Consider the following 106,282-nt stretch of genomic DNA (forward strand, 5'->3'; position numbering starts at 1 on the left):
CTCTGGGTGCACAGAAGTCAAGAACTGAGGTTTGGGAACCTCCACTTAGATTTCAGAGGCTGTATGGAAATACCTGGGTGTCCTGGCAGACATTTGCTCCAGGGGTGGGGCCCTCATAGAGAACCTCTGCTAGGGCAGTGTGGAAGGGAAATATGGGATAGGAGCCCTCACACAGAGTACCTACTCGGGCACTTCCTAATGGAGCTATGAGAAGAGGGCCACCATCCTCCAGACCCCAGAATGGTAGATCCACTGACAGCTTGCACCATGCACCTTGAAAAGCCACAGATACTCAACACCAGCCCATGAAAGCAGCCAGGAAGGGTGCTCTACCCTGCAAAGCCACAGAGGCAGAGCTGCCCAAGGCTGCAGGAGCCCACCTCTTACATCAGCATGACCTGAATGTGAGACATGGAGTCAAAGGAGATCATTTTGGAACTTTAAAGTTTAATGACTGCACTATAGATTTCGGACTTTCATGGGGCCTGTATCCTCTTTGTTTTGGCCAATTTCTCCCATTTGGAATGGGTGTATTTACCCAATGCCTGTACCCCCTTGTATCTAGGAAGTAACTACCTTGCTTTTGATTTGCCTTGTCTCAGGTGAGACTTTGGACTGTGGACTTTTGAGTTAATGCAGAAATGAGTTAAGACTTTGGGGGTCTATTGGGAAGGCATGATTGGTTTTGAAATGTAAGAGCATGAGATTTGGGAAGGGCCAGGGGCAGAATGATATGGTTTGCTGTGTCCCTACCCAAATCTCACCTTGAATTGTAATAATCCCCACATGCCAAGGGCAGGGCCAAGTGGAGATAATTGAATAATGGGGGCAGTTTCCCCTATACTGTTCTTGTGGTAGTGAATAAGTCAAGTCTCACAAGATCTGATAGTTTTATAAATAGGTGATCCCCTGCACAAGCTCTCTTGCCTACCATCATGTAAGATGTGACTTTGCTCCTCCTTTGCCTTCCACCATGATTATGAGGCCTCCCCAGCCCTGTGGAACTGTGAGTCAATTAAACCTCTTTATAAATTACCCAGTTTTGGGTATGTCTTTATTAGCAGCATGAAAACAGACTAACACAGGAGCCCAGCACCTTTGCAGAGGAACTCTCTCTAGCCATACTCTCCACCAGTGGCCACTTCTGAGCCACTCCCACCTGCCCACAACCTCTGTCAATGGCAGCTGCTTCTAAAGACCAGCACCAGCCTGTGTCCTCTGCCAAGTTTTTTTTTTTTTTTTTTTTTTTTTTTTTGAGACGGAGTCTCACTCTGTCACCCGGCTGGAGTGCAGTGGCACAGTCTCAACTCACTGCAAGCTCCGCCTCCCAGGTTCACACCATTCTCCTGCCTCAGCCTTCTGAGTAGCTGGGACTACAGGCACACGCCACCACACCCGGCTATTTTTTTGTATTTTTAGTAGAGACGGGGTTTCACCATGTTAGCCAGGATGGTCTCAATCTCCTGACCTCGTGATCCACCTGCCTCAGCCTCCCATAGTGCTGGGATTACAGGCGTGAGCCACTGTGCCCGGCCATCCTCTGCCAAGTTTCTTGCATATGTCAGGCTGTGTGTTCCTGCTGTAGCCATGCTCTCTTCAGTGAGGTCTGAATCTCAGCCTTGGTGTGGGGTGGGGCTCTCTTGGTCTTTTGTTCCTCTGTTATCCACTTTCTTTGTCCTGCAATAAGTAGCTGCTCCTTTGTACCTGCTTCTTGACCTCTTACAGTCCTTTTTTATTTTTTAGGTAATTAACCACTTTCTGTAATTAGCAATACATTAAATTATATTTTCCCTGTTCCAATGAATGGTGTGGTTTCTGTCTCTAACTAATATACATGTGGAAAAGAGGTTAGACTTTTTCCAATTGATTATTTATTATACAGCTGGAACCTGTAAGTAGAAAGTACAGAATCAAAATAAAGGCTTTTGAAAGGTCAGCACTACAAAGGTTAGAATAGACTGCATCAAATTGTAATGACTTTGCTGCCAATGGCACAACCCCCCAGCAGGAATCCTCTAGAGGGATTCAAGAGTTAAGCAAGGGGTTGGACTGGATGAAACTGAAGGTCACGGCTAACCTTGAGAGTCGACAGTTTTACACAACATTCTGAATCTTATTCTTGCCTCCACTAATAATTAACTCTCCTAATTCCCATTAGTCTTCCCAAGGGCATGATTATAGTTTGGCATTATAAAAGCCATGGACTCAATGTGAGAAAAGTGCAAACTATTATTGTCAAATTAGTGTTTTCCTGGAGATTTCTCAAATTGTCTTGTGACATTCCATATCAATGTTATTGCTCAGGTAAATATGATATTCCATTTCCCAAGCATCTAGATTTAAAATTTCTAAATGTACTCTAACAACTAATAGCTCAATACTGCTGAAGCTCCATGGCCATTGAATTAGGTTGTTCTTCAACTTCAAAACAGCCTTCAATGTCATTCATCCATTACTGTTCCAGGCCATATATTTCCTCTGTGTAGCATAGGTTGAAACACTCAAGCAGAATCTGAGTGACTTATCCAAGGTTGTGCTGGGGAAAGAAAAGCCTTCTTAATGCCTGATATATCTTGATCTCTTCCTCCTATAAATGAAAAGCTAATAATGTAAGCTTTTTTGTGTGCACATTAGTTTCAACATATGGGCATAGAACATTCTACCGCATGGCTGAAATTCTACCTCATGGCTATGTGAAAATCTACCCACTGCTGCCTAACTTCTTGCTGCTGCTTCTTGATTTTCTAATGATTTGACCTTTAAGTTTGATGTAATATTATTCAGAGAAAGATTCATAGCAATTGTATATCACTGTAAATTATATCCTTTAGCAATTGAAAACGGTCCTTTGGTCCCATAAATTTTTTCTTGAATTTTACTTACATGTACTTTATTCCTGCTTTCTTTGTATTCAATTTTTACACATCTGTTTGTTCTTTTTATTTTTTGAGTTAGTTTTAGTTATTTAATTTTACACTAGGCATTTCAGATATGCCACTTTTGTTTTCCATGGGCCTCTTATAAACATATATAAATGGAATTTGTTTTTCAGTCAATTTAAGAATTTTTTAAATAGGTGTTGAACATATTTAAGTTCAATTTATTTTGGCATTATGTTCTTTGTTTTTGTTTCTTTTTTGAGACTGAGTCTCGCTCTGTTGCCCAGGCTGGAGTGCAGTGGTGCGATCTTGGCTCACTACAGCCTCTGCCTCCTGGGTTCAAGCAATTCTTGTGCCTCGGCCTCCTGAGTAGCTAGGATTACAGGTGCCCACCACCATGCCTGGCTAATTTTTGCATTTTTAGTAGAGACGGGGTTTCACCATGTTGGCCCAGCTGGTCTCAAACTCCTGACCTCAAGTGATCTGCCCGCCATGGCCTCTCAAAGTGCTGGAATTACAGGTATAAACCACCATGCCCAGATGTTCTGGCATGATGTTCTTTTTAATACTCTCCTTACCACTCCTTTGTTTCCTGCCTTTCTCCCATGACCTAAGTCTCAATTCTTTTATCTTCTGCAGCCCTATACAAGATGTGTTAAATGAATCTAGCAAATAAGATAGTGGGGATGTAGCCTTTAAGTCATTGGAACAGAGGTAATGGTTGAAGTTATGGAATATTTGATTTTTTTGTTTTTGACAGGGTCTGGCTCTGTCACCCAGGCTGGAATGCAGTGTTGTGATCTCAGCTTACTGCAGCCTTGACCTCCTGAGCTCAAGCAATTCTCCCTCCTCAGCCTCCCAAGTAGCTGGGACCACAGGTGCACGCCACCACACCCAGCTTATTTTTTGTATTTTTGGTAGAGATGGGGTCTTATATGTTGCCCAGGCTGGTCTCAAACTCCTGAGCTCAAGCTATCCATCCACCTTGGCCTCCCAAAGTGCTGGGATTACAGGTGTGAGCCACTGAGCCCAGCAGATTTGATTTTCTGAGAAAGCACAAACGAAGAAAAAAACAAAAGACATTGGCCAATCCTTGGGGAATGTGTACATTAGACAGGAATGGAACTATACCAGTAGTGTCTGGAGAGCCACAATCACACAAAACCAGGCATACAAAGAAAAGAGAGGGTTTCAAGAAAGTCTGGTTAGCTGTCTCCATAGCTTCAGGGAGCCCAAGTAAGATATTAACTAAGAAAAGATCACTGGGTTTGGCAAGCAAGACATCACTAGAGAGCCTGAATGAGTCATTTTAGCTAAGTGGTAGAGGCAAAGGCCAAGGTAGGTGAGCACTGGAAAAGTTATTGTACATAAACTCGACCATTCTCACAAGACATTGAACAGAGAATAAGAGGAGAGAAAAAGGCTTACAACATCAAGGACAACAGGTACTGGGACATGGAAAAGACCAAGATATGTGTACAAATATAGCAAAACAAGAATGATAAGACCAAGCAGAGAAGGTATCTTTGGTAGAGAATAGTCTCTAAGGAGAAATGTTAATAGTTTTGGGATGCCACTGAAGAATGAACAACATTCTCCACTCATTCCTAACTTGAGGGTAAGCATTACACGTGGAAAACATAATAGGCCAGACTCCATTAAGCTTTCCCTGCTGATGTCAAGGGCTCATAGCAGGGGCTGCCAGAGCAATCTCAGGGAAAGTCAATTTTCAGCGCAGCAGGGAATGAGGGTCATCTGCAAGTCAATGGCTGCCTATTTAAATCCATTAATTCAATGAATATGGACTGTAAGAGTCTAAGGATGAACTCAGCATTTGGGGGGTGATATTCTTCATGTTTCTATTCCATTTGTGTTTTGTAACCACCCTATGAGATTTCTAACTTAACTTTTAAAGAGCAGGTTCAGAAGTTAGGTGACCTGCCCAAGGAAACAGAGTTGTTAGGTGATGGAAGCAATGCTCACTCCAGCCCAGATCTTTTAGCTCTGAGTTCAATGTTCTTTCCACAACATGACACTCTCCTTTTAAACACTCATCTCTTCAACAGCCAAGCCACATAAAGGGGATGGAACAAGAGCATCAGCATAGCAGAACATTAAAATGGCATAACTGAAGGTGTTCCTCACCCTTTTGCACTCTGTCCCCAACTTCGAGTGATTCACCCCAAATTCACTGCCTTTGTTTCTGGAGACAGGGTTCTTGCCTGAATCCTGACTCCTTTTTTACAACTAGAGAACTTTGTGGAGCAACCTGTAAGAAATCCCAGTGTTGGCCAGGCACAGTGGCTCACGCCTGTAATTCCAGCACTTTGGGAGGCCAAGGCAGGTGGATCACCTGAGGTCAGGAATTCGAGACCAGCCCGGACAACATGGTGAAACCCCTTCTCTACTGAAAATACAAAAATTAGCTGGACGCAGTTGCATGTGCCTGCAATCCCAGCTACTTGGGAGGCTGAGGCATGAGGGTCATTTGAATCTGGGAGGTGGAGGTTGCAATGAGCCAAGATTATGCTACTGCACTCCAGCCTGGGTGACAGAGCAAGATTCTGTCTAAAAAATAAATAAATAAAAACAAGAAAAAAATCCCAATGTCCCAATGTCCAATTGCTCCTTTCCTGGAAGTTAAGGGCAATTTTCAGATCCTGCTCCTGATCACTCTCCTCTTCTCTATACTTCCATTGTCACAGGAAGTTTATAAGCAGAAGCCACCCAAGGTCCAAGGGAGGGAGGAGGGTGATGTGGAGAATGGAGTGTCATAATAACCTAAAATACTATGACCCACAACTCCAGCAAAGTCATGTGGGATGTCTGAAATTAGCCAGATAGCTTTTAAAAACATTCATAAGAATTGGCCAGGCACAGTGGCTCATGCCTGTAATCTCAGCACTTTGGGAGGCTGAGGAGGGCGGATCACCTGAGGTCAAGAGTTTGAGACCAGCCTGGCCAGCGTGGTGAAGCCTCGTCTCTACTAAAAATACAAAAAAAAAAAAAAAAAAAAAAAATTGGCTGGGCGTGGTGGCGTGCACCTTTAGTCCCAGCTACTGGGGGAGGCTGAGGCAGGAGAATTGCTTGAACCCGGGAGGCAGAGGTTGCAGTGAGTCAAGATCGCACCACTGCACTCCAGCCAGGGTGACAGAGGGAGACTCCAGCTCAAATAATAAATAAATAAATAAATATTAAATAAAAATATTAAAAATTCCTAAGAATTGCATAATTCTAAAAAAAGTTTAAAAATCTCATAAAGTACAAAGTCCATATAGCTTGACTAAGAATGTGTTTAAATATCTTTAAAATAAAAAGGAAGTAGAAAATCCAAACAAGTAATCATCCTGGGTAGGAGTTGTTGACATCTGACATTTGAATTAAAAATTAATGAAAATATCGTGACTCCTGGTATAAAGGGCTACATAAGCTTTGAGACCAACTTTGTTACAAGTTTGAGGCTCATGATCCAGTATTTCTAAAAAGGAGCTCTTTTGGCTCAATTAGTATATAAGAAGATCTCTTACACAATTAAAATCTTTGGCCCTAAGATATCTCAGTTAACTTTAATGTATTGAGTTTCCATAATCTTATATATATCAACTCCCAAATATTTTAGAATTATGTAACCTCAGTAAAATAAGATTTTAACTGTCTTTTTTAGCAAATAGAAATCTTTTAACTCCAGAAAGTGTTAGAATTAAATGCAAAATGGTTTAAAAATTAAAACCAAATCTGTGCATAATGGATAACTTAGTATGTTTGTAATATGTAAAAGAATGTGGTCTATTAGTGTGATCACCCTGTTTCTATCTTTTGTACTCTAGATTGATGAATTAGCTTACATTCTTCATTTTAATTTGGAACCTTAACAAACGTATCCATGGACTTAGAACATGTAAAAGAACTTTAGTTTATATGTATATGTGTGTGTGTGTGTGTGTGTGTGTGTAAAATAGAATTATAGGAATTATTTTATACTAGGAAATATTTTTGCTATGACTTTACTTTTAAAGCTACAGTAATAAGACTGACAGCTGATTTCTCAACCAATACGGTGGGAACCAAAAAGCAATGGAATTGGTATACCTAATGTTTTGAAAGAAAACAGCTACTAATGTAGAATTTTGTATGTAGCAAAAATATTCTCCAACAGTGAATCAGAAATAAAAACATCTTTAGATTTAGAAAATCCTGACAGAATTCATGGTCATTTAATATTAAAAAAGGAAATACTAATCGAGGCACTGTGGTGTGCACCTGCAGTCCCAGCTACTCAGAAATTTGAGGGAGGAGGATCACTTGAGCCCAGGAGTTTGAGTCCAGCTTGGGCAACATAGAAAGACCCTGACTCTACCAAAAAAAGAGAAAGGAATACTGAAAGGATTTTTTTGATTCCAGGTAAATGCACAGTAAAACAGGAAGAAATAATGAGCATTAAAAGAGGCAAATGTGTGTGTAAATTTTAACATATCATCAACTGTATCAAATGATAATGTAGCATTGAGACTTAAAATATAAAATCAGAATGCAAAATGTTATCACAAAAGTCAGGTAGGATAGGCAGGGCATGGTGGCTTATGCCTGTAATCCCAGCTCTTTGGGAGGCTGAGGCAGGCAGATCACTTGAGGTCAAGAGTTCGAGACCAAACTGGCCAACATGGTGAAACCCTGTCTCTGCCAAAAATACAAAAATTAGCCAGGTGTGGTGGCACATGCCTGTAATCCCAGCTACTCAGGAAGCTGAGGCAGGAGAATCACCTGAACCTGGGAGGCAAAGGTTGCAATGAGCTGAGATCATGCCACTACACTCTAGCCTTGGTGACAGAGCGAGACTTAGTCTCAAAATATATATATATGTATAAAGGCAGGTAAGATAAACAGCTTTAACTTGTTGTAAGCTCTTTACATTCTCCTGGAAATGATAAAAAAAATTACTGGTATATCTAATAAGTGAAGGATGTGTATGATAATATATAGTAACCACTAAAAGAATAATAGAGAAATGTATAACAAAGAAAAGCCAATAGAAGGAGATAACAAGGGATTGATAAAAATAATTGATTAATCCAAAGAAGGCATAAAGAGAAAAACAGAACAAAGAACAATTTTCTCCTTTGTATAATTTTCAGTAAATTTTATATTTCTACTAATTTTGCCTTCTTTATTCCATTACAATAATCTACTACCTATTGTTTAATCTGAATCATAGCTATGAACACCCATTGTTTCCCACTTTTCCATATTTACTCTTTATAAAAACTTCAGAAAACAGGTACTATTGTGTATATTTTACTAACAGAAACAAGCAGTTGAAGAACTTGCCCAAGAAATCACAAATAACAAAAGGCTTTATCTTATAATATAGCCTCACTCTGCTGTGTCCCCACAGAGGCTGAGATGAAGGGGACAGTGGACAGGAGACATTTCCATGGACAGAGCCCTTCAGGCTGTTCTAACTTGTGATCAATTTTTCACTAGATATTTCACTTCAGTGTATGAAAGGAGTCCCATGCTAGGTTCTAGAAATATCAAAACTATTTAACCTGGCTAGCCACTCTAGCTGGAAGCAGAAGAATGAGGTTCATTTTTTTGTCTTTAAATTTTTTGCTTTGAGATAATTGTAGCTTCATGCACTTCTAAGAAATGATACAGAGGGATTTTGTGTACCCCTTACACAGTTACCCCCAATAGCAACCTATTACAAAACTATAATACAACATCAGCACCAGGATATTGACACAGATACAGTCAAGATGTAGGATATTTCCATCTCAACTGGGACCCCTCACCATGTCCTTCTGTAGTCACTGCTTCCCTACTCCCACTACCTCCCTACTCCCACAGCCTCCCTACTCCCACTGCTGCCTACTCCCACTGCCTCCCTACTCCCACTGCTGCCTACTCCCACTGCCTCCCTACTCCCACTACCTCCCTACTCCCACTGCCTCCCTACTCCCACTGCCTCCCTACTCCCACTGCTGCCTACTCCCACTGTCTCCCTACTCCCACTACCTCCCTACTCCCACTGCCTCCCTACTCCCACTGCTGCCTACTCCCACTGCCTCCCTACTCCCACTGCTGCCTACTCCCACTGCCTCCCTACTCCCACTGCTGTCTACTCCCACTGCCTCCCTACTCCCACTGCTGCCTACTCCCACTGCCTCCCTACTCCCACTGCCTCCCTACTCCCATTGCTGCCTACTCCCACTGCCTCCCTACTCCCACTGCTGCCTACTCCCACTGCCTCCCTACTCCCACTACCTCCCTACTCCCACTGCCTCCCTACTCCCACTGCTGCCTTACTCCCACTGCCTCCCTACTCCCACTGCCTCCCTACTCCCACTGCTGCCTTACTCCCCGACTGCCTCCCTACTCCCACTGCCTCCCTACTCCCACTGCTGCCTTACTCCCACGTGCCTCCCTACTCCCACTGCTGCCTACTCCCGCTGCTGCCTACTCCCGCTGCTGCCTACTCCCACTGCTGCCTACTCCCACTGCCTCCCTACTCCCACTGCTGCCTACTCCCACTGCCTCCCTACTCCCACTGCCTCCCTACTCCCACTGCTGCCTACTCCCACTGCCTCCCTACTCCCACTGCCTCCCTACTCCCACTGCTGCCTACTCCCACTGCCTCCCTACTCCCACTGCCTCCCTACTCCCACTGCTGCCTACTCCCACTGCCTCCCTACTCCCACTGCTGCCTTACTCCCACTGCCTCCCTACTTCCACTGCCTCCCTACTCCCACTGCTGCCTTACTCCCCGTGCCTCCCTACTCCCACTGCCTCCCTACTCCCACTGCTGCCTACTCCCGCTGCTGCCTACTCCCGCTGCTGCCTACTCCCACTGCTGCCTACTCCCACTGCCTCCCTACTCCCACTGCTGCCTACTCCCACTGCCTCCCTACTCCCACTGCCTCCCTACTCCCACTGCTGCCTACTCCCACTGCCTCCCTACTCCCACTGCCTCCCTACTCCCACTGCTGCCTACTCCCACTGCCTCCCTACTCCCACTGCCTCCCTACTCCCACTGCTGCCTACTCCCACTGCCTCCCTACTCCCACTACCTCCCTACTTCCACTGCTGCCTACTCCCACTACCTCCCTACTCCCACTGCTGCCTACTCCCACTGTCTGCCTACTCCCACTGCCTCCCTACTCCCACTGCCTCCCTACTCCCACTACCTCCCTACTCCCACTGCCTCCCTACTCCCACTGCCTCCCTACTCCCACTGCCTCCCTACTCCCACTGCCTCCCTACTCCCACTGCCTCCCTACTCCCACTGCCTCCCTACTCCCACTGCCTCCCTACTCCCACTACCTCCCTACTCCCACTGCCTCCCTACTCCCACTGTCTCCCTACTCCCACTGCTGCCTTACTCCCACTGCCTCCCTACTCCCACTGCCTCCCTACTCCCACTGCTGCCTACTCCCACTGCCTCCCTACTCCCACTGCCTCCCTACTCCCACTGCTGCCTACTCCCACTGCCTCCCTACTCCCACTGCCTCCCTACTCCCACTGCTGCCTACTCCCACTGCCTCCCTACTCCCACTGCCTCCCTACTCCCACTGCTGCCTACTCCCACTGCCTCCCTACTCCCACTGCTGCCTTACTCCCACTGCCTCCCTACTTCCACTGCCTCCCTACTCCCACTGCTGCCTTACTCCCCGTGCCTCCCTACTCCCACTGCCTCCCTACTCCCACTGCTGCCTACTCCCGCTGCTGCCTACTCCCGCTGCTGCCTACTCCCACTGCTGCCTACTCCCACTGCCTCCCTACTCCCACTGCTGCCTACTCCCACTGCCTCCCTACTCCCACTGCCTCCCTACTCCCACTGCTGCCTACTCCCACTGCCTCCCTACTCCCACTGCCTCCCTACTCCCACTGCTGCCTACTCCCACTGCCTCCCTACTCCCACTGCCTCCCTACTCCCACTGCTGCCTACTCCCACTGCCTCCCTACTCCCACTGCTGCCTTACTCCCACTGCCTCCCTACTTCCACTGCCTCCCTACTCCCACTGCTGCCTTACTCCCCGTGCCTCCCTACTCCCACTGCCTCCCTACTCCCACTGCTGCCTACTCCCGCTGCTGCCTACTCCCGCTGCTGCCTACTCCCACTGCTGCCTACTCCCACTGCCTCCCTACTCCCACTGCTGCCTACTCCCACTGCCTCCCTACTCCCACTGCCTCCCTACTCCCACTGCTGCCTACTCCCACTGCCTCCCTACTCCCACTGCCTCCCTACTCCCACTGCTGCCTACTCCCACTGCCTCCCTACTCCCACTGCCTCCCTACTCCCACTGCTGCCTACTCCCACTGCCTCCCTACTCCCACTGCCTCCCTACTCCCATTGCTGCCTACTCCCACTGCCTCCCTACTCCCACTGCCTCCCTACTCCCACTGCCTCCCTACTCCCACTGCTGCCTACTCCCACTGCCTCCCTACTCCCACTGCTGCCTACTCCCGCTGCTGCCTACTTCCACTGCTGCCTACTCCCACTGCTGCCTACTCCCACTGCCTCCCTACTCCCACTGCCTCCCTACTCCCACTGCTGCCTACTCCCACTGCCTCCCTACTCCCACTGCCTCCCTACTCCCACTGCTGCCTACTCCCACTGCCTCCCTACTCCCACTACCTCCCTACTTCCACTGCTGCCTACTCCCACTGCCTCCCTACTCCCACTGCCTCCCTACTCCCACTGCCTCCCTACTCCCACTGCTGCCTACTCCCACTGCCTCCCTACTCCCACTGCCTCCCTACTCCCACTGCTGCCTACTCCCACTGCCTCCCTACTCCCACTGCTGCCTTACTCCCACTGCCTCCCTACTTCCACTGCCTCCCTACTCCCACTGCTGCCTTACTCCCCGTGCCTCCCTACTCCCACTGCCTCCCTACTCCCACTGCTGCCTTACTCCCCGTGCCTCCCTACTCCCACTGCTGCCTACTCCCGCTGCTGCCTACTCCCGCTGCTGCCTACTCCCACTGCTGCCTACTCCCACTGCCTCCCTACTCCCACTGCTGCCTACTCCCACTGCCTCCCTACTCCCACTGCCTCCCTACTCCCACTGCTGCCTACTCCCACTGCCTCCCTACTCCCACTGCCTCCCTACTCCCACTGCTGCCTACTCCCACTGCCTCCCTACTCCCACTGCCTCCCTACTCCCACTGCTGCCTACTCCCACTGCCTCCCTACTCCCACTACCTCCCTACTTCCACTGCTGCCTACTCCCACTGCCTCCCTACTCCCACTGCTGCCTACTCCCACTGTCTGCCTACTCCCACTGCCTCCCTACTCCCACTGCCTCCCTACTCCCACTACCTCCCTACTCCCACTGCCTCCCTACTCCCACTGCCTCCCTACTCCCACTGCCTCCCTACTCCCACTGCCTCCCTACTCCCACTACCTCCCTACTCCCACTGCCTCCCTACTCCCACTGTCTCCCTACTCCCACTGCTGCCTTACTCCCACTGCCTCCCTACTCCCACTGCCTCCCTACTCCCACTGCTGCCTACTCCCACTGCCTCCCTACTCCCACTGCCTCCCTACTCCCACTGCTGCCTACTCCCACTGCCTCCCTACTCCCACTGCCTCCCTACTCCCACTGCTGCCTACTCCCACTGCCTCCCTACTCCCACTGCCTCCCTACTCCCACTGCCTCCCTACTCCCACTGCCTCCCTACTCCCACTGCCTCCCTACTCCCACTGCTGCCTACTCCCACTGCCTCCCTACTCCCACTGCTGCCTACTCCCGCTGCTGCCTACTTCCACTGCTGCCTACTCCCACTGCTGCCTACTCCCACTGCCTCCCTACTCCCACTGCCTCCCTACTCCCACTGCTGCCTACTCCCACTGCCTCCCTACTCCCACTGCCTCCCTACTCCCACTGCTGCCTACTCCCACTGCCTCCCTACTCCCACTACCTCCCTACTTCCACTGCTGCCTACTCCCACTGCCTCCCTACTCCCACTGCCTCCCTACTCCCACTGCCTCCCTACTCCCACTGCTGCCTACTCCCACTGCCTCCCTACTCCCACTGCTGCCTTACTCCCACTGCCTCCCTACTTCCACTGCCTGCTAACCCTGAGCATTTCTCAAGCTGTTCTCCATTTCAACTGTAGACAAAAAGAGTCTCTGTAAAATATGTGAAGAGATTGATTCTGAGCCAAATGTGAATGACCATGGCCCATGACACAGCCCTCAGGAGATACTGAGAGCACGTGCCCAAGGTGGTCAGGGTGCATCTTGGTTTTATACATTTTTTTGGGAGACGTGAGACATCAATCAAATACTTTTAAGGTGTACATTGGTTCAGTCCAGAAAGGTGGGATAACTCGGGGGGGTTGAATGGGGGCTTCCAGGTTATAAGTAGATTTAAAAATTTTCTGATTAGCAATTGGTTGAAAGAGTTTAAAGACCTGGAATCAACAGAAAGGTAATTAATGTCTGGGTTAAGATAAGGGATTGTGGAGACCAAGGTTCTTCTTATTATATGAAGCCTCCAGGTAGCAGGCTTCAGAGGGAATAGATGGTAAATGTTTCTTATCAGACTTAAAAAGGTGCCAGACTCTTAGTTGATTCTCTCTTGGATCAGGAGGAAAGCCTGGGAAAGGGAAAGGGGATTCTCTACAGAAGGCAGATTTGTCCCTGCAAGAGTTGACTTTGCAGGGCAATTTCAAGATATGGCAAGGAAATATATTTGGGGTTAAAATATTTTGATTTCCTTATCTATCATGTGATGTATAGCAGAGTCAGGTTGGGAAGCAGGCCACATTATATGGGGTTAGATAAAGCCTCTCTGATGAAACTTTATGGTTTGTAAGGTGTCATTCCCCAGGCCCCTTAGATAGGAATTTGGGCAAGAGAAGAAAACAAGGTCAGAGTTTAGTCCTCACAATTATTTTCTCATTTTAAGGATGTTAAATCAGGCTGGGCATGGTGGCTCACGCCTGTAATCCCAGCACTTTGGGAGGCTGAGGCAGGAAGATTGCTTGAGCACAGGAGTTCAAGACCAGTCTAGGTAACATAGTCAAACCTTGTCTCCACAAAAAATAAAAAATTAGCCGGTGGTGGTGAGCACCTTTAATCCCAGCTACTCAAAAGGCTGAGGCAGGAGAATTGCTCGAGCCTGGAAGGCAGATTGGAGTGAGCTGAGATCATGCCACTGCACTCCAGCCTGGGCAACAAAGCAAGACCCTGTCTCAAAAAAAAATTAAAATTAAAAAAATAAAAAAGAGAAAAAATAATGTTATATAAATGGAATCTTAAGTATGTAACTTTTGGGGACCGGCTTTTTCGCTTAGCATAATTCATCCCGATTGTTGTGGGTATAAATTGTTTCTTCTTTGTGTTTTTAAAATCGTTATTGCTGAGTGGTATCTTTCATGGCATGGACAGAACACAGTTTGTCAAATCATTTGCCTCTTAAAGGACAACTGAGTGGTTTTCAGTTTGCGACTATTCCAAGTCAAGTTGCTGTGAGCATTTGTGTGCAGTTTCTTGTGTGAACATAGATTTCATTTCTCTTGGATAAATGCCCACGCGTGCAGTCACTGGGATGCATGGTAATTGTGTGTTTAGTTTTATTAAGAAACTGTCAGACTGTTTCCTCGAGTGGCTGTATCGCTTTACATTCCCACCAGCAATGTGTGAGTGATGCAGTTTCTCTACATCCCCACTAGCATTTGATGCTGCCACTATTCTTTTGACAGATAATTCTAATATGTTTGCCATCTTTATTTTGGACATCTATTGAGTGTCTAATTTTTTTTTTCTTTTTTTTTTTTTTTTTTTTTTGAGGCGGAGTCTCGCTCTGTCGCCCAGGCTGGAGTGCAGTGGTGTGACCTCAGCTCACTGCAACCTCCGCCTCCCAGGTTCAAGCAATTCTCCTGCCTCAGTCTCCCGAGTAGCTGGGATTACAGGCGCCCGCTACTATGCCCAGCTGATTTTTGTATTTTTAGTAGAGATGGGGTTTCACTACGTTAGTCAGGCTGGTCTTGAACTCCTGACCTCAGGTGATCCGCCCGCCTTGGCCTCCCAAAGCGCTGGGATTACAGGCATGAGCCACTGCGCCCAGTGATTGTCTAATTTGTATTCCATTTTATATCTTCCTGGTTCTCGATAGGATGAGTGACTTTGTTATTGAAATCTGGAATTTGGGGAATTATATTTTGAGACACTGGAACTTTTTAAGCCTTCTGTTTAGCTGGCTTCCTCTGACATTGAACTAGCCATGGAAGCAGTGATGCCCCTCTGCCATTGATGCCTTAGCGGGGAGGGGTCAAGGGTGGGAGCTCCAGCATCCCACAGACCTCCCCTGACCCACCCCCCCGGGCTGGGACAGATAGTATGACCTCGTTATTGCTCTTCATGTAGTCTCCCCTGACACCAAGGGGAGGGTGGCCTCATTACTGCTGGGTAGTGTTGAAAATCTTCACTTTCCAATAAACCCACCCTGACACAGCTACCCTACCCAGCTCAGTGGGCAGTGGGGGGTGGGGTGCCTCATTACTGTTGGGTGGGGGAGAAAGTCCAGGCTTTTGACTCGGCTTTGTCCGGGACCACTCTGGCAGGTGTTGGGGCACCCAGTTACAGGCAGCAGAAGTCTAGGCTCCCCACACAGCCTTTACTGAGGAGGTAGGTGATGGGGTTTCAGTTTTCTCCTGCAGTGTTTGGCAGGGGTGGTCAGTTATCATCTAAGTTTGCTGTCTTCATAGGCTGCCCTTTCCTGGCCTTTTGGCAGAGAGACCAGGCTTTTGTTGAGACCCTTTTTTTTTGTCTGTACCTTTCTGTGTTATAGGCTTCTTCAGCTCCAAATCTGATATATTCGAGGCCAAAACAGAACCTAGAAAACTGACCACCCTGTCATTCCTGGGTCCCCGTCTGATCTGTGTCCTCTCTACCTTTCAGAGTCTCCTTATGTTTGTTTTATAGGCAATGTCCAGGCTTTGAGTCGTACTCAGCAGGGGGAATAGGAAAAAGTGTATCCGTTCCATCCTGCCAGGAGGGGACATTTGGCAAGAATGGAGTTTTGTTTTTTGTTTTTTGTTTTGTTTTGTTTTTGAGACAGTCTTGCCTGGAGTGCAATGGTGTGATCTCGGCTCACTGCAACCTCCGCCTCCCAGGTTCAAGCGGTTCTCCTGCCTCAGTCTCCCAAGTAGCTGGGGACTATAGGCATGCACTACCACGCTAGGCTAATTTTTGTATTTTTAGTAGAGACAGGGTTTCACCATGTTGGCCAGGATGGCCTCGATCTCTTGACCTCGTGATCTGCCTGTCTCACCCTCCCAAAGTGCTGGGATTACAGGTGTGAGCCAACACATCTGGCCAAGAATGGAGTTTTAAAATTTTAATTTAACCCTAAAAGCACCCATGGGACCTCCAATTTCAGGGGAGTTTCTTCCCAGTGTAAAGGAGGCGCTGGGAAGGACAGGCTTAGGTTGTCCTTCTCAAGATTCTTGTCCTTTACTGTTCAGTGTTCAGTTCCTTCATTTCTCAGCAGCCTCTAAAACAACATGAAAAATGCCAATGAGAATGAATTACTTGGATGTCTTGAAATTAGCATTTCTAATCCAACCTCAGAGTCTCTTAATGAATTTTAAGCTGTCTTTACAGCAGATTTAACCACATTTCGTCACTGCAATGTCTGTCAAGCCAGGGAAACTAGCAGTGATACCCTTGTCCTAAAAAAGGAGAAGGACATGGTCCTAAAATGAACATCAGCAGCCCTCCAATCAAGGTCCACATAGCCACCAAGGAGCCATATGACCTGGGCCCTCAGTGTGCCCCGATTCCTTCAAGTTTTTGTTTTGTTTTGTTTTTTTGAGATGGAGTCTCACTCTGTCACCCAGGCTGGAGTGCAGTGGCACAATCTCAGTTCACTGCAACCTCTGCCTCCTGGGTTCAAGTGATTTTTCTGCCTTAACCTCCCGAGTAGCTGGGATTACAGGCATCCACCACCATGCCTGGCTAATTTTTGTATTTTTGGTAGGGAAGGGGTTTCACCATGTTGGCCAGGCTGGTCTGGAACTCCTGACCTCAGGTGATCCACCTGCCTTGGCCTCCCAAAGTGCAGAGATTATAGGTGTGAGCCACTATGCCCAGCCAATTCCCCATATACCCCTACACCCCCCTCCAGACCTTGGATTCTATAGCATAGGATAAAGAACACCCAATGTGATATAAGAACCATAAAAGTGTCAGAGGGTCTGAAGCTGACCTGAGCTGGGTTATACTTATGTACCAGTTTCTATGTAGTCAATTTCCAATGGGGTCAGTGGGTTAGGAGCAAGGGATTATACAAAACCTGTGCTCACGAGAACCCGATAAGCCGTATCTCTGTGTAGTTATTAGCCTTTATATTTGGAGAGGCCTCTTTCTGGACATGGTAGTCAGCACTCCTCCCCATTCTCCTGATAAAAAAGCCCTCCTGTGGGAGCCCACGCCTTATGGATCTGATGTGGCTCCCATTCTTCTCGATCATGGATGCGACAAAGCCCAGGCGTGAGCAATCAGAGCACCCCATTTCCTGACCACCATGACTGGCCAAGAAAGGGCATGTGAGCCCAGCTGGGCCAATGAAACCCTTCTCTTAGTTGCGATGTGTGAACCTAAGAGAGATTGAGAGGCCAGAGCTGCCATGCCCCACCCCCCATGCAAGGAGAGCCCACTGAGGAAGGGCCAGCACAGAGGAGAAAAAGGCTGAGGGAGGGCCACGTGCGGTGGGGCACATCTGTAATCCCAGCACTTTGGGAGGCCGAGGCAGGCGGGTCGTTTGAGCTCAGGAGCTCAAGACCAGCCTGGGCAACATGGTGAAACCCCGTCTCTACAAAAAATACAAAAATTAGCCGGCCGTGGTGGCACATGCCTGTAGTCCCAGCTACTTGGGGACTGAGGCAGGAGGATCGCTGGAATCTGGGAGGTTGAGGCTGCAGTGAGCTGAGATTGTGCCACTGCATTTCAGCCTGGGTGACAAAGTGAGACCTTGTCTCAAAAAAAAAAAAAAAGGCTGAGAGAGGGGCTGATGGTGTCTTTTGGATACTATTTGTGTGATTTTTCTAGAGAAAAACTTTCTTAAATTCCTTCCAAAAGTGAGATTTATTGTTTACAGGGAACTTGGTTTTATAATGATGAGTTTGCTTGAACTAACACATAGGAATTTTCTTATCTTCCAGCTCTTCCCAAGTGTGGACAATCCATTTCAAAGTTGCTCTATACAACTGTCCAGAATAGACCTGTTCTTTGAGGGAAAGGCTTAGAGAGGAGCCAAAGCACTGATTCTCTGAAAACCATTTGTCTCCTGTTTCTGAAAGACCAGATAGAACCTGTGGCTCTTTCTAAACATTGGCTTGCCACATGCCTGAACCTTCCAGGGAGCACCAACTCGACTTTTTAAGGGAGAACGAGTTCACAGAATCTGCCTGTACCTTGGAGGGAAAATTCATCTACAGTCACATCCAAATTCTAGCAAGACTAACCCTTTGAACTTCTCACTCCCAAGAGCTACAAGGCTCTGTCTATTTTACAACACAAAATCTTTTAAGAAAGCTGAGACAAAAGAAATTTTATAGAGAAAAATTTTCATAAGAGAGAGAAAGATAACACCAGTTCCTGTCCTGGAGATAGACTGTTCACTCTTGTTAATTCTCTAGTCATACCAGAAGTATAAGCAAAAGTGTCAGTGAAATCAATCCCTGCACTGGGAGAGAGAGCCCGGCTGTGTATTGTTCATAACCTCCTGTTAAATTAGCCGATTGCTTAGCCATCAGGGATGATCTTGATTATGAACAAGACACAGCCAGGTCTGTGTCTTGTAGGAGAGGCCCTTGACTGGGACAGTGTCTGCTGTGGAGGTTTGCAGCAGGGGTGCAGAGATGCACCAGGCGCTATCGTACCTTAAATGTCTCCTCAAGCCCCAATTGGCTTTTCTGAATCAGACTCCAGAAATAAAAATGTTTGAGTTCATTTCATGTGAATCCAGATGTTTGTGGGGCAAAAGTCCCATGCTCCCGCCAAACATAAGACATCACCAGTTTCATGAACAGGCAGACACAGAATATCCTTGCCAATCTGTCATGATTGGATCCAGAGAATAACGTGATTGATGATTTGCTGTGCAGGTGACTCAAGAATCACCATCTTGCTTCACTTCAGGCAGGCTTGCTCTTTGGGGTCTTGACTCTGGAGAAATAATGGAAACCATCAGGAGGTTTTTGGGTGCTATTTCTTTACCATCCTCCTACTCCAGATTTTAGCAACTGAGAATGGACACCAGGAACCAGCTGGGATCCAGGCATAGACCTAAATCTGCTGATCAGAGCCCAGTCGCAGCCACATGCAATCCCTCTTGTACACTATGTTGGAAACTTCCTTTGGCCGTGAAACTGCCTTTGCAAAAGTTATGTTAGTGAGAAAATGATGATAGCAAAAGGGATCCCATCTTGCCTTTCCCTTAATTTTTCCTGGGCTATTGGGCCAAGCTAATTTTCAAAGACATTTAGGCTATAGTTTAAATGATAGTAGGCCTCCCCTAAAACTCAGCCACTTTTGTAAAGCTTTTGGGAGGCCATCAGGCTGGGGGGAGAGAGGGGCCTGAGTCCTTCTAAGGTTCAGAATGAATGATTGTCAACCATTGTTCTGGAGGTCATGAGATATGCAGCTTCCTCAATTACTCCTGCAAATAACATCACTATTGCTAAGGCGCAGACATGAACAATTGTCAGCCATTATTCCGGAGGTCACGAGATATTTAGCTTCCCCACTTACTGCTGCAAATAACGTCAGTATTGCTAAGGCACAGACATGAATGATTGTCAGCCATTATTCCGGAGGTCATAAGATATGCAGCTTTCCCAACTACTCCTGCAAATAACATCACTATGGTAGAACCTAAGATTGGCCTTTTGAAATATCTTTTCAGGTTTTTTGCATGTCTGACACCCATGGCTCCACCTGGACCCACCAACCCTGATTCTGTGGCCCCACCCAGAATTGGTTTAGCTCACAGGAGGACAGCTTTGACCCCCTAGGATTTCATCTCCACCCCAACCAATCAACAGCAAGCACCTGTTACCTGGCCACCCCCATCCCTTCCCACAAACTGCCTATGAAAAACTTCTAACCTAGTAGCTTTGGACAAGGTGATTTGAGTATGAACTCCATCTCCCATGTGGCATGGCCGGCCTTGTGTCTACTAAACTCTCTACTACAATGCCATGGTCTTTCTTTATGCAGTGGGCAGGAAGAACCCCTCAGGGTTACAGCTCGAGTCCAGGATGGAGCAGCCTACCTCTTTGTGCTTGAACTAAAGGAAGCAGAACCTCCTGAGCCTGGTCCTCCTGATCTTCCCAGGTTGCAGATGAAGAACCCTGACCACAGGAAGAGAGCAGGGATCAGTCTGAGGCAGGCCTTTTCTGTCTGCTCACAGCATTATGGGGGGAAATGCAATACTGGCTCCCCCAGGTCTGGTCCCAGCCAGACCTTTAAGAACGGAAAGCTGGAGAACAGGAGCTGGTGTTCCTTTTAGACACAACCCAGTGTAAAATGGACCAATCAGATTTGCACACCTACCTCTGAGGGATGAGGGAAGAATAAAGATTCCACTCTAGATCTTTTTAGAGCCAGTGATGCTGGGGGAGTTTCTTATTTATGAGCAGAAGAAAGAACATGAGAGAGAAAACGACATCAAGCTTGTCCAACCCGCAGCTCATGGGCCACAGGCGGCCCAGGAAGGCTTTGAATGCAGCACAACACAAATTTGTGAACTTTCTTAAAACATTATGAGATTGCTTTTGTGATATATATATAAATATATTTAGCTCATCAGCTATCGTTACTGTTAGCGTATTTTATGTGTGGCCCAAGACAATTCCTCTTCTCCCAGTGTGGCCCAGGAAAGCCAAAACATTGGACACCCCTGCCCTACAGGAATCAACAACAGCTTGAAGTGGTGAACTCAGACTTTCCTGTGCCCCTGACACTCGGGAGCTGCTGGCCGCAGGTCAAGAAGCAAGGCCTGGGGAATCTGCAGCCCACGTGAATAAGGCAGCCTTTCTACATTTATTCCTTTCCCCTTGGGGTTCCAACAAGAAAGCATAGTCTGCCCCACACAGTCTCCTAACCTGAGCCTCTTAGAATTTGAACAGAGGGGTCCCTGACCTCTGCTCTGTACAGCAAGAAGAGGAAGTAAGCTGGGTTCTGGGGGGCCTGAGATTGACCCCAAGACCACTCATTGTGCAGGCAGTTTTCCAGAAGGTTCTGTTGTGGCAACTTTCCTATCATGCACCCTTAGAAAAGCCATCAAAGTCATATTCACAGGTACTTAGGAAAAGTTTTCAAAACTCAGAAAACAGGCAAAAAAAAAATCTATTTACCTTTTAGTATTAAGCTAAATGATTTTCTAACGAGCCTGTTTGAAGGTCCTCTCACTCTCAGAGAATATACTGGCTTGATTAATAATTGATTAGGGCTGTGTAAATCTGAAGAAAACTGATGAGGTATAGTGACTGATCCATTAGACAAGATTACCCTGAGGGTTATGGTTTAATTACCCTATGGAAATGCAGCAGGAAATATTAATCAGTTTTGTATCTAAATCAAGTATTTTTCAGCATTTTTTCCTCACTATGTTTCATATTCTCTCTGAATCATCTCTGTTTTTCCACTGTTTTCTTACCCATGAGTTAATAACAACTCTCCCATGTGCTTGCTATCTGTATTAGAATTATGATTTTAATGACTTAAGTAATATCTTTAACCAAACTTTTATAATAATTTATTGTAATAATTGTTACAATTATGTAACTGTAATAATATCATATTTTAAGTATTTGTTAAAATACTATATTAATTTGTAAACCTGTTCATAGAACTGAATAAGGTCTCTCTTCTATTGAGGCATGTTTATACCACTATATATCCAATTCTTTATCCGTCTGCCCATTCATATTATCCACTAAAGAAGCATTAAAGAATGCTTTATAACTCTTTCTAAGTTCTGTCCCTGTATGAGTCTGTTCTCACACTGCTATAAAGAACTACCTGAGACTGGGTAATTTATAAAGAAAAGAGGTTTAATTGACTCACAGTTCCACATGGCTGTGGAGGCCTCAGGAAACATAATCACGGCGGAAAATGAAGTAGAAGCAGGCATAGTCTTCACATGGCTGGCACAGGAGAAAGAGAGAGAGAAGAGGGAAGTGCTTACACCTTTAAACAACCAGATTTCATGAGAACTTTATCAAAAGAACGGCGAGGGGGACGTCCACTTCCATGATTCAATCGCCTCCCACCAGGCTCCTCCTTCAACAAGTGGGGATTACAATTTGACATGAAATTTGGGTAGGGACACAGAGCCAAACCATATCAGTCCCTTGCTGGCCTCATGACTGGGTAAGTCACACATGCTAAGAAGTGTGCTTTCTCATTTGTCAAACGGGGGCATCATGAGATTGTGGAGAAAAATAAAACAGATTGTATATATAAATTGGTTGGAGCAGTGCAGGTTTATATGTTCAATCAATGGAAAACAGTTACAAACAAGGTAGATATTAATCCAACTCAATCAATAATCACTTTAAATGTGTATGCCCTAAATATCCAATTAAAAGACAGATTGTCAGAATGGATCATAAAAGCAGGATCCAACTATGTGTTGTCTACAAGAAACCCACTTTAAATATAAAAACTCAGGTTGAAAGTAAAGGGATAGAGAAAGATATACTATGTTAACACTAATCAAAAGAAAGTTGGAGTTGCTATGTTAATTTCAGATAAAGCTTCAGAACTGGAAAAATTATCAGAGAAGGGCATTACATAATGAAAAGGTGCAAGTTCTCCAAGAAGACATAGGCCTAAAAATATATGCACCTAATAACAGAACATCAGAATATGTGAGAACTATCTCTGGTTGATATGATTATGAGTTATTTTATTTTTCAGATATTCACCAGCAGACGTGTTTGTTTAAAAAAAAAAAAGCAAACTTCATTTTTTCCCATTTTGTTTACCCACCCCTTTCAAGGATGAAATGTGGAGATGGCCCAGAATAGCTATGGAAACAGAAGCCCAGGAGGTCAGATGTCCACTCAAAGATATCTCAAGAGCTATTATTTGCATTTGCAAGTTCACCTTGTCTAGAAGAAAAAGAGTACAGGAGTTCAACCTGAACAGATGGCCTCTCAGGGGGTGCTCACTGCCACAGAAATCTCAGAATATCATCTTCAAAACTAAGTCTCCATCCCGCACTTGCCTGTTAGTTTAAGACCAAGGGCCCTAAGGATAGGATTTTGGGAAGCATTTGGATATCCTGGCCACTGAAGCCAAGTCACAGAGTGAGAATTTGAGGCACAGAAATGTGTCAATTTGTACATATTTGACTTTCAAAAACTGTTTAAGCACTAGCAAAAGGAAGATTAAAAGGCTGGGTGTGGTGGCTCATGCCTGTAATCCCAGCAGTTTGGAAGGCTGAGGCAGGCAGATCACTTGAGGTCAGGAGTTTGAGACCAGCCTGGTCAACATGGTGAAACCCCGTCTCTACTAAAAATACAAAAATTAGCCAGGCATAGTGGTACATGCCTGTATTCCCAGCTACTTGAGATGCTGAGGCAGAAAAATCACTGGAATCTGGGAGGCAGAGGTTGCAGTGAGCAGAGATTGTGCCACTGTACTCAAGCCAGGGCAACAGAGTGACTACAACTCAAAAAAAAAAAAAAAAAAAAAAAAGGAAAGCTAACGAAAGGAAGCACTAACAAAAGGAAGGTGTGGGAAAGAGACTGGCTGGCTAGTGGCTTCAGAAACTGAGCCCAGCACAGCCCTCACCTGGGAGTCAAGTGGTGTTAATTAAATGGCAAAAACTGGTTCCAAGGTATTTACAATCCCTGAGCAGTCTTAAACTTTGAGCTGTGATGCCAGATCCTAGCTCTGATGAAAAACAGCAAGTCCTTAGAAAAATGCTGTTTGTAAAAATGTCCTGTATTACTGAATTTAAAAACTGGAATTTTTTCCTGGCTAACATGGTGAAACCCCGTCTCTACTGAAAAATACAAAAAAATTAGCCGGGCGTGGTGGCACGCGCCTGTAGTCCCAGCTACTCAGGAGGCTGAGGCAGGAGAATGGTGTGAACCCAGGAGGCGGAGCTTGCAGTGAGCTGAGATTGCGCCACTGCACTCCAGCCTGGGCGACAGAGCGAGACTCTGTCTCAAAAAAAAAAAAAAAAAAAAACTGGAATTTTTAAGATTTGGAGACCTATATCTCATATACTAAAATTTGGGTTAGTGGGAAAACTTGGAAATTAAATTTATGAGATTAAAATGTATTTCTGATCAACTGAGAGTTAATGATAAGACATTTTGTTTTGGTTCATGTTGATTTAAAAATATTTTTCCTGCCTTTTTTCTCAGCATAGCTCACCATCAACCTTTTATTAGTTGTGGAAAAGTTCTTACAGTGATTTGTGGATTTGAGGTTGTGGTTGACATGCTAAATATACATTTTTCATCATACATCTTGGTCCATGAGAATGAAGGAAAGTTAAATAAAGACATACTAATCCCAGAATATACCATGGATTTTTTTTAAATCTCTTATATCAACATATTCCGTTGTAATTCCTCTTTATCCTAAAAGTAGATTGCAAATATTTCCAAATCCGTAACAGCATCACTCTACCATTGCCAATTACACCTTTTCATAAAAATGTGTCCAACAGACTTGAGCCTGGAGCAGAGTACATACGTTCATTCTCTACCCATGCCTAAGCAGCAGCAGCTGTGAGCTCAGACTCCTGGCAAAGACAGAGGGGCTCAAGGAGCAGATGGCTGGGAAGAGCCTTCTTCCCTCCTATCCGCTCATACACATGAACTTCCCTCACAAAGATCCTCTTCTTATCCATACCTCCCTGCCAGAAAACCATTGTCTCATCTGTTTTTGAGCCCTCCTCTAAGAGTTCATAACCATTTCTTCACTTAGCAAATACCCTCCAGGCAGCTACCAAATGCAAGGCAATGTTTTAATGAATGTGAATCTTTAGGTCCCTGCTTTGTGGAGCTTCCATTGTAGCCAGAGAAGGCAAGTTACAATCTATTCAACAAATGAGCAAGAGATTATTCCTACTGAGCTCTACAAAGGAAATTGCCCAGGGGTGGGACAGAGACCCTGAAGCAGGAAGGTGATGCTGCCTCAGGTAAGATACTCCGAGGGGATGCTCCTGGAAGAGGGACAGACTGGCAAGAAGAATTTGGCCATTGAAGGACTGGGAAAAAAGAAAAGGAAACTGTGAGTAAGGAGGAACTGCATGCACAAATGTCCCTGCCTGAGAAGGGGCTCAGCTTGTGTGAGAACCTGGGAGTGAGATAGCAAGTTCAGAGGGGCCCTGGAAAGGAGTGCACATAAGACTTGCGTATCTATGGTCTTCAACATGCAAAGCATGGAGACATTGGACCATGTGGAACTTGAGACACACATGTGGGGGCACCAGAGTTACCAGAAGAAGGCCAACCTTCTGACCTGGATGATTTGTACAGTTAGGGGCTGCCCCTCACCCCCTTCTCTGCCTGTGGAGCTTGAGCCCCTCTTCACAGGCACAACCCAGGAGTGTAGTGTTGGCGAGGGGAAGAGGTGGCCTCAACCAGTGGGGAAGAGGTTGGGGGATAAATGCCCCAGCCTCTCCATATAGTAGGGCCATTATGCCCCAACTTCCATATGGTCTCTTGAAAGCTCCCCAGAAGGACTGACTCCCAGCTGCCCACACAGTCATCCACTCTCTACTGGTTTTCCTTCCTTCCTGTTTCATTTTTCCACTTCCTCACCTTTGCTTCCTGGAATAATTCCCCAAATAAACTTCCTTGACTCTTAACAAAGACTCCAAGATTGGATGATCTAGAGCAAGGGACAATAAGCTTTCCTATAAAGAGTCAGACAGTAAATATTTTAGGCTTTGTAGGCCAATCTCTGTTGCAACTATTTAACTAAGACATTGTAGCATATAAGTAGCATTCTACACCACATAAATGAATGACATGGCTGTGTTTCAGTAAAACTTTATTTATAAAAATAAGCAGCAAATAGAATTTAACCCATGAGCTGTAGTTTACCAGTCCCTGGACTAAGAGCTTAATATTGTTGAGCTATGACAGTTGATACAATTTTCTCTTCTATAGGGATTCATCAGCTACAGATATCTGCAGGTCACTTCAGTGGGTCAGAGAACTCCTCTTCTGGACAGTTCAAGAGACACAGCCAACATTTGCTTCTATGCCTTGGAGGTCTAAGGGCCAAGAGAAGCCTCTCCTGTTTCCCAGGGTGACCTTGCCTTCCATCCCCAAGAATAAATGCTATGGCAGCCGCCATTACCAAGCTGCTGTCATTTCAGCAGAACCAGTGCTGCAGTTCCCTGTTCCCTCCTACCCACTGCCTCCCACCCATCTCCTACTTCTGTCTAAAAAAGAGTAGAGATGGAGAGCAAGGAGACCTTTCAATGAGGGAAGGCTTCACGAATCCATAGCCATCACCATCTCTCTAGTTCCTCTGGTGAAGGGCAGGAGAATTCTGTGTCAACTCTGTGGTACCTGAGGTCGGGAGACAGGAATTTTTCTCCTGGCCATTTGCTCATGAAACCACCTCAGAGCCACCAGAGAGGAGCTATGACGAGGGCAGAGAGGTCTGGGCATTTGATCCCAAAGTTTGATGACCTGCATAAATACAGACAACGAAGCCAGCCTCTCCTTTGAAGATTCCTGAAAATGAAAAACTTCCATGCCATTAGGGTGTGGACGGTTTCTAATGAATTGTTGCAGGAAGTCAGGGACCCCGAATGGAGGGACCCGCTGAAGCCATGGCAGAAGAACATAAATTGTGAGGATTTCATGGACATTTATTAGTTCTCCAAATTTTATAATTTCTTATGCCTGTCTTTACTGCAATCTCTGAACATAAATTGTGAAGATTTCATGGACATTTATCACTTCCCCAATCAATACTCTTGTGATTTCCTATGCCTGTCTTTACTTTAATCTCTTAATCCCATCATCTTCATAAGCTGAGGAGGATGTATGTCACCTCAGGACCCTGTGATGATTGTGTTAACTGCACAAATTGTTTGTAGAGCGTGTGTGTTTGAACAATATCAAAATCTGGGCACCTTAAGAACAGGATAACAGCAATTTTCAGGGAACAACGGAGATAACCTTAAAGTCTGGCTGCCTGTGGGCTGGGCAGAACAGAGCCTTATTTATCTTCTTTCAAAAGCAAATAGGAGAAATATCTCTGAATTCTTTTTCTCAGCAAGGAACATCCCTGAGAAAGAGAATGCGTCCCTAAGGGGAGGCCTCTAAAATGGCTGCTTTGGGGATGGCTGTCTTTTACAGTCGTAGCTGTAGGGATGAAATAAGCCCTGGTCTCCCGTAGCATTCCCAGGCCTATTAGGACAAGGAAATTCCCGCCTAATAAATTTTGGTCAGACCAGTTGTCTGCTCTCAAACCTTGTCTCCTGATAAGATATTATCACTGAAAATGCATGCCTGAAACTTCATTAGCAATTTTAATTTCGCCCCAGTCCTGTGGTCCTGTGATCTCGCCCTGCATCCATTTGCCTTGTAACATTTTATTACTTTGTGAAGCATGTGATCTCTGTGACCCACACCATATTCATACACTCCTTTCCCTTTTGAAAATCACTAGTAAAAACTTGCTGGTTTTACAGCTCAGGGGGCATCACGGAACCTGCCAACATGTGATGTCTCCCCCGGATGCCCAGCTTTAAAATTTCTCTCTTTTGTACTCTTTCCCTTTATTTCTCAGACTGGCTGGCACTTAGGGAAAATAGAGAAGAACCTACGTGAAATATTGGGGGTGAATTTCTCCCGATAATGAATGTGCCTCAAGAAGAGTTTGAAGGCCTTTGTACATCCATGTCTCTCAAAGAACACCAAGTGGACCCACATGAACTCTCATAGCATCTCCTGGGGAAGCCTGGGGTGTGAAAAAAGGGCAGGGGTCCTGGGTTCCACAGAAAGCTACTCAGCCAAGTCCTGAGGAGCCCATTTTGGGGAAGGGCTTGGAGCCTGGGGCTACCATGACACACCCTGAGCACAGGGGCAGAAGCAGGGGTGCTTCTCCATGAAGTCAGGGCAGGGTCAACACCAAACCCCACCCAAGATCAACCCACACAGCCCTCAGGCCAAGACCACATCATTAGGGGTTCACAGCTCTTCCCACCACAGTCAGCGGAAGGAGCTCCATGAGCAGTGTCAGGACTTGGCTGCTGGAGGATTCCGAGTCAGAGAAGATTCTGGTCCTGGAAACAGCACTGTAGGTAGTGCTTTGGATGAAAGATGAGCTGCAGCTGGGAAGCTCTCCAGCTAGCAGGCTTCTGAGAGAAAGCATGGTTGTGATGACAGGAAAAAGGACAATTGCTCCATGTTTCCACCACAGTAAGTGGACTTGTCCCCATCTGAGTGACACTGCTCAGATTGATTTTCCTAAGCACCCACAGGATGCCCTTTTTTCTCATGGACAGATTTGGCTCTAGACTGGCTAATACCATGGGTCTGGGCATATCTTTGCACATCTCTGATATTATCCACTAAGCGTGGACTTTTAATTTTAACTCTCAGGGTTTAAGGGGTTGTCTGTTTGAGTACTAAGTCAAAATTTGACTCCTTTTTAACTATATGGTTTTTAAAAAATCAAACCCTGTCTATCCTCTGTTTTGGGGTGGCTGATCTTGCTGATGCCCAAACACAAAGGAAAACCCCAAGCTCTTCGCAGAGCTGAGCATCAGCCTGCCTAGGGAGGCATTCAAAGGCCATGGGAAGCTGGAGATTTGTTTCCCTCCCTCTTTTCTTTTCTTTTCTTCTTTTCTCTCCTTCCTTCCTTCCTCTTTCTTTCTCTTTCTTTTTTCTTTCTCTCTCTTTCTCTTTCTTTCTCTATCCCTCCCTTCCTCCTTCCCTCTTTTCCTTCCCTCCCTTCCTTTCCTTCCTTTCTCCTTCTTCCTTTCTCTTTCTTCCTTCCTTTCTTTCTTTCTCTCTCCCTTTCCTTCTTTTTCTTTCTTTATTTTGTTTGAAAGACAGGGTCTCACTTTGTTGCCTAGGCTGGAGCACTGTGGCACAAAAATGGCTCACTACAGCCTCCATCTCCTGGGCTCAAGTGTTCCTCCTGCCTCAGTTTCCCAAATAACTGGGACTACAGGTGTGCACTGCCACCTGTAGTGGGCTAATTTTTTAATTATTATTTTTTGGAGAGACAAGGTCTCACTACGTTGCCAGGCTGGTCTCAAACTCCTGAGCAATCTTTCTGCCTTGGCCTCCCAAAGTGCTGGAATTTCAGGCGTGAGCCACCATGTCTGGCCTATTTCTTTATCTTTTGATTTCTTTCTTTGTCTTTTTATTTTATAAAGTTTTACTTCAGTTTGTTTATTTTTACCCAGTCTGCTCTTTAAGCTTCTGGTCTTAGCATTTTATTTTGTTTCTATCTATCTGTTTGAAGTGGTTTGTTTTCTCAATTAGTTCACGATGTTTATCTTACTGTTTTGACACTTTGATTGTAGCCTTCTCATCTTTAACATGAATTTGTTTTACTTTTGCATTTGGTTTCGTTTTTCTATTCACCTCTGTTTTTCCTAAAGTTTTGTCTGTTTTCATTGTAGCTTCCCATCATTCCCTCCATTGCTTTAATTATCTCTTTACCATTTATTTTATCCTGTTATTATTTAATTGTTGTATAGAGATTTAGTTCTTGATTTTAGGAATTCTAGCCATGGAAGGCTGGTGTCAGAGTGACAGATGAGGGAAAGCTGTCATAGGGCCCTGAACACGTCACACCCACTTTATTAGGAAGCCAAGCGACAGTGGAATGAATGTGCACTTGCCATGTGTACCCGGGATCTCAGAAACGGGTCCCACGGTAATGAATGAGCAACATTTATTCTCATGGTAGCCCATTCTCCCCAACCCCCAAAAAGGAGAATCTAAAAAGCTTGTTTTTAGAATTCTTGGTGTTCTGACAATGTATACTACTGAAATTCGGGAGGAAAAACCTAGGCACATTAGGATCTCATATCCAATTGTATCATGGGTTGTCCGGAAGAAGACACCAATAAACAAATCTTCCTTTTAGTCTATTCATAATAGGATTTAGGTTGTTATCTGAACAGAAGGGGTCAGAAATAGGAGAAGATAGGAGAAGTTATTTTGATAAATGGGCAATGGCTTACTTATGAAATCCTGAGCATAGGTCTCCTTCTCCAAGTCGTATTTGGTGTGGGACAGTCCACTTTCCTGCTGTGGAAGACACCGTGGGGTCAATAAAACCACTGGTGATCCTGCAGGCTGAGCAGGTCTCACCTCTTTACTTTAGCTCAGGATTCTAAAGAAGTCTTGGCCAAAGGAGAATACTCCGCTTCACCAGGGAGCAAAACCATTTCCATTGTTGTCCCTTGATCAACAAACCTTAGACAGAATCCAATAGTACCATTTTGCAATGCTGTATTTTAATTGCTGAGAGAGGTAAAAGTCATCAGAAATCTTGCAAATGAGCCCCGATGTTGCTGAAATCAGCATTTTCCAATCTGTATACACAGGTATTTATAATTGTCCAGTGTTTCACTGTATGTCGGCAGAGGCTGATAGTGATTAAGATGGTAGGAAAAAATGTCATAACCATAAAGCTGGAGAAAATTGAAGTGCAATGTGCTCTTCAGACAGCAAATGGAAAAATAAATGGGTCAAGTTCTCATTTTGGCAATTCAGGGGGAAATTTTTTGAAGTAATGAAGGGAACTAGAATTAGATAGGATGAGAAATTGGCTCATGAATTGAAAGGCATCGTCTGTATCCTAAGTAATAAGAAATTCCAGACGTCGGCTAGAGTATTCACCTTGCCCTGATGACATCTCAATAGAGTCTTCAAATGTTTATTGCAAGGGAATGTAAAAATTTTATAGGCAAAACATATTAGCTAACAAAGCACTGGATTATAACAAAAAGGAAAATAGCTTTCATTAAGTCTATATAACGCATCTAGCACTTCCCCACTCATTTTAAGGTGATTGTGTGATTTCATCCTCTCAAGAACTCTGTTGCTGCAAACAACGAATATGAGGCTAAACACTTAAGCTTCTTGTTCAAGCTCACACAGCTGGGAAATGGCACACCTGGGTCCTCAAGCGAGGAACCCTGAACACAGATGCTTTTCCATTTGATCACACCCTTCCCAAGATTCTGAGCTAGGTTCAGCCACAGGCCGGCAGTGTGACCTCCACTCTACTCTGGGTTACCGCACACCTGCAGTGAGGTACACATTGCTAGAAGTAGGATTGGAAGCTGGATAGGCTGTTCCTGCCTCATGGTATTTACCACCTGATAGGGCCTCCAGCAATCAGCAATTCACCATATCCATTAAAAAAACATCAGCGAAGTCATTTAATTTCTTAGCTATCCAATTTCTTCATCTGCAGAGTGAGAAATGTTTAACCTTTCAGTGATTCAGAACTAAGAGCATGCAAAAAAGTCACCTACAAAGGTTTTGAAAAATTGAGTTATCAAGGCCCTACTCCAAACCGGCTTTTGAGTTGAGGCCTAAAACATGTAATTTGGAAACTTCCTTAGACGATTCAATTCAAACCTGTATTGTAAGAACCAATAGAAATGCTGACTCCAAATTCCTTTCTAGGACTCAGGTGCTAGTTTTATCTTTAGGAGATCTTTAAATATCTCTCCGTTATCCAGCATTTATACTTGAACACTGGCAGAAAAAATGCCTACTGACATTGGACTACCAGGTATTGGAGTGACTTCTGAAAAAGAAAAGGATTCGCCATCTTCACACGGGGTTACAAGTTGAAACTTTCCCCTTAGCAGAATACACAGCTAACAAGAGCCTTTCGGCTGGGCGCGGTGGTTCACGCCTGTAATCCCAGCACTTTGGGAGTCTGAGGCAGGCGGATCACGAGGTCAGGAGTTCAAGACCAGCCTGACCAATGAGGTGAACCCTTGTTTCTACTAAAAATACAAAAATTAGCCAGTCATGGTGGCGTGCGCCTGTAATCCCAGCTGCTCAGGAGGCTGAGGCAGGAGAATCGCTTGAATTCAGGAGGCGGAGGTTGCAGTGAACCGAGATCACACCACTGTACTCCAGCCTGGCTGACAGAGCGAGACGCCATCTCAAAAAAAAAAAAAAAAAAAAAAAACGAAAACGGAAACAAAAAACAAAAAACCTTTCATGTCAAGCAAGGAAATGAAGAAATTCCGATGCAAGGTCCCTCCACCAAAGAAATTCAAGTTCCAAACATGCTGCTGGGGAATGGGCTTCTGCCTAGTAGAAAAATCTAGTATTTGGCCCAGGGTGATGGGAAGAAAGGGAAAGCAAGATTAAGAATTTACAGATATCATTGGGCAGGAAGTGAACTTCAGACCGTGCAATCTGGAGTATGAGCAAAACTGAACTGGTTTTTGGAGGGGCAGAGAAGCTACCAAAATCATCCAGATCATATGTATGCAAAACACATCATTTTAGAAAATGTTTGCAAAAGGAGAGAACTTCAAGCCAAAATTACTCTTCCTGAGTTTTCCACAAGTAGCCACAGACTTTGTAATAAGGAAGGAAATTGAACACAATGAACACAGAATTCCATCTACACACAAAAATTCATGGAAAATCACTTCAAAGTAAGGGGAAATGCGATGATGGTAAATTACAATTCAAATTACTACCAGATCAATGTTATTTTTCCTATTAGATTTTATTTTTCCTTCTCTGCTTCTGTAAGCTGAGGCTGTGAGAACAGGGGCTGCCTTGCTTCGATACTTAAGCCAAAGTTGGCCCATGAGATTGTAGAAAGGTTAACCGGCTCTGCAGCAAGAAAAACATAGGAAGGCTATGAATTAATCTATTCACTGTCTTCCCCCTCATTCGTTCCCACATAGCCCCCATTATCTTCCATGAACCTAAACAGCCAGTGCTGTGTCACTACTGGTGGACCTCCCAAGAGCTTCCTCTGTCCCTAAAAGTGGGGCGCCAATTCATACCCAGGAAGAGCAACCACAGCTTCCACCCTCTCCCTACATAAAAATTATAGCCATTCCAGGGATACTGCTGAGCATGGACTAGCAAGACCCAAACTGGGGGACATGGTGTACCAGAAAACCTGGGAGCACACCTTGGACCCAGTCCAAGAGGCGCAGAGGCAATATCCCAATGGAAGCCACCAAGAGGCAAACCAGGAAAACAGGAGCTAACATCAGGAATCTGCCAGGCAGAACAACCAACAGGGGGCAGTGACTCCAAATTGACTATAGGAGGTGCTGGCCTGATTCCGGGAGACAGCAGGACCCTCAACCTCTTGGGTGTATATGCTTCCAAGAAGATGAATGTGTGTGTCTCTATGGGCACCACTGGGCCTCCAGTGCATTCCATATGGGACCCTACCTCTTTCTGGCACCTGTAGTCAAGCTGCCCTTTCCTATGGGGACCTAAGGGTAAGCCTCATATCAGGCCCTTCTGAAAAGTCCCCAGCACCTATGTTGGAACTTCACCATTATACTTCCCTTTGAATCTGTGCTATTTTGCAAAGTAAAAAATACCTCTTCTTTGCCATGAGTTGGGCTATGTCTTAACTCCCTTGTAAGATGATAAAATCCTTGAAGGAAATTGCTTTTGTCTTACTCATCTTTTTCTTAATCACCCTCCCCACTATGTATTGAATGCACACGATTGCCTTAAGTGGAATCCAGGGACTTTCCCTCGGTCGCTGAAAGTGTGGTTCCAACAAGCAGCAAAACACCCTCAACTCAGACTCCAGCTCCTTAGGGCCTAGAAGGATTCCAGGTAAAATATTGCCTTGCTTTTTAAGTCAGGCAGTAGAAAGGGTCCAGGCTCCACACTCACATAGGAGGTGCCACCCTTCCCTAGAGCATCGATTTTTTGCTCATGCTTTACATAGACATCATTTTTATTATTAAACAGATATAAATACATTATAGAAAACAAAATTCTACATATTTCTTATACAAAACATGAGTCCTCACATGACTGTCAATATCTCAATGTACCCTGCTCTGCCATTAAGACAACTCACTGCAATATGTAATCCTCAACATAGAAGCATGAACAGAAACGTGACCTTGTTTTACCATTGCCAGACCTAGGCTTTACATGATGCTGCTTAAATGAGACACACGGCTACCCCTGGGCTTAGCAAACCAGAAGCCCAGAGGGGAATCTCTCGGAAGAATAAGTACATGAATCTATATGAAAGCCTTCCTAATCCACGGTGCTCAGTCACAGGAAGGCTTCAGTAGGTGTCACTGCAATGGCGTGGTCACCTCTTTGCTACATGGAGTGGGCTGCTGCCAGGCTGGGCTCAGCTGCGTCCCCCTGGGGTCTCCCTTTTTGACATCTTGTGTTTGGTCTTTGCAGGGAACTGATTCCCTCGCTCTTTGTCGCAAGCTGCAAAGCCAGCACTCAGCTCTGAGATGAAGGCAGGATAAGCAGCAGGACCTCCCCGGTAGTGAGCAGATGGATTAGGACTAATTTTGCAAAGGTGAGGGGGGAAGGTTGCCATGGGATCCTAGCTCTGAAGAATGGCAAGCAGATGTGGGGAGTGCGGGGGTTGGGGGAGGCAGTGGGAATCCTATCCAACTCAGTGTGCTTTCCAATTAGGAGCCTTTCAAGTTAAGGCCTCCTTCAGGTCACCTTCAGCCACTTCTTGAAGGTTAAACAAGTCTTGCTTCTAGTGTGCATTATGCAAAGTGGGTAACAATTACTTGTTGTTTATTAACATCATATATTTTATGGTCAGACTTGACCCTGCCAAGCCCCCAACAGACCCGCCACTGGGAGAGGAGTCCCCGGCAGGCAGGGCCCAGTCACCCCCAGCTCAGCTCCAGACTCTCTGCCACAGACTGCTACATCCTGAATTTTCTTATAAGATTCTCTTTAAAAGGAGATTCCACCACTAAGATGTTGAAAGCATGGGTTTGACATGATGAAGCCTGCATTCAGAATCCACACCCCTGTATTGTCTCTGCCCTAACTCCACGAGCTCACATCAGCTTGGCCTTTCAGGTTGCATGTCCTTCCCTCTATGTCCCTTGTCTGGGGACCTGAGAAACCTCAGGTGAAAACTTGGCAGAGGCTGGTGCTTCTGATGGTATCTTGAAGGTTAAGTGCAAATCCTGAAGCATCAGTTTCCTCCCTGCCCCTTGCAGAGCACTGATAACCAAACCCACATGAGAAAGATGCAGAGGCCTGGTGCCCGGTATGGGCTCACTGCCTATCAGGCTCTACCTCTGCCTCCCAGCACAAACAGTGAAGCTCTGTGGAAGACTGGTGACATCATTCTTATCAAAAAACTTGAGGGCTGAAGACTTTGGGAAACTGAACAGCCTTTCACTCCTGCCCTGCCTAAGCCCAGCCTGCCCATCTGATGTGCATGGCCCAGTGCCCTGAAAGTCAGCAGTCAGGACTGCAGCGAGGAAAGTGAAGTGGGCGATGGGCTCCCCTAACCCCAGTTGGGTCTTTGAGCTCTGAAACCCTTGAACCTGAGAGATTGTCACTAGGTAGGGTTTTGGTTTGGAGCAGAAAAAAACAATGGCTGCTGCATTCACCATTTGAAATTGGTGTCGACGGATGCTCTACCATCTCTGAAATGAGAATTGTGTTCTTGTCATCAATGCAGTGCGCACCCAGCTGATTTTTTTAGGAACTAGGTATTTATAAAGAAGCAAGACTGATCACCAGACATGTAACTAGGAGCCTCAGAGAATCACTGGTTTTAATTATTGGAAATATTATATTTGGGTCCTATAGGATATGACCTGGAGGATCCATGAAGATCCCTTTGGTTACAACAAACAGAAATTTCAGGTCATACTAGTTGGAGCAAAAGGGGGTGCTCATGAAAAGGAAATTGAGTTTTCTCATATAATGAGATAAAGATGGGCATCAGGAACACCTGTAACTAGGCAAGAGCCTGACCATAGGAGCTCTGCTTCCCCTCCAATCTCCATTGTGCTCTGAGTATCAGCTCCCTTCCCTCTCCGCAAGGTGAGTGTCCTCAGCAGGCCCTGGGACTCATACGTCCTGGCTTCCACCACCGAAGAGCAATGGGCTCTTTTCCATGTGCATTTCAAAACATTCCTGGAGAAAAAAACTCACGTGGCCAGGCTTGGGACAGGACATCCCTGGCCCAGACAATCAAGGCCAAGCACAAACGCCTTATTCACAAGGGGAGAGCCACCCCTAGGGAAGGGTATGGGGTCTGGGCTGACCACACAAGAGGGTCTCAGCCCTTAGGCCTGACCTTTATGTGCTAAAGCAGAGACTGGAAAACCACAGCTGAATCTGGTTGACTGCTTGTTTTTGTAAATGAAATTTTATTGGCACACAGCCACACCCAGCTGCCTTCCTACAATGGCAGAGTTGAGTAGCCATGACAGAAACCCTATGGCCAGCAGAGCCTAAACGTTTACTATCTGACCCTTCGGAGGAAAAGTTTGCTGACCGTGTGCTAAAGGGTAAGACATTTTAGGAGAGAGCTCAACAGTGGTCCCCAGGTCTGGAACCAGCTCATAAGGAAACAGCCATCCTCCTGTCCCAGGATTTATGCTGTTTAGATGCATTCTAATAAGTAATAAAATGGAAATGTTGTGACTTGGGGTTGAACTTTGTGGACTTGGAGCCAGTGCTGTGATTTTCTTGTGTATTCTGGATCTTTGGATCTTCAGGGAAGTGAGATGTGGGAAAGATTTGGTATTGAAATAACTTAGCTTTTGAGGCTCTCAAGGAAATATGCCAGTTCCAGTGATGTCATAAGAAACACGGAGGTTACAGAGTGAAATGCATTTACAACTATTTGATGACTTTTTACGGGGGATAATGGGATAGGTTTTATAGAATAGTAGCAAGTCTGCATCCTTTTTACTGAGCAGAATTGTACCACATAACTTGTGCTGCCATGTGCTGAGGGTTACCCTGTGTGACTCTCCCTGGAAGGTCTGTGAGATACTGTGAGGGTACTGGAACAGAGGGGACTCTTTTCCTCCTCCTGCATAGATGTTCATCAGGCAGTCATACTGGCAGGCATGGCCAGCTTGAAAGCTTTCTTCAGAACCATCAAGAGGCATTCACTGATCCCTTATGGATGTGAGGTGTGTTGGTAAGGACTGGAGACACTGCCCCATGAAGGAGTGGATAGATCTCTCCTGAAACATTATTCAGCTCTGCACATAAGCACTGCAGGGAAAGCAACCGTCCTGCTTGATCCAGCCCCCAGGTATGAAGTCCACTGGCCTCTCAGAGAGAAAGAACCAGGAGGAAGGGATGGTTGGCTTGAGCCTCTCTCTCCCCTCTTCTCTCTGTCAGCACCCTACCCCCACTACACAGTTGGCACATGGAGAGGTAGGTGAAATGAACAAACCCATCTGCCAGATCATAGCCCCAAGGTCAGTAAGTTAAAGGTCAAGCAGAGAGTATGGAGTCTCTCTCCTTAAGAGGCTTTCCTTTGAGTAGATTGGCTGGATTCCCAGACTCTCTCTCTACTGGGCTGTTCTAAGCTCCCTCTGTCTTCTCCTCATGTAGCTGAGGTTAGAGGTTCATATGAGAACTTTCCTGGCCTTTGAGTGTCCTGAGACAGACACCCAGGACCAACTTTGTGTTGGCCTCAGGGTGAAATTGCCTCTATGACTTCATCTTTAGGATCAAAATTGGTTCATCATGTGCTCCAACCCTTCTGAGCTGCAGAGACTACACTGGAACTTAGTGCATGGGGCTGGAGCTTCAACAGTGATGTTCCCCTGAAATTGTTCTCTGGGCATGTACCTCTCTTGGAGACCTTAAGGGGAGGAAAGACAAAGTAAGGTTGAAGTTTGGGTCTTTCTGGGTCCACTGGCCCAATATTATCTCATAATCTCATCTCTGTCCCCACAAATACCAATCTAGATCCCTTATCTCAGAGGACAATGCTCTGTCCAAGCCCAGAGTGGAAAAATGCTGAGCCCATCTCACTGTCAACTCTCTAAGCAGGAGGAGGGGAGAGCTGTCCTGGGAAGACTGCTCTAAAGCTGTACCAGGCATCGCCTTTTGGAAGCTCTAAGATTTTGTCATAAAAAGCAATATGGAAGAGAGGATTTCATTAAGACAAAAAGACAAAGCCAAAATATATTCCAAGCTCACATTCAAAAAAAAAAAAAAAAAAAAAAAACCGTAAGACTCCTTTTGAGAAGCTTTATAGGAGCTTTTCATGTCATTGAGCTCTTCTAATCTAGATACTAAATTGCTTTCTGTTCACTCATCATTCTTAGCATTCCTCATGAGGACAAACATAAAATAAAACAAAACAAAGCAAAACCAACAGCTAAACATGGCTAGGAAGCCAGTCAAACAGTCACACCACACAAGGCAGCATTCATGCCCCCACACATCAGGGAAGATACACTGAGAATCATTGCTCAGTTGTTCCCTGGGAGATACAGATACCAGTGGGCTGGGGGAGATCCCTGAACACCGGTGAGACCTTGACCCCAGCCGGTGCCCAGGCTCTTGACATCCTCACGAGAAGGAATTCAAGTATGAGTCAGAAAATAGTGCAAGTATGGAGATTTATCACAAAGGGAAAAGTACAAACTCTAAAAAGGGAGGTGTGGGTGTACTTCAGAGTTAAGTAGATGGAGTTTGGGGCTGCTACCTTTATGGATTTCTTTAATCAAGGGGTGGAATATTCATGAAAGTTCTTGGAAAAAGGTGAAGAGTTCTTGGAAAAAGGTGAAGATTTCTTGGAACTGTGGTGCCATCCATTTTTTACATCAAATATGGGTGTTCTCAGAACCATCATGGTGCTGGTGGGTGTGTGGTTAGTATGTTAATGAGCACATAATGAGGTCCTAGGAGAAACCTAGGTCAAATCCAGTGCCATGTTGGTTCCAGTCATTCTCATCCAGCTTGGTCCACACCCTGGTTTTTCAGGGTCTTATCAGCCCATGGGCTGTAGTCATGTGAAACTCCTGCCTGAAATGTTTTATTCTCTTGTGACCAACCTATATTATTCCTGTCTCAAAACAATGACCTCAGAATAACACCTGAGTTATAGGATAGAATATGACCCACCCTGAGGTCTCAGGGTGATCTACTGTGAACACCAGAGTCCTCCTGAATGAGTTAGTGGATGTTGGGACAATTTTAAAGAAGAAAGCAGTACAATGCTTTCTTTGCACAGCCTCCCAGCACTGACCACTTATTGTTTCATCACAGGGCCAGGTTGTAGGCGAACCCTCACATTATTTATATTTCCTCTACAAAAAAGAGTGCCAGCAACCTGAGATTGCATTCATTAATCTAAGCAGGTAAAAGCCAGCAGGACTGCAGCTGGAAATGGTTTCAGGAAAATGAAGCAGAGATTGTCTTCCTTCAATATCTTATGGTAGGATGATCACCCAGCCTCTATCAGTCCTCAAAACAGGGACAAATGACACCTATTACTTTCCTGATAAAGTTTTGATGTGTGTACTCATGGGTAAAAAGCTAGGTAAATGACTAGGAAGACCATCTTCCAGTCCCCAAATAAAATAAGACTAAATAACAGAGAAGTTCAATCTCCTTCAGGGAGATTGGCAAAAAGGATGGAGTTGTCAAAACAAAGAGGGGCCACTGCTTTTTCTATTGCCATCATTTTAGTGCCTTTGCACCGTCTAAACTTGTATTTGCTCACCACCGAGGTTGAAGTTGGGATAAAAGTGGGGGGGAAGGGAAGGCAAACATTTGCTTGAGTAAGAGATCATTGTTTCCATAGCTGTTTGCTATGTTTTCTTCCTGAGCCAAACACCACACACCTGTCTCCTAAAGAAAAGACAGAGCCTGTTTAACCAGCAGCATAAGCAGGTGTTCTCTTGCTGTTCTAAATGGACTGCTTATTCTTGCAAGCAGAAACATGCTGCTCTAAACAAATGCCATCCAGTTGCTTCTAAATCTGTATGTCTGAAACACCTAGGGGAGCTTGCTATAAATATAAATTCCCAGACTGTACCTCCCAAGATTCTAATCCAGTTGGTCTGGGCAGGGGCCTAGGAATCTGAATGTTGAGTAGGCACTTCTGCTCCTCCCTGGGAATGCTGGGAGCTAGGCATAGCAGTTATTCTGCATTCCCATACCTCACGTTAGCATTTTAGAGCGGAAAAAAGGAACTTGGGGATCATCTAACTCAGCCTCTTTGTTTTACACAGAAATAACTTTGAATCTGAAACAAAGAACCTGATTCGACCAGTCAGGGCTGAGAATGGTGGAAAATCTCTGGTCCAGGCTGCCTGCCTCTTGCTGAATTGAGAACTTTGGGATATGTTTCTGTAAAAGGCTAGAAGCAAATAACTTTGGGGGCAGGGGAGTCTTATTAGGAGTCATCTATAGAAAGAAGCCTTTGTTCGGAAAAGATGGCTTTGAAAAAGCAAATGTTAGTGTAAGATGCTATATTAGAGGAAGGGCCCGGGAAAATCCGGCCTGGGGCACAGGGGCACAAGAACCGGTCTTTGTTTGGCCATCTGCAGTCTGCATCTGAGTGCCCAGGGAAGAGGCAGGAACTCAAATGGCTAATAGCTTTTGAACTCCAAATAAAAGGCAAACAAAGCCATTCTTAAACAAAAGGACTGTAGTCTTGAAACAATTCTTAAAGAGAAAGGCCCCGTTGATGTGTATTCCTCCCAAATGGAACTTAATTAGGCCACGCATGTTCATGCACTTTGCAGACACCAGAAAACCCAATCCTTTCTGTATTCCTAGATCCAGGAGGAGCATGGGTAGCTTACAGCTGCCTCAGTAGCACTATATGGATTGTCAGAGATATTGTGTAAATAATTATGGAGTTACCTCTGATAACATGTATGCCCATAATGGAACCACTTCCGGGTACCCTGCACACACCCTTCACCCCAATTCTTATTGAACCACAGGACCCACAGCAGAACAGATGTTGCTGAGAACCCTGGCCATGGGCCTGTCAGGCAGGGATGTGCACATTGTGGGTGTGCTTAGTGTGGATAATGGGGATTCCTGGCAAATTTTAGACCTGGGTAACAGCGAATATAATTATTTCTAAAATTCTGGGTGTTTTGATTTTCATTCCCTTAAAACTTGCATCATGAAATGGGGGCCGTCTGAAGAATTCTCAACAAAAGGAAAATAGGAAGAAGCAGGGCCTCCCTGGGCACTTGCCCCACAGTTTGAGTGATGTGTAGACCCACTGTGATGCATTGAGCTCATCACTTTATTCATTTAGAAATGCCTGCAGTGCACGTATCCATGGGTTTCTAACCACACAGCCCATTAAGCAGAGCTGACAAAATTGAGGCCCTGTGATATTCTTGCAGGTACTGATAGAGCTGGCACAAGGACCCAGGAGACCTCCCACACAGCATCCTTTCTACACCAAGACACAGCCTTGATGACTCATCCTCTGTTGACATGAATTTCCAAATTATTAGCTCTTTCCTGAGTAATCAGTGACATCTCATCTTTCCTGGGTTTGCATGGAGTCTTCTGGAAGATTTGGGGTCAGTCTCTACAGCAGCTGCATCTTAATGTGATCCCCCCATGAGTCAAGCCTTGTGTGACCCTTCCCCTTGAGTGGAACCTGCGACTTGATTCTAGCCAATGGAGTATGTCAGAGGTGATGGGATGCCCCTCACTAAAGGTAATGTTACATGCAAGGTGGTATTCCAACCATGGGGCCATGGACCAGTACCCGTTAGGAACCAGGTTGCACAGCAGCAGGTGAGTGGTGGGTGAGCCAGCGAAGCTTCATCTGTATTTACAGCCGCTCCTCATTGCTCACTTACCACCTGAGCTCCACCACCTGTCAGATTAGCAGCAGCATTAGATTCTCACAGGAGCACAAAACCCATTGGGAACTGCGCATGTGAGGGATCTAGGTTGTGTGCTCCTTATGAGAATCTAATGCCTGATGATCTGTCACTGTCTCCCATCACCCCTAGATGGGACTATCTAGTTGTAGGAAAACAAGCTTAAGGCTCCCACTGATTCTGCATTATGGTGAGTTGCAGAATTATTTCATTATATATTACAATGTAATAATAATAGAACATGCACAATTAATGTAATGTGCTTGAATAATCCTGAGACTGCCCCCCACCCCACCCCTGGTCCATGGAAATATTGTCTTCCATGAAATCAGTCCCTGGTTGCTGCTGTAGGAGATGCTCTCACAGCTGACTGGAGTGAGATTACTTGAAGACATAAGCTGCCATCCTGCAAGAACACCACATGGCAAGGAACTGCAGACAGCCTTTAGGTGCTGAGAACAGCTGCAGCTACAGCCAGCTAGAAAAGAGGACTCAGTGTAGAGCCACAAGGGACTGAATTCTGCCAACAACCACACGAGCTTGGAAGAGGCATGCAGCTTGGCTGATATCTGACCACAACCTTGTAAGAACCTGAGGTCCCAACTAAGCCATGCCCAGTCTGCTGACCCACAGAAGTCGCAAGAGGATAAATGCACAGTTGATTCTCATTATACACCATAGTTATGTTCTGTGAAGTCACCATGAACACCGAATTAGCAAATACCATTGCTGCTATGGGGAATGCAGGGTTAGGTTCCTATGAGTCTCTGGTCACAACATTTTTTGGTCACCCAATCAACACGTAACCTTGTTTTATGTGTGTTTCTATTGACAGGCACCTGATTTAATATATATTGTTGATTCGTTACATTGAACAACTCGTGGCCAACAACGCCACAACTCATGCCTGTGTGAAGCTTCTCTAACACACGGATTTCCTCCAGGAAGCACATCACAGCCTTCTCATGCTTGGGAACACCAGACGGCTCTTCTGTGCTGTGCTTGGGACCATCTTAAACAGTGAAATCACTATCAAAAACACAAATTGGTGACAAACCATGGCACTAAATAGACTGTGAAAAGGACAATTGTTTACAACGTGCGAGCTGGAGCAAGAAGGCAGAGCGTTGCTTTGCTCAACTCAGTGGGATGTGTGCCTTGGGTGACTCAAATGTTTCAAAGCTCTGTGCACATCCACCAGTGAGCATGAAAGCACCTCGGGTATCAATTTTGGGGTTACTAATCGATTTCAGCAGTGGGAGAATTCACAAATACGGAATCTGTAAATGATGAGGATGGGCTGTTTTGTTGTTTTCAGCTGCTGAGTTTGTGATCACTTGTTAGGCAGCCATCGCCAACTAACTCAGTCTCTCACTGCCGTCACTCTGCCTGCCGGCAAACCCCAGCCAAGCTCCCTCTCAGAAATAAAATTCTGTTTCCGGTGAACATGCTGTTTCATACTCTGACTTTCTTTGCCTTCAGTCTTCCTTTGAACGTGACTCCTGTTCTGCACGTATGAGGATGTTAAACAAATACTGTTCTTCTGACACAACCTTTCTGTTACTTGAGTGTTTTATAGTACATTCCTAGAACTCCTATGTATTAGAAAAGCACAAGGAGCTGGAAGGCTTTGCTGCACTTCATAAAAATATGGTCTCTGTAGCAGACACAACTCATTCCCTCAGCCTGGCTTAAACATGAGGTCAAATCTCCTTTATTCCTCATTTTAAATCATCACATGGTTTAAGCTTTTTTCGTATCCCGCAAGATCATTTTTCTTGCTTTTGCAAGAATCCCACTTCCTTTCCCTGATGGATCAAAGAATTCCAGAGCTCACTCACCATGACTCACCCATGCCCCAGCCAAGTTCACAGGGCCGACAGAAAACCAGGAAAGTCGTTCTGTCCTCTGGCCAGCCCAGGCCTTGGCTGCATTGCTGTGGTCATTGACCTGCTGCACAATTTCTCAACCCCAGGGTCACCGGCCACCAGCGACTTTCCTTTCCTCTCTTCTATACCATTACAGAAAATTGGTTGAATATCTCCATGTGACTGAAGCAGGGACTGTCCCCTCTCACATCTGTCCCTCAGTGCAGGCACCCTCGCCCTTTGGACACAATCCTGAATATCAGACCAGCCAGATGTGTCCCACATTCATTGGCAGAATTGAAGCTGAAAGACCCCAGATCCTGCTCTGTACAGCCTGGGCTTAGCGCTGTCTCCAGTAACTGAGCTGAGTAGGTTGACACCTGTGCATAAAGCCATTGCTTCTCCCAAGGCTTGCACAGAAGATTTAGTGGGCAGGTTGCTAGCACCTTCTACTCTCCACTCAACATTGTCTCAGAGACCATCATCTAACTCTCCACATTAGTGCACCCCTCACCCTCCGAATATGGAATCTGCCCCTCCCTCAATCAGTCCTCAAAACCAGCCTGCCCTCAAGACAGGGTAAAAAACCCTCCCGGGTGCATGTACAGATCCTCCTCCTTTTACAACGGGGTTATGTCCTAATAAACCCATTGTAAGTTGAGAATATCATAAGTTGAAAATGCACTCAATACGCCTCGCCTACCCAACATTATAGCTTAGCCTAGCCTAGTTTAAACATGCCTTAGCCAACAGTTGGGCAAAATCATCTCACACAAAGCCTATCTTATAATAAAGTGTTGAATATCTCATGTAATTTATTGACTTCTGTACTAAAAGTCAAAAACAGAATGGTTGTATGGGTAGCATTGCAAAGTTGAAAAATCACAAGTCAAACCATGGTAAGTTGGGACCCTCTGTGTTAAAAAATATTATCACAAAGGAGCTCAGAGTAGGACACAAACATCCTCATGTTGAACTGCACCACTGCAGCACAGAACTTAGATAAATGAAGAGAAAGAACAACACTACGTTTATGACATAGGAAGAAAAATCTGATTGTCCACACACAATGAGCAATGTTTCCCCATCCCAGGGGTTCAGAGTGATTTGTCTATTTCCCCATGTTGCTAGGTTAATCATCATCATCTGCTTCAATGCAGCAAAACAGGAGGAGAATTAATGAACCATTTCACAGCAAGCACTCACCGCGTCTCAGCATAGGCTTACAGAGTAGCCTCAAAAATAAATTACGCAGACCTGCTTTATGCTTGCAGAATGGAGAGAAGAGCTAACAAAGCCATAATTTTCCCTTCTTTTAAGCCTCTGCTCAAAATATATAGTTTTCCACTTTGGTTGATTCCCTTAGGATTTTGTATTGGTGGTGATTGATTTTCTTCTTTTATCGTTATCAATTGACGCTGTGTTCTCAGATCACTGAACATTAGAGATGTTACAATCCCATTTTTAGAAAGCTATAAAAAGTTAAATTTGGAGAATGAGGGACAATACATAAAAAGCATTCTGAAGCATACTAGCACTTTGGCCTATAAAATGAAGATAATTGTAATAATTTATCACATAATTCTGCTTAAGATTTAATTATGTTGTGACTTTGAGATTTCTTCTTTCAGAATTTATAACTGCAATGAATCTTAAAACAATAAAGGAGTTGGAGAAGAATAAGGCAGAAGAAAATCCTTGATGTAAAAAAGATACAAGCACAGGATTCTTCAAAGAAAAAAGAAGAATGAGACAAATCTATGTGCCAATGATTACTCTCAACTCAGCCGTTAGCTCATTTGCATTATTTTAATATACATCACCTGCTCATAATATTCCATTTGGCTTCAAAATTCTTCCTCCCTCCATGGCAGAAGTGATTGGACATTATTCTCATGTGACTTCTTTATCCTAGATTTCTCCTTAACAGCTACATTCCAAACTAATATTAAGAACCATCACATGATACCATTTACAAATCATAGGAAACATGCATGGAATTCAAAAGGGATAAAGTAGCATTCTCCAAAATATTTTATGGGCATTCTTATTTGTGCTTCACCTATTCTGAAAAGTGTTTGAGGCTTCTCACTACTATATATGTATTAAAGTAGAATTTTTAAAAGTAAGAGAAGAAAACCGTGGGAACAATGGAAAACGAGGATAGGAAAAGTAAGATGAGGTCAGTGCACCTGTATTATTCAACTAGTACTGCAAAAGTGCTGCATAATGGACAATGACAAAATCTCCGTGGCTGACAACTGCAGCATTCCCTTTGCACTCATAAGCCTGTGAGTCAGCTGGGGGCCTCTCTCACTGCAGACCCTGCTGGCTCTGCTCCACGAGTCTCTTGCCCTCCTGGGACCAGAGAGGCCAGTTGGGGCATGTTCTTTTCATAGTGAAGGCAGACCACAGGCTGGCAAATGGAAATGCATGATGCTTCCTAAGGCCTAGGCTCAGACCTGGCAACTGTCAATTCCACTTTCCTCATCTTATGTAAGTAGAAACTCTAAAGCAAATCTGCACAAGGAATGGGATTCTGGGAAATGTAGTTCCCAGCCTTAGATGCCTATAGTGATGGTGGTAAAGGTGAGGGTGATGGTGTGATGGTGATGGGTAGTAGCGGTGATGATGGTGGTAACAGTGGTGGTAATGATGGTGATGATGGTGACAGTGGTAGTGACAGTGGTGGTTATGGTGGTGATGGTGGTGATGCTGTTGGTGGTGATGGTGGTGGTGGTGGTGGGTGATAATGGTGGTTATGGTGGTGGTGGTGGTGGGTGGTGATGGTGGTAGTGACAGTGGTGGTTTTGGTGGTGATGGTGGTAGTGGTGATTATGCTGGTGGTGAAGGTGAATGGTGGTGGTAATGGTAGTGATGTGATGGTGATGGTGATGGTGGTGGTTATGGTGGTGATGGTGGTGGTTATGGTGATGATGGTACCGGTAGCAGTGATGTGATGGTGGTGGTTATGGTGATGATGGTACCGGTAGCAGTGATGTGATGGTGGTGGAGGTGCAGTGGTGGTGGTAACAAGCTGAAAATAGATAATTAAGCGCAGTATGAAAATGTTCAGTCCCTGAGCACCTTTCTAGACATAAGGTTGAAACAACTTCTATACTTTCTAGAATTCAATTCAAAGGGAAACATGATCACAGAGGCTGTAAGATTCACTTAGGGATGGGTCATTTATAATTCATTGGGGAGCAGGTTCTTTTTGTGTGAAGTTTTATCTTCATCAATTTCAATCATTTCTGTTTTTTATCTGATGATTCCACTGTTTTCTCTGTTTTCTTTTTCTGTCACACTTATGTCTCATCATATCTCTCATTTTTTTCATCTTTTTATGTTTGGGAAAAATTTTCCTGACTCCACCTTTATTTTTAAATCTCAAATAGTTGTTCTTTTCCATTTCTTTCTTTTTCAGAATATTTTGTTCTTGGTTTATGTACTAAAAATTTTACATCTCTCTATTAATTGGAATATTATTCTTAGATATTTTCTGTATCCTAAATTACCATATTTTTTCTGTTTATATTTTTTTCTGTTTCTTTGTTCAGGTCTTTCTTGTTTGAGCTAGAAATCAAAAGGTATCTGAGACAAATGTCAATCAATTTAGAAGTTTATTTTGCCAAAGTTGAGGATGCACCCAGGAAAAAAAAACAGAAGTTACAGTAGGATCTGTGGCCTGTTCTTTATCCGAAGAGAGTTTCATGAACATCAATATTTAAAGGCAAAAGAGCAGACAGGAGTGAAAGGAGGAAAGAAAAAAAAAAAAGGAGGGCAGGCAATGAGGCAAGCAGTTACATTCTTGTGAGGCTCTGATTAGTGCTCACTGCATCGACATTTTACATAAAAAGAGAGGAGTAGGGGGAAAAGTCAATAATGCATTCCTCTCGAGCTCAGTAAATCTACATTTTACATAAGATAAAGTTAGCATGTGAAATTACAGCTCTCTGGGAACAAAGAAAGGCAGGTTTTGTTTGTTTGTTTGTTTCTGTTATATGTATTTTGTTTTGTTTTGTTTTTTGTGAATCAGTTCACAGGCTGAATTTTTGCCTCTGGCATAGTGACTTTGGGGTCTTAAGATTTTATTTTTCTTGCACAGAGTTTAGGTCTCCTCCTCTGCCTGGTGATTCTTGGTCTTCTGTTTGGGATTGAGAAAACAGGATGGGTATGTGGTGTTGGTTCTCTCTGTGGCTGAGTCTCTATGGTATGGTGGGTGTGTTCAATTATTTTAGAAAATAGGCTACAGTGGTTTCTCTTGGAACATCTACAGGCCACCTCTTCTATGGATCAAGGAGTATATATTCTTTGTGAACTTGTGACTTATCAGGACTTTAATAACCCCCCTGCATACCCAGTTAACATATTCTAGGAAGTTGCTTCACCACACGTTTCATTAGCCAACACATTTCCCTCTAACTAGCAGTGTCTGCATTTTCCATTAAATAATCCATGACTTCTCATACTATTTGCCTTTGCCAACTTCATCACATATTCAAACTCCTTCTCTAATAATAGGGCTATATGAACTAAAAATCAACACAGCTTTATGGCATTTTTAATATTTGGAAAAGTCATTTCCCCTCATAATACTTTCTTTCAAAACATTTAAAATTTATTCTCAACACTTTTTTCTTCCACATGAACTTTGGATTTATTTTAACAAGTTTTCCCAAAAATAGTATAGAGACTTTGTTTGGAATTATTTTAATTATGTAAGTTGGGAAATTTAATCATACAAAATAGTCTTATCATCCAAGACATGTTATGTAAATATTGGTATTACTTATTTTTTGGTGTGTAATAATAGTATCTATAATTATTTGTATGTTTTCCAAGTGGTTATAGACATTATAAAGACCTGATTTTTTATATATTACTTTCAGAATCAGCCACTGAATTCTATCCACAATCCATATGTTATTTTGATTGACAATCTGGGGTGTTTATATACAATCATACTGGCTGCAAATAGTAATACTTCTATCTTCTTCATATCAAATGTATATTACTTGTTTTTGTCTTCTGTCCAGAGCCTCCAAAGTAACATTGTAATGTGTTGATAGGAATGAGAAACGAAGACCTTCACTAAGTTTATTTTTCTACAGTTTCCCTATTCCTTGACTACACTGGGCAGAGGTATTTATTGTCTTTGCAAATAAATCATTTTTTGTTTCACTTATTAATCCCATCATCTTAAAAGTCATTAATTTCTGATTTCATCTATATTATGTTCTTTCTAATTCCCTACGTTGAAGGATAACATATATTTTTTTTCTTCTTCATTTGGAAATGAAAGCATTTAGGGTTAATAATTGGCCTCTCCCAATACCTTGGAAAGCCTTAGTTACATAGTGTCTTCCTTTTTAATAATTTTCTAAATATACTGAAATAATATTTGATATCCTATTAGTTATCTGAGAGGGCTTTTATTTTATTTGTTATATCTTAACTAATTGGGTTATTCTTTCTAAATGTTTATTATAAATCTTGAATTTTAGAAAATTATGTTCACGAATAACAAGTTTTGCTCTGAGGATTTTATAGAGGCAAATATATGCAACTTTTGTAAATGTTCCATGGACATTCAAAAATTAGTAGTCCTATTAGTACGAGCTTTATCTTTATCTTTTCTAAGTCTTACATTATCATTGTGATAGGCTGAACAGTGGCCCCTTAAGATATACAGGTCCTAATCCCTCAAACCTTTGGATATTACTTTATAAGACAAGACTTTGCAGATGTGATTAACAGTATTGAGATGGGAAGATTATCCTGAATCAACTTAAAGGAAAAAAAAACTGAGGCAAAATTAATAAAAGTAGAGAGTTTATTTGGGCCAAATTTGAGGACTGCAACCCAGGAGCATAGATCCTAATTGCCCTGAATCTACATTCTAATTAACAGCAGTTACAAGTCGGATTTTAAAGAAAAGAAGGAGAGGCAGTTCCTAAGCTGTTCACCAACAATTTACATTAAAATAACATAGTCTATTGAATGGCTATACATTGTCTTTTGTATCACTAATTCCAGGAACAGGATATAAGGGTGAGACATCTGGTCTGAAATGCTTTTAAACAATTGCCCCCAGCATAGGTGTGGAAGGGCAGGGTGAGACTGAAGCCCTGTGCTCAAGTATCTCTGAGCCTGGTAAGTTCTGCCCACATCGTTCAGACTGCTCTCAGCTATTTTTCTTTTCTCACCTGGATTATCCAGGTATGCCCTAAATGCAAATCACAAGTATTCTTACAAGAGGGAGGCAGAGAGAGATTTGATAGAGAAGAAGAAGGCCTTGTGACCACTGAAGCTGGATGCTATGCTGCTGGCTTTGAAGGTGGAGGGAGGGGCCAGGAGCCAGGGAATGTAAGGAATGCAGCTCCAAGCTAGAAAAGACAAGAAAGGGCAGGAAAACAGGTCCTCCCCAGAGCCTCTGGAGACGGTGAGGCCCTACTGACATCTCCATTTCAGCCCAGTGAAACTGATTACAGCCTTCTGACCTGCACAATTGTGAGACAGTCAATATGTGTCATTTTAAACCATCACATTTGTGGCAATTTGTTATGGCAGCCACACGCAACTAATTCTCTTTTCATTGTTTCCTGATCTACCATAGAGTAGTGGTACTGATAAACTCTCCCTAATAGTTGTATTTTGATCATTTCTTCTTGACTTTTAAAATGTGAATATACAGTGCCAGTACTGTGTTTCTCAGCATATGAAGGCTAAGGACCATTTTTACTGCTAATACCTTTCATAACACAACATGACTTTTATTGCCACTTTAAGGCTCCTTGAGTTGATGCCTACATTTTCTTCATATTGAAATAATCGTTTCCTCTGTCATGTGAACTTTCCTGTCTATCTTTCCCCAGTCTTTTATTTTAAATTGTAAAAGAGCTCTCCTTAATATTTATTTCTTGTATCATATCCTATTTTTGCTTCCTATTATAAGACTTTGCTTTGATATAGCGGAATTTAAACTGCCAACATTTATCATCATAACGAAAATGCTTGACCCTTATGCCTCTCATCTTGCTTTGTTAGGCTTTCCATTGTATACTTTACTGTAGCTTTCTTTTATATTCATGTTATTTGTACGATGGTATTTTTAAAAATTATACCAATGAATACTTTTAATTTTTAAAATATCTATTTAAATGTGTTCTCTAATTATCTAAGTCCAGAATAAAGCAATTATTTTGACTCCTTTTTACATAAGACTTAAAATTTATTACACTTTATCTCTTCCTATGCACTTGATTATTTCCTAGTCTTTGTTAATTTACTTTCACATTATAGACCTAGATCGACGTATATTATCATTGCTATTTTTAATAAAGTAAAAATTATTTGAGATTTTTTTTCTCTTTTTAGGCCATTTTAATGTAACTCATTTATTCATCCAATAAATATTTATTGAGGACCTATACTATGAGCCAGATGCTGAGCTAAGAAGTGGCAGAGCCTTAGTGATCAAGACCACACAGCCTCTGCCTAGGCCTCATGGGCTGTGGTGCTGTGTGGTCTCTGTGTTCGATCCATTTCAGTTCTCACCTACCCTGTGTTCAGGCCACCCTGAACTGGGCTTGGTTCTTTAGAATCACCGTACCTACCATGTTACCAAGCCACCATGCCCTAAAGCCACCATGCCACTATGCCCCTATACCACCATGCTACCCCATTACCACACCACCATGTCACCACGCCACCATGCCACCCATGCCATCATGTCACCATGCTACCACACCATCGTGCCATCATTCCACCATGTCACTATGCCACACATCAACTCACCACCATGCCACCATACCACCATGACATCATGCCACCATGCTGCAATGTCCCCATGTCACCACCTCACCACACCACCATGCCACCACATCATCATGCCACCATGTTACCATGCCACCACATCATCATGCCATATCACGTCACACACCATCATGCCACCATATCACCACATCATTATGCCACCATGCCACGATACCACCATGTCACCATGTCACAACATCACCATGACACCATATCACCATGCCACCATATCACATCTTGCCACAATGCCATCATGTCACATCACCATATCACCATGCCACATCACCATGCCACCATCTCACCATGATATGGTGAGATGTTACTTACTGTACCACTGTGTCATGATGCACCCTGTCATACTGAACTATGTTATCAAGTTACCACACCACCATCTCACCCTGTCACCATCCCACCATGCACCATGCCACTATGTTACCTGTCTCCTGGTAGGTGTTTGCCTGTTTATTTCCCTCTTGTCCCTTGGACTGTGGGCTTCACAAGGGCATGGACCTTTCTGGTTTTGTTCAAAATTTTGCTTACTAGCACAATGCCTTGGCACCTTGCAACCATTCAATAAATGTTTATTAACTAAAGGGGTGACTAAGTAAGGTGCTCTTTTTTTGGTAATTAATTCTTTATATTGATTGCTTTTATGTTGGCTAGAATATCTCTTAACTAATTATAAAAGAGAATGTGAATGGTCATTTTCTAATCCCCAATGTAACCAAGGATGACCCTGTGTTGTAAAAGTGTGGCTGGGTATGATAGTCTTTGTACCTAACTTTGACTCAATTTTTACCTCTTAGAAGTGTGTGAATTTGGGGACATCATCCCCTGGCTTTTGCAGAAATGTCTGATGTCAGATTAATTTTTGTTTGTTTTTAAATAATCTGCCCTCTTTTCTCTTTTGTCTAAATATATGTGAATTTTTATCTTTTTCCTTTAAAAAAATCCCATGTAGTGTGTTGGTCTTGCCTAGTATATGGTGAGTGTTCTTCCCCCTGTGGATTAAATGTTTGTTCTACCCAGAGAAGTTTTCATGAATTACAACCTCCCTTGAACTACCCTGTCCACGTGCAGGTGGCCAAGTGACCTTCCCCCACCCACCACCATGTCGAGAACTAGAGCTCAAAGATATAGAGGAGGAATAAAGGTAGATGAAAGTAGGAACACCGCTGATAGCTTCAGAGATAGTCCTTGTGCAGTGACCTTGTGCAGTGAGAGGGTGTCCGCTCTGTTTTCTGATTAATGTGGACTCAAACAAAGATCACCCAGGGGGTCAAAGTCTTTTCCTACCTTCTCTGGGACCTGCTATGCTGATCTCATGCAGCGGACTTGGGGGAATTCCCTGTGTTCCTCAATTAAACCCAAGCTCTGCTAAAATATACAAATAGTCATCCTAAACTCTAGGTCCAACATTGGCCTAGAAACTCTAGGTCCTAATTTTCCAAGCTGTTAGATGTTTTTATTTTCCGGATTTTTTTTTTTTTTTTTTTTTTGAGACGGAGTTTCACTCTTGTCGCCCAGGCTGGAGTGCAATGGCATGATTTCAGCTCCTGCTCACTACAGCCTCTGCCTCCTGTGTTCAAGCGATTCTCCTGCCTCAGCCTCCCAAGTATTACAGGTGGGATTACAGGTGGCCACCACCATCCCCAGCTAATTTTTGTATTTTTCGGAAGAGATGGGTTTCACCATATTGGCCAGGCTGGTCTCGAATTCCTGACCTCAGGTGATCCTCCCACCTCAGCCTCTTAAAGTGCTGGGAATACAGGCATGAGCCACCATGCCCGGCCTGTTTTTGGGATATTTTAATGGAAAGTGATGGAGTATGAATCCGGCCTGCTCAGGTAGCTCTAGGTCAGCCATGAAATCTACGTCCTGATAAGGAGCCTGGAGAGGCTTCCTCAAATCCCCAGGCCATGGCATTGCCAGCGCAACACTTGCATCTCCTGACTTAGCCCAGCACTGCCAAGCAGACCTCATGGGTGTCCTTCTGCCACCTTCGTGCTTCCTCCATCCTGGTCTCCCTGTCTGTTTACATCAGTGTTTCTCTTGGCCCAGGGCAGGGTCTCTTTATCTCACGGCCTCTGTGGTCCAGTTAGTTAGGAGAGAGTTTTGAGCAGGTGCAATTAGTGTGGAGTCTCTGGGGCCTGCACTCACACACGCGGGATCCTGACAAGCCCTGAGTCCTGGAACAGCCGCACCCTGCAGTAGCACCCACGGAGCAGCCTTTAGGCCCTGATGCTCCTTTCAAACAATCAGAAGCTTCTGTGGGCCAGAGCCGTCCATAGGGCCTTTGAGAGCCTGGGGAGGTAGAAGGGAGAGTGAGGCATCCATAGCAGTGTCTGCAGGGAAAGGGGGGTTTACCTGTCCCCTGGCACAGTTAGATGTGTAGCTCACGCTTTGACTATAGGATGCTCTTATGTGTCCACACTTCACAAAGCACAGGGCAGCTCTGTGTTGTTGCCCAGAAGAAAATGAACCCCCCCCCGCAACTTCCACTATATGAATTCTCTGCATCGCTGCCTCTAGGCAGCAGGACAGCCAGCAGTAAGCTGCAGACATCCCACCATGCTGCAGCTTGCTGTCTGCAGCAGGAAGCCCCACATACAGCCTGACAGTCAGGCCAAGCCATTTGGCCATTCACCAGTGCTGCAAGCTCAGGCAGGTTGCTTAACCTGTCTCAGTTCCTGCTTCTGAGAAGTAAAGCTAATGGGGTCTATGTCATGAGATTACTGGAAGATTAAGTAAAATAACAAGCATCAGGCAGCTGACACAGAAAGTGTGCCTGAGAGGTGGATGGATGGCTCCCTAGCCCCTCTCTTTGTCTTCTGGGCTGAGCCCCTCCCGATCCCCACAGGGCAAAGGCTGGCTGATTTTCAGTAGTTTAAGCTGGTGTGTAGCAGCTAAACTCCACATTTCTAGACCGTTTGAACAGGAAACCTGAGATGAGGGAGCGTTTGAATTGGCTCATGCAAAAAACAATATTTGCTGGAGGTTAGCTGCTGCATTATGAATTTTTAACCTCCCATAAATCAAACTGTAAAAATGGACAAAGGCTGAGTTTCCTGTGCCAGGACCAAAATAGACACCGCCTGCGTCTCTTAGACAATTCCGATTATGTTTCCACAACCAAATCATGCTGAGATGAATAGCTGGAATATTTATATTTAGGTCCTAACGTATAATGTAAAATAAATGAAAACAGTCTATCTTCTTGGCACTGAAATTGTGCCACCATATCCATTTACAAAGACGATAACTCAAAGACCAGGCTGTGCAAAGACCATCATGTGCCTGGGGCGGGATTTTGCTTCTCTGCTCCCATTGCTTTTCCCTACGACCGTCGTCACCAGATACCCAATACTAAATGATTAATAGAAAATCCCCAGCGGGATCAGTCCACAGCAAGGTTTAAAGTGAATCCTTTTGTGAATGCTTTATACTGACAAATACAAATGCTTTAAAAGATCCAGGAGATGGAACCTTGTAACTGCAGAGGATGGTATTTTAACTAAAGAAAGCTTTTATTAATTTGACAAACATATCTTTCCCTGGCAACTCCTATGAGCTACAAACTTAGACGAATATCATAACAACTAAGAGATTTTTATTCTTTCAATTTAGTGGTAAAGGGAGGTATTAAAGCACCTGATTTACTATGAGGCAGAAAGAAACATGAGCTCGAGTGTTACAAGCAAATGTTACAGACTTCTAGAAGGAAAGACCGCACCAAAAAAGTGAAGTTGGAGCTGAACTTTAAAGGATGATAAAGGTTTTAGTATGGAAAATAGAGCTCCAGAGGCCAAGAGAAATGTGGCTACACTGAGGTGAAACTGGCAATAGGGTGTGGAGTGAAAGTATACGATACAAAAAATAAACTGAAAGCAAGTATGGGCCAGGCACAGCGGCTCACGCCTGTAATCCCAGCATGTTGGGAGACCCACGTGGGAGGATCACTTGAGGCCAGAAGTTTGAGACCAGCCTGGCCCACATGGCAAAGCCCTGTCTCTACTAAAAACACAAAAATTAGCCAGGAATGGTGGCACACACCAGTAGTCCCAGGTACTTGGGAGGTTGAGGCAGGAGGTTCGCTTGAACCCAGGAGGCAGAGGTTGCAATCAGCCTAGATCATACCACTGCACTCCAGCCTGGGTGACAGAGCAAGACTCGGTCTCCAAAAAAAATAAAGCAAAGTATGAAGCAATTTGGAATAAGGAAGATAGAGCCTTATAGGAGACTGGAGGTTTTTAAAGGCTTCTAACAAAAGGGCTGATGTGATATCAGCAGTGTGAATGAATCGATTCATTCACTTAACAAATATTTACCTAGCTCCTCAGTGAGGGATGGAGTGGTAGGTAACAAAACCAATAGGCTCCTGCCCCCATGGACCCACAGTTTCATGGGGTGACAAGCATTAACAAATAAACCTGTAAGTAAATGTATTAGGTTGATGCAAAAGTAATTGTAGTTTCTCCATTACTTTTAATGCAATTACTTTTGTGTCAACCTAATATAATTACAGGCAGAAGAGAGAACTAGGTAAGAAGGGTGCTTAGGGTGATGTCCAAGGAAGCAGGGAGCCCTGACTAATACTGGGGGTTGGAGAGAGGAGAGAAGGCATTGCTGAGGACCTGGCATCCACACTGGGTCCTGGGGGGTCAATGGAGTTGGAAAGCAGGGCTATGCTGGGGCCAGGGCTGCAGCAGAGATTGGAAGCATTCCAAGTGCAGGACTAGGAACAAAGGCCTTTTGGCAAATGAAGAGGTAGGCATTTTCAAGAAAACAAAAGAGAAGAGAGTGGCATAAGATAACTCCAGGGGGATGGGACATCTGCAGGGCCTGGCAAGGCACATTCAGGATTTTATTTTTATTTATTTATTTATTTATTTATTTGAGACGGAGTCTCACTCTGTCACCCAGGGTGGAGTGCAGTGGTGAGATCTTGACTCACTGCAACCTCCACCTCCCAGGTTCAAGTGATTCTCCTGCCTCAGCCTCCCGAATAGCTGGGACTGCAGGCATGTGCCACCACACCCGGCTAATTTTTTGTATTTTTAGTACAGATGGGGTTTCACCGTGTTAACCAGGATGGTCTCGATCTCCTGAACTTGTGATCTGCCCACCTCGGCCTCCCAAAGTGCTAGGATTACAGACATAAGCCACCATGCCCGGCCCAATTTTTGTATTTTTAGTAGAGATGGGGTTTCACCATCTTGGCCAGGCTGGTCTTGAACTCCTGACCTTATGATCCACACACCTTGGCCTCATAAAAGCGCTGGGATTACAGGCATGAGCCATTGCACCCGGCCACATTCAGGATTTTAATCAGGAAGTGCAAGGGGAAGCCACTGTCTGGAGTGATAAGATCTGGTTGGTTGAATAACGTCCCTCTGGCTGCTGTATGGAAGGTGGATCTCAGAGGAGTGAGTCTGAAAGACATTGTGGTGATCCTGAGGACTATCATCTGATTTTTTTTTATCTTGTCCGAATTTCTATCTCAAGGGTCTGGGGAGTCATGTTCTACAAATCATAAATTCTCATCAGATGGGTTTAATTTAACCCTATATAGGATGACTTACTTTCCAACCTGACTCTGGCATAACATTATGAGACAAGGAAGAAAATCAAAATATTTTACCCCAAAACATGTTTCTTTGCCATATCTTGAAATGGCCCTGCAAAGCTGTCCTTTGTGGGGGAAAATTTGCATCTATAAAGAATCTCTATTAACCTAGCTAGTTCTTTTTCTTCAAGACCCTCCCAATCCTAAAGAGATTAACTAAAAGTCTAGCACCTTCTAAAGATCTGAATAGGAAACATTTGTCATCTGTTATCTCTAAAGGGCAGCCACCATAAGACTTCAAAAGAACCTTGGTCTTCACAATCTTTTATCTTAACCCGAACATTTCCTTTCTGTGATCCCAGGTCTTTAGATAAACTCAACCAATTGTCAACCAGAAAATGTTTAAATTCACCTATAGTCTGGAAGCCCCTGCTTTGAGTTGTTCTGCCTTTCTGGATCAAACCAACGTATTTCTTTAATGTATTTGATTGATGTCTCATGCCTCCCTAAAATGTATAAAACCAAGCTGTGCCCTGACCACCTTGGGCACATGTTCTCAGGACCTCCTGAGGGCTGTGTCAGAGACCATGGTCACTCATATTTGGCTCAGAATAAATCTCTTCAAATATTTTACAGAGTTTGACTCTTTTCATTGACAATGTGAAGGAGATATGCAGCAGTTTGCACAGAGCAGTCCTGGTGAACCAGGAGGCAAGAGGGCAATTTAAGACCTCCTTCAAAGTTACAGCAGACAGATCTTGCTGATGGGTTGGGGGTTGGGAGCAGTAGAGGAGGGAAAAGTCAAGGAGATTCCATGTTCTGACTTGAGCCACTGAGCAGAAGGTGGTAGTTTCCCAGAGATGGAAAAGCCTAAAGTAATGTTAATGCGTAGGCTGCAGGTGAGAGGTCAAGAAATCAGCTTGAGATTTGGAAACACTGAATGCCTATGAGACATCCAATGCAGAGGTCAAGTGGGCCATTCACAATATGAGTCAGAAGCTCAGAAAAATGAAAACAACCACAGATCATCTGGGAGGAGGGCAGAGTAGAGGCAACAGCTAGAAAGGGCAGTTTCCATCTTGGCTTCCTGTGCCTGGGATCTGCCCCAGCTGACCTTTCCAGGAAGTCTCTGGTGGTCACCTGCCGACCTTATCACAAAGCTCTCCAAAACACATCAACCTTAATTTCAGGTTCAGGTTCACCCAAGAAGAAAAACAGTAGGCTTTTGTCTTATATCCTTTTGCAATCACTTACCCTTCTCCAAATCTGGGCCCCAAGCAATTATGAGTTTACTTTCTCTTGCGATAGCTTAGCTTTGCCTGTTCTCCTCCTCGGTTCTTTGAATGTGCCTATAATAATCTCCAACAGGTTTCTTTGATATTATGACAAATTCTAGACACATCCTGCATTTTCCTTGACTGCAGAATCTGTATTAACTCTTCTCAAGAGCCCTGGTTCCTTTTTGTGGGAAATGATATGTAGAGACCACAATCTGGGTTCAAAGGGTGCTAATTAATAGTGATTCATTGTTACTAGGCCTTTTATAAAGCTAGGAAATTTCTGACTGGGCGTGTTGGCTCACGCCTGTAATCCCAGCACTTTGGGAGGCTGAGACAGGCAGATCACCTGAGGTCAGGAGTTTGAGACCAGACTTGCCAACGTGGTGAAACCCTGTCTCTACTAAAAATACAAAAAATTAGCTGGACGTGGTGGTGCATGCCTATAATCCCAGCTACTTGGGAGGCTGAGGCAGGATAATCACTTGAACCTGGGAGGCAGAGATTGCAGTGAGCTGAGATCACACTACTGCCCTTCAGCCTGGGCAACAGAGCGAGACTCTGTCTCAAAAGAAAAAAAAAGGGCTAGGGAATTTCTAAAAATTAAGATAAAACACTTCCTAATTCATACTGCTAGCTTCCGATCCAGATTCTGGATATAGGCTTTTTACTAAAATTGATTAATCTTACTTCTATTCTTTTTTCTCCCACACAGAAAATTCTGGTTCTCAATGACACCAGCATCATTACTGATTTGCTTTCTACTCACACACAAATAGCCTCCAAATAAGAATGCCAACACTATCACCAAAAAGGTAATTGCTGAAAACTGTTTAAGATCTTTAGCAGGTTTTTGGTGGGAAGGGCTTGGGGGTTTGGGAGGTTGGTTTGGCTTTTTTTTGTTTGTTTGTTTGGTTGTTGTTTTTTTTTTTGGTCCTGACATTATATCCCACTTGGAATGTATACTGTAATTACCATATTTGGAAACCACTTGAAATAGTTTCTCTTTGTGTGGTACGACATCAAATGCATACATCATGAAATTTGTTCTATTTTGCCTTCTATTTTTATGAATGGTTTTAATGGTGGTTTTGTTTTGCAACTATGTAAAAATATGTACATGTCCCAAGTCAAATTCCAAAAACAAGACATATTCAAAGAATTTTAGCTTCTCTACCTGCTATCCCTTTCCTCTAGTCAAATTCCAAAACGAGATATATTCAAAGAATTTAGCTTCTCTACCTGCTATCCCTTTCCTCTGAGATAGCGTTTTTTTAAGATTTATACCAGCACTGTTTTTACACATGCACATGTGCACACACACATACACATATTCCTTGTATTAGCTCATTTTCCTACTGCTATAAAGAAATACCAAAGACTGGGTCATTTATAAAGGAAAACAGGTTTAACAGACTCAGTTCCACCTGGCTGGGGAAGCCTCACAATCATGGCGGAAGGTGAAGAAGAAGCAAAGACACGTGTTACATGACGGCCGTCAAGAGAGAAGTGCAGCATGAAATGGGGGAAGGCCCCTTATAAAACCATGAGATCTTGTGAGAACTCACTCACTACCACAAGAACAGTTTGGAGGTAACAACTCCCATGATTCAATTACCTCCCACCAGGTCCCTTCCACAACAAGATGAGATTTGAGTGGAAACACAGCCAAACAATATCATTCTGCCCCTGGCCCCTCCCAGATCTTATGTTCTTACAATTCAAAACATAATCATGCCCTTCCAATAGTCCTCCAAAGTCTTAACTCACTCCAGCATTAACTCAAAAGTCCAAGTCGAAAGTCTCATCTGAGACAAAGCAAGTCCCTTCAACCTATGAACCTGTAAAATCAAAAGCAATTTAGTTACTTCCTAGATACAATGGGGGTACAGGCATTGGGTAAATACACCCATTCCAAATGGGAAAAATTGGCCAAAACAAAGAGTCTGCAAGCCCTATGCAAGTCCAAAATCCAATAGTGCAGTCATTAAACCTTACAGTTCCAAAATGATCTCCTTTGACTCCATGTCTCACATCCAGGGCACACTGATGCAAGAGGTAGGCTCCCATAGCCTTTGGCAGCTCTGCCCCTGTGCCTTTACAGGGTACAGCCCCTCTCCTGGCTGCTTTCACCGGCAAGCATTGAATGTCTGTGGCTTTTCCAGGCGCATGGTGCAATCTGTCAGTGGATCTACCATTCTGGGGTGTGGAGGACAGTGGCCCTCTTCTCACAGCTCCACTAGGCAGTACCCCAGTGGGAACTCTTTGTGGGGGCTCCAACCCCACATTTCCCTTCTGCACTGCCCCAGCAGAGGTTCTCCATGAGGGCCTTGCCTTTGCAGGAAACTTCTGCCTGGACAGCTAGGTGTTTCCAAACACCCTCTGAAATCTAAGTGGAGGTTCCCAAACCTCTGTTCTTGACCTCTGTGACCCTAAAGACTCAACACCACATAGAAGCTCCCAAGATTTGGGGCTTGTACCCTCTGAAGCCACAGCTGGAGTGGCTAGGATGCAGGACATCAAGTCCTGAGGCTTCACACAGCAGGGAGGCCCTGGACACAGCCCAGGAAACCATTTTTTCCTCCTAGGCCTCCAGGCCTGTGATGGAAGGGGCTGCTGCAAAGGTATCTGACATGCCCTGGAGACATTTTCCCCATTGTCTTGGTGATTAGCATTTGGCTCCTCACCACTTATGCAAACTTCTGCTGCCAGCTTGAATTTCTCCCCAGAAAATGAGTTTTTCTCTCCTAGTGCATCATCAGGCTGCAAATTTTTCAAACTCTTATGCTCTGCTTCCTCTTGAATGCTTTGCTGCTTAGAAATTTCTTCCACCAGATACCCTAAATTATCTCCCTTAGGTTCAAAGTTCCACAGATCTCTAGGGCAGGGCAAAATGCCATCAGTCTCCTTGCATAGCAACAGTGACCTTTGCTCTAGTTCCCAACAAGTTCCTCATCTCCATCTGAGATCACTTCAGCCTGGGTTTTATTGTCCATATCACTATCAGCATTTTGGTCAAAGCCATTCAACAAGTCTCTAGGAAATTCCAAACTTTCCCACATCTTCCTGTCTTCTTCTGAACCCTCCAAACTGTTGCAACCTCTGCTTGTTACCCAGTTCCAAAGTCGCTTCCACATTTTCAGAAATCTTAATAGCAGTACTTCACTCTACCAGTACCAATTTACTGCATCAGTCCATTTTCATACTGCTATGAAGAAATACCCAAGACTGGATAATTTATAATGTGTAAAGGAAAAGAGGTTTAATGGACTCACAGTTCCACATGGCTAGGGAGGCATCACAATCATGGCAGAAGGCAAAGGAGGAGTAAAGCCATGTCTTACCTGGAGGCAGGCAAGAGAGAAGTGCAGCATGAAGCAGAGGAAAAGCCCCTTATAAAACCATCAGATCCTGTAATAACTCACTATCACAAGAACGGTATGGTGGTAACTGCCCCCATGATTCAATTAACTCCTACTAGGTCCCTCCTATGACACATGGAGATTATGGGAACTACAGTTCATGATGAGATTTGGGTGGGGACACAGCCAAGCCATATCATTCCTATTACCTTTCTGAGATATATGGAAGCATATTGTATGTAAACATATTGTTCTCTTTGTTCTCATTGCCTAATATGACTGCACTGTGGCCTCTGATCCTCTTCCTTCCTTTTACACCCTAATGCTCCATTACATGGAAGCACCACTGTTATTCAACCAGTCATCCATCCATGAAAATTTGTCATTTGTAATCTTCCATTATTATAAATAGGGTTGCAATAAATAGTCTTGATCATTTGTCTTTTTGTATTTCTGCTAGCACCACTCATTTTTAGGGCACTTACTACATTCCAGGCCTTAATAATATACCGGCGGGAAGACATAAATCCCTGCTGCTATGATCGAAATATTTGTCTACCCCCACTCCTAAATGTATATGATAAAATGATGGTATTAGAAAGTGGGGCCTTTGGGAGGTGAGGAGGTCATAAAGGTGGATCCCTCATGACTGGAATTAGCATCTTTATAAAAGAGACCCTAGGGAGCCACCTCACCCTGTCTGCCATATGAGAACACAGCCAGAAGGCATCATCTGTAAACCAGGAAGCAGGTTCTCACCAGATACAGAATCTGCCAGAACCTCCATCCTCCAGAACCGTGAGGACTAATTTTCTGTTGTTTATAAACACCTAGAGTGTGGTATTTTGTCATAGCAGCCCAGATGGACTAAGACACCTGCCCTTAAGAAGTCCTCATTCTTTTGGGGTTGGGGGAAGAAGGACATTACAGAGAATCTGTTGGAATGTGGTAGGGGCTCTGAGGAAAAGTAAAGCTGGGTAAAGGGGATAGGAGCCATGGGATGGGGGTGGGCGTTCTAGCCTATTCAGATAAGTCCCCTCGGATAATAGGGCAGTTCAGCAGAAACCTGGAGGAAGTGAGGGAGTGAGCCACAAAGGCTCCAGGAAGAGGAACAGCAAATGCAAAGAGAAGCACACCTGAAATAGGAACAAATCATAGGCCAGTGAGACTGCAGCAAAGTGAGTGAGGGGAGGTGGTGGGAGAGCAGATCAGAGGCATGGCTGTGGCCTGGATCATGAGGCTCACGGAAGGGTATGGTGCATTCCAGAAGGCCCAGGCACAGGTAAGGCAGGCAACTGTCTGGGAGCCCCAGCCCCCATACCCAAGCACCCAAGCCCAGCACCACACTCCCGACCAGCTCCCCAAGACTTTGAAACTTCAAGCCCATTCCCATCATCTGTGGCACTGGCCCTGCCTGCTCAGGCCTGGGTAGCAGAGTGCACAATACATGGAATGTCTGGGCAGGCCACCATGGGACAGAGCACAGAGGACACCCATACAGCAGCTGAGAATGACCACAGGCCCTCTGGACCCAGTCGCCGGCTGCTCCCAAAGCTGTCTGCTCCTTCAGTGTCCAGCTATGCCATCTACCCCAGAAGATTCCCCCTTGGCTTGATGACCTGGTTGCAGCATTTACCTTGGTACACAATTTGTATTGTTTTAGGTGATTAAAAGTAATTCTCACCAACTCCACATGCCATAAGCCTGGGTAAGAAATGCCCCACCTGGTGCACTCCCAGGCCCCAAGCCCTATGCTAATTGACTATTCAAGGCATTCTCTGGCACCCACTCACTCACTATGCCTCAGTTCCCACCTGTAGGTTAGCAAATATGTCATGGGACACCAGGTAAGCGTGACTTTGTTGAGGAGTTAAGCTGAGGAGGAAAACTGAAGTCAGGATAGGCATACAGTGGGTTCTCTGACTTTTGAATCCTTTTGGCCCTGGTTTCCTCATTTAAAGGGATGAGGATAAAAGACTGGTTCCTGTATCATAGGATACATACATATCATAGGATAAATGTTAACTGTCACACATGTAGTGGAGTGATGTCTAATATACACTATGTGCAGAAAATGTGTTACACGATGACAGTGATTTTTATTATCATTACCATACATGGTGTCTTAGTTCTTTTGGACTGCTATAGAAAAATATCATAAACTGGGTAGCCGATAAACAACAGAAATATATTTTGGATAGCTCTGGAGGCTGGGAAGACCAAGATTAGGGCACCAGCAGGTTCCATGTCTGGCAAGGGCCCATTTTCTGGTTCTGAGACAGCACCTTCTCACTGTGTCCTCATGGGGTGGAAGTGCTGAGGGATCTCTTAGGGGCCTCTTTGAGAAGGGCACTAATCCCATTTGTGAGGGCTCCAGTCCCATGACATAATCACCTCCCAGAGGCCCCACCTCCTAATACCATCACCTGGGGGTTAGGTTTCAACGCTAGAAAAAGTCAAACTATACCAGCGACTAGAAGAATTTCATAAAATTCTGGAAAGTCTGTCACGTTCTGATAGTGCTGCTTCTCTCCTCCTGGGGGTCATGCGTAAAATGCCTCAGCCATTCCGAGAGCCAGTGAGGTGATCTGCGGAAGAGAGGAAGAGCAGAGCTGGGCACAGCATCCCCTCCACTTTGGAAGAGAACCCTGATGGACAAGGGAGTGGTGGTGATGCTCTCAAGAGGTGTTGTGAGGGAAAGGGTGAGACAGAGTGCAGACAGAGGGTGAGGCAGCGCCAAAGGACAGATTTGAGGGTTCCTTTTAAAGACTAGATGTGCCAGCCAGGTGCGGTGGCTCACGCCTGTAATCCCAGCACTTTGGGAGGCTGAGGCAGGTGGATCACCTGAGGTCAGGAGTTCGAGACCATCCTGGCCAACATGGTGAAACCCCCTGTCTACTAAAAATACAAAAATTAGCCAGGTGTGGTGGTGTGTGCCTGTAATCCTAGCTACTGGGGAGGCTGAGGCACGAGAATCGCTTGAACCCAGGAGGCAGAGGTTGCAGTGTGTTGCGATCGCACCACTGCACTCCAGCCTGGGTGACAGAGTAGGACTCTGTCTCAAAATAAAAAGAAACAAACAAACAAACAAAAAAACACAAAAAACAAAAAACAAACAAAACAAAGAAACCCAAACTAGATGTGTCTGTTAAAGCCACATTAACAAAAGCAAAACCTCTGCAGGGATTTCAAATAGAGAGAATGCAACGCGGGGCTCTTACTGCACAGCTGGCAGAGGAGGTGAGGAGCCAGCAGGGCAAGCTGAGTAACCCGGGGCTGGCATGTCTGACAGTCACAGCCACCTTGCTGGAGAGAGGCTGGGCAGTGGTGATGTTTGGGGCCGGAAAGCTGGGGCTGGAGATGGAGTGTGGTGGGCTGCCTTTGGGAGCTGCTGCCAGAGACCCAGCAGTGAGCAGAGAGGTGATGCGGACCAGCACCCCCTCCTCCCGCTCATCCCTAATCTTCCTCTGGGGCCTACCATTGGCCAAACCTGCCCAGGAGCCTGGGGTGAGTGGGCCTGAGGAATAGAAGAGCCAGAACTGTGGATGGACAGCTCTATGGGAGATTTGACAACTTTAGGGGTAGGATGAAGGAGGTGAGAATCAGAGCCATGGGGTCGGGGGACGGGGGTCAGAGACGTGGCCGGGGTGGGTCTGGCTGGAGGAGCAGGAAGCCTGTTCTAGCAGTTGGAGCAAAGCTGGCGTTTACAGGGAGAAGGTGCTTCACCCTCAAGGGAGCTCAGAACAGGCCCTGGGAACGCTGGCCTGGGGTCCTGGGTACGCTGGCAAGGGTCCTGCAGAGGTTTCCTCGCTGCCACTCCCACAGGAGGGATACTGATATGGTTTGGCTGTGTCCCTACCCAAATCTCATCTTGAATCCTAGCTCCCACAATCCCCATGTGCTGTGGGAGGGACCCGGTGGGAGGTGATTGAATCATGGGGGCAGTTTCCCCCATACTGCTTTCATGGTAGTGAATAAGTCTCATGAGATCTGACGGTTTTATAAGGGGAAACACCTTTTGCTTGGCTCTCATTCTCTCTCTTGTCTGCTGCCATGTAAGACATGTCTTTCACCTTCCACTGTGATTGAGGCCTCCCCAGCCATGTGGAACTGTGGTCCATTAAACCGCGTTTTCTCTATAAATTATCCAGTCTCGCGTATGTCTTTATCAGCAGCATGAAAACAGACTAATACAGATGCTCCGCCACCTCACCTCTCGGAGGAGAAACTGAAGCCTGAGACACCAAGCTCACAGCCCCAAAAGTGGCCAAATCAGGATGGAATCCAGGTGCAGATGATTCCAAAGATCAAGCCCCTTGGAGCCACACATCCTCATACACACACACCCTCCCACCTTCTCACTCAGGTGCACTCACAGCCCCTGGCCCCCTGGCACACTCACACTCACACATGTTCACACCCCTCGAACACTCAGCACATCTCCTCAGTCACACTCATGCCACAGTCGCCCACCTACCCCGGGGGTCAGAGTTGCCCTTGGCACAGCCCGGCTGTGGGAAAGGGCCCAGTGCTCTAGGGCTCTCCTGGAGGAAGCTTTCATTGAAGACCAGACCTGGGGCATGCGGCGATGTCCCCACTGTTCGTGAGGTTACTGCAGGGGTTTCCGACTTGCCCCTTTGCACAAGGACAGGGCCAGTGCTTAGCACATGGTGCTTAGTAAACAGATGATGGAGGAATGAATGGGTGAAGCCAGGCGTGTCTGGGAGGGAGCCAAAGCCCCGAGGCAGAAGAGAAGGAAGGACAGACGTGAACTTGCAGGGTGGGTGGTATGTGCAAAGAGGTGGTGGAATGTTTATTATCCTGAGACCTGGGGTGGAAAGTCCTTTGAGACAGACGCTGGTGTTTGTTCAGGATCCTCTCTAGGTGGGTGGGTGGGGGCAGCTGTGTCCCCTGAGGGCTGCACGTGGGCAGGCACCCTGCTTCAGAGGAGGGAAAGCTGCCCCACCTGAGAGTGAGGGAGAGAAAGGAGGAAGAGCAGGGAAGACCAGGGGAAGTGGGGAGAGGGAGGGGAGGCAGGCAAGGGGCTGGGACTAGACAGGGAAGATGACTTCAAGGAACGAGCTCTCCAGGCGCCTGACAGCACCAAGCTGTCTCTATTCAGCTTCTGCACCACTGCCATGCAAGACCCTTCCAGAAAAGTCTTCTCCACTCATGAATGGACATCCTAACTGACCTCAGCTTGGGTGGTGGGAGGGGGATGGACGTGAGAGAGATAAAGGAGGAGCTGAATTTCATGCTGGGACCATGATGCATAAACAGTTGTGTTTGCTTCACTCCACAAAGGCAGACACATTCAGGGAGGGCGTTCTCAGTAGAGGAAGAATAATGGCAGCTCATAAAATATCATGGAAACTGACAGTAGTGTCTTCCAGGCAAATTTGATAAGCCTGTTCCTAAAATAAACTTAATTCAAAAGGAACACGGGCAGCAGAATGTGAATTATCTTTTAACTTTCTTATTATTTTTCTGGCGCTTCATTCTTTTTACTCAAGATGCTCTAGTAGTAGCTCGTTTTGCCTTTACAAGGAGCAAGGGACTCCAGACTGTCAGCATCTAGCTGAAAAACTGCTTCTGCTTGGGTAGTCCTCAGTCCTCCCAGAGCGTGCACAGCACAGCGGGGAATTTCAATCGCTGCAGGTGCCCAGGGCTTCAGCCCTGGAGATTCAGGATCAGTTTACCTGGGCTGGGAGACCTGTACTTTTAAAAAGCTTCAAGGTCCTTCAAATGGGCACTCAGAACCAAGAACCATGCTGTTTGGTGCTGAAGCTAATGCCACTCCACCCAAAGCCTCAAAGGTTGCTTAGATACCCACACACTTCTGCTGAAACAAGCTTCCAGAAAGGAATGCACAGATGAATGTCGTTAACAAGGCAGGCCAAATGTTTTGAGTTCAGAAGTATTTTTTCTTTCTTTTTTTTTTTTTTTTTTTTGAGACGGAGTCTTGCTCTGTCGCCCAGGCTGGAGTGCAATGGCACGATCTCATCACACTGCAACCTCCGCCTCCCAGGTTCAAGCAATTCTCTTGCCTCAGCCTCCTGAGTAGCTGGGATTACAGGCACGCGCCACCATGCCTGGCTACATTTTGCATTTTTAATAGAGACAGGGTTTCACCATGTTGGTCAGGCTGGTCTCAAACTCCTGACCTTGTGATCCACCTGCCTCGGCCTCAAAGTGCTGGGATTACAGGCGTGAGCCATCACACCCAGCCAGAGTTCAGAAGAATTTTAACCCAGTAACTGAATTTTCTTTTTACAAATGTAATGATCTTTAAGGTAGATGGTGTGGTAGCAGGGGGTTCTGGGAGGTTTGGCTTAATAATATGGAATATCAAAATGAGGGGAGAAACTGAATAAGGGTGTGTTTATGCTTACATTAATTATTTGTAAGTGTATCTATATAGCTTTAAATAACTCAAGTTGTTTTTCTTTTCTTATTCAAATACCACGAAATCCAAAAGCTATGAATTCTCTGAAATATGGACTAATGCTTAGAATGTTACACCTTCCTTTCCCCTTCCAAAGTGTCGTTACTACTTTGATAGAAGCTGTAGGCACAGGCTTCATAAGTATAATCATATCACTTTCATTCATAGCCAAGAAAAAATTGAGCTTCTTATTGAGAGTACATGTCACTAAGAATCCAGCTTCTGCAGAGGGGGCAGGGGGAAGGTTTTCTGCTTAGTCCCAAATTGCTTTGGCCATGATTGGATTTCAGTGTGAAAAATTGAGGCAGCCTGTTCAGGGTGAGATAGGAGGAAGAGAATGTGGAGCCGCTAGTTGCTGAGCAGCTGTGAGACAGTCAGCATACAGGCCATGCCTCATTTTCCCATCTACAACCAGGGGTGATTGCAGTATGTGGCATCCAAATGCTGACCACTCTACAGCTTCCACCCTGCGGTCTCAACAGTACTGGGGACCTGAGAACAAGACAGAGGTGAGCCTGGTACAAAGCTTCAGCCACACACCTACTCATCTATGCTGTCATACTCACTTGGCCCTAGCCAGAACCACAGATGACATCATCCCGGGTAAATTAGCATTATTTCCACCATTACTCACCTCTGCCTGCCCTCTTGCCTTCTCTTCTAGGAAGTTACGTATCTGAAAGTGGTAATTAATGCAAGTGAGAGATCTGGTCACTTAAATGTGTGTGGCACCTCTCCCCTCTCCTCTTCCTCCTGCTCTAGCTATGTGAGACGTGCCTGCTTCCCCTTTGCCTTCCGCCATGATTGTAAGTTTCCTGAGGCCTCACTAGAAGACACTATGCTTCCCGTACAGCCTGCAGAACCATGAGCCAATTAAACTTCTTTTCTTTATAAATTACCCAGTCTCAGATATATATATATATATATTTTTTTTTCTTTTTTTTGTGTGTGAGACAGAGTCTTGCTCTGTCCCCCAGGCTGGAGTGCAGTGGTGCCATCTCGGCTCACTGCAAGCTCCGTCTCCTGGGTTCACGCCATTCTCCTGTCTCAGCCTCCTGAGTAGCTGGGACTACAGGCGCCCACCACCATGCCCGGCTAATTTTTTGTATTTTTAGTAGAGATGAGGTTTCACCGTGTTAGCCAGGATCAGTCTCAGATATTTCTTTATAGCAATGCAAGAATGGACTAATACACATGCTTACTTTCAAAAACTTAAATATATGAAAAGTATAAGAAAAAAATTAAAAGGATGGATACTCCCAAAGTAAGAAGATCATCTTTCTTTACATGTTGATGCACTTTCTTGTAGCCTTTGGTCTAAACAGGCCTCTCAAACATCGCTGGGTCCTCCTTGTACATGGGTTCTCAGGAGGTACCAGCACTATTTGTTCCCCAATTCTCCTCGCTCATTTACTCTCACTCTCCCATTCTCCCCAGTTGATTTTGGGCATCCACAAGGGGCTCTCACACAGGGGAAGAAGTGACTTTCACACCAGTCATCTTGTGATTTCTAGGGCACAAGCAACACTCCTCAGCACCACGGCCACTGCCATCCAAGAAGACATCACCCCCCTTCACCAAAGAGCCCCTATAGCAGCCCCAAACCGGCAAGGGCCAAGCAGAACTGTGCTTTCTTCAGGCCCTACTCAATCATGGCCCAAGTCTATAGTTCTGCAGGAGAGGGAAAAAACATCCCTTGTCCCAATTTATTTTGAATTTTGTCATCTGTCTTTGGAAAAATAGTCTCATAAATTTTACCTTGCACTCCTCCCTCCCCAGTTCCCCCTTCAAAGGCCTTGCCAGTTACTCAGGAAAGGAGACACATACTTGAGAAGTGGGGTGTTGGGGTAGGGGGCAGGGATGCCACCAGCTCCACAGTCAATCTCTTTACTTCTTTTTAAATATATTCTTAATTGACAAATAATAATTATATATATTTATAGGGTACAATGTAATGTTTTGATTATATATACATTATGGAATGAATTAATCCAGCTAATTAACATATCACTTCACATACTTATTTTGTTGTTGTGAAACATTTAAAATCTGTTCTTGGCTGGGCACAGTGGCTCATGCCTGTAATTCCAACACTTCAGGAGGCCAAGAAGGGAGGGTCACTTAAACCCAGGAGTTCAAGACCAGCCTGGGCAACACAGTGAAACCCCACCTCTACAAAAGAATACAAAAATTAGCCGGGTGTGGTGGTGTGCAGTTGTAGTCCCAACTACTCAGGAGGCTGAGGTGGGAGGATTGCTTGAGCCCAGGAGGTTGAAGGTGCAGTGAGCCGAGATTGCACCACTGCATTCCAGCCTGGGTAACAGAGTGAGACCCTGTCTTCAAAAAAAAAAAAAAAAAATCTTTGAACAACTTTGAAATGCACATTGCATTATTAACTATAGTCACCGTGCTATGCAATGGATCGCAAAAGCTTATCCCGTGCTGAAACTTTGTGCCCTTTGAGCAGCCTCTCCATACCCACCCACACCCAGCCCCTGGTCTCTACCTCTGTGAGTTTGGCTTTTTCAGATTCCACATATTAAGTGAGATCATGCAGTATTTGTCTTTCTGTGCCTGGCTTATATCACTTAACATAATGTCCTCCCGGTTCATCCATGTTGTCACAAATGACAACATTTGTGAATAGTATTCCATGACGTATATATACCACATTTAGTGGTACATCAACATACATTTAGTTTGTTTTCATATCTCAGCTATTGTGAATGACACTGCAATGAACATAAGAGTGAAGATATCTCCTCAACGTGTTGATTTCACTGTCTTTGGATACATACCCAGTAGTGGGACTGGACAGCAACCTTGATGTAGTCTTAGAACCAGGCTGTGCATGTGAATGTGTGTGTGTATGTTTATGTGTGTGCACGCATGTGCCTGTATGTTTGTACACATTACATAATTGTAAACTTTCCATCAGCACAATTTTATATTATTTTTGCTTCATGTCACTTAAGAATATATTATGAATATCTTTACATGTTAAATTTTGGGAAACCTCTTACGTTTGCTGCACATATATGATTTGCTTCTCCTTACTGGGCATTTGAGTACCTTGCATATTTTTCCATTTTAAATGATCTTGCAGGGAATGTCTTTTGATATCAACCTTTGTTATTTGCCTTGGAGTGAAATTACTGGGTCAGATGGCATTTACATTTTAAGCCCTAACTCTGCTTATAGAATAAAAGGCATGAGCACAATAGAGAATTTCCAAAAGCAAAGCAAGTGCAGTTGTCCTCTGGGGGCTGGGGACAGTCACTCTAGAACCACAGCAGGTGGGTGGCTGTCTGCTACACTTATCCATCTAGGTGCATATATATATATATCTTAGACATATTTTTGTTAGAAACAGCCCCGCAGCTTTAGCCTGCAGCTCTCCCCTCTTCCCCCCAGACATTTCTCTTAAGAGTGATGGGAATACATTCTATGAAGCTGCTGTTAGGCGAGACAGCTCCCAGTAATGCCAGCCATCAAGTGATTCCCGTGAGGGGCTGTATGGGTGAATGCTCGGCATTGCAACAGTGCACAGCAGGCCACCAGTCTATTATCCACCAAATCTCGAGATTCAGCCCAGGATGCATTCAGTTGCTAAAACTGTCACGGCAGCCACTCGCTGCTAGCTCTTAGGCAAGAAAATGTGCATTCCTTCAGAAATTCAGGGAAAGCCGTTGTCTCTATAAAACAGAAAGTCCAAAGCAATTGCGCAGCTGCATGATGTTCAGCACATTACATGGATTCTTCTCGCATCTGCCTCTTAAGTTGTGTAAAAATGATTATGCAATTCTAAATTTGGAAACTTACCTTATTGTATGCACCAGGGACTCAACAGAAATTTTTATATCATATTCAAGAATAGCAAGTGGTACCAGGACACTGATTTGGCTAGCATAAATGTTACAATTGCTAAATACATGGAGTCAGACTACCAAAGGATTCATTTGTTTCAATCAATAAATATTCATTGAACACTGAGTCTCTGTGAGACCCTGTGCCAGAACCAGGGAATGCAGTAGAGAAAGACCAGCCTGGTTCTGCCCCAGGCATTAAGCTTCCCACCATGTACACTAGGGCACTTCATCAACAGCAGGCTTATGGCCCGCCTTGGTCATGAGCATAAAGACCATTGCTACTAATCTTTATAGTAAAGCCCTGCAGAGATGGGAGTGAGAGCCCGTCTCTTTGACATTCCAACTCACATCTCTACATTCCCCTGACAGTGAGCTTTCAATTTGCCCTTGTACTGTCCTGTCTCATGTTTCCCTTTGATCTAGAATGCTGATCTGCACCTCTTCTATTGGCATACATCATACAGCCAATCCTTCCATGCCTCGCCTGCCTATAACACTTTTAATGGGGAGTCTTGCCCAAGGCTCCAAGCAGAAACAGCCACGCTCTCCTTTACTGTGCATTGTGCATGCCTCTGTGATGGTGTTACTATGCCGGGACCTCTAGGCCATAATTTTACATGTATTAATCTATTAATAGCTCCTTCTCCAGATGTAAGCTAATTGGGGACTGGGACATAAAGTACTTATGGGTTGAATGAATGAATGAATAAGTGAATGCAAAGCTGATGCACACAGATTTTAGCCACAAAGAAAAATTTCCCCAGCCATTATTGATAGAATATGAGCTTGGAGTTGTTTTTCCAGCCTTAAGAACAGCAGGGCTGGGCGCGGTGGGTCACACCTGTAATCCTAGCACTTTGGGAGGTTGAGGTGGGAGAATCACATGAGGCCAGGAGTTCGAGATTAGGCTGGCCACCATAGTGAAACCCCATCTCTACTAAAAATACAAAAATTAGCTGGATGTGGTGGCAGGTGCCTGTAATCCCAGCTACTTGGGAGGCTGAGGCAGGAGAATTGTTTGAACCTGGGAGGTGGAGGTTGTAGTGAGCCGAGATCGCGCCATTGCACTCCAGCCTGGGTGACAGAGTGAGATTCCACCTCCATTAAAAAAAAAAAAAAAAAAAAGAACAGCAGGACCGGGATGTAGGATGGCTGGAGGCAGAGGTATAACCTATGTCCATGAAGCTGAGAATGACCAATGGCTTGTAAAGAGCTTAGATCCATAACCCTGGACTCACTGCCCCTTGACTGTTGACAGATAGGACCCAGAAAAGTAGTGTCACAAAGCACGAGACAGAAAATCAACCATTGTCCCAATTCTATAAAAATGGACTCATTCAATGTAACCCTGGGAGACTTGGTTGAACTTCACCAAAACCCCAGTTCCACAGCCTGTGGCAGGTGGAAGCCCCCACCATGATGCCTGGGTCTCCATAGCCTCACTCCTCTCCCTTCTGTGCTCCTGCCACCTCGTGGGCTGTCACTAGTGGATGCTGAGACACAGAACTCTCCCCTTCAGTAGGGTCCACAGGAAATCCATTCACATCAAGTATTTTGTGATTTTTGTTAAACTCGCACTGAAGATTTTGTTTGTCAAAGAAACAGTCATATCACTCACCACACAAATACACTTGCACCAGCTTGCCTGTGTTGACGCTGCTTCCTTCTATTTTCTGACTCCTTTCCTTCTAGTACAGTCAAAATATTCCCCACTTGATTCTGGCCCTATCCTTTAGTCCATACCCAGTTCCTCTAAGAAATTAACTTCTACCTCCACTCACTGTATCAATGCAATCCCTCTGAACAAATACAGGGCCCTCTCAATAAGGACTTCTGGAGATTTTGACGTTCTCTCTCCCACTTCATCAAGCAGTTGTTAAAATTTGCTGTTTGCCTCCCCCAACCTCCCAATCCACAGGACTCTTCTTTAGATATTAGCATAAATCAGCATGATTTGGGGGAAACAAATCGTATTTCCATGTTTACATGGTCACTGCTTTCTGAGCAAAAGGTGCTGGCAACCTGGGTTAAAGGACGTTTGAGTGGCAACAAACCTTGGAAGTTAAAGTAGTAACTTCTGGAGAGATTGGCAGCAGCATCTCCCCTAGCGATGGGTATTTATATTCCAATGGTTGATGGACCTAGAGACCTTCTCGTTCTCTCCCCAGAGAGCCTTTGTTTACATTTCAGAGCAAAAGCTCTTTCTCTTTCTCTACCTGGGGTGAGAAGAGGAGGAGCAGCTATGTCAGCAGCTTTTATGTAAGCTCCAGAATTTATACTCCTCTCCGGTGGCCCAAATTCCTACATCTGGATCTCGGTTTGTCACTCTGAGGGGGATGGATGCATGGGGACTGGTGCAATGATGGCTATGTGAGCAATTAAAAATCTATCTCTGATCTAGAAACCTGGCATTTCCCAACAGAACAAACAAGCAAATAAGTAAAGTTATACAAGTAAAAGTTATAAAATGGATCTCTCAACATGAACTTTGTTATTTCTTCGATAAATAGATTGGAACGAAGTAGAGGACTGTGTAAAGAAAAAAGCAGGGAAGAAATTATTAACATCTCTGTGAATATATTTCATGGTGACGTGTCATGTATTTCATGAAACCTAAGATAGCAAAAGTTATAAGATGCACTATTATTTCGTGCACCACTACAAAAGAAAGAAAAAGCCTGCCAATTAAACTATAATGCAATGATTTCTAGTACCTTAGAACTTTTATTTTATTGAAAGAATTATTTTAGATTAAAATATAGACAAATCTGTCATATAAGTGACATAATTTAGTCAAGGTATTCCTAAAGCTTTTTTACATTTAAAGTCTGAAACTTGTGGATTTCTTTTCAAATTTCAGGTGAACATCAGTGTCATTGATGTTCATGTTGATGACACAGCATTTTTTTAATGCTGGAAATGATTACAATTGCACCTCACAAATTAGTCCTCAATGTCAATAATATCCTAATTGTTGTTGGGCCAACAGAGACTGTAGGAAGCTGTCAACTGTAGTATGCATCCCAATTTCGAAGATATCGGAAGGTGAAAAAATGTGTCTTTTGAATAATTAAAAATATGGTATATGAGATAGACTTTTTGACTTTAAAAAGAAGGAAGGGGAGAAGACACAAAAGTAGCAGTTGACTGAAGTTATTTTAATAAAAATGTAAGAAAAACATGTCTATTAATCACCATTAATGATCACAATAAACAATTTTTAAGGTGACTTGAGTCAATTTCTGAATTTCCCTTTCCTTCAAAATTCCCAGTAAATGATTAACAATGAAAAGACTTAGGCATATGAAAAATACATGGGCTGAAAAACAGGAACAGTACATATCTGCGAACCTAGAGGGATGTCAGATGATCCTTGAGTTATGAGGGGGTTCATCCTGATAAACCCATCGTAAGCTGAAAATATCCTAAGTCAAAAACACACTTAATGCACCTAATCTAACAACGAACACTATCACTTCACCTAGCCTCCCTTAAACGTGCTCAGGACGCTTACCTTAGCCGACTGACAGTAGGGCAAAATCATCTCACACAAAGCCCATTTTACAATAAAGTATTGAATATTTTATGTAATTTCTTGAATACTGTACTGAAAGTGAAAAGTAGAATACTTGTATGGGCTTCTACCAAATGTGTAACACTGTTGTACCATGGTAAAGTTGAAAAATCATTCAGCCAAACCCTCATTAAGTTGGGGACTATCTGTATGGATAGAAGTGGGTTGGAGGTATCCCAGCCACTCTGATTCCACACATGTGAGAGTGCAGCACTCCTGGACAGTATTGGACAGAATATACTCAAATCTGCAAAGACACAGCGGCAGGAGCTGAGCACGAGGGCAAGACAGTGTCTGATCAACAGGGATGACCTACTGACCACAGCAAGGGCTCCAGGGTCACACCAAGCAGACTGGTGTTGGCTCCCAGGATCCCTGAGACAGAAATGGTGATGCTCCAGTGAATGGAGCCTGCACCCCACACAGGGAAAAGAAAGTTCTCTGGGGAGCCCAGTTCTCCCTTTGTGGCCTAGGACCTGACACACTGACTCTGTCTGATGCACTCACCAGTGGATCTCCAGAGCTCACTCAGAAACTGGCACACAGCCGGTACTTGGGGGTTGGCTGGATTCATTTATTTTACACATATTTGAGAGCCCAGAAAGGAACAAACAGTGGTTGAATCACCGGGCATATGGGAATAAACCAATGTCAGAGTCTCCAAGGAAGTTTACATTCTAATAGAGGCCATAAAGAGATCAATATATCCCAGGTCAGGAGGAGATGAGCCCAGAAAGGACAGGAAAGCAGGTAAGGGAGGCAGGGCTTGGGGGATAGGGGAGCGTGGCTGCAGATGAAGTAAAATGGTTGGGAATGAGGCTCACAGAAGTTGCTGGGGCAGCAGAGAAATGAATGAAACAATGGAATGAGTCCCATGGACACCTGTGGGAACAGCATTGCAGAAAGAGGGAAGAGCAAGCCAAGGCTCTGAAAAAAATAAGCAAATGGATGCAACAGTGAATTTACGGGACTAACCTCCCTATCCATCCAAACCCAAGCTTCCTGACTTCTATTTCACCTGAGACTAAAGATTTGCCCACGTCATCTCTGAAAGAAATGTCCTCAAGTTCACATTCTGAGCAAACATCACCCTTCCTGGCTAAGAATGATGGGCAGGTGGGGGCGGGTGGAGGGTGAGGTTGAAGTACAAAAAATGTATAAAAAGGTGAAGGATGTATAAAAGATGAAGGAGTTCAAGAGAAGGGCACGATTACGGTGAACTAGAACCAATGTCCCCTAAGAAGTGGACTTGCTCCAAGGAGAAGGAAAGAATTATTTCCAAAGCGTTTTTTTCATACACAGTTTTACTTTCAACATGATGAGAGAGACAAGGCAGTTCTAGAGAGAGAACATCATCCTGAGGTCAGCGAAAATTGCTTTCAGTAGAAAAGCTATTACCAAATTTTAAAACACAATAAAAGAGTTTAATAAGGTGCCTAGTTACAAAATAAATCTATAAAAATCAATAGCTTTGTTTTACAGCAATAATAACCTGACACAAAATGTAATGGGAGGAAAATTCCATGCACCATCATGATGATAAATATGAAATACACAGGACAATCTTCATGAGGTATGTCAACGTCCTAGATGAACACTTCAAACTTTACTTAGAGAGAGAAGACATCATGTTCATTAAAGGGAACAATTGATGTTGTGGTTTTCATTTTCTCTGTCGTAATTTTCATTACCTTTGTATTAATTTGCTCTGATGTCTGTATTCCCCACTATGCTGTAAACTTAATAATGGCAAAGACTCGGTTCCATTCTTTGCTGGGTACATATCCAAGTACATAGCCAAGTCTTGGGACGCAGGAGGTGCTCAATAAACATTACTTGGATTAATGAGTGAAGACGGAGATGATCACAAAACTAAATTGTCTTAAAATGACCTCCAGAAAAATCCAAGATTCTGCCCTGAATCAAAAGAATGGTTTCAAATCATGGTAATTCTTAGACAATCAGGAATTTAATTCTGCCAACATAATATTTCTGGAGCCTCAGCAAAGAGTGTACATCCCAACACATTTAGGCATAGTAAAAGTGAAAAAGATGCTTCCAAGAAAATTACCATCTTGGTAATTTTCCCAGCAGTCCTGGGGGGTCAGTGAGGCTCCTTGAAATGTTCCAGAGACTTCCGGGAGAGCGGTAATTCCTCCAGAACTTCCAACATTTATTACATTGACAATATCATGGAAGGAAACGCTTGTTTGGAACCAAACCTAACTTGATAGCTGAAGCCCTTTGGCCTTCTTAGACGTGGAAATCAGACAGCATAATCCACATAGAGGTGAAACTCAGTTTCCATTCCACCCCTTCTTCTTGACACTGGGAAGGAAAGGAGAAGGAGCTACTCTTGAAATGGATACCCCATGGTTTAGTAGAAGACACTGATGACTTTTCAGTCTGCAAGAAGAGCTCTAGAACCCAGTATTGGGGGCAAAAAAAGAGAGACCACATAATCCTTCTGCATATGGAAAGGATTTGCTTTGAGGAAGGAGATGCCACGAGCAGAACGGGAAGTCAGAGAGCAAACAAAATGGCAGCAGGACCCTGGAGCCCGTGCTGGTGAGAATTGTCAAGGGATTGTCGGAACAAGTCCCAGTGCTCAGTTAAGTCCAGGTCTGTAAACAGATAGTTATACGAATCGAGGAAAAGGAGCCAAGTTCCACATGTAGATTGGTACAAAGACTAGGAATTGGCTGTGGGAGGGAAGAGCTCAGCGAGGCTTTGAGTTCTGCCAGAAGTCAAACTCAGCTTGCAACAATCACAGGGAGATTGGTGGGAGGTAGGGAGGGCTGAGGGGGCAGGTGGATTACTTGGTGAAACTTGCAAGGAAGGGCCAAGAAGGCTTGTCTGAGCCAAGGCCATCCTGGCAGCAAGTCCCTGTTAGCCACATGGAAGGGGACAGCCTTGCTATTCCTTGCAGGACAAATCACCCTTGGAGAGCTACAGCCCGAGACATTTACAACCTAGAGCTTCTCTGTAAGTTACCAGGAGATAAGTGAGAGTATACATACAGCAGATGAAGGCTGATGGAAAGAATTTGGGGTGTTTGGGCTAAAAAGAGAAGTCCATGGGGAAACAAAAAGGTCATCTTCAAAACATGGATGGACTGTACTTATTATTGTTATGATTCTGGAGGGCAAATTGGGGTTAAAAGATGGAAGCGTGAGGCCAGGCACAGTGGGTCACATCTGTAATCCTAGCACTGTGGGAGGCCAAGGCAGGCAGATCAACTTAAAGTTTGAGACCAGCCTAGCCAACATGATGAAACCCTGGCTCTACTAAAACTACAAAAATTAAAATTAGCAGTGGCAGGCACGTGTAATCCCAGCTACTTGAGAGGCTGAGGCAGGATAATCACTTGAACCTGGGAGGCAGAGGTTGCAGTAAGCCAAGTTTGCACCACTGCATTCCAGCCTGGGGGGCAGAGAAAGACTCCATCTCAAAAAAACAAAACAAAACAAAACGTGGAAATAGCAGGAAGAAATAACTTGCCTCAATGCAAGGATTAATATTTCTGGCAATTGGAGAAGGCTAAGTATGAGGGTGCCCTTCCCTGCACATCAGTTCCTCTCTCACGGGGTAAGGTGGGTCCACAGGGCAGAGGAGGAAAGAGCCCGGGTCCAGGGTTTGAGGAGGGATTTGGGGAATCGCTGGGGCAAGAGGAGGTGCTTCCATGGGATCCCTTGATAGAAGTCCCAGCATGAACACCAGCCCCAGATGCCTCCGTGGGAAGTGGAGCTTCTCACAGGCAGGACACAGCTCCTCACAGCAGCAGCGATCAAGCGCTTTGGGGAGCATTTCTAGGGTAAGAACAGACACTCTTGAGCAAACTCAGGGACAGTCAGACAAGTGCCCCTACTGACTGTCAGGTGGGCTCTTCCCAAGGGAAGAGGTGGCCAGAGCATCTGCTTCCCGGAGTCATGTCACAGAACGGAGGAAACATGGGGTACTCCCCTATGCAGAACGGTTCTCCGAGCTCTCAGCCCAGTCTACGGGGCATTTGTGCTGAGAGCTCGTAGGATTGGCTGGGAGGGAGTGGAAGCAAAAAGCCTGAGCGCACCACTAGAGAGATGGGAAGGGACGTATCCTGACTGGCTTGGGAAAGGTCTTCTCCCTTCCTGTGCAGCAAGGGCCCAGGGAAGTGGCATCTAAATCAGTGACTGTGTTGACGGCCATTACAATGAGAAGATTGGCCTCGGCCGCCGTGCTCAGAGGCTCAAGGCAGCCTCCATTGCTCACAGTGGCCCCCCAGGTGCTGGCTGACTACCCCGGTGCCACTGTAGTCAGCACAGGATCAGGAGCAGGAAGCCCGGGGTCTCCCATTTCAGAGAGCAGTTTTCATGGTCACAGGCAGCACCAGAGTGACCCAGCCTGGGCCTAAATAAGAAATCGACTCTGGAGGGAGCAAGGGCTCCCAGATATCTCTGAGGACACCCTCTGGACGCTGTTGCTTTGGCCTTTTGGTGTTGCTAATGCCCTTGGCTTTTTCCCATCCCCTGAAGCGTGTAGATTAATACAAATTCCCTGCATTTCCCATAACCCCTCCCCAAAAGCTTGGATACATAACTTTTGAGCCTCGTAAAGTGCTCCAAGCATTGTGCTTCAGGGTGAAACCAGCTCTCCAACGTTCCAAGGCAAGAAGCACTGGCCAGCTAAATAGGATTTGGAAGTTCCGAAGAGCAGGCTGGGTAACACATTTAGAGCAGTCTTAGAGCAGTGCCATAGACAATTTTCTGGATCCTTGGATACAATAGCACAGGGAAAATGTGGTTTATGTGGCCAAGCATTGCTTAGATGGGTATAAAAAGAATATTGGCTTAAAATTGGCTGTTTTACACCAATAACAACCTGACACAAAATGTAATGGGAGGAAAATTCCATACACCATCACGATGATAAATATGAAATACACAGGACAATCTTCACGAGGTATGTTCACATGAAGAGGAATCTTCACATGAATCTTCACATGAAAAGGAATTCTATAGCAAAAATATCTCATCAACATGAGGCTGACTTGAGGCTGTTTTAACATGATTGAGTTAAAAGAGTCCAAAAGAAAAGAAATGAACAATGTAATTTGCTCTTATTGCTCCTACTATTATACTTAAAGTGACATGTTTATTTCTATTTTAATAAAAGATAGAAGCTAAAATTCTCTTAAGTGTGAAACAGCTGGGTTTAGAGAGGGTTTGATCAATTAAGCAAGTAAATGCCTCACAAAAACACCCTACCATTTGGCTGAAAGATAGTTTCTGCTCGGGAGAGGGCTGAGGCTGCAACAATGAAAAATAGCATTTTGCTGAAAACAGAACACGTCAGTAGAGAGCAGATTGAATCCCATAATCAATTTTGTCATTTGAAAGTAGGCTAGATTTCTCTCTTAGCACAGGCATTAATTGGATATAAGACAGCAATCACAACTGTGTTTTCAATCTATAGGAAAAATTATCTTCGTTTCCCCAAGGCCTGCAGCTTTCATAAGAAGGCAGGAGTTTTTGGAGGAGAGCGTCGTGTTCGTCTGTCTGTAGACCCTGAGACACTGATTTACAGCAAGACTCACGGTGACAAGGTTTGTATTCTTAAAAACCAGAGATAAGCCATGATTTTGCAAGGGACAAAAACCAACTCTAACTTAAGTGGAAAAGGAAAATTATTAGCTATGGACCTAAAGAACAGAGTGAAGACAGCAATAGCTACACTGTATTCAAACAACCTCCCTATCACACACATACAGCACACACATGCACACATGAACACACTCTCTCTCTCTGGGTTGGCCTAATCCCTCTGGCCAGCTGGCCCTATAAGTCTACCATACACCATAGAGCACTTTATCCTACAGGCCTACTATCTCACCCAGACAAGACAGACTTCTGCCATTTTTTAAAATCCAGGGAGGGACTCTAATTGGGTAGCTGAGGTCACAAGTCCATGGCTGAATCAACTAGCAAGGCCAGGCGTACGGATACCCTAATTGGCTGCCCCACCAGAACCATATGTTTCAAGTGGGAGAAAAAGAAGTCCTCTAAAAAAGGGGATGCAATCTTCTGAGAAGACAAAACATTACTACACCATGCTGGCAAAGTTCCGATTCTGCCTTGTTTCCCAGAGCACAGACACAAAAGGCACAGGGAACCAAGGTGATCTGCTTCCGACCTGTGCTGTCCAATATGGTGGGCACCAACCACGTGGCTGCGAGCCCTTGAAATGTGCGTGAGATGTGCTGTAATGCAAAATACACCCTGAATTTTGAAGACATACTAAAAAAAAAAAAAAGTGTAAACATGGTGAAACCTCGTCTCTACTACAAAATACAAAAATTAGCCAGATGTGGTGGCATGTGCCTGTAATCCCAGGTACTCGGGAGGCTGAGGCAGGATAATTGCCTGAAAGTGGGAGGCGGAGGTTGCAGTGAGCCGAGATCATGCCATTGCACTCCAGCCTGGGCAACAGAGTGAGACTCTGTCCAAAAAAAAAAACCTCATTGGTAATAGTTTATTTTAATTACATATTGAAATGATAGTATTTTGGATCTATTACATTAAATAAGATATATTATTCAAAATTTTTACTTCTTTAATGTGGCTATTAGAACTTTTATAATTACATAGGTTATTACCTTAGGTGGCTTGCATTGTATTTCTGTGGGGATGGCTACCTCAGAAACTGAGGGTCACAGAGGCCTCAGGTCCTGCCTCGCCAAATTAAGCCAAGTGCATCTAGCAAACGCTAGCTATACAAAAAGGAAAGTAGGATGGAATTAACTTCCATTTCTACACAGCATGTCATTAGGGTGCTTAGTGTGTCTGGTTAGATGATATCAACGCTTTTTTCTTTATACTTGCCAGAGTCCCTGCTTTGGTGTCTCCCAGCCATGCCCTTAAAAGATTTCTATCAAAGATCATCATCCAGTTCTTTCAGGAGGCACCAAGCAATAACCAACGCACACAGTTATAAATCTTTGTCTGGGTACCAAAGCCATATATAAATCCATAAGCTATCACATCTTCCCGTCATCCCATGAAGCAGGTTGAGCAGGCTGAAGTGATTCAGGGTAAAACGTGCACTTTGTCAATGTCATTGTGTCACAAAGAGTCCAGATCCTAGACGCAGCTACCTCCAGTCTGCAGCCTCTCCATGCCCTAGTGGTCTCATGAATCTGAATAGCTTTCCTGTTTGATGCTAGCTTATTTTCTAGTGTGACCCGTTTTCCTGCAAAAAGCCAGTTTAGGTTGGTAAAGGGAATAAAGGTCTGTGTTGGAAAATTCATTGCCTTTCACTCAGAAAGCTTTCAATGGGAAACAAATTTAGATAGGACAGCCTTACTTCTTTGTATATGGAAAGCACAAAGGACTTTGCGTATTTCATCAACTTCCCCTCCCAGCATCCCGGAGAGGAGGAAGGCAGGTCTCTGCATCTGGCTGACAGGAGGATTTAGAGATGTCTATTTTAGTCAAAGCCTGCCCCTAAAAGCTTGTGACCTAAAAGAAGCCCTCCAACCTTCTTGCCTTCTGGGCTCTGTCTCAGTTATAAAACAAGGCATCCAAGGACACTTAAGAAAATATTTCCGAATGCAAACTACAGGGTGCCGTGCTTAAATCTCTCCAAGAGCTGCCCACACCAATGAAGTGCAAAGGTTTGCCGTGGCCTCTAAGACCCTACAGAATCTGACCACAGCCTGGGCCTCCAGCTCTTCTCCTGCTGCCTCCTTCACCTCTCACAGCTCTTCAGCCACATAAACCCTGCCCTGCTTTAAGGAGAGGCAGCTGGTCCTGCCGCGGGGCCTTTCCTAGGGCAGGGTCCTGTGTCTGGAATGCTCATCCCAGTAATCCTTGCCTCCGCCTCCTTAGAAGGATCTTCCTAGTTCAGTCTGAGCAGTTTTCCATTTCATGCATCTGAGGAGTCAGAAGTTGTAGTTCAGGGCCATCAAGTTAGCCAAGACTGGAGAGGTCAAGATCCCAGAGAAAAGTCAAGCAGAGGCCGGGCGCAGTGGCTCACGCCTGTAATCCCAGCACTTTGGGAGGCCAAGGCGGGCAGATCATGAGGTCAGGAGATCGAGACCATCCTGGCTAACACAGTGAAACCCCATCTCTACTAAAAATACAAAAAATTAGCCAGGCATGGTGGTGGGTGCCTGTAGTCCCAGGTACTAGGGAGGCTGAGTCAGGAGAATCGCTCGAACCCGGGAGGTGGAGGTTGCAGTGAGCCGAGATCGCACCACTGCACTTCAGCCTGGGACACAGAGAGAGACTCTGTCTCAAAAAAAAAAAAAAAAAAAAAAAAAAAAAAAAAAAAAGTCAAGCAGAAAGGAGCTAGTCTAACAGTCTCAGCCCCTTCCCCGCAGGGAACTCAGCCTATTTGTAAAAGGCATGAACCTAGAGAAGCAGAAAAAAATTAGCTGTAAAAAGCCTGAGGAGCCACACAGGGCTTTTGGCACCATCATAGCACTGGAGAAATTCTTAAAAATGGAATTCAGGGTCTGACAAGGAAGAGCTGCCCTGATAACATCCAGGCACTCACATGGGGGCCCTGAAGAACCTCGTCCTAATGCAGTGTTTCTCAAAGTGAGATCCACGGATCCCTGGGGGTTCCAGACACTCTTCCAGGACATTCAACAGCTCAGACTATTTCCATAATAACCCTTGCCTTTCTCACTGAGTTGACATTTGCCCTAAAGATGCAAAAGTGATAGTAGATGCCTCACCCGAAATTAAGGCAATGGCTCCAAAGCCATAGGAGTCACTGTATTCACCACCACCAGGCACTCACAGAAAAGGGACAAACAAGCAAAGTTAGTTTCCCCTAAGAATACCCTTGATGTTTCAGTAAAAGTGATTAATTTTATTAAATCTTGACCTTCCAGCAAACATTGTTCTAATATTCTGTGTGACAAAATGAGGCACCTCTGATGAGAAATGAAATGTGATGGTCGCTTCTGGGAAAAGGAATTGTGTGATTTTTTTTTGAGTTGTTAGCTGCATTAGCCTCTTTTCATGGAATGACAATAGTCCTTGAAGGAACAAGTAATAGATAGATAAATAGATCTATCTATATACTATCTATTTATCTACCTATAGATGATACCTATAGGTAGATAGATCTATCTATCTAGCAACTGATAGATAAATTATGGTTAATCGGACTTGAAAGACATTCTGAAAAATGTACAAAGTGAACCTGTCTCTTAAAGGAAAAAATACTGAAGTATAGCATATAAAATTTGAATTTAAGTGAAAATTAGAATTTTGGAAAAATTGAATCTGTCACCAGGAACTTAGTAGCATCCCAATAGTAAAAGGCTTCCCTGATAGGACTGATAATGATATTAATGAATATGCTGTTTTGATTTTGTATAATAAAATGTGTCAACAGTTGCAAGATTTGTGTAAGTCAACGACAAATATTTTTTGAATGACCAATGCATGATGTTATAAAATCATGCATCCATAAAAGTTTCATTCAAAGAGCAAGATAGGATAATGGCTTTCCAAGTAATAGAGTATGAAAAGTTTCTGGATATGGCTTCAAATTTCACATTGTGACCAATCTTTAAGAAACTACCACTTGTGGACTTTTGTTGTAGTATTAAAGAATAACCACAGTCATCTGACAAGGATATTAAAATACTCCATCCTTTTCCAATTACATATTGTGTGGAGCTGGATCTTCTTTACATGCCTTAATCAGAACAACAGATTGAAACAGATTGAACACAGAAGCAGATATGAGAATCTGTCTCTCATTAAGCCAGAAATCAGAGATTTGAAAAAATGCAAAACAATGTTACTCTTATGACTAAATTTTTTTGTTTTTGAAGATGGAGATATTTTTCATAAAATATATTATTTAGACTAACATGGAATAGGTTTATGATTATTGATTATTTTGATTTTTATGATTATTTTGAGTAAATAATGAGTAATAATATTTTGAGTAATATTTGAGTAATAATATTTTGAGTAATAATATTTAAGTAATATTTGGAGCAAATAATTATTATTTTGAGTAAAAAGCAAATGTAAAACTTTCTCAGTGTTTAATATGGCAAATATCAATATATGTAACCCACATTAACAGAAGCTCTTTGGGGATCCCAGTAATTTTTAAGAGTATAAAGGAATCCTGAGACCAAAAGCTTTCAAAATTACTTATCTGGAACAATTGTCAAAATTGGCCATATGCCAGGCCTTAAGGCAAGTCATGAAAAATCTCTGTTTTGAAATTATTCAGAGTATGTTCTCTCATCATAGTGTAATTAAGTTTGGCATCAATAAAAATACTTTAGAAATCCCCAATATTTAGAAATTAATCCATTCACCTCTAAATATTCTATGTGAAGAAGATATCCCAATAGAATTTAGAAAATATTTTCAAGTAAATTACAATTAAAAATGACGTGTCAAAATTCATAGTATCTAAATAAAGGTGTACTTAGAGAAAAACTTATAGCACTAAATGTATATATTAGAAGAGAAGCTGAAAAAAGTGATCTAAATATCTATTTAGAAGAAGTAAGAACAACAAAAGCAAATTAAGTCCAAGAAAGCAGGAGGGGGGATAATAAGGTCAGAAATAAGGGCTTAAAACACAAATATTCAATGGAGAATCAGCACAAAAGTTGGTTCTTCTTTGAAAAAAACTAAAAATTAATAAATACTTAAATCACTCATCAAGAAAATTGGAGAAGGCATAAATTACCAAAATCAAAAATAAAAGGTGTCATTAAATAAATTTTAAGATGATATGAGAAAAGTATGAAGTTTAGAAATCATAACTTACCAAAACTGATAGAAATGGAAAACATGAATAGTTCTATACCTACTAAAGAAATTGAATCTGTACGTCAAAAGCTCCCTATAAGGAAAACTCCAGACTTGAATTCATTCAAATATTTTAAGAGGAAATGACATTAATCTTAAACATTTTCTTTTTCATAGAATATAAACATCTCTTCAATTCATTTGATGAGGAAGAAAAGCTTTGATAAAGAAACTTGACAAGAACTTTACAAGGAAGAAAAATTACCAACAATTTCTCCTATCAATGTAGATGAAAAATTCTAAACAAAATGTGAGCAAATTGAATTCCATTTTATGTAAATAGGATAATACATTATGATGAAATCAAGTTTATTTAACAATGCAAGACTGGTTTGCTATTCAAAAATCAATGAAATATGAATACATATGTAGAGCAACTAAATGTTAAGAAACTCCGGTTTCCAGTCCAACATGTGAAGAGCTTGGAAATCTTCATATTAAAAAAAAAACTGAACAAATTGAAAATCAGCAATTCTTACATCCGTCAGAGAATTGAGGTCCCAGGGCAATCTGCTGCCTTGAAAATGAAAGAAACAGACAGACAGATACAGAGAATTTCAGCTTAAAAGGAGCAGACGGCCTCAGCTGGACGAGTTCGAGTTTAAAACTCCAGGAGGGGCCAGTCTTGGAGACGCCACACAGCTGGGAGTTTCACCTCCAGAAGCCCTACTGTTACTCAAAAGGGGTCCCAAGCCAAACCCCAAGAGAGGGTTCTTAGATCTTGCACAAGAAAGAATTCAAGGCAAGTCCATAGAGTAAAGTGAAAACAAGTTTGTTAGAAAAGTAAAGAAACAAAAGAATGGCTACTCCATAGGCAGAGCAGACCCAAAGGCTGCTGGTTGCCCATTTTTATGGTTATTTATTAATTATATGCTAAACAGGTGGTGGATTATTCATGCCTTTCCTTTTTAGACCATATAGGGCAACTTCCTGACATAGCCACGGCATTTGTAAGCTGGCATGGCGCTGGTGGGAGTGTAGCAGTGAGGACGACCAGGTCACTCTCATCGCCATCTTGGTTTTGATGGGTTTTGGCTGACTTCTTTACTGCAACCTGGCTTATCGGCAAGGTCGTTATGACCTGTATTTTGTGCCTACCTCCTATCTCATTCTGTGACTTAGACTGTCTGTCTGGGAATGCAGCCCAGTAGGCCTCAACCTTATTTTACCCAGCCCCTATTCAAGATGGAGTTGCTCTGGTTCAGACGTGCCTCTGACACCACCAGTTACTCACTGTGAAGGTCCCTCATACTCCTCGCCCTGGGAGGGAAATAGCAACCATTTTAAGATATGGCCGGAGGATTTTACCCTCCTTAACTGCTGCCCTCATGGGGAAAGCATTTTGCTAGAGCCTAACTTGGGATTTTATCCAGGCCTAACTGGCCTGAGAGAAGGGAAATACTCAATTCGGGCTCACTAAAGACTGAGCCCTGATCACAGGGCTACAGGACACTTCCCCTCCCCCACACCTCATTGCCTTCTCAATAGAGCTCCTGTGTAATAACGGAGGATCAAGAACTGCAAGCCTTAGGCCCTATTTTAAAATTTTGAAAGTCTCTAGGAAAACCCAAAGACAACAGGGGAGACAAAAACAAGAGCACTAGAGGAAATTTTAGCCTCTGACACTGCAGCCACAGTAAACAGTGTTGACAAAAAGAGTCAAACTGTAAAATATTTTAAGAGATTTATTCTGAGCCAAATATGAATGACCATGGCCTGTGACACAGCCCTCAGGAGGTCCTGAGAACATGTGCCCAAGGTGGTTGGGGGTGCAGCTTGGTTTTATATATTTTAAGGAGGCATGAGACATCAATCATATGCATTTAAGAAATACATTGGTCTAGTTCAGAAAGGTGGGACAACTCAAAGCGGGGGGAGCAGGGCTTCCAGGCTATAGGTAAATTTAAACATTTTCTGGTTGACAATTGGTTGAGTTTATCTGAAGACCTGGAATCAACAGAAAGAAAATGTTCAGGTTAAGATAAAGGCTTGTGGAGATCAAGTTTTACTGCGTAGAGGAAGCTTTCAGACAGCCAACTTCAGAGTGAGCATGTTGTAAAATGTTTATTATCAGACCTAAAAGAGCACCGGGCTCTTAGTTGATTATCTCCTGGATCTGGAAAGGAAAGAAGGAAAAAAAAGGGGAAAGGAGATTCTCTATAGAATGTGGATTTTACCCACAAGGGACGACTTTGCAGGACCATTTCAAGACATAACAGAGAAATATGTTTTGGGGTAAAATATTTTGATTTTCTTCCTTGTTGTGCCAGAGTCAGATTGGAAAGTAAGTGACAATATACAGGGTTAAATCAAATGCATCTGATGAGAATTTATGGTTTGTAGGGCATGACTCCCTAGACCCCTTAGACAGGAATTTAGGGAGGACAAAAAAAAAAATCAGAGCTTAGTCTTCAATAGTAAACACAGCCCAATGCCTAATCAGATAAACATAAACTTCACACTCACATCCTATCCACCTCAGTTCCTATTACTCAATACATTGTATTGGGCTTTCAACAAAAAAATTACAAAGTGTGCTAAAAGCCAAAACACACAGTCTGAAGAGACAAAGCAAGATCAGAACCCACTTTTGCAAAAATCAGGAGAGTGAGAAAAACCTGACACAGGGAAATTATGGCAGTGAAAGAGATCTGACTGAACTGATTCCATCTTGCCTTTAATCTCCAAACTGCCCTTGTTCATTCCTGGGCGTAGGCCAAACTAACTTTGGGAGAAATTTAGTTTATAGTTTAACTTTGAAACAAAGATAATAACAGCCCCTCCCTGAAAAAAAAATACCCCTTCTTGTCTAGGGACAAAACTGCCTTTGTAAAACTAACAAATTAGCCACAAGATTAGAAATTATGGCTCAGGAGTCACACATCCAGAGCCCAAAAGATTCCTAACCCCCCCAATTGCTCCTATAGATAACACTACTACTGTGAAAGCTAAGATTGGTGTTTAAGGTATTCTTCAGGATCTGCATTCTGTTGGACCAGCTAGCACCACCCAGACCAATACACTGTCTCATCTGGTCTTGTGAACCCCACCCAGGAACTGACTCAGTGCAAGAGGACAGCTTTGTCCCCTGTGATTTCATTCCTGACCCAACCAGTCAGCATTCCCCATTCCCTTGTCCCTGTCTACCAAACAATCTTTAAAAATTCTAGACTCTGAACATTCAGGAAGGCTGATTTGAGCAATAATAAAACTCTATTCTGCAATTTAGCTAGCTGTGTATGTATTAAACTCTTTCTCTACTGCAGTTTCCCTGTCTTGATAAATTGACTCTATCTGGACAGTGAGGAAGAACTCATTGGATGGTTACAGAACCAAACTCAGATACGGCAGAGATTTCAAAATTATCAGAAAGGTAATTAAAATAACTACAGTAGGCCAGGTTCAGTGGCTCACGGCTATAATCCCAGCACTTTGTGAGGCCAAGGTGGGTGGATCACTTGAGCCCAGGAGTTCAAGAGCAGTCTGGGCAACATGGAGAAAACCCGTTTTGTAGAGCAAAAAATTAAAAACTTAACCAGGTGTATTTGAAACCAGCCTGACCAACGTGGTAAAACCCTGTCTCTACTAAAAATACAAAAACTAGCTGGGCGTGGTGGCGCACGCCTGTAATTCCAGCTACTCCGGAGACTGAGGCAGGAAAATCACTTGAACCCGGGAGGCAGAGGTTGCAGTGAGCCGAGATTGCACCACTGCACTCCAGACTGGGCAACAGAGTGAGACTCCATCTCAAAAAACAAACAAAAAACAAACAAACAAAAAACTTAACCAGGTGTAGTGGTGTGCCCCTGTAATTCCAGCTACCCGGGAGGCTGAGGTAGGAGGATCCCTAGTGCCTGGGAGACAGATGTTGCAGTGAGCTGAGATTGCACCACTGCACTCCAGCCTAGGTGACAGAGTAAGACCCTGTCTCAAAAAATGAATAAAATAAAGACTAGTTAATATGCTAAGAATTTTAATGGACAAAGTGAACAATAGGCAATAGAGCCAATGGTTCATGTAGGCAGAGAGATGGAAATTCAAACAGGGAAAAGAGTTAAAAGGAAATGCTAGAAATCAGAAGCACTGTAACAGAAATGAAGAATCTTCTTGATGGGCTCATCAGTAGACTGGACACGTTCAAGGAAAGAATCAATGAGCCTGAAGGTAAGTCAATAGGAGCTTCCACAACTGAAACGTGGAGAGAAAGAAGAATGAGAAAGATGGAACAGAATATTCAAGAACTATAGAATAATTACAAAAGGTGTAAATTATTATATATAATAACACTACCATTTTTGACAATATCAAAAAACATTATATACCAAAAAATAAATCAAATAAAAGATTGTAAGTCCTCTACCTACAAAACCACAAAACATCATTGAGAGAAAGTAAATAAGATATAAATAAATGAAAGAATATACGATGTTCATACATTGCAAGACTCAAAATTGAAAGATGTTCATTCTTTCCAAATTTACTCAGTACAATTCTGATTAAAAACTTCGGAAAGTTTTCTATGAAAACTGAAAAAAATGATTCTATAATTTTTGTGAAATGCAGTGGTACAAGTGCAGCAAAGACAATCTCAAAAAACAAAGTTGGAAGTCTCAAATGACTATATATCAAGACTTATTATGAAGTCATAGAAACTAAGACATAACTAGAGACAAACAGATGAATAAAACAAAACAAGATTACAACAGTCCACAAAATGTCACTTTATTTATGGAAAAGGTTACATATTATAGCAGTGAGGAAAAGTTGATCTTTGCACTAAAGTCAACTGGGTATCTTTATTTTTAAAAATGAATTTTGACTCCTTTCTTATATTTTAAACAAAAATCAATACCATTTGGATTATAGGCATAAATGTGAAAGGTAAAAAATAATAAGTTTCTAGAAGAGAATTTAAGAGAATGTCTTCATGGTCTTGTGTAGCAAAAGTTCCTTTTTTAGGGAACAATAAGTCCTAAACATAACAGGAAAATGATAAAAATTAGACTATATTAAAATTAAGAACTTGTGTTCAACAAAGACAAAATTAAAGGAGTGAAAAAGCAGACCATAGAATGGAGAAAACATATGTAATAAATGTGTCTGACAGATAACTCGAATCTGCTATACACAGGGAAGTCTTCAAATCAATTTAAAAAAAGAAAAAGCAGACAACTAATAGAAAACTGGACAAAAGACTGAATTTAACTTCACAGAAGATATAAAGTGTTCAGTAAACACATAAAAAGATGCTTAACATTCTCAACTGTCAGAAAAAAATACAAATTAAAGCAATGCGATAGCAGTACACCCCATCACAATGACAATTGTTTCCGATGTGGAGGTATTATGAATAATACTGCTATGACTATATTTGTACATATCTTCCAGTGCATATTTGTACAAAATCTGCTGGTTGTATACCTAAAAGAGGAAATGCTGGATCACAGTATGCTTCTATTCAACCTTAATAGAGAGCCCTAAAGAAATCTCCAAAGAGGTTAAGCCACTGTCCACTCCCAGCCTACAGGGAAGAGCAGTTGGTAGCAAGAATGTGAAGCAACTGGAGCTCTCACGTTCTGCTGGTGGGAGTACACAGTGGCATAGCCTCTTCGGGAGTTTAAGGGTATCTATGAATGTTAAATATATGCATACACTGTGGTTCAGTATTTCTTCTTTTAGGTATATAACCAACAGATTTTATACCAATATGTGTCAAACGATATGCAAATCTATTCATAGCAATATTATTCATAATAGTCCCACATCAGAAACAATCTCAGTATCCAGCCATAGGAGAATGGATATATAAACTGTGGGCCTCTTCATAGGAAGAAATTTTCTATAATAATCAATACAAGTGAACTGCAGCTATATGAATGAAGCTCATACATATACTATTGGAAGAAAGAAGTTGGCCGGGGGCGGTGGCTCACGCCTGTAATCCCAACACTTTGGGAGGCTGAGGTAGGTAGATCGCAAGGTCAGGAGATCCAGACCATCCTGGCCAACATGGTAGAACCCCACGTCTACTAAAAATAGAAAAATTAGCTTGGCATAGTGGTGCGTGCCTGTAATCTCAGCTACTTGGGAGGCTGAGGCAGGAGAATCGCTTGAACCCGGGAGGCGGAGGTTGCAGTGAGCTGAGTTTGTGCCACTACACTCCAGCCTGGGCGACCGAGTGAGATGTCTCAAAAAAAAAAAAAAAATAGAAAGGAGGAAATCAGACATAAAAGTTACATGCTGTATGATCCCACTTATCTAAAATTCTAACACGGATAGAACCAATCTATCTTGTTGGAAGTAGGAACAGTGGCTGGTGTGGAGAGGTAGAGGCCTGAGAGGTGACATGGTTTGGGGGTCCTGGGGGTGGGTATTGTTGGATAGCCTGATCTGTGTGCTGGTTGCCCTGGTGTGGCCACTTTGTGAAAGTTGATCAGGCTAGACTCTTAAGATGTGTGCACTTTTCTGTAGGTGTATTAGATTTCAGTGAAAAAGCTTGCTTTAATGAACAACTGCAGGGAGAAGTGGGAGTCACCTTTACCTGGAGACAGAGGAGCAGGAGAATGTTCTTTAGAATGTCTTTTTTTTTTTTTAGATGATGTCTTGCTGTGTTGCCCAGGCTGGAGTGTAGTGGCTCTATCTCGGCTAACTGCAACCTCCACCTCCCGGGTTCAAGCAATCCTTTTCCCTCAGCCACTTGAGTAGCTGGGACTACAGACATGTACCACCATGCCTGGCTAATTTTTAGGAGAGATGGGGTTTCACCATGTTGGCCAGCTGGTCTCAAACTCCTGGCCTCAAGTGATCCATCCACCTCCGCCTCCCAAAGTGCTGGCATTACAGGCATGAGCCACCACTCCCAGCTAGCAGGACAATGTTCTAAAGAGACTACATACAGTCTCTATTTCCCTCCTTCTGAGGAAACAAACAAAAAAACATTTTCCTCTTGTGGGCAGACAGGGTTGCCTTTTTGTTCAGCCTTGTGCTATTCACAGATCCCACAGCACTGACTGACATGTGGTGACTGGGGAGTCAGTACATCTTTGGTGAATGAGAAGCGAAAATGTTTTTCTTCTCCACTGAGATTCTCTTTTCAATGGCTCTCTGTGGGGGCCAGGATCTATTTTCCATCTCTTGAATCTGGCTGGTCCTGTGACCTGCTTGGGCCAGCTGAAACGGCAGAAGCAATGCTGTGCCCACTCTGGGCGTGGACCTCCAAAGGCCTTGCACGCTTCCTCTCTGCTGTTGTGGCTGCTCAGTGAACAAACCCAGCTAGCCTATTGGGGAATGAGACACCACGTGGCAGGAGACTGAAGCACCCCAGCAGAGAGCCAGCCAAGCCCAGAAGCACAGCCCCTTGACTGCCCTGAGGTTACTGCAGACACACAAGAGAGCCCAGGCAGGACCAGAACCACACAGCTGACCTGTAGATGCGTAAGCAGTAATACAGGGTTGCTATTCTAAACTACTTAGTGGAATAGTTTGATACTCAGAAATAGTTAACTGATTAAACAACCTCTGGGGCAGCTTTCGCATAAAGTACAATAAAAATGGACCCCCTGTGGTGTGCAGCGCAACCTGCAGACACCGGATGCACTGGCCCTGGAAAGTGCTGTGGGTGTGTCAACTGGCCAACCCCACTTCCAGCCTCTCTCCCTTGTCTACCTTTTCTATAGAAGCTACATATGCTTCACTGATGGCCCAGTTTCCCTGGCCACTGGGTGTGGCCGGCCATAAGACACTGCTCTGGTCAGTTAGATATAGGCAGACACCTGCTAGTGACACCTCTCTTCTCTCTTCCTAACTGTGTCTGTGATGCCTGGAGGTGCCACAACTGTTTCTAAGGCAAACCTGAGAGATTCCCTTATAGTATCATGGAAGACAGTTGCCAGATTTAGCACAAAAGAATAAATGAATAAATAACGATTAACTGAAAGAAATGCCGGACATTCAGGTACATTTAAATTTGAGTTTTGTTTTGTTTTTAAGACAGAGTCTCACTCTGTTGCCCAGGCTGGAGTGTAGTGGTGTGATCTTGGCTCACTGCAACCTCTACCTCTTGGGTTCCAGCTATTCTCATGCCTCAGCCTCCTAAGTAGTTGGGACTACAAGTACACCACTGTGCCTGGCTAATTTTCATATTTTTAGTAGAGATGGAGTTTCACCATGTTGGCCAGGTTAGTCTCAAACTCCTGGCCTCAAGCCATCCGCCCACCTCAGCCTCCCAAAGGGTTGGGATTACAGGCATGAACCACCATGCCTGGCCCCCAGAGAATAACTTTTTTAGTATAAGTATATCCCGAATATACCATTTTCTCCAACTCCACCATGGAGTCACACATCAGCCCCCGAGTACCTGGGGTACCCATTCAGAGGCTTCCTGTACATGACTGAACCCCCATTTGCTTACTCTTCTGAGGTAGGAAGGGCTTCCTGCCACTCCGGCTGAATGCAATGCTAGCATATTTTCAAACTGACGGCAGAGGACCCCACGCTAGTCCAAAGGCTTGATGGACAGCCCTATCCTTTCAGTGTATGTATCGATTGCTCTGCTGTCTTGTATCTTACAGTGCTGCCAGTGGAAAATCTGAGAACAGTTGCATTTTCTTTTATTTCTTTCCCTTTGGAAACTTGTAAGATTTTCTACTGATTCTTGCTGGGCGGTGACATGGTCAGCCTAGGTCCATTGGGCATCTCTTTCATGAGTCCTCAGTGGAACTCGGGTGACTGGTTTTACCTATATACTCCAGTGATTTACAACTTGGAGAGTTATTTCGAGCATCTGCTTAGTGAATTCCTCTCCTACACTGTTACCCTATCATTTTTCTATCAGTTTTTTGTTAGTTAGATTTTTTTTTTTTGAGACAGAGTTTTGTTCTTGTCACCCAGGCTAGAGTGCAATGGCACGATCTCTGCTCACTGCAACCTCTGCCTCCCGGGTTCAAGCTATCCTCTCGCCTCAGCCTCCCTAGTAGCTGGGATTACAGGCACCCACCACCACACCTGGCTAATTTTTGTACTTTTAGTAGAAATAGGGTTTCACCATGTTGGCCAGGCTGGTGTCGAACTCCTGACCTTACATGATCCGTCCACCTTGCTCTCCCAAAGTGCTGGGATTACAGGCGTGAGCCACCGCGGCCAGCCTATCAGCTTTTATGGCTCTAACATTCAAGTTTCTTATTTTGTTCCCTCATACAATTTTCATCTGCAAATGTTTCTCTGGGCTTCAGACACATATCTTCCACTTAATCTTCTAGGCCACTAATTTATGTTTAAGTAGAAGATGCCATCCCTTTGAAGATATGTGCTTAACTTTTTTTAATTAAAAAATAATTCTTCAGTTCCAGTCCATGCTGTAATTGGATTCTGAAGTGCTCTTACTGATTTTTGGTTCAAGCCACATCTGCTTCCAGCAGCAGGCCTGTTTCTGTGCAAGCTGACTGAGTATTCTTCCTCTCCTTGTCTGTTGGGAAGGTTTAGATGCCTTTTTTCCTGCCTTGCCTCCTTGCAGCTCTCTTCACCCTTGGAGCCATGCTTGGCTGGGCTACCTTGTTGGTGGCAGCCCTCAGGTGGTGGGGGCCCAGAAGTCACTGCTCCCATGGGCCCTGTTGTGCAGCTTAGAATGCTCAGTTCCCTGCCTGCAGCTGGGAAGCATCACCCAGGTCCGAACTTTTCCTATTGCAAGGCTGTTGCTCTCTCATCCACAGAGGTGGGACACTAGGATCACCTGATCAACTTCCCTGAGGCTCCTCTGAGGGAGACCAGTGAGTCCTCCAGGACAGAGCACACTGGCTGGTTCCACCCTTCCAGACTGGTCCCTAGGTCTCCATGAGCTCCCTGTAGGCACTGTGGAGTCCAAGCCTCACCCCAGGGCTCTGCCTCAGGCACCCAGCCCCTCCCTAGCCTGGAAAAGACCAAACTTCAGCCTCTTACACCCTTAGGCTTTCTCATGCCTTGTAGCCCCGCTTTGGCTGAGCTCAGCAAAGGCACTTGATAGTGCATTCCAGAGACTGTGAGAAAAAGACTCCATGGACCATCTTTCTTCCCTACCGTTTTCCCACAAATGCCCAGGCCTTGTACTTGAGACACCTTTTATTTCTAAAGTTTTAAACTTTGTATATTTTTGTATTACATTTTTAATCAAAAAATAATTTTTCTTTTTTTGAGACAGGGTCTCACTCCGTCGCCCAGGCTGGAGTGGTGAGATCACAGCTCACTGCAGCCTCGACCTCCTGGTCTCAAGCCATCCTCCCACTTCAGCCTCCTGAGCAACTGAGACTACAGGCATGTGCCACCGTGCTCAGCTAATCTTTTATTTGTTGTTGTGATGATGGTCTCACCATGTTGCTCAGGCTGGTCTTGAACTCCCGGGCTCAAACAATTCTCCTGCCTTGGCCTCCCAAATGCTGGGATTACATGCGTGAGCCTGGCCTAAAATAAATATTTTTAACATCAAAGAGAGCTTTGCTTAAAGCATGATAAAAGGAGAAATGAATGTATTTGACTTCATTAGATCAGGATTTTTAAATTTCTGTCTGAGGGAAGGGAAAACGTCCCTTTTCCCCTGGATGGTGTGCTAAGGAATCAAATGACAAAGGCAGGTTGATAGGAAGAAGTACATACAGCTTTATTAGCGTACATGGGGAAGAATCACAGAGTGACTGTCCCACTTGCAATGGTACATCTGATGCTTATATACCCCTCTTCTTAGGGGAGAGGGAGATGGGAAGGGGCAGATGATTTTAGGGGGATAGTACATTATTTTTAGGGGAATTCAAGGAGTTTGAAGACATACACTGCCCTGGGACAAAGTCTGTTGGGCCCACAGAGCAGACAACCGTTTGTGACAATAATTTGTGCCTAGCTGCATAGACAGACTTCAGTCTTTCTTCCTGCAATATGAGTTTAGTTAATGAAAACTCAGGGAGGGACTAAAAATCATTGTTCCTCCTTTGGCAGGTCTGGACTTTAGACAAACAAGGGAACTTCAAAGAATAAGTCCATCCTGCACTTTGGGAGAGACATAGGATTGAGAGACAGGGGAAGGGCTAAGAGGACGTCAGAGAGACCTTGAGGCCTCTTCTTCACTTCAGAATGTCAAAGTGTCATATTTTGGGGTATCAGTTTCTCAGACCCAACATTTCTTACTTCTAAGACTGTGTTTAGCAAAAGAGTGGAAACCACTTGTGTCCAGTAGCCATGGACAGTTGAGTAAACTATGGTATCTCAAATGGAATACCATGACTATGAAGCTATAAAAGAGGGGGAAAATCTGTGTGCACTGATGTGGAGAGACCACCTGGTTTTAACGGTAAGGGGAAAAGCATGATGCAGAAGAGCATCTAGGGCTCTGCAAACTTTTCCTGTAAAGGGTCAGGTAGCAACTATTTTAGGCTTGCAGGCCACACATGCTCTCTGTTGCAACTGCTCAACTCTGCCGTGTTAGCAAGAAAGTCGATATGGACAATACATAAACTCATGAGTGTAGCTGTGTTCCAGTAAAACTATATCTATTGCCAGGCCCAGTCGCTCATGCCTGTAATCCCACTTTGGGAGGCCAAGACAGAAAAATTGCTTGAGCCCAGGACTGAAAGACCAGCCTAAGCAACATAGGGAGACCCCATCTCTACAAAAAATAAAAATAAATATCCAAGCATAGTGGCACCTGTGGTCCCAGCTACTCAGGAGGCTGAGGTAGGAGGATCATTTGAGCCCATAAGGTCAAGTCTGTAGTGAGCTATGATCATGCCACTGCACTCCAGTCTGGGTGACACAGTGAGATCCTGTCTCTACAAATAATAATAATAATAATAATAATAATAATAAAAACGAAACAAAAAAAAAAACACTTGTATCTACACAACAGGTAGAGGCTGGATTTGGCCCATGGGTTATTGTTTGCCAGCCCCTGGTGCAGAAGGCACACCCTAAGGTGATCCCCAGTGCACTGAAGCCTTAGATCATCTACTGCCCTTGAGTTCGCACAAAGCCTGACTTGCTTCTTAGCTAATAAGATATGGCCAAAATGAAGGGATTTTGCAAGTATAATTAAGATCCCAAATCAGGTGGTTTTGAGTTAATCAAATGATAGTCTATCTTGGGAAGTCCTAACCTAATTAGATGGAACTCCTTAAATAGGCTTCTCTTTAGGTTAGAAGAGACAAAGAGTGTCTTCTGCTAGCTCTTCTAGCTCTCTCTCCTGCTAGCTTTGAAGAAGCAGACTGCTATGGGTTTTATAGCTGCAAGGAAATAAAGTCTGCCAGCAACTCAAGGGAGCTTGCAAACAGATCCTTCCCCACTCTAGCCTCTGATGAAAACACAGCCCAGTTGATGTGTTAACTGCAGCCCTGTGAGACCCTGTGCAGAGAACCCAGCCAAGACACACCCAGATTCCTGGCCCAGAGAAATGGTGAGATAATAAACACACATTGTTTTAAGCCATTAAATTTGTGGTAATTTGTTACACAGCCTAGAAAACTCATACACCTGTTGTATGAAATCTGCTGTCATTTATGTAAGAAAGGGAGAAAAAGGGCAAGACTTTTCAGATATGACTTTTTGTATTATTTAGATGTTTAAACCACGTAAACATATTACCTATTCAAAAATTAAATTGAAAAATTTAATCTACTTTCCCATTTGGTAATAAAAGATCATTTTCCAGATTTGTACCTTTCATATTTCAATTATTATTTATTTTCACAGTACCCTTTACCGTGATTCTTTTACATGCTTCTTTTTCCTTCAGAACATCCTTCATTTTATCTCAAACCTCTATGTTCAAAAGGAACTTCTTTGTTTTTTTAAACTTGAGTTTACTTTGCTCAGTGTTGTTCTCCTGGCACCCAACAGAGGGACTGGCATGAGAGGTGCCCCCAATAAATACTAACAGAATGAATGAATCACAGTGACCCTCATCTTGGTGTTTGCACATGCCAAACCCACTTGAACAACTCCTGCGCCTACAACCCTCAACCCCTGCAGTTCAGATTTCATCCTCCACTTGGAAAGAAAACTTCTCTACAGAACAAGCTGTCTTGCCGCCTCCTTACCTCCCACCTGCCATCAAGAGATGTTGATGAAACATTATTTCTTGAGGCCTTTTAAACATCTTTTGGGAATATGTTATGCAGAGAAGACATAGTGATGGCAACAGCAAAACACAGGCATCTGTTCTTCTCTGGCTCATTTTCTGAAAACAACTTTCCATTTTCCTAACATGCCCTCTGCCAGCTGACCTATCCTGTTGTGGCCACGGCTTGCAGGGACAGAGTGAGGATATTATGTCCCAGTCTCCCTGCCCCCTTCCCCTACTCCAGGCCCAGCCCTGCCAGTCAAGGCAGCCACCCTGCCCTGATCAATTCCCATTTTAGGAGGCACAAAGAATCTGCCATCAAGCTATCCACCAGGCTCACCATTTGCCTGGGCTGACATCCTGCAAGTGGACCCTCTGCTTTGCTCTGAAGACAGGAGCCCCAAGGCACACTTGTCTCCCCATAATTAAGAACCTATATATATATTTTCTTTTATTCTCTTCCGTGGACTAGAGTCCAGCTTCCCTTCAGCCCATGATGGTTTCTGGAGCCAAAGAGAAGGTGGTAGGAGTGGAGGGGAGAGATAACAAAAGCAAACAGCAAGCTGAGTGAAACCGTCCAGAACCCAGAACCATGTCCCTGAGTGTGGATGAGAGTCTGGGGGAATGGGACAGTCTGCCCTTGGGATTTCCCTGAACTCTGAAAAGGAGTTCTCCTGGCCTAAACCAGAAGTGACATGATCTCAGGTGTGGGGGTGGGCCTTGTGCATGCACACACATGCACACACACATGCACACACAGGTATACACACAGATACAGTCTTTGTCCTCAGTGAGGTGCCCTATGGTGCTAATCTGAGGTTACTTGACCTGTCCTATCACTAGCAGGTGCATTGGAACCCCACACAGCCTGGGAGCAATCATCACTTCCTGAGAACACTCCCACAGCCTATTACCAAGTTCTGGGGCTCTGTTGCCAACTCCTAGGTCAAATTTCCTCTCATTCTGTGCTCATCCACCTGGTAGACAATAGCTGCCCAGCTCCCAGGCACCCTGTACTCTTCTCTTGGCCAATCTGAGCACCACCTATGTTCACAAGCCCACCAAGAGAACCAAGAGAACACAAAACACAGTCACTGGTTAGAGTTGGAGAGAGGGGAAATATCAGTCACAAAAACGTACAAGATTTTCCCAAGTGGCCATAAAAAATTTCCAATGGAATCTAAAGTACTAATAATGAAGAGAAAAATCTCACAATATAGTGTTTTTTGTTTTTAAAGCAGGTTATAAAACAGTATTGACTATAGTCCCACTTCTGTTTATCCACTATTATTCTATGTTTCCTAACTCTACACACACCTAAACTTTCTTCCTTTATTCTCTTCCAGCCGTGCTGGTCTCTGGAGCCAAAAGGAGGGTGGTAGGAGTGGACGGGAGAGATAAGGAAAGGCAAAAGGCAGGCTGAGCAAAACTACCCAGATCCCAGAACGGTGTCCCTGAGTGTGGACAAAGGTCTCAAGGAACATATTCTCTGCATTTCTACTCAAACTTTAAACTAAACAGGTCTTACATTCAGGTGGGGACCTCCCTCCAGAAGTTACTCCTACATCAGAAAAGATGACCCCCTTCTTCCTGATGCTCAGAGCCATCAATACTCCTTTGTCTCTCACCTAGCACCCAATTCATCTGGAAATCCTATTGGCACCACCTTAAATATGTAAACAGAACCTGATCAAGAGCCCCCATGGTCACCCACCTAATTAGGGGGGTGGTGTTGCAGGGCTCCTGCTGTCTCATACAGTGGCCAGAGTTAAGCTTTTCAAACACAAATGGTGTTTGTCCCATCTATCCCCCACCTTCTATCACCTCCCTGAGAATGGCATCCTGCTCTCCTCTGACTGTATCTCTCTGCCCTTGCTATGTAGAATGTGCATCCACCCCAGGGCCTCTCTGCTTGCTCTTTTCTTGGCCAAGAAACACCTCTCCCAACATGCCCTCTGGCTACAGGTCCTCACTTTTCTGGGGCCCCTGCAAGAGAGGGCTTTCTTAAGGCTGGAGGTGAAACAGCATGCCCCAACATCACTAGCCCCTTCCCTTGCCCTGCACAGCCCTAGACCACGCATCCTCTTAGATATTCATTTGTTTGCTTTTGGTCACCCCCACCCCTCTGAAGAATGGGTACTCTATAAGAGCAGGGATTTTCATCTGTTTTGCACAATGTTGCATCCTCAGTGGACAGAACAGTGGCTGGCACATTAAAGAGCATTTTCTGAATATTCGTTGAATGAATGAACAGGGAACATACTAATTAAATATACACCTATAGGAAGCAGGATGTGGGCACTATTTTGAGGGGTAGGGGGCCAAGACCACTTGGCTTCTTTGGTCTGTTTTTCTGTTTCTATTTCTAAAAGCCTCCCATGGCTGCTGGGAAGTGGGAAGGGAACAGAGATTTCTCTAGGAAGGAATGGTGTCTGATTCTGCTCCATCCCTAACTCCTTTCCCCTTAGCCAGGTAACTGCCATTCCCCTTCCTTGAAGACCTTACATGGGAGAGCCTCTGAACTGAACACAGCTGGGAACAATGGCGGAAACTGCCCTAAAAGCTACAGAAGAAAGCAACATGAGAACCCCTTCACATTTCACCCATTTGATACTCACTCAGTGTGCAGGGCCCCACCATGGAAAGGAGGAGTACCCTCTGGGGTATGTCCCAGACCAAGGGAAGAGACTTGTAGAGGTGGGTATTTGGTGGAATCTCCTGCAGAGTGGCTGAGTCCTGCCTGCCAGTGAGCCCCCTCTGAGCACACAATACTACCAATCAATGTCTTGGTGACTTCTTAAAATAGAACGGCAAACCAAGAAAAGCCTTGAGCCTGAAAGACTAAAACTAACTGTAAACCAAAAATAAAATTCTAAGCCCCCCAATTGACTGAATGGACCCCCTCAGCCAAGGGGATTCCAAAGAAACCTGAAAAAAAAGTTCAGACCATGACAAGGAGTAGGGTTAGACGTACCTCATTATACCCTCCTCCCTTTGCAGTTCAGGCACAGCTGACAAGCATTAACTTTGAAACAGAGATCTTAAGACTAACAAAGCAGATTATTTGTAGCAATAAGATACACAATTCCAACCTGGCTCCAGCATAGGATCACATGACAGATAGCAGGTCCTGAAAAAATTCAAAGTATTTTACCATAAAATATGCTTATTTGGCATATTTTGGAAAGTGGTCTCTTGTGGGGGAAATTTGCATTCTGTAGAGAATCTCCTTCCCTTGTTTTTTTCTAGAGAGTCTGGTACCTTTTAAAGTTCTGAATAGGAAACATTTGCCTTCTGAGTAGGAAAACATTTGCCATCTATTGCCTCAAAGAGTGGTCACCTATGAGACTTCATCTACATAGTAAGAATCTTGATTTCCACAACCCCTTATCTTTACTCAGACACCACTTTCTATTGATTCCAGGTCTTTAGCTAATAGCTTAAGAAGTGATATCTTTTATTAAATAGGGAATTCTTTCCCCATTGCTTGTTTTTGTCAGGTTTGTCAAAGATCAGAGGTTGTAGATGTGTGATGTTATTTCTGAGGCCTCTGTTCTGTTCTATTGGTCTATATATCTCTTTTGGTACCAGTACTATGCTGTTTTGGTTACTGTAACCTTGTAGTATAATTTGAAGTTAGGTAGCATCATGCCTCCAGCTTTGTTCTTTTTGCTTAGGATTGTCTTGACCATATGGGCTCTTTTTTGGTTCCATCTGAAATTTAAAGTAGTTTTTCCTATTCTGTGAAGAAAGTCAATGGTAGCTTGATGGAAATAGCATTTTCATGATATTGAATCTTCCTATCATGAGCATGAAATGTTTTTCCATTTGCTTGTGTCCTCTAGTTCAACCATTGTGGAAGACAGTGTGGCAATTCCTCAAGGATCTAAAACTAGATATACCATTTGACCCAGCAATCCCATTACTGGGTATATACCCAAAGGATTATAAATCATTAAACTATAAAGATATATGCACATGTATATTTATTGCAGCACTATTCACAATAGCAAAGACTTGGAACCAACCCAAATGCCCATCAAGGATAGACTGGATAAAGAAAATGTGGCACATATACACCATGGAATGCTATGCAGCCATAAAAAAGAATGAGTTCATGTCCTTTGCGGGGACATGGATGAAGCTGGAAACCATCATTCTTAGCAAACTAACACAGGAACAGAAATCCAAACACCGCATGTTCTCACTCATAAGTGGGAGTTGAACAATGAGAACATATTGGCCAGGGAGGGGAACATCACACACTGGGGTCTGTCAGGGAGTGGCGGCAAGGGGAGGGATAGCATCAGGAGAAATACCTAATGTAGATGACAGGTTGATGGGTGCAGCAAACCACCATGGCACATGTATACCTATGTAACAAACCTGCACGTTCTGCACATGTATCACAGAACTTGAGTATAATAAAAATACATAAAAAAATAAAAATTAAAAAAAAAGATTTGATATCTCATCTCTCCCTAAAACACATAAAACCAAGCTGTAACCCAACCACCTTGGGCACATGTTCTCAGGACCTCTGAAAGCTGTGTCATGGGCCATGGCCCTCATATTTAGCTGAGAATAAATCTCTTCAAATATTTTATAGAATTTCATAGTTTTCATCGACATAACCCAAAAGAAAAGAAGACTTGGAAGAAATATAAATAATAGAAAGAATAGAATGGAATACATGAACACATGTTATACATCAGAGAAACAAAGAATATACTGTATCTATAATATTAGAATGATACTAAAAAAACAAAACAAAAGAAATGGGAATATTCAGAGAATAAAGAAGAGCTCTTTGAAACATTAAGAAAATGGTAGCAGAATTTTTTAAAAATAATAACAGACCTATAATCCCAGCACTTTGGAAGGCTGAGGCAGATGGATCACCTGAGGTCAGGAGTTCTAGACCAGCCTGACCAACATGGTGAAACCCCATCTCTACTAAAAACACAAAAATTAGCTGGGTGTGGTGGCAGATGCCTGTAATCCCAGCTACTTGGAAGGCTGAGGCAGGAGAATCACTTAAACCCTGGAGGTGGAGGTTGCAGTGAGCAGAGACCACACCACTGCACTCCAGCCTGGGTGACAGAGTGAGACTCTGTCTCAATATAATAATAACGACAACAACAACAACAGAAGAACTAATATAAAATTGGTAGAATCTTCTGAAAAGTAGATAGCAACAAAGATAAGGAAAATAGGAGATAATGAATAAGAAAACTAGAGGCTCAGCCTAAGGTCTGATAGGAGTTCAACACTTGGGGAAAAGGCAGAGAAAATGGAGGAGAGGAGATTACAAAAACAAAAAACAACAACAAAAAAAACCTGATGTAAAAGTTTTCCAAAGACAAACAGATCTGAGCTTTCAGACTGAAGAGCATGGCAATTGCTCAGCACAAATGCATGAAAACAGACCCACACCAAAGCCCACTGCTGAGAAATTGAGAACCCAGGAATGAAGAGAAGATTCTAAAACTTCCCAGAGAGAAAATACAGGCCACAAACAGGAAGTTAGGAACTGGAGCAGCATTCAATTTCAAAACACCAACTCTAGAACTGAAAGGAAAGTGGAGTAAAGCCTTCAAATGTCTAAGGGGATTCATTTCTAACCTAGAATTCTATTCCAAGCCAAACAAATTTGAGGATAGATTAAAGACATTTTCAGGCATACAAGTTCTCCTTTTTAAAGAAAAAAATATTCCCAGGGCTCTTTATTAGGAAACTAGTATGGAATGTCTGCCTCCAAGACAAAAGAGCAAGCCACAAAAGATGAGAAGGGCTCTAGAAAGCAGGAGTCCAATGTAGGAGAAGGGAGAATTTATTCCCAGGATGACGGTGAAGGAAGATCCCAACTTAACAACTGGGCAGCAGTTAGACAAGAAAAATAAGCAGTGCAGAATAAAGCTAGAGGACAGAAGCTGAAAGAACCTGCCAAGAAAAACAAGGACCTGGGGGATGATCAGTAAGGGATGTAAGGGGTTCTGGCCAAATTTGAGGATTAGATAGTGACAAGTACAAAGACAACAGAAAAAGGTAGGTAGTTGTGAACTCCAGGAAAAACAAAAAGTTGCATAAGAAAGGACATGATATCACAGGAAGACAGTGTTTTTCAGTTATGACTCATGTAAATATTGCCAAAATATATCCAAGAATATATAAATGTAGAATGCCAATCTGACTCAATTATAACATTACACTTTAAGAGGCTGTGGTGCAGGGAGGCAGGAGGAGACTGGTGCTGAGAAAGCTGGGGGATGTTTTGGATATTTCGTGGAGGGTGGCCTTCAGATAATGCCAACAATTCTAAATCAACACATAGTAGCACATCTTTGTTATTGAGAAAAGATGAAATATCAGAAAAAAATAAACAACTGAAATTGATTTACCTTTTGAGAGTGGAAATGGGGATGAGGAAGTGAGAAACAAGGGATTATTGTTTTCATCATAAGCCTCCTAGGACCAAGGACCACTAGATCCTTTAAACTATAGACACGTATTACTTTGATAAACATTTAAAATAACAACAGAAAGTCACAATGGAAATCACCATGCATATGCCAAAAATTGTTGAATCTTCAATTATATAAAGAACAAAGCACAAAATTAAAATCAACAAGAAGAAAATTATGTCCTAGAGAATTTCCTACCCAAGTCTAGCTTACTTTCTCCTCAGTGAATAGCTTTGTCATTGTTTTGCTAATTTAATGTAAATCCTGAGACATCATCATACAAAGTTGAACATGTATGTCACATAGTGCTGTGTCTTAGGACCTGTCATAGTGTCTGGCATCTCATAGCTCCTCAAGGAATATTTGTGGACTTGAAGTAAAGTGACAGGAGCCTCCTTGTGTCCGAGATTCCTCAGATT

At 44.0% G+C, this 106,282-nt stretch overlaps 1 long non-coding RNA gene across 1 annotated transcript, besides 6 other annotated features; it reads left to right on the top strand.

Moving 5' to 3' along the window:
- Positions 4,352-4,959: an enhancer, noted in NCBI's record as "OCT4-NANOG hESC enhancer chr2:235549687-235550294 (GRCh37/hg19 assembly coordinates)". NCBI's record gives its function as "activates a minimal SCP1, AML or CMV promoter by ChIP-STARR-seq in naive H9 embryonic stem cells {active_cell/tissue: H9 hESC(naive)}" and the evidence as "EXISTENCE:reporter gene assay evidence [ECO:0000049][PMID:30033119]".
- Positions 24,688-25,211: an enhancer, noted in NCBI's record as "NANOG hESC enhancer chr2:235570023-235570546 (GRCh37/hg19 assembly coordinates)". NCBI's record gives its function as "activates a minimal SCP1, AML or CMV promoter by ChIP-STARR-seq in naive H9 embryonic stem cells {active_cell/tissue: H9 hESC(naive)}" and the evidence as "EXISTENCE:reporter gene assay evidence [ECO:0000049][PMID:30033119]".
- On the top strand, positions 45,977-81,073 carry LINC01173 (long intergenic non-protein coding RNA 1173). The gene is made up of 3 exons (NR_132376.1): positions 45,977-46,077; positions 58,958-59,057; positions 80,944-81,073. It is a non-coding gene; the product is annotated as a long intergenic non-protein coding RNA 1173 (long non-coding RNA).
- Positions 51,165-51,790: an enhancer, noted in NCBI's record as "H3K27ac hESC enhancer chr2:235596500-235597125 (GRCh37/hg19 assembly coordinates)". NCBI's record gives its function as "activates a minimal SCP1, AML or CMV promoter by ChIP-STARR-seq in primed H9 embryonic stem cells {active_cell/tissue: H9 hESC(primed)}" and the evidence as "EXISTENCE:reporter gene assay evidence [ECO:0000049][PMID:30033119]".
- Positions 55,534-55,828: a silencer, noted in NCBI's record as "tiled region #2610; HepG2 Repressive DNase matched - State 5:Enh". NCBI's record gives its function as "represses a minimal TATA promoter and a strong SV40 promoter by Sharpr-MPRA in HepG2 cells {active_cell/tissue: HepG2}" and the evidence as "EXISTENCE:reporter gene assay evidence [ECO:0000049][PMID:27701403]".
- Positions 57,647-58,846: an enhancer, noted in NCBI's record as "CDK7 strongly-dependent group 2 enhancer chr2:235602982-235604181 (GRCh37/hg19 assembly coordinates)". NCBI's record gives its function as "activates an origin of replication core promoter dependent on BRD2, BRD4, P300/CBP, MED14 and CDK7 cofactors, with strong dependence on CDK7, by STARR-seq in HCT116 cells {active_cell/tissue: HCT116}" and the evidence as "EXISTENCE:reporter gene assay evidence [ECO:0000049][PMID:35650434]".
- Positions 73,738-74,319: an enhancer, noted in NCBI's record as "NANOG hESC enhancer chr2:235619073-235619654 (GRCh37/hg19 assembly coordinates)". NCBI's record gives its function as "activates a minimal SCP1, AML or CMV promoter by ChIP-STARR-seq in primed H9 embryonic stem cells {active_cell/tissue: H9 hESC(primed)}" and the evidence as "EXISTENCE:reporter gene assay evidence [ECO:0000049][PMID:30033119]".
- Positions 81,074-106,282: the final 25,209 nt, after the last annotated feature.

Source organism: Homo sapiens, chromosome 2, assembly GCF_000001405.40.
Source record: "Homo sapiens chromosome 2, GRCh38.p14 Primary Assembly".
Lineage (NCBI taxonomy): Eukaryota > Metazoa > Chordata > Mammalia > Primates > Hominidae > Homo > Homo sapiens.